The 140,084-nt window shown below is 37.6% G+C and overlaps 2 protein-coding genes, 1 long non-coding RNA gene and 1 pseudogene across 7 annotated transcripts; all 4 read left to right on the top strand.

The window, feature by feature from the left end:
• Window positions 1-20,978: 20,978 nt before the first annotated feature.
• On the top strand, window positions 20,979-42,243 carry DUSP19 (dual specificity phosphatase 19). The gene is made up of 4 exons (XM_036254677.1): window positions 20,979-21,368; window positions 27,921-27,967; window positions 35,617-35,769; window positions 41,812-42,243. Exons 1-4 carry the CDS (start codon window positions 21,143-21,145, stop codon window positions 42,049-42,051), a joined length of 666 nt encoding a protein of 221 aa, XP_036110570.1. The 5' UTR covers window positions 20,979-21,142; the 3' UTR covers window positions 42,052-42,243.
• Window positions 42,244-55,456: 13,213 nt separating this feature from the next.
• Window positions 55,457-89,590, top strand: NUP35 (nucleoporin 35). 3 transcript variants are annotated; one of them, XM_036254555.1, is made up of 9 exons: window positions 55,542-55,654; window positions 56,387-56,499; window positions 57,340-57,467; window positions 60,784-60,844; window positions 80,655-80,796; window positions 83,899-83,968; window positions 85,438-85,566; window positions 86,774-86,938; window positions 88,953-89,135. In XM_036254555.1, exons 4-9 carry the CDS (start codon window positions 60,790-60,792, stop codon window positions 89,028-89,030), a joined length of 639 nt encoding a protein of 212 aa, XP_036110448.1. In that variant the 5' UTR covers window positions 55,542-55,654; window positions 56,387-56,499; window positions 57,340-57,467; window positions 60,784-60,789; the 3' UTR covers window positions 89,031-89,135. The 3 variants fall into 3 exon arrangements, with proteins under 3 accessions (XP_036110447.1, XP_036110446.1, XP_036110448.1); XM_036254553.1 differs by lacking the exon at window positions 56,387-56,499 and having other exon boundaries at window positions 55,458-55,654; window positions 88,953-89,590; XM_036254554.1 differs by lacking the exons at window positions 56,387-56,499; window positions 86,774-86,938 and having other exon boundaries at window positions 55,457-55,654; window positions 88,953-89,134.
• Window positions 89,591-91,111: 1,521 nt separating this feature from the next.
• On the top strand, window positions 91,112-91,487 carry LOC118625805 (annotated as a pseudogene).
• A 13,244-nt stretch (window positions 91,488-104,731) lies between these two features.
• On the top strand, window positions 104,732-112,067 carry LOC118625765. Of its 3 annotated transcripts, none has more exons than XR_004958718.1 (6): window positions 104,732-104,884; window positions 105,835-105,887; window positions 109,408-109,550; window positions 109,646-109,723; window positions 111,508-111,737; window positions 111,835-112,067. It is a non-coding gene; the product is annotated as an uncharacterized LOC118625765 (long non-coding RNA). The 3 variants fall into 3 exon arrangements; XR_004958719.1 differs by having other exon boundaries at window positions 111,817-112,067; XR_004958720.1 differs by lacking the exon at window positions 111,508-111,737.
• Window positions 112,068-140,084: the final 28,017 nt, after the last annotated feature.

The following is a 140,084-nucleotide window of genomic DNA, read 5'->3' as shown; positions in this document are numbered from 1 at the left end:
ATATTTAAAAAACAAACAAAAAAGATCCAACCCTTTTGAAGTTTGCCTGTATGTGTAGTATAAAATGTATTGTGAGTGCCTTATAATATGTGAGCAATAATCATATATTTTGCCATACATGTATGATTTTATGATAATTGTAAGTAATATGTCATTCTGTATTTTCTCTTTCAGTCTTTGAAAATATATTATACCATGTGAGCCATCCTATAAAGTTATTATGAAAATTTGCCCCTGTTGTGAACTTTTTTCTTGGTATATAGTTTTCTGGAAAACCATAATTTTTTTAAATGATTAGGAAACTAACTTTTATTTATTTATTTATTCATTTAAATTGTCAAGAGTCCCTCCTCACTGTGACCATGTCTCCCCAGGGAACTCTCTCTCTCTTTCTTTTATCTAAAACATATTTTTATTGATTTTTAGAGAGAGAGGAAGGAAGAGGGAGAGAAACATCTATGGGCTGCCTCCTACACACCTCCTACTGCGAACTGAGCCAGCAACCTGCATGTGCCCTGACTAGAATCCATCTGGTGCTCAAAGGACATCCAACCAACTGAGCCACAACAGCCAGGGTGGAAACTAAGTGTAAAAGAGCATAATTGAACATTTTATTCCCCTCATCATATGACAATAATCTTCACAGTCCCTTTGGTACTAAAGATTTTCAAATAGTTTCACTTCAGTTAAGAAGTTTGTCCCTAGAACATATTCAGAGATTATTAAAATTATTATAAGCCTCCAGATAGATGTACTAAGTAGATGATAGCTTCATATTTATAGTAATCTTAGAAAATTAACTAGTAAATTTAACTAGTATAGACCAGTATGCCTAAAAAAATGTGAACATATATCTTTTTAAAAAACAGATTTATTGAGATATAATTTATACATACAGTAAAAGTTATATATCTGTGTGTGAATAATTATTTTTTATTGAGACAAGTATAATGGTATCTACTGTAAGGAAAGTAAATCTTTGAAAATCCAATCTGGAAAATACTTAAATAGGAGGAGGAGCAAGGTCAGCTTTATAGAAGAATTTACAATATAATTACATTTTGTGCCCCAAATATATTTTACAATAATTGTTATAAAATTCTACTCATAGAATTTTAGAAACAAATCTATGGCATATAGCTTTTTATATATGTATTATAAAACATTCAAATATTTATAGTAATAATCTTGGATGGACTTAAAGAATATTTTTCCTTTTTTTTTTAATCCTCACCTGAGGATATTCCTCAACTGATTTTTCAGATAGAGTGGGAGGGAAGGAGAGAAGGGAGAGAGAGAGAGAGAGAGAGAGAGAAACATTGATGTGAGAGAGACTCATCGATGGGTTGCCTCCCGCATGACCCCATTCAGGGCCGGGGATTGAACCCACAACCGAGGTACCTGCCCTTGACTGGGAATCAAACCTGTGACTCTTTGGCCAGCACTCTAATCACTGAGCCAAACAGGCCAGGGCAAAGAATATTTTTCATTGAAACAATCAGATTTTTAAATGTGCAAAGTACAGTTTTTCTAAAAGGAGATATGAAACTATATAAGACACAGATTTTGATCTCCTTGACCTCACATTCTGGTGAGAATAGAAATATTCATAAGCGCCCACCAATGTGGCTCAGTGGTTGAACATCAACCCACGCATCAAGAGGTCGCCAGTTTGATTCCTGGTCAGGGCTCATGCCTGATCTCCAGTGGGGGGGCATGCAGGAGGCGGTCAATCAATGTTCTCTCTCATCAATATTTCTATCTCTCTCTCCCTCTCCCTTTTCTCTCTCTAAAATCAATACAGAAAAAAAAATTTTTTTTTTAAAGAAATATTCATAAGGAAGGCTAAGTAAGCCTGAGATACAAGTCTACAAGAGAAGACCTAGAGAGAGCAGTTTCAACCTGAAGTTTCTGAGAGCCCTTTTGGAATAACTTACATTTGAGCTTTGAATGAGAAGTCTTGGTCTTATAAACTTGTAAAAAATTACATTTTAGCCCTTTCTGGTTTGGCTCAGGGTTTGGAGTGTCGGCCTGCAGACCAGAGAGCCCCGGGTTCGGTTCCCGCTAGGGGCACATACCAAAAAAAAAAAAATTACATTTTATATAGAAGGTAAATTTTAGTAATTGAAGAATAGTAGAAAAGTGAAGGAAAAATTTATTCATGTTATAGATACAACAGGAAAGAAAGCCATAAAAAGAAGTGGAACAGAAAATATGTAGGCTTATAATTGCTAAGGCAGGCAGGAAAAATTCAGTGGAGAAGAAGAAATAAATGGGAGGGTAAAAGGTGACTTTTGGAGATTTGAGGATAATAAAGATAACTTGAAATATCCCTGACTTTGACAAGAATTACCGTGTGGATTGTCCTTAAATATCTATTGTCTCTTGCTCCCCTAGAAATAAAGACTACATCTCCTAGCCTCCCTTGCAGTCTACTGTGGCCATATGACTAATGTTCTGGTCAATAGGACATAAGCTTTCAAGAACCTTCCTTAAAGACTGCTGCTGCTCCAATTTTGCCAACTCTTTCCCACTTAGTTAATTCTGCCACATGTAACAAGGACTCGATGACCACTATCTTGGACCATGAGGACAAGGACCAATTAGTAAGGAAGGCAAAACATAGAAATGGAAGGTGTGTGGGCTTCTTAGAACAGAACTGCCTCGCGGACCCTGGCTGCTCTAGATCTGAATTTTGTATGAAAACGAAAGTTTTTTTTTATGCTTCTTTTATATTATATTTTTATTATTCACAGCAAAACCTGATTATAAATAATGATAGTTTTGTGACCATTATAATATCTCTACTAAAAAGAAATTAAGGGATAATAATTAAATTTAAAATTCAAGGGTTTGGGCACTATCAGGTGCTACTATTTAAGTTACATTTTCTCGTCTACCTGTCCCAACAATCCTTTGAGATATTATCATCTTCATTATACAAGTGAGGAAACTGAAATGCAGATTAAGTTTTTTAAATTGCCAAAGATCACACTCATAGAAAGTGGTAAAGCTAGTATTGGATCCTTTATTAGTCTGACTCCAAAGTTCATGCATACTCTTAATTATTATGATGTCACTGAAGACCAGTTAGGTGACATAAATTTGTTGTACATTCAGTGACCATGATTCTGTATTTTCTTCCAGAGTCCCATAACCCTGCCCAAAACTCCATAAATAGTCCTTTCATTAAACATTCTTCAAATAACAGCTAGACTCTGCCATAATTTCCCCTGACTTATATACCAGCTCTTTGGGTGGTTTTCTTTAGCTTTTCTTTCTCCAGAAACTAGAATAAGAATTATTTCTGTCACGCTTTTTGCTAATCACAAAAATTTTTTCAGTTTGCTTTTTTAATCACTTAGCCGACCCAGCCTCCTGTTCCTTACTTACCTACTTAAGGCAAGAAGAAAGAAAAACTGATGAAGGCATCTTCTTGGATTCTTAGGAAAAAGCCCTCTGATTAGGATGTCTCCTGTCAAAGGTAACATTCCTCTTATTCTTAAAGACAATTGCAATATGTTTTTCTTCCATCAGACTTCAAACCAGGTACTACAACCTATATATGACCAAATTTCTCTTATAAGCAGCCTGGGAATAGTGTAGTAGACAAGTATTGTTTTTGTCTGGGAAACTGCTACATTTTGACAAATTGAGTGCAGAAAGAGAAAAGTGGGTCAGGCTGTGGGAAGGGTCAAACATGTAAATAAGAAATTAATGGAGTTTTGCAAGGAATTATCATTTAAAAAAATTTTTTTAAAGACTGTATATAGTTAGACTATAATGTAAACAGAGGAACCAACTTGGATGAAGAACTATGGAAAAGGCGAGAAGATTTCACTGTCGTTTAACAACAGTCATAGAAAGGATAGGCAATATCATATACGCTAAATCAATACTTCAAGTTCTGTTCTCCTACATCCAAGACCACCAGATATGATAATCCACTCCACTAAAAAATTGTTAAGAAAGACAACAGGGAAAAGGTGAAGCAACAGTATCTCAGTATCTGTAGTAAATAAAGTAAGGAGTTAAGACTGAGCCAGAGATTGCAACTTGGTATTGCAAAGGAGTAATGAGGACAGGCCTAAATGAAACATAAGCTGTCTGCAGTAGTCAGCAGAAGAGATGCCAGAAACAGAACTGATCCGAAAAGTTCAAAAAGAAAACAATGAAAAATTAATTATAGTCTTGATGTGGACTGTTCACATCCGGTTAGGTTCATCTTTTAGCTTGCCAGATCTTTGATAATGCAGTTCACACATGTTTATTTGCTTCTGCTCTGCAAAACTAAAGATAAGTTTATCTTTCCGTTTAAAGTCACTCAAAGAACTTTAGTTTTCTCTGCAGAAAAATACTAATGTAATGAACAATTTCAATTTATGATTGGTTTTCATTTTTCTTAATTTTTTTGCACAGTGAAAAGGACTTGAGTTTTTTATTTTGTTTTAAAAATTTATTGTGCTTTGACTTATACTTACATAGTAGACAATTAAATATGTTTTAGTGTATGCAAATATTGGTTGACCTTTTTGGTTTGCTCTTAAGTCTTTTTTAAATATTAGAATGCTACATGGGAAATTGGCAAAATCAGTGGTAGAACACAACTTGAGTTAGAATACTGGATAAGCCTATGATAACACTCACGTTCCAGCTAAACACATAAGATCCGTTTACATGTTTACTCTTAGTCTGCCCCAAAAGTGAACAGTCTTTCAAAAACTGGGAAGATATTGAGTACTCTCCTCTCCAAGGAGGGGCCTAGACTAGAGATACAAATTTGGGAAAATCAGAATATGGATGTTATTTTAAGCCATGGGAATAGATGAGATCATTTTTGGAGTATTTTTAAAAAGAAAAATAGGGACTAGTTCATAGCCCTAAGGAACTCTAATTTTTAGGGGGAATTTTTTTTTTTTTTTAATCCTCACCTGAGGACATTTTTCCATCTTTTGTTCAGGTAGAGTGGGAGGGAGAGATAGGAACAGAGAGAGAGAGAGAAACATCGATGTGAAAGGAACACATCGAGTGGCTGCCATCCGCACGACCGTCCAGGGCCGGGGACAAACTGCAACCGAGGTACGTGCCCTTAGCGGAAACCGAACCCGGGTCTCTCAGGACCGCAGGCTGATGCTCTAACCGCTGAGCCAAACCGGCCAGGGTGGGAAATTTTTTTTAAATGGAGCCAGCAAATGAGACTGAACAAGATTGTGAAGAGGACTAGAGACTGGTATAGTAGCTGGGGGGGTTAAGTGAGGATTTTTTGTTTATTTTTAGTGGTAGTTGTCAGATTATACTGTAGAAAGGGGGAGATATATAACTCAGCACAAAGAGAAGGGATACTCAAAGGAGCAGGAGCCTTGCTAGAACAGGAAGAAAAGAGATGTAGGGAAGCAGATGATGCGTAGCCAGATTGATTTTTGATTGGAGGTCGCAGGGAGGGACAAGATAATGATACTGTCTAGCATTTACTGAGTACTTGCAATGTATCGTGTCCTGTTCCAAGTGCTTTACATGCATTAATGTGTTTCATCTTCATAACAAACGCTTGAAGTAGGTACACATTACCATTCCTATTAAACAGATGAGGGAGCTGGGCCTATCATTACAATTGGTAAGGGGCAGAGCACTGGCTATTACCCACTTGATATGTACACTTACATAGATCAGTAGAATTGCTTTGGGGAAGGTAAGAAAGTTTTCTTGCATCTTCTCTATTCTCAATGAAATAAAAGTAGTTCATCAGCCTAAAAAGTAGGTCACATGTAATAAAATATTAAATATTCACTTGAGTTTCGTGTCATGTATTTAAATGGTTAGAAGGAAAAAGCCTAAGTGCTGGGGTCAGAATGACAGAATTCAGATTCTGGCTTTGTCGTTTTACAACAGTGTGACCTTAGACATGTGGCTAAAGCTTCCTAAACTGCAATTCTTCACCTTAAATAGGAATAATTGTATCTCTCTCACTAGATTGTTGTGAGGAATGGTTGAGATAAATTTTAGCCTTCTACCTTATATAATTCAGCAGCTATAAATGTTGCTTGGCATTAGTAGTAGTAGTAGTAGTAGTAGTAGAAGTAATAGTAGTAGTATTGCCCTATTCTGCCTAATTGTGTGATTTTCTACATTGGTACATGGAATAAAAAACCATGAGGGGTTGTGGATTTTTCTTTTTTTAGATAAGAGCAATGGAGAAAGACAGAGTGACAAAAGCATTTAGTGAAGTGGTTAGGGAATAATACAGCAAATTCATTGTTTTAACATTCTGCAAAATGTATATTCAAAACCTAGCTAATTGTATTAACACTTCTTTGCTTCACACTCCTATTTCAAAGTAATAATTTCTGAAAATGACTTTTTCACTAGTTATGTTTGACACACACCATAATCATTAAGCTTTTAAGTGTTGATTATGTGCAAGTGTTAAGGACATTAAGTTTTTTCTTATTATAAAATATACATTATGCTAAAATATAAGCTCATTATAAGATGATTTTCCCCCATTAAAATATCACGAAAGTTCAAATGTTTATGTCAGGTGTTCACTAATGCTTAAATTCAACTTTGTATTTCAATTTAAATTCAAATCCAGTGTTATTTAACCACTATCACACCAACTAAGCTGCTACTGTCAAATCCTATATTTCTGCTTTTGAACTATGAAAATACAATGTCCTCACCTAGATTGCACGTTAAAGTTTTACCATTTCTTAATTTCTTTCTTTTTTTTCTTTATTGACTTTAGGGAAAGAGGAAGGGAGATAGAAAGAAAGACAGAAACATTGATGAGAGAGAACATCAATTGGCCACCCCCTGCATGCCCCCCACTGGGGATTTGGCTCACAACCTGGACATGTGCCCTGACCAGGAATCGAACCAGCAACCTCTTGGTGCATGGGTTGACGCTCAACCACTGGGCCACACCAGTTGGGCCTTCATTTATTTCTAATTACTTCACCTGATCATTCTTTTAACAACCAAACGTTAGAATCAGAATTTATTCAGATTTTCTAAAATTACTATTTTTATTTCTCCCATTCCTGATGGTCTTTATTTGTCTGATATTTAAAATGATAGGATCAACAAATGGTTTTCAGTTTGTGAAGAGAGAAAAGCCACCCTTCCTAACTAGTTTTAAATTATTTACTTATTTAATATAGTAGATTTTACATTTAAAATGTTAAGAGCATATTAAATCAAACTTGAACATATACATATGTATGTATAAATACTTTCTTGAGGCAGGTTTTAAATATAAAATAACTTTTTTCTGAGTAGTAAACATTAAGTCAATTTAAATAGGAAATAGTTGTGCTATCTAATATATTAGCTTAAAAATGCTAATAGTTCTATTATCTAAAATATTAGCTAAAAATGCAACCAATAGATTACAAATTATAGAACTTCCAAACATTAGAAGAAAACCTTGGCTGTGCAATCAATTCTGGAAGTAACAGTTAGTCTAGCTCACTCTCTTGTGTACAGAGGGGATGAGATATAGCCTGAAGGGTCATGAATTGAATCATCAGAAACGAATGAATTGAGCAGCTCACTGTCTGCCCCTTCTCCCCACCCCATCCCCCAGCAGAAACAAACAAAGCTGCAATCATTTTCTCTTTCCATGTTGTTCTTTGTAGGCCAAATGCATTCTTGGTTGCAACTAAGGCTCCTAATTAGCTTTGATTATGGACCCCCCCCCCCATATACATTTAATGAAACCGTGCATTCTAGCTATAAAAATATACAAATTTTTAGTGTAATTTTAAAGGGTTCGTTGTATCACTAAAGCCTCTATTAGGTTCTGCGACCCCAGATTCAGAATCATTCTGAATTATAGTAAGTCCACCTAAAAAGGGAGAATAGGAGCAAGTGTATACAAGAAATCATGTGTTAAGTGTCCAGGGTTTAACCTGACATAACTGCTACATAACAAACTCTGTAGACCATCATCCAGTGGTGTAAAAGGTATCTGTTTCCTGATCAGTCCAGTACATTACAACTAACTCTATGGTAATCTTTCACAGAAGTGATAGGGTGGCCTTTGTAATCAACATTTTATCAGGACTAAATATCCCACTGTAGGTTCACTACTCAGGTTCTCTCTTTATCTGCTCCTCTGGCTGCCAGACCTTTGGCACCTCCAACAGAAGGTGGGAAGGAGAACTGAAAGCAGGAAACTCGAGTTGTTTTGGATTGCTTTAATTGAATACCTTGACTAAATTGTTCAGTGCAACATGTTTAGCACCAAGCCTTTGAATTGTGTGCAAGTTACCATTTGCCTACATATACCTTTCTCTCATTGCTATAAGTCAGCAATTTTTAACTTTTTTCATTTCATGGCACACATAAACTAATTTCTAAAATTGCAGCACACCAAAAAACATTATATTTTTTGCCAGTCTGACAAAAAAAGTAGGTATAATTTTGATTCATTAACACTAGCCAGCTATTGTAGTTTTGGCTATTGTCATTTTTTTTGTTTGACAATCTAAGGGGGAGAAGGTCAGTGCCCCTGACTTTTTAAAAATTCTTTTGGCACACCTGTGTGCCTCTGCAGCACACCAGTTAAATTACTGCTCTAAGTAATATAGCGTTGGCTGCTTCCTTAATGAAATGCACAGTGTGTTAAAGATATCCTGTGACTTCTGCACATTACATAAGCCAGCTAGTCTGCCTCAGAATGATTGCAGAAAAATTGTAAATTTAGTCTCAGAAACCTGCTGCTAAAGTAGAGCCAGCCAGCTTTCCAGCTTTCAAAGCTGCTGTGTATAAAAACAGCACATTTGGAAATCTGTTGCTGGTACACCCTATTCCTACTCTAGTCCTAGGAAGTAAAACTCAATATGAGAAAGAAAGGGACATAGGATATATGAAAGGATCACACAAATGGAAGAAGCAATGAATTATAGGTAATTAGTATTGGTCAGGTTTTCAAATATGTAGACATTAGTATGTCTTTGAATTATGACAGTATACTCTTGTTAGTGAAATAATCCATCTCTTGACTTCTAGGCCAAGTGGTAAATTCCCACTCTACCAGCATACAATTGACCCTGTGTTTCTTACTCTTACTGCTTTTCCAGGTAGGGAAAAGTAAATATAAAGTAAATACCACAACTGCCCGGCTGGTGTGTCTCAGTGGTTGAGCATCAACCCATGTACCAAGAGGTTGCTGGTTTGATTCCCCGTCAGGGCACATGTGCAGGTTGTGGGCCAGATCCCCAGTGGGGGGGCATGCAGGAGGCGGCCAGTTGATGTTTTCTCTCATTGATGTTTCTGTCTCTCTCCCTCTCCCTTCCTCTCTGTCTAAAATCAATAAAGAAAAAATAATTTTTTAAGTAAATACCATCATCATCATCATTTACCATTAAATAACATTTTGATACAAAGCAATGGACTTAACTACAATTGTGTTAGGTAAAAAGTCTCAAATTCTTTATGGAATGAGGTCATATAAAAATATAATCAGCCTGCCTGGCTGGTGTGGCTCCATGGTTGAGCGTCGACCCATGCACCAAGAGGTCACCGGTTCGATTCCCGATCAGGACACATGCCCAAGTTTCAGGCTCTATCACCAGTGAGGGGTGTGCAAGAGGCAGCCTATTTTTGTGTCTCTCTCACATTGATATATTATCTCTCCCTTCCTCTATCTAAAAAATCAATAAAAATATATTTTAAAAACTATATATATATATATATATATATAAAATCAAATATTAGGATTAAAGGATTTATTTTTCTTCCTTCCATGGAAGAAAATTGATTAGTTCAATTTATATGAACTAATGTCTCTTTTATTTCAAAAGGTATTTCTAACTTTAGTGGGAAGATTACTTTTAATATAACTTTTTATTAAAAACTGTTTCAAACATAGAAAAGTAGAGAGCAGGCCCTGGCCGGTTTGGCTCAGCAGTTGGAGTCTCCACCTGCGGTCCGGAGAGACCCGGGTTCGGTTCCCGCTAAGGGCATGTACCTCGGTTGCAGTTTGTCCCTGGCCCTGGTTGATCGTGCGGGTGGCAGCCACTCGATGTGGCCCTTTCACGTCGATGTTTCCCTCTCTCTCTCTTTCTCTCTCTCCCTCCCACTCTGTCTGTACAAAAAATGGAAAATGTCCTCGGATGAGGAAAAAAAAAAAAAGAAAAGTAGAGAGCAGAATATAATAACTACCCATGTACCCATTACCCAGCTTTAACACATAACATTTTTCCAAAGTTGAATGTAAAGGATTTTATTTTGTCTATAACCTAAACCAGAATTTATTTATTTATGCTATAAATAATAAATAATTAGAATATAAATAACATAATGCAGATATAAATAACTAGAAACTCTTGGAAAAGATTGATTTACATTATTTTTTAAAAGACAACTATTTATTCTTCCCTCAGAAAGGACCTGGAGTTATAAACTATTTTTAACATGGGGTTAATTTTATTTTCACATTTCTCAATGGTACTTCTTAACAAGAGTTTTAAAAGAGGAGACAGAATAAATATCAAAGTGGCATACCTAACAATAGCCAAATCAAGGGGTTAAAATTTATTAAGATCAGTTACATACATATCTCTGCATCAAACTGAAGCTAAGCTAACAGTATGTGACCGTATCACGACTGTGTGAGTAGTGCTTCCTAAAGCTTGTTTTCTCGGAGAAGCAGATGAAGAATGCACCCAGTGCGTTGTGCTGAGTCACTGGGTTGAAAGAGAAAGATAAACCACCTACTGAACAATCACATTGTTTTCTTCCCCGTGATTCACAATTCTTTGAGGACTAGCAGGCATGAAGCCACCAGGCCTTTGCTACCTGTCCTTCTACAGTAACATCACCCAGTGCTTGCTACATATATTATGATCTCAGGCAATGTCATTATGTAAAAAAAGCTCCCTGGCTGGTATTTATGAGCAAAAGAATTTTTTAAAAATCAGGTCGTATTCAGAATCATAGTGGAGTATTTTATTGACTAAAACTTTTTCAGTTAATATTAAACATATGCTAAATATTTACTCTCATTGGCAAGAAAAGTTTCAAAATCATTTTGATTGACTCAGTCTAAGAATAGTTTCTTCTTTTTTTCCCCAAAGAATTATAGAAGAGTGATTTTGCTGGCAATATTGGTTGTAGCTTTGGAAAATTTAACTTACTATATAGACAAGCTTGATTAATATACTCTTCATTTAATTTTTGTTTAGTAAATTTTAAGTTAAGCCTAAGATTCATTGTAAAGAAAGAGCTATAATAAAATAGAGAAATATTATTTTTTCTAATTTTGTATTGTTTGTGCTATCAGATGCCTTTTCTTTCTATAACACACACACAAATTCAAACTGTGTTTTCTTCACGAATTTTCAATGTGGGAAAAAAATGGATGTATCCAAAATTTAGTGCAGCAAGACTCTATACTTTGGAAAACAAGAAAAATAAAGTTTAAAAATAAACTGCTTTTGTGGTAAAAAGAGCACTTTCATACAGTGTTGTAACCCTTTTAGAGATCAATTTAGACATGTATAAATAACATTCAAGATATTCGTACCTTCTAAATATGAATGTACACTCATACATTTGAATATTCAAGTCCTGGAAATATTTTCTAAGGAAAAAAAATCTTAAGCAAAAAATAATAATTGCAGCCCTGGCCAGTTTGGCTCAGCAGTTAGAGCGTCGCCCCACAGAACAAAGAGTCCCGGGTTCAGTTCCAGCCAAGGGCATGTACTCAGTTGTGGTTTGTCCCCAGCCCAGGTTGAGGTCGTGCAGGTGGCAACCAGTTGACGTGGCTCTATCCATCAATGTCTCTCTCTCTTCCTCCCGCAATATCTGAAGATAAATGTAAAAATATCCTCGGGTGAGGATTAAAATAATAATAGTAATAATAATAATTGCATGCAAGGATATTATTTACATTAACATGGATTAGACACAACCTAAATTCTCACGGAAGTTACAGCACACCCACACCAAGAAATTTCTAAACAATTCCACATCAATGAAAGAAAACACAGATATCCAGGTTTACTGAAACCTGTTGTACATCTCCTGCTTATTAGGGCTTTTGATAGTTCTTGGTCTTCTATTAGCTTTTGAGAACTAAAAGGTTTTGTCTTTATTGGTAGCGTGGTCCCTATGATGAAACCAAATAGATCACCAGCTTGATGTGAGTAACACTATAAGATCTTGGTACTCAGAATATTATAGTATTACTTAACCTCAGCTCAGATTCTATAGTAGAAGGGAGGAAGTAGATAAAATGCTGTCTCTCAGGCCCCTTTAAATGTACTAGAATCATAACCCAAGATGAAGTAACTCAGACAAATGGGCCTTCAGAGAGGAGCACCTGGAACCCTGTTGGCCTGAAGGGGTCAGGACATGGCAGGCACAGCAGTTTCAAGCCTCACTTGGCCTGTGGAGAATGACTGATAGAGCTGGACTTTTGAGGTACAAAATTCACTAACCTGAAGGGACCAAAATGAAGTTTCCACTTGGGTTCTTTGTATTCTCTGTAGCACCCACAACACCCAATTACTAAACCATCTCTTTCGTGGATTGAAGAGGCCATTGCCCAAACCATTCCTTTTTCAGGTAATCTGTGGTGCTGCTTTATGCTTTTAAAGTCCCCAGCATTCTTTAATTTAGCCCCAAAATGTAATGGCATCGCTGCAAAGGCTGCTTTCAAAATGTATTTATATCCTAAAGGTAGATGCAAATTCTCCAGTCTCTCCTTTTCTTTTGTTAGCATGGATTGGGGAGGTAGGCAGCCTTTTGCTGAGGAGAAAGACTTAAGAGGAGGTTGTATATTTGGGAGTGAGTCCGGGACTGGGACACAACAAACAGTGCTAGTCTCGGAGGTCTGGACAGAGTGAGCCGTTAGGAGCACCTATGCCCTGATAAGAGAAAGAGGACGTTTCCCTTCATTGAAGAGAGCAGAACAAGAGAACTTGTCAGCATTCAGGTATGCTGTGAGAGAAGATGTGACATTCCCAAGGCAGGAAACAATTTTAAACAAATTTTAAAGGATTTGGGTCTAAAGTAAGGATTGCTCTTAAAGGTAACGAATGGTGTTACAAATCAGCCTAAGCCAGTTCTGAATGAATTTAGGGAAATTACCCCCTCTTTATCCGTATAAATCTTGGAGCATAGAGGAGTTAATGACCTTGGAGGTTGTTATGGTAGGGAGAGCAGTAAAGATACTAACATCCAGGGAATCAGCCTTCCATTTCCCAAGAACTGAAAACAGTTGGGTAGAATCAGCCCTGCTTTCCACCTCTCCACTGAAACAAGTTCTGGCCCAGCCCACATGAGGGTCACACTTTCCCAATCCCTTGCAGGATTCTGATGTTAAAACCCCAGCCCTGGCCAGCCCTGGCCAGTTTGGCTCAGCGGTTAGAACGTCGGCCTGCAGTCCAGAGAGACCCGGGTTCGGTTCCCGCTAAGGGCACGTACTTCGGTTGCAGTTTGTCCCCAGCCCTGGTTGGTTGTGTGGGTGGCAGCCACTCGATGTGTCCCTTCACGTCGATGTTTCTCTCTCTCTCTCCCTTCCTCTCTCTCATCCCACTCTATCCGTACAAAAAATGGAAAAAAAAACAAAACAAAACTCCAACACAGGAGATGTGAAAATGAGTGTTTTCCAAACTACAAAAAGGATTTCTCCAATGTAAGAACCCCTTTTAATTTGTCCTCATTTTAGAAAATTAAGATATTCTAAAGGCCAGTAGCTAATTTCAGTAAGAAAAAGAGAGCCTAAAATATTTGGAATTTATAGGAACAACAATCTAGTCATTATGATAAATAGTTTTAAAACTCTCTTTTATCTAACCTAGTAAGGGGGAAGATTGCCTGACTTAGATTTCAATTGTTTTTAATTCCCCAAGCTCATGTTCTCATAATCGTTCAAGTTGAGTAGAGAAATCATAAAATCATAACATTTTAGAGCTAAAAGAGACCTTGGAGATCATTTCTTCCTCTTCAGTTTTATAGCTAAGCAATCTCAGAAGGGATAAATGGCTAAAATGTAGGAAGCCAAAAAGTTGCAGGAGAAGCAATATGTATAGATAATCCATAAGATAAAAATCAGACAGAATGAAATCTTGAGTTTATTATAGAAAGTTTCATTGCACTTAACCGTAGTTTCTCTGCAGGTTTGAATATATGTTTGTTATCTCTAATTTTGTTGGTTAAAAAACAAATTAAAATTTTTCAAATTTATTTTTCCTGCTACAATGGAAATCTACAAAAACAGGTAACAGACTATTTTGGGACCATTGTTCATAAGTGCATTTATCTTAGAAATGGTTACCATAGAGATGAGCACATGTTGTGTGACTGTACAGCTTTTGAGTTAAAGTCATTTATGCTACCAAGACATAATAGCCATATACACAATAGACGAACGTGAGTCTATGCACACTGAAGTTATATTGTTTCTCTCTTTTTGTAAAATAATAATAATAAAATTCCATGAAGTGCTGATCTTTGATGGTGGCAGAACCTGCAAACTCTAGATATTTTTAATGTAATACTGTACAATGATATAAAAAACACTTTTTAAAAACATTGTAAAGTAGTCCAAGTCAAGCTTAAAGACTAATAACTTACTTAAACATGTAAACTAAATGATGAGAACATATTTCTTAGACATCACTACTCTTTAAAGTAGAAATATAAAGTTAAGAAAGTAAAAAAAGAAAACAAATGCAGAGTATATTACAAGAAAGTTATTGAGTTATTTTTCCCAAAATAGTCAATACTATTGGGCATAGTTATTTGGCTAGTCTTTCTCTTTCTTCCTTCCTTTTTCAGTCTAGCTAGCTAGGTAATTAATATTTTTGTGTGTTTGTTTCCTTTTCTTTCTTTGTTTTTTTTCTTTTCTTCAACAAGTAAACATTTTAAGGTGCTTAAATTCCTAAGAGACTGACCACTTGCAGGAGATCACAAAGGTATATATTCTGATAAAGTTAATTTGTTTTTATTTATTTTACTTTTTTGTTCACTTCTCAATAGTAAACATTTTCAAATTTTCAAACAAGAGGAGAAAGGATAGTAAAATTAACACCTTTCATGTACTCATCCTCCAGTATCAATATTTACAATATAAAGCTAATTCTGTTTGTTTTATACCCTCCTTCCCCCATCATTTTAAACAAAATCTGAAACATCATGACAACAATTTAAAGAAATAATTACACTAACCGATAATACAACTTTTTCCCTTATAATTTGATTTTTTTTATACATTTCTTGGAAACTTCAAGGTTTCATTGTATGTAGGTTGCAATATGAGGTAATAAATTCAGTAGTGAAAGTAATAATGTCTAGAACTAGAATAATAATACTTCCTTGAGCATTCAAGCAATTCAATACACCAATAAGATTTGACCACATTTAGCTTTGAAATTAAACACCATAATTTGTCTTTCTTTTCCTATGTGTAAAGATTTTTTTTCTTATGCACCAGAGATTCCTTTCAGACTAATTATTGCATATGTATTTAAAAGTATATTGAAAGGAAGCCATGCACCTTGACTTGTTTGATAGAAACCTAAGAAATGTACATCAAATAAAACCAATATGTGTTTTTGCTTTTCTCCAAGACATTTATCTTAACATATTTGATTAGTAAACAAATGCTCTATAATTGCTAAAGAGTACAGAAAAAGTACTATACAACAGCATATCACCTTTCACTGTCTTTTCATAAAGATTGTCATGTAGTTTCTCTATATTTGTTGCTATTTTCAAACTAAAGTATCATAGTTTTAGAGCTGGAGTAAATTCTTCAATTGAAAATTAACAAAGCTCCAAACCGAGGTCAACAAAAAGCTGGTAATATAATTTTTATTCTCTCTTACTTCACTACTCTTGCACACTGAGCCACACCGGCCAGCCTGAACTAATTTTTTTTGAAAATGTCTTTAACATGTTTGTACAGGAGCAAGTGCCATAATCACGAGGGAAGTTTTTTGTTTTTGTTTTTTTCTGTATTCATTTCAGGCTATGTCTGCATATTCTCACTGAAGTGCAGAATTGAGACTGTTAACTCAAGCCCAATGTAAAGTACTTTTTTGATTATTTATGATCCCACCCATATAAGTGATATCTGAATTAATGAAGATTATACAGTCCCATGATGATTTTATTACGTAAGAATGTGTAATGTAATGGGATAAAAATGGGCATTGGTATCCAACTTATCTGAGGTTGAATACAGGGTCCACTGTTTACTCCCTTTTTGCATTTCTGTTAATCAAAAAGTGTGGGTTTTGTGAGGATTAGAGGTAATATTTGGGAAATGACTAGCTTAGCAGTTGGCATAGAAACTCTAAATCTGTTAGAAGAGAAAAATTTATGTGTGTGGGGGGTGGCATGGGAACATATCCCTGAGTGTATTCACTTTATTTCTCCTTTACCCCCAGATCTAGAGCTCCTTAGCCCTTGTAAGGATGTGCCCCCTCTTTCAGAACAGCTCTTTATCAATCATGTCCCAGAATAGGCAATGCCTCCTCTGTGGGTGGAATGCTACCTTCTCCCTCTGGCCTGGGTCTCTTAATATTTACCTCTTCTTTCTCTTCTGTCAGGACTCCAGGTCTGAAAGTGGTGCTTCCCCCAATACCTCTGCATCCAGGCTAGCTACATGTAAAGAAGTTTTGGCCTTGAAGGATTTTTTGGAAAACCATATAGTGAAGTAGAACAAGTGTTCTACTTATGCCAGGAGTGATGTGACATTAGGCAAATCAGTTTACTTCTCTGGACCTTGGTGTCTCTTCTGTAAAAGGAAGGGTTGAGTTGGATTGAGTCAGTGAATAGAATCAGTGTATTAATACCCAATGCTACTGCAGGCATGTTAATATTACAGTATTATCAGCAAGGACTGCAGCTATCAATGTACAACCAACAATTCTCCCCATCCTCTACAGGGTGATGTGCAAAGAACATGGGCTTTTGAGTAAGAGGAACTCAGTTCAGGTATCCTTGTTATTAGAATCTAACAAACAAATGCAAACTCTGTGACAAAATGCTAGGTCTTTAAGTTTCAAATAAACTTTCCTCCTCTTTTAAAATGTGAATATATTACTTCTCTCATTGGGTTGTCATAGGACTGAATCAGATCATGTTTGTATAATGCTGGGACATGGAATCCATTTTTTCTGGGGAGGCCTTTAAATCCAGTATAAGTGCTCAGTTTTCACCTTATGCAACACTATCAGAATCATATGACACAGATGATCACACTGTCCTTCTCGAAACACTTTATTTGTATTTTCATACCTCTCTTTCCTATCTCTTGGACTTCTCCTTTTTTTCTTTATTGATGTTGGAGAGGAAGGGAAAGGGAGAGAGAGAGATAGAAACATCAATGAGAGAGAACATCAATTGGCTGCTTCCTGCATGCCCCTCATTGGGGATTGGGCCCACAACTTGGGCATGTGCTGTAACTGGGAATCAAACCATTAACCCCTCGGTGTATGGGTCGAAGCTCAACCACTGAGCCACACCAGCTGGGTTGGACCTCTCCTTTTCTGTCTCCTTAGCTGGATCCTCCTCATCTTCCTCACCCCTAAATGAGGGCACACATCAGGCTTCTCTATAGTACTAGGTTATCTCATTCAGTCTCATGGTTTTAAATGGCAGCTTTAAGCTGATTATGACAATATTTATATCACCAGCAGAGACCTCTTCTATAAAGTCCAGATTCGTATGTGCAGCTGCCCAGTTGACATCTCCATTTGGTTGAATAATAGGCATATTAAATTCAACATGTTCCAAATTGAACTTTTCATCTTCACATCATCCCTTTCTTCATAAATGACAAATCTACTCTTCAGTTACATAGGCCAAAAAACCTTGCAATTATCTTATACTCCTTTATCAGTCTACTAATAAATCCTGTTGTTTTGGCTGTCATGTATATCTGGAATCTGATTACAGGTTACTTCCCTTCTGCCACCTTTCTAGCTCAAGTGACTGTCGTCTTCCATCTTGACCATTGTAGTATTTTTTTTTTCCTTTATTGATTTTATAGAGAGAGGAAGTGAGAGGGAGAGAGAGATAGAAACATCAATAAGCGAAAACATCGATTGGCCACCTCCAGCATGCCCCCCACTGGTGGTCAGGCCCACAACCTGGGCATTGAACCCGTGACTTCTTGGTGCATGGGTCGATGCTCAACCACTGAGTCACACTGGCTGGACTTATTGTAGTATTTTTTTAACAAATCTCTCTGCTTCCATTTTACCCCCTCTCCTCACAGCAGCCAGAAAGATCCTTCAGCAGCATAAGCATAGTATCATGTCACTTGTCACAGATTGGGTTTCCCTGGAAGCAGACTGAGGTAGACTTTAGCATGTAGAACTTTTTCAAGGAGTGTCCTTGGGATCAACATATGTGGAAAGGAGAAGAGGGTCTGGATTGGGTAGACAGAGAAGTCAGGAGGTTATGCAGGCCCAAGGATAGGCTTGGCCAACCACATGTTGGACTTTAGAACTAGAATGGTGCTTCAGAGTTGCTTCAGGTTGAGCTAAGATGGCCAGGCCTTTATGCCCTCTCATCAATCAGTCATGGATGTGCTCTGTCCTGTGAAGGGTACAACCTCAAGCAAGGCATCCCTCTGCAGCTGAAACAGGCCCTGAAGGGTGTGTAACCAGTCAGCCAAAAATACTCCTAGGCAACAGGGAGTATCTGAGTAGTACAGGGCCCATGACTCTGCTACCCATTTCCCTCCAGTGACTTCCCATCTTACTCAAAATAAAACCCAAAGTCTTTATCATTTCTCTCTGACCTCATCTCCTACCACTCTTTCACTCACCCCCGAAAGCCACATTAGGCACCTGGAAGTTTCTTGAACCTCCCCTTCTCCTACCTCCCACCAGTATACTCCTATCTCTGCACTTGCTGTTTCTTCTGTCTGCCAAGTTCTTCCCCCAGATATCCACAGGACTGGCTCCCTCACTTTATTCAAGTCTCTGCTCAAATTTTGTTTCATCAGAGGGGCCTTCTCTCACTAATCTACAACAAATAACACACTGCTTTTTTATTTTTATTCAATTTTTATTTTTAGCTCTTAAATTATTACCTAATGCAGAGCTATATATAGTCTGTCCATCCACTACCTCTACTTGGATACAAACTCTGCAAAAGACAACCTTTGTTTTTATTCACTGCTATATCTCCAGTGACTATAACAGTGCCTGGCACATAATAGATGTTCAGTAAATATTTGTTAGCTATAATTATTTTTTTGGGAGCAGAACAGTATTCCATAGTAAATAAGAGCTAAGGCATTGGGCTGAAACAAACCTAGGTATTGTTTGTGATTATAAAATTATGAGCTGGGAAATGTAGGATATGATTTTTGTTCTCACTGCATCTGAATTTTCTTGGTTGTAAAATGTAGATGATTATACTACTGTATACATAATAGGCTTGTGGTGAGATCTAATGGGATAATGTTTGTAAAGCATCATTAAGCACCAGATGGATAACACTGACAATCTAGATATTGCTTATATGCTCAGTGCCTAGTATGTAAGTGCTCAATAGTTGGTAGTTATTTTTTTTCATTTATGATAAGTATATGGAATTACTTGTGGTTAGAGTTGTTTTTGATGAACCTGTGATTGTTTAAACGGTGCAAATAAATGTTTTAATTCATCATTTTATAGTGCCTTGTAGGTAGCCTAGGCTGATATATCACTTTTTTCAATAGGGAGAAATTTGGTTTATTTTCATTTGACATCAGAGAGTTTCAATCCAACAAAAATTTTAATATGTGGTGTTGGAGAATGTTCTCATTAAATGCAATGTGTGGAAAGGAAAATTCCAAAGAAATCTTGTGATATCTTTTGCAGGAAAAAAAAATCATCCTTAGGTAATTAGAATCATCATTCTATAATGGGTGTTTTGAAAATCTGGATGTATGCATACTTGATTTTCTGAAACACAGTGGAACGACTTGCTGCAATGCTTCTTACAGTGTGTGTATATATTTACTGTATAAAAGGCTTCTTCAGCAGTTTTATTGATGGTGAAAATGTAGGAGGGATGTCAGCAAATACATGTTTTAAGCTCTTGTCAATCTGCCTACAAAAGGCTTAAAATTTTTAAAGAAAAATATCTTTGCAGATTTTATTTAAATTGTTATTTCACAAATGTACAGTCTTTCTCTAGTAGAAGTTCCTCTGGGCAGTAACAGCAGAAAGAGAAAGTGTGAAGGGCAGACAGTGGGAAGTACCTTTGAATGTCTGCTGTAGCCCCCCTGGATCAGTCTAAAAGAGGCGAGCAGGAAAGGCTCTGCGAAGTAGGAAGGTTTGCAGTGTGATTCTTATTAATAAGAGCAGATGCAAAACCCAGGTCAGCCCTTATTATTCACTACCACAAATGACACCAATCGAACATAGACAATCACTGCTTTTAAAGAGGTCGGAAATACGAGTCCTCTCTCCAATTAAGTCTTTTTTTTTTTTTTTAAATGTTCATAGCAGCTTTATTCATAACAACCAAAAAACCAGAAACCACTTCAATATTCTTTGGGAATAAACAAATGATAAAGTATCCATGCAATGGATACTGGTATGCAGTAAAAAGGAACAAACTACTGATGCACGTAACAAGGAAGAATCTCGAAAACATTACGCTAAGCAAAAGAAGCCATCTGCCATGCATGCTGCAAGATTCAATCTGTAAACAATTGTACAACAGCCAAACCTAACCTACAGTGATAGAAAACCGATCACTGACACCTGGTGCTGGAAGTCCTGCGGAGTACCGACCCAAAAGGGCCAGTGGGGCAGATTAAAGTGTCCAATTAAGACATATTTTACCACTCTGCGTGAGTAATACAGCTAGATTTACACAGCACCAGTAAGAAGACGCTAGAGCGGATCCTTGAATCTACAGGGAAAACGCAAAGTTGCGCTGACCAAAGGGCATCCAATCGGCGCCCGATTCTCAATGGCCAATCAAAGCGTGCCTTACATTGTGGAGCCGGGAAAAAGGGGCCGGAAGTCTCTGTCTGCCGGGTGTTGCTGCTTTTGTCTCTTGGAGGCAGTGCACCCCTGAGCTGCACTTGTTACCTGAGCACGAAGGGACAAGCAGTTCAGCCCTTTTCTGTGCTGGCTGGATTTGCTTGTATTTGTTCCTAGTCACTGCTCATGTAATGCACTCCCTTAACCAGGAAATTAAAGCATTCTCCCGGAATAATCTCAGGAAGCAATGCACCAGGGTGACAACGCTCACTGGAAAGAAAATTATAGAAACATGGAAAGATGCCAGAATTCATGTGGTGGAAGAAGTAGAGCCGAGCAGTGGGGGTGGTTGTGGTTATGTGCAGGATCTTAGCTTGGATCTGCAAGTTGGCGTTATTAAGCCATGGTTGCTCCTGGGTGAGTATATCGATTTGTCATTAAGTCCTCTGATCATATTACTTGATCATTATTTCCCTTAATATGTAATAGTTTGTGCTATCCAGCTCTCCTTCCGAAAAGTAAAAGTCTTTCCTTTTTTGGACATGGGACTTACATTAGCTAGCTAGAGATGTTTCTGCCCCCACAATATAGCCATTGGAAGTGTAGATTCTAGCAGCACATAGCACCTGGTATTTGAATTTTGGAAAAGCTTTCTTCCCGTTTTTCTAACTTCTCTGGAGTATAACACATTAATGTAATGTTGTCTTTAATTATAAAAGGATATCACTTTTAAAAATGAAATTTAAGAGAATGCTTTTATTAGGAAAAACTAAAAGTTTTAACTTAAAGTTATAGAAAAGTTAGTACTTGAAATAGTCAAGTGCTTGTTTGCCTGCTCTACTGTTACCAATCATAAGGAATGCATGCCTCCTGTGACCACATCTGTCCATGGTGGCTGTTTATAGAATGTTAAGGAAAAGGTGGACTTTATTTTATAGTTATGCGTCTGATAGTTTTATGACTTTTTGTATTATGGAAAAATATGGATTTTCTGTACAAAGATTAGTCTACAAAGAGCAAATGAAGCACAGTTATAAAAGTATAAACTTGTTAGCTTGTCAAGAATATGTATGGTACAGTAGTCTTAAAAAATAGTCAACAGCCCTGGCCGGGTGCTCAGTGGTTAGACCTTTGGCTTGCAGTCCAGAGAGACCCTGGTTCGGTTCCCACAAAGGGCACGTACCTGGGTTGCAATTTGTTCCCGGCCCTGGTTGGGTCGTGTGGGTGGCAACCACTGGATGTGTCCCTTTCACATTGATGTTTCTCCCCCTCTCTCTACCTCCTGTTCTATCTGAACAAAAAATGGAAAAAAGAAAAGTCCTTGGGTGAGGATAAAAAAAAAAAAAGTCAACAATGTTTACAAGTTGGTTTGAATTATTTTTCATTTATGAATAGGGAAATTAGGTCTTGGAAAGATTAATAATTTGTCAATATTTATGCAGCCAAGCCATTCTTGAGTGAAAGCACTGGACTGGGAGTCAGAAATAGCCAGTTGCACACAGCATCTCTTACAAAAACTCTGTGAAGTAGGGACCTTCAGCTCCATTTTGCAGGTGGGAACTGAATTTAATATTGGTTAAGTAACTCGCACAAGGTTAATACACCTAGTATATAACAGCTGGACATCAGGCTCAAGTCTGATTGACTCCTGCTCTCTGTGCATATATGGACGGTCTCAGGAAGTTCAGGCTTTCAGCCCTGCTGCGCCTCTAACTTAACTAGGTGATCTAGTATAAGTCAATTATCCTTTCTGGTCCTAAAAGCCATCTGTAAAGCTGAAGTAACAGTATCGCTTATCTCATAGGGTTGTTTTGAGGTTGTTGTAAAGGGGTTTTACAACAACTGTGTGTGTGTGAAAAAGATTTTGAGACAAATCAATTGCAGTATACATATGTATTGTTATTGTACTGTTATATGAATTGTTGCATGAGCTGTCTTTAAATTCACCAAGATCTCCAACTAGTTTCTGAAGCCCAGTGAAAAATTAAGTGGGCCATCTAACTAGTCTGGAAAGTTCACCCGGGAGTGCACACCATTTCTAGGAAAGGAAATATATCCAGGCACATTTTTCAGTGATTTGGCTTCCATTGTTGTAATAATGGTTTAAAATTATTGTAGAATTTTAAACTATGCTTATTATTACATTTTATCTAGACATATCCGAAGTGAGCTGATCAAGGCAATCTTCTCATATTGGCATTGGAACCCTTCCCAAGATCCTAGGAAAGTTCTGGAGGGGCTTCTGAAACTGGTCCTTATTTGGTTCCCTCTCTGGACCAGGAAATGGGATATTTTCATCAGGACAGCCTCTTTTCTTCTGAGAGGTAGATCGACCTGGTTCTGCCTAGTTACAACTGCCTTATTCCTGAGGGACCCTCGTATGGTTACATCTAAAGTTCTTCCACATGAATGATGCAGGGGTTGTTTCTGACCAGACTAGGTTTCTTTCTGGAGATGGGGGTTGTTTCTAGGTTGCTTCCCATAGCTTTTTTTATCTCTTCAAAGCAACACAACTCCAACCCAGCACTATATGCCCATTAACTTTTGTTTTTGGTGGAGAATGAAAAAAAAAAAAAATGGAGAGCTGAATATAATACATACATTTATATTTATGTAAAATATAATGTGTTTAAAATATAATTTAAAATATATTTTGTCTTTTAAAAATATAATCTGTCCTTTTCAGTTAGTTCATAAATTCAAACAAGCTTCTGCCTTTCAAAAATCTTACATAGGCCCTTGATCTTAGTGAGCATTTTTTCCTAGGCTTTGCAAATTATATCTTTACAACAAAAATCACTAGGACTTTTCTTAAGTCAAACTTCATTTGTAAAAGTAGAAAATTCTATTTTTCTTGGGTAGTTAAAAGATGCACTTATTGTTGTTATATCTGCTCTGTTAAGAAGTCCCAGCTGAACCTGGCCGGTGTGGCTCAGTGGATTGACTGCTGTCCCATGAACTGAGAGGTCCTGGTTTGATTCCTGGTCAGGGCACATGCCTGGGTTTCAGGCTCAATCTCCAGTAAGGGTTGTGCAGGAGGCAGCTGATCGATGTTTCTCTCTCACATCTATGCTTCTGTCTCTCGTTCCCTTCCTCTCTCTCTAAAAAATCAATAAAAACATATTAAAAAAAAAAAAAGTTACATTTTGAGATCTTCCCTTAAATTATAGGTGAAAAACTTGGGATCCTTTCTAAGATTGTAGAGGATGTTTAAGATCTAGGAAACCCAATATTCTTGGGGGGCAGATAATACATTAAATTTGAATAGCTATTTATTTTGTAAAATTCTTTCCTAAATATTGCATTGTATCCTATTAATTTATACTCCTATTTCTGTGTATTTATTAATGTTCACTCCTATCAGTTTTCTCAAATTACACATTTCTCTTTGGAATATCATTTATTTTTCTTTTCAGTAATGTAATAATGCCTTTTTGGTTTGTTTTTGTGATGGTGAAAAGTGATTTATAAATTAGGATATGCTACATCAGAATTTATGCAATATTTGGTATTTTCATTAAAAAAGATCTCTTAAAAAATAGAAACAGGGTTTTGGAGATCTTATGTAGCCTGTTTTTTATGATTCATATATTATGATTGCAAAATATTGAACTTCTGCCCTGGCTGGTTTGGCTCAGCAGTTAGAATGTTGACCCGAGAACCAATGAGTTGCCGGTTCGATTCTGGTCAAGGGTATGTACCTCAGTTGCAGTTTGGCTCTATCACATCAATGTTTCTCTCTGTCTCTCTCTCCTTCCCTCCCTCCCACTCTATCTGATGGTAAATAAACAGTATCCTCAGGTGAGGAATTAAAAAAAAAAACAAATTGAACTGGTTCCAAGTCTCAACTCCCCAATAATAGCATGCAATATATACATGGGTGGGCAAAAGTAGGTTTACACTTATGAGTATGTGAAAGTTTATTCTTGTACTGTTATTTATTTGTATTACAACTGTAAACCTACTTTTTCCCACCTTTGTATTGCTTCTAAATCAGTTATCTCATCTGTAATAGTTTCCTAATAAAACTTGGCCAAGATAATGAGTATTAGTAATTTGTGTCAATGTATAATATAACTATAAATTATTATTATTATTATAACTCTTTGTTTAGTTCTATTCCTATTCATCAACTTCATTTATTTTTTATTTTTTTATTTTTTTATCCTCATCCGAGGACATTTTTCCTTTTTTTTTTTTTTTTTTGTACAGACAGAGTGGGAGGGAGAGAGAGGAAGAGAGAGAGAGGGAAACATCGACATGAAAGGGACACATCGAGTGGCTGCCACCCTCACGACCAACCAGGGCCGGGGACAAACTGCAACCGAGGTACGTGCCCTTAGCGGGAACCGAACCCGGGTCTCTCTGGACCGCAGGTGGACGCTCTAACCGCTGAGCCAAACCGGCCAGGGCTCAACTTCATTTTTATTATTTTAAAAACTGTCATACAGTAGAATTGACTTAGTATTCACTTCTATGAATTTTAACACAAGTATAGATTCATGTAGTCATCATTAAAATCAAATTCTTAAAATTGATATTTGTTTTTAAATCTTGATTGAGATCGTTTATAAAAGTATACCATACTATTTTTTCAAAGCAAAGGTTTTAATAACACGTCATAATATATCATTTAGTGTTTATTTCTTTTTTAAAAAATATTTATTGATTTTTTTAGAGAGAAAGGAAGGGAGGGGGAGAGAGAGAGAGAGAAACATCTGATGTGAGAGAGAAACATTGATTGGCTTTCTCCTGCACTACCCCCCACTGGGGAGTGAGCATGAAACTTGGGCATGTGCCCTGACCCGGACGAAGCTCAATCCACTGAGCCACACTGACTGGATTAGTGTTTATTTCTTTTAATAAGTGTTTTACCAATGGAAGTTTAATACAAGACTGCAACACAAAGCAGCCATTTAAAATTGGGAAAAAAAACTGATGTTTATATCTAGAATTTAGAGAGAATTAACTTGAACTGAATACTACTAAGTATTAGATGAAACACATAAGACCATTACCTGAAGTTCATTTGTGTTGACTAAAATTTCCCCCCACACTATTACCACTCATAATTTTCTCATTGTTTGAAAAAACAGAGCATACAAGTAGCATTTTTTATTAGTTCACATTTAATTTTTTCTTTATTGTTGAAAATTTTACAGATGTCAGATGTCCCTTCTTTTTTTCCATTGATACCTTCCTCCCTCCTGCTCCCTTGTTCCCCCCACCCCCCTTCACCACACTGTCTGTGTCCATTGGTTGTGCATATATGCACATAAGTTCTTTGGTTTATCTCTTCCTACCCCACCACCCTCTTCCCTCTGAGATTTATCAGTCTGTTCCCTACTTCCGTGTCTCTGGATCTGTTTTGTTCATCAGCTTATTTTGTTCATTATATTCCATAAATGAGTGAGATCATATAATACTTGTCTTTCTCTGACTGGTTTATTTCCCTTAGTATAATACTTTCCAGGTACAAGTTGCATGTTTTTTGTTTTTGTTTTTTTGCCTCAAGAATACTACTCATTTTCTGGAAGTCACTTTCAAAATATGGCAGCCAACTCTGAAATAGACCTATTCCTGTTTATTTGTTTAAGGACTAGTCAAAGTAGAATTACTATTTCAAAGATGAATGTATGTTAAACCACCAAATTTCAATTAAATATTTGGTCCCATTTCACCCCTCTGGAGATGGTAAGGACTTCTGATAGAAAACTGAGAAATTTTTAAAAAATTATAGAGTGTTTTAAATGTATAGAAAATTCCAGATAATACTATAACAAACAATATGTATCCACCGTTCAGCTTTAACAAATGTTAATATTTTGATAGGCTAAATTTTAAGGAGAATAAAGTTGCATGTAAGCTCAGTGAGGAGCCTGTCAGCTTTTATTACCAAGAGAATATTGACCAACCACACACTTACTGGCCTGTCAGCTGCCTAAAATCATGTCATAGAAGCTGGCAGATTTTCCAGATAGGTAAAGTAAGAAAAACATTGTTTATGGAAATAAAACCTAATTCAGGAAAGTAAAGTACTTGAATAATAAATATCCTAGCTTTTCAATTGTATAATTCACTTTATTTTAACTAGTTATATACTTGTAAGAACGTGCTTATTAACTAGAGTCATTTTCCAAGTGTGGGAAATCTGGAAAGCAAACTTTGACAGGAAGAGACTATAAACGGGTACAGCCCTAGTGGTACGCAGAATGTGGGTGGACTTCTATAGACTAACAGTGTTTGCTTTAATCTACTAGGTGTTTCCAAATCAGCTGGTACTTAGTCTTTTTAAAGGTATTCATTTTTAAACTTCAAAACAAATAGTTATTTATTATAAAAACAAAACAAAACAAATGAGCATAAAAAAGAAAAAAATCACCTGTAGTCCCACTTTTAACATTTTGTTATGTATACTTCTGTCCATTTAAGCACACATATGTTTTTTTTGTTATTAAAGAAATGGATGATGGTATTGTGTAACCTGCTTTTATCATCTACTATACTGGGAATATTTTTCCATGCCCTAAATAAGCTTTGACATTTATCACTTATAATATCTCTATATATTTACTATACAGTTGGACCATCTTTTATTTAATGCAATCCCTATTATTGGGCTTTTTTTTAAAAAAAAACAAGATTAAAAACAACATATTATTGGGTTGTTTGTTTTACTTTTGTGGTATTACAAACAATACTATGATGAACATCCTCATAGCTGATCTTTGTAACATCCAGAACTTCTAGGACAAATTCTTAGAAGTGGGATATCACAGTCCAAGAGTATATACAAGATGAGTATTTTTATAATTACCACCAAGGTGTTTTTAAGAAAATTGAAATGAAGTCCTCCAAATTTGTATTTTTTAAAAATAAATGTATAACTAACAGAATTGTTGCAAAAATTGGATAAAAAGTCAAAATGATTATTTTCATGTTCAAGATGATATGATTTATTTCTTATAGGGTCACAAGATGCTGCTCATGATCTGGATATACTGAAAAAGCACAAGGTAAAAAAAATGTTTTGGTCTGGAACCATGTATAGAAAGTATCTTATTATTATTATTATTTTATTTTTTGGTACGTGCCCTTAGCAGGAACCGCACCTGGGACTCTCTGGTCCACAGGCCGACGCTCCAACCGCTGAGCCAAACCGGCCAGGACTTATTATTATTTTTTAAATTTGTTTTTATTGATTTTTTTTTTTTGACAGAGAGCTAAAAAAACATCAGTGTATGAGAGAAATATTGATCGGCTGCCTCCTGCATGCCCCCTACTAGGGATAGAGCCCACAACTAGAGCATGGGCCCTGAACAGGAATTGAACAGGGACCAATGCTCAATCCACTGAGCCACACTGGCCAGGCTAGAAGGTATTTTAAATGTTACATTTATTGGGAAAAAACTGTTTTGATCCATTTCAGCATTTAATTGGTAACATTTTTGGCTAACGTTTTAATAAAGTTGCAAAAATTATTACATCTAATTCAAATAAATGGATTATAATCCATCTTTCCAGTTTTATTTTCTCTCAGTCTTCCTTCATGTATCCTCATGAACCTGTTTTTGGAGACACATCTTGCCCCTCCTTATGTAGTTCCTCTGTTTGAGATAGGTCTTTCCCTCTTCTTGTCTAAGCTCTACCCAGGCCTTGAGTTCCAACTCAAATAACACTTCTTCCCCGATGCCATTTCCTCCCACCTTCCTCTATGCAACCTAATGTGATTTATTACTCATTTCAATACTTACTAAAAATTTTTTTCTAGTCATATACTATTTTGTCAAGTGCTATTTCAGACTCATGGAATTGCTGTGGTTTGAGAACGCAACAGGTTCTTGTTCACAGGATGCTATGATTTGAGGGGCAGGGAGGGGAGAAAGACAAGTAAGCAGCTATGGTGCAGGGCATTGTGTGCTTTGATGGAGAAGTGCAAGTTGCCATTGGAGTACATAGGAGACACTGCCTTTAACCCATATTTGTTTGGGTTGGGCCAGGTTGGGTTGGGGATAGGAGAGATGGAATTCTTCCTGGAGGGGGTGATGTTGAAGTTTTGGTCTGAAAGGTGATGGGGCGGGAGCAGACAGTGTGAGGACCCATAGGTAAGAGAAAGGTTGATGTTTTTCAGGGATAGAAAAGAAGTTCAGTAACCCTGAAATAGAGAATGTGAGAAAGAAGGGTACCAAGAGACAAGGCCAGAGGTAAGCATGAGTCAGATCACAAAACTCCACGTAAGCCACAGTAAATTGTTTGGATTTGGTCCAAAAGACAGCGGAAAGCCACTGAAAGGTTTTACCCAGGGATCAAATTTTCTTTTTAGAAAGACTATTAATTAGAGGCAGTGTGGAAAATAGATCGGAGGGTTCATCCAGATAGAGATGGGAGACTAGTTATAAGGCTGTTGCACTAATCCAGCAACAACAAAAAAGATGATGGTGGCTTAGATTAGGATTCAGTGGGTGTAAGGAGAAACTGGTGGATTTGAGGATTTTTTTCTTTTTTTTGGTACATGCCCCTAGCGGGAACCGAACCTGGGACTCTCTGGTCCGCAGTCTGACACTGCAACCACTGAGCCAAACTGGCCAGGGTGATTTGAGGATTTTTTAAAAAGAGGGTGTGATCCTCACAATTTAACCATTAATTACCTACAGGTCAGGGTTGGGGGAGGGCAAGGTTGAGGGAAGAGGAGTCATAGCTGATATCCAGCTTTCTTGGGTAACTGAAGAGGGTTGGTGCCATTCCACAGATAGGGAGGGGCAGGTTTTAGAGGAAAAACAACGAGCTGAGTTTTAAACATTTTTTATTTCAGATGTTGGGAATAATCTAGGTTAAGTTATTCAGTAGACAGTGTTGATATATGGTGTCTGAAGTTCAGGTGAGATGTAAAAATATAGATTTAGGAGCCTTCAGCATATACGCAGTGATTAGAATCATTGGAGTAGATTAAATCACCTGGGGAAAGGTATAAAGTGAACAGAGAAACAGGCCTATGACAGAACCCTGAGTAATCCCAAACCATAAGGAATGGTCAAAGGAAGAAGAATTTGTCGTCAGAAAGGTGGAATTAAGAGGTTGTAAAAAAGTCAAAAAAGTATGATATCATGGGAGCCAAAGAAGGTGAGTGTTTTAAGTAGGAGTCAGCAGAATCAAATGCTGCCAGAAGTTTAAGTACACTTAACATTAAATTATGGCCATTGGATTTTGCAACAAAGAAGTTGTTAGTGATTTTGGTGGGAACAGTTTCTTTTGAATTGGACACTAAAGCCAGATTTCAGATGATTGAGAAATGAAAGAAATGATGACAGAAAATGAAAGCAGGAAAGGAGAGTAGAAACAGTCAAAGGAGAGAGTTGAGAGAGTTTTGAGTGAGCTTTCACACTGATGGTAGAAGAAGGAATTAAAAATAGAGCAAGAATTGTGGCCAGAGGGATGTGCCAAGAAAGCAGTAGGCAGTTTGACCCCAAACAGAGTTCCAGAATGAACCTATGTGATGGCTTCCCTTTTTACTAAAGTAGTCTAAGATGATCTGCTGGAGGAAGGAAGAGGTAGTAGGGTTGAAAGTTATTAGGAGAGTGGAAAAGGTTGGAAGAAGCTGATATAGAGAATGAGTGAGAGAGCCTACTAGGGAAATATAGTTGCTAAGCATTGCTGAGGGTCAAGAAAGGTAGACTCTCATAAATATTGTGATCTGCAATATTGTACTACTTTTCTCCAGCAATGCTTAGCATTCTGGTATATAGTCAGTTTTTACCAGATGGGTGCAGGGGAGGTAGACCATGGACTATAAGGTAAAGAGAAGAGGAAGTAAAGGCAAGAGGGGGCTGATGGATAAGAAGAAATGGAAATCTCAAGGAGCTGATGTTTCTTGTGAGTTCTAGTAGAAGTAACTGAATGAAAGAACTGGAAAGATAAGAGCGAAATGTTTATAGTATATTTATTATATCAGACCTGGAGCACTTTTGGGTGTTGGCCTTGAAGGAATATGATTGAAGTGGAATGATGAGGAAAATCATTGGAGATAAGGCTGTCAGGAGACTGTTAAACCCTAGTGGAAATTTATGTCACACAGGATAATGGTAGGACTTGGAGTAGGATTCAGCCAACTGAGAGTCAGGTGCTCCAAAAATATAGTCAGTCTGTGTGAACCTCAAAGAGCAAGGATTTTTACTGGAGGGTGGAGCAGAAGTGATTTGAGAGTCAGGGAGTAGCCAAAAGAATGCAACCCTGCCTCTTACCCATAAGGTAAATGAGTCTAGGCCCTTTTCTAGGTTCAGGATGTACAGAAATGAACAGGAGTAAGATCCTTGCTCTTTAAATATGATACTTCGGGATGAGAATACATTCTCTGAAAGAACTCAAATGAGGCAATGCGAAGAATTGGGGGGGCGGCAACCTGAGTCAGGGTAGGCCTTTCTGGGGGTATTACTTTTCATCTGAGACCTTATGACAGAGGTGGCCATGCTCAGGTCAGAGCAAGAGGACTTTAGGCTGAGAGAATAGCAAATGTGAAGGCTTTCAGGGTAGGGCTGGGAGGGTCAAGTTCAGTAATCTATTCCTTCTGGTACCATAACACTTTGTTCTATAGCTCTTCACACCTCTGCTTTGTATTATTATCTTCTTTAACATGTTTTTCTTTCCTCTATTATTCAGCAGACTTCTAGAGGATAGAGACCTGTCCTACTTAATCTTTGTTGCCCACAGTTCTGAGAAAAAGTTTTGATTGACCTGAGGTTAAAAATTTTGTGATAAACACTTGCAATTAATTTCCCCAAAGAAATAGCTACTAACCAATTCATTAACTAATTTGATATGTTTAGTTGTCAACTTACTTGTGCTTAAACTGGACTCCCCTTGTTATAATAGTTCCTGCCTGACAATAAGAAATAGTTTCTCGCCTGGCCGGTGTGGCTCACTGGTCACCGGTTCAATTCTGGGTCAGGGCACATGCCCAGGTTGTGGGCCTGATCTCCATGGGGGCGTGCAGGAGGCGGCCAATCGATATTCTCTCTCATTGATGTTTCTCTCTCTCCCTCTCCCTTCCTCTCTCCGTCTAATACCAATAAAGAAAGAAAATTTTTTTAAATGAAAGAATTTCTCAGTAAAAATGAAAAATAGAAAAACTGATATATTTGTTCATTGGCAAGTATTGTTATGATTTATCCCCTCTTATGATACACTAGTTCAAAATCCGTTTCATCCTGGTGATGTGAACCAGGTAGCTGTTTAAAAGATCCTTCTGTCTTTGTGCACATGACCTGCTGAATGCCTGGAAGAAGCAGAGCAGCTGAATAGAGGCTTTCTCGGAAAATGTAAGGATGCTGCAAAACAGAAGTATTCACTTAAATACACGGCACATTTCAGGGGGAGGTCCTAGCATTTAAGTCAAGTGCTGTCACTAGGAGAAATTCTCTTGTGGAGGAGCACTTCAAAAATTTCTGTAAGAGTTTATATTAATGTTTAGATATGGTAATAAGGGTTGCTATATTAATAAGGTGCCTGGTGTGTGCCGGATGAAGTCCTAGGGAGGATAGAAAACTGAGTGTAACATAAAATGTTCCAATTTATTTATTGCAGAATTGTTTATAATAGCATATTACTGAAAACAAACCATGTGTCCATCAATAGGGAATTGGTTACATGAACAACAGTATATCCACATCATAGAATATTATATAGCTATAAAAGGAATACAGAAAAGGTCTCTGAAGGCTGATATGAAAAGATCTCCAGGATGTATTTAAATGGGGAGGGGAACCCTAAGGTGCTGTCTTTGTATAAGAAAGGGATTAAATAAAATATTTGCATAAAGGTACTCTAAAAGAATGTACAAGAAACCAACAAAGGTGGGTGTCACTAGTGTGGCAGATAATGGAGTGCGTAGGGACAGTGTGAGAGCAAGAATTCTTAATGTTTCTTTTTCTAATGTTTTTATTTTTGAACCAGTTCAAAAACTAAAATTGTATTAAAGTGAGAAATAACACCTAAATATGAGGATTGAGATAAACTGTATGCCTAGCACATAATAAGTACTCAATAAAGAGGCTGTTCTTATCCTATTATGAAGGGAACCTCAAAGGGAGCCATGGTCAGGACCTCTGTAACTGCATTTTGGAAGCACGCTTGATTACTAGAAGGGTTTTAGGCTGGGTCCCTATCACCACCGCCACTTGTGACTCAGTATGTTGTTTTTTTTTTTTTTTTTTATCCTCACCCGAGGACACCTTTGCATCTATCTTCAGATAGAGTGGGAGAGAGTCAGGGAGGAAGTGAGGGAGAAAGAGAAGCATCGATGTGAGAGAGAGAGACACATTGACTGGTTGTCACCCACACAACACACAGCTCCAACCGGGGCCGGGGACCAACTGCAACCGAGGTATGTGCCCTTAGTGGGAACCGAACCCAGGACTCTCTGGTCCACGGGCCAATGCTCTAACTGCTGAGCCAAACCAGCTAGAGCAGTATGTTTTTTAATCAAGACCATTAAAGCAGTATGCATATAAATTGCCGGCATTGGGTAGTTTAATAATCTACAATATTTGTAGTGCACTTTTACCTTTCAACTGGTTTTCCCAAGATTTTCGTTTGGTCTTCTCCATAATCCTCTGATGTATAGAGAAGATGTACAGATAAATGTAGTATATATGTACATATATATTTTATATGTGTATTCTGGAAGTGGTCAGACCTCATTCCTGGTCTTTTGGGAATATAGAATATAGTTATAAAGACAAAGCAAACACATCGATATTATAAAACATTGGAAGATATTATGTAGTTAAGGGCAGAACCCTATAATACTGGCCAGAAGGACCCCGGGAGTGAGCAAGTGGCTTGACATAGATGAGACTTCACTGGGAAAGCAGAAGGATATTTGAGACTTTATCTTCTAAAAATGTCCTTCCTTCTTTCTAGCTTCTCCCATCTCCCCTCTATTTGAGAGTCTGTGTGGAGTAGACATTTGAGGTCCTTTCTGTTGTTTTTCTTCCACAAGGCTGTTCAGTCTGTAAAGGACCTATCGTTCTGTCTTTATAAGGCCCAGCTCCCTGAGTGTCTTACTGCTCTGTTCTTTTGGTTGTGTACCACAGACACCCAAGCAAGGAAAGAGGATGTGTGTGATGATTTAGGGGGATCTCTGGAACCCACAGGCAGAGTGTGGTGGTGCCAGGGAATAGAAGGCCATTCTAGATAGCTCCTCTGTCCACTGGCCTCATGGGCCTTCTCTGTACATCTACTCTGTTCTTCTTCTTTGCAGTTAGGGATCTTTCAGCTTCTCTGAGCACTTGGCTGTCTTAAAGCTCTTAAATTTGTGGATCATTCTAGCTATCTTTTACACCTATTTTAAAGAATTTTCTAAAGATAATCTGATCAGCCTAGCTCAAGTCAGGTGTCCACTCGAGTCCAGTCAGCTGTGCTGGATGGAAGTGCAGGGCACTACAGAGCCACACTTGTGAGGGTAGTGGGGGCAGGAGAGGCAGGGCTGGACAAATACTATGATATGTGTGAAATACACGAAAATACGGAGAGCAGGCCAAAACCTAAGATGCAAAAAGAAGCTAGAAAAACCAAAAACTAAGACGCACACTAAGAAAGAATAAATATTCTGAGAAGCATGTTTGATAAGAAACAATGACTCATTTTTCTTGTTTGGCCTTTGGATTCCCCTAAAGGACTTTCCGTGGCTCTTTCCATATGCTTGGTGGGCTCTAGGACAGGGCCTTGAAGCATACATGGTGCAGGAGGTTGCTCATGTGTACCATTTGAAAGAAAATCTTTCATGACCATCCCATTTTTCACCCACGCTAATTCGTCAGGACCTCTGGGCTTGAGGCCCAGTGGCATTGATGTTTTTAAAAGCTCACTAGGTGATTCTAATGTGCAGATACACAGGAGAACCATGTACTTACAAAGAGGAAATACTTACTGAAAGGGAAGTTTGTGCTGCTGATACACTTCCCTTAATTAAGTTTTTTTATATGGAGATTCATTGACTTATTCAACAAATATCTTAAGTACTTTCTGTGCCAAGGTCACTTCTCATTCACAAGGCTGACTTATAAACATGAGTAAGCTAAACATGCTCCATAGTTTGTGGAGTGTCTAATACAGTGAAGGAGACAAACAATGTCTGAGTTGTCAGAGCTATAATAGGACAAGTAGAGGGTGCTATGGAAGTATATACAAACAGCACCTCAGTGAGGGATGAGGCAGTCAGATCAGGCTTTCTTGAGGAAGTATTATTCAAACATGTTAATAACTAGAAGCCCAGCTGTCCAAGTGTTGACTTGGATCCAGTACCAAGATCAAAGTATTATACCATCAGTTGGTCTTCTAAAGTCAGAGAACCAAAGGACAACTTCTTGTTAGCATTTTTATACAGTCTCAGGAAAGTAGTAGCCACTTAGTTCTGAGAGTGCCCTAACATTCTATTGTTAAAAATGCACAGATTCACAGTCCCTACCAAGGCCACAAAAATAAATGCATACTAATCTTCATACATACATTAACAGGACTAGAGTAACCTCTCTCCTATACTCCACTTGATTATCTTGCAAATTGGTCAGTTATTCAAATTGTTACAGATCTCAACATCACAGCCTCTTTTTAATTAACCTAATTCATGAGAATTTTTTTTTTTAAATCATCTTTTTTTTTTCTCTTTTAGGTGACTCATATTCTCAATGTTGCATATGGAGTTGAAAATGCTTTCCTCAGTGACTTTATATATAAGAGCATTTCTATACTGGATTTGCCTGAAACCAACATCCTGTCATATTTTCCAGAATGTTTTGAATTCATTGAACAAGCAAAAATGAAGGTAAGTTTTGTTTTGATCTCTGGTTCTTCAAAAGCAGAAATTTAAAAATATGGGTCCATTATCTGATCTTTATTCTTTTTGTCATGAATATGTAGAGTACCATTATGAAATTTTCCCTCCAACAATATTTTGTTAATTCCTACAACTGTTTAGTTTTCCAATTACTCTGTTCTCAATGAGATATTTATTTTTAAAATTAATTTCTTCTCTTTCTATGCCTGTGTATAAATGTACTTAGATTTCCTTTGATAGTTTATAACCACCTGCCCACTGACCAATTTGCAAGATAATCAAGTGGACTATAGGATAGAGGTTGCTCTAGTCCTGTTAATGTACTTATGAAGATTAGTATGCATTTATTTTTTGTGGCCTCAGTAGGGATTGTGAATCTGTGTATTTTTAGCAGTAGAATGTTAGGGTGCTCTCTGAACTAAATGGCTATTGCTTTACTGAGATTGTATAAAAATGCTGATAAGATGCTGTCCGTTGGTTCTCTGACTTTAGAAGACCAACTGATGGTATAATACTTTGATCTTGGTACCGGATCCAATTTAACACACTGACAGCGGGCTTCTAAGTATACCTTATAATACTAGTAATTATACCTTGAAATGATGTCACTTTTAATCAGCATGTGATTCTTACAAAATTTATGTGAGATGAGTAGATGCGAATGTAGAATTCCTTACAAGGAAAAGTTAACTCCCCAAGAACACCTAACATTAGAACAGTTTAATTGAATTGTCTAATCTCACTTCTGCCTTTTCTGCTTCCTTTCTTCTTCTTTCTCCCTTTCTTTCATTTAGTGATATTTATTGAGTGCTGTATGTGCCCAGCATTGTGCTAACTGCCTTCTCTAGGTTACCTGGAAAATATAAAACTATTTAACCTTACCATTCAACTTTATTTCATGGCAGATATTTGGATGAAAGAAAAGTAAGAAGCTTTCTAATTCAAATCCCAATATTGTCCATACTGTTCTGTGAAAAATGTAATAGGCTCTAGATTGTAACATTCCAGGATAGCAGTAATTAGTGTTAAAAATAAAAATGATAATGTCTTTGTATTGGCTGTAGAATATGTAGAATATACCTTAAGATGGTAAAGTATAGACATCATCCATATTCATATTAATGTTAGAAGTTATGTACATGTTGCAAATCCAAAGTAGAAAGGGTAATAGTTTGGTAAAATGGTCCTTTGCTTGGGTTTCCTGAAAAAACAGAACCTGAGACAAGGATTAAGAGTGGATGCTTCATTTGAGAGGTGCAATCCCTAGGCATTGGAGTGAAAAGGAAGGGAATTGATGCAGGAAAGGATGAAAGGCAACATAAGATGATGTGTTTTCCCTGCTGAGTTCAACTTCACAATGAACTGACAGTGATGTAGCTGGGTGCTCAGCAGGTACACCTGCTCTACCACCCCAAACATCTTTGGGCAGGGAGTACAAAGAAACCTCAATACAGAATTTGGGAGGGAGGTAAGAGAGACTTTATCTGCCTGGCTTTCTGTCAGCCCCTGTTTCCCATTGGTCAGAGTTCACCCATGGGGAAATAACTAACCCCACAATTCCAGAGTACACCATTTGACTCCTCAGCAGCCACCTTGAAGCCAAACCCAGTGCCCTGTGGTATGACTTTCCATTCAAGTTTAGAAGCAGCAAGAAAATCCAGAACTCAGGGTACCCCTTTTCTACACAGAAACTGCCACTGGGAAAGAGCCTTTTTAGCCAAGCAAAACTCAATAGGCCTAAAAGGATCAGTTGGCCACAGAGGTGATGACTGAGGTAGAGCAAGTTTAGGGTCCATAAGCTGGAACCAAGAGAATCTGAGGAGGTGCATACAATGTTTCTGCTGCCAGTTCTATTAGAATTCCACAATACGTTCTGATTTCTCAAGTCTTATGTTTTATACTGGGATCCTAACCTCAGTCAATATTTCCTTGACCTGAAAACTCTTTATTGTTTAGATTAATACATATTTATATTTTAGCAATAGAATTCTTGAATTGTCTTCATTCATTTTTTTCTAGATGAGACCTCTTTATGACTTTGTCTATTGTATATGCAAGTGTCATGAAATCTGATTACCCGGTAAATTGCATGTTTCAAAACCACCTTTTTAGGCCCTGGTTTGAGGCTTTTAGCTGCCAAATGGAGTGTTTTCCATTTCCCCATATCTTTCCTTATTGCTTTCTTTACTTATAAAACCCTGTTTCTCTGTCCTTCCTCTGTCTCCACCTCATGCATTTTTTATCAGGTTTATGCCTAAAGGGACAGAAATACACATGAAAAGGAAATAGTAAGTTTACCTTTATAGCCTCAAGAGTTCTCTTTGGAAAATTTATTTGCCCCCCTTCCTTTTGTTTATGTGTGAAAGGTTTTGTTAGTATGAAAATATGTATTTGATAATCCATGTTTACTTCATTATGTATTTGATGTGATTTTAAAAACGTAAGTAAGCCCTGGCCAGTTTGGCTCAGCGGTTGGAGCATCGGCCTATGGTCCAGAGAGACCCCGGTTCGGTTCCTCCTAAGGGCATGTACCTCAGTTGCAGTTTGTCCCCGGCCCTGGTTGGGTCATGCAGGTGGCAGCCACTCGATGTGTCCCTTTCACATCGATGCTTCTCTCTCTCTCTCCCTCCCACTCTTTCTGAACAAAAAATGAAAAAATGTCCTCGGGTGAAGATTAAAAAAAACCCAAAAAACCATAAGTAATCCATATCATTGTAGAAACATTGGAAAATCACCTTACTCCCCAAATTTAGACATAATGATATATGATATATTTTTCTATATATCATGAGACTCATTTATAAAAAACCTGAACTTGGCTTAGTTAATCTGTTAATAAATATTCATTACTTATTCTGAGAAGTTACGAGGGATATATATTGTTGTCTTCAAGGAGTTTGCAATCTAGTTGACAAGCTATTAATAACAACATGAGAACAAAGAAAGCTTGATAACATGGAATTACTATAACCTAATTACTGCCCATAGCAAAATGGTGATTTGAATTTTTAAGAGATTGCTTTCTTTTCAGAAACACAGAACAAAATTAATTTATTCACTTAGCAAACATTTATGGAATATCTAGTATGTGCCAAAAACTCTACTAAGTTCTAGACATACAGAGATGGCTGAGCTGGCGCCCTGCCCTCATCTCACTCAGAGAGGCAGCTTCTTAGAGCAGGTACCAGAGTTAGCTAGACAAGAAGAGGAACAAAGGCTTCTAGGCAGAGAATAACAGCAAGTGCAAAAGGAAAAAAAATTGATTTGTGAATTATTTAATTGTCACTATTTTGAATTCTGTACAGGGGATATAAAGCCAATAATTTTCTGAAAATACTTTCAAGGACTGTGTGATACCCAAGAAATAATAAAAGGTAAATAGGTAAATGCTATGGAAATCACCAAAGAGGCAGCTGTTAAATAAAGAATGTAGGGGAGAAAAAAATACTAACATTATTAAACCTTAGCTAAAACTGGATGAATAGTATATAATACTGAAAGTAAAGCTAGGTTCATTTTCAAAGGCATAGGTATGGGTCATAAAATAAAGATGACTAGTATAATCAGAAATATTAAAAATGACCCTGAAGGGTATCTCTCATTAAGCTTTATGAATTTAAGTTTCTTTGAAATCTTTCATTTGTTTTGAGTTTTAAAAAGTTCATTGAGCCCTGGTTAGTGTGGCTCAGTTGGTTGAGTACTGTCCCATGCACCAAGGGGTCGCCAGTTTGATTCTCATTCAGGGCACAGCCCAGGTTGTGGGCTTGATCCCCAATGTGGGGCATGCAGGAAGCAGCTGATAAATGTTTCTCTTACATTGATGTTTCTCTCTCTCTCTCTTTCTCTCTCTCTCCCCCTCTCCTTTCCTCTCTCTAAAATAAACAAAAACATTTTTTTAAAAGTTCACTAATAGCCCTGGCCAGTTTGGCTCAGCGGTTAGAGCGTCCGCCTGCGGTCCAGAGAGACCCCGGTTCGGTTCCCGCTAAGGGCATGTACCTCGGTTGCAGTTTGTCCCCGGCCCTGGTTGGTCGTGCGGGTGGCAGCTGCTCGATGTGTCCCTTTCACATCGATGTTTCCCTCTCTCTCTCTCTTCCTTTCTCTCCCTCCCACTCTATCTGTACAAAAAATGGAAAAATGTCCTCGGGTGAGGATAAAAAAAAAAATAATAATAAAATAAAAGTTCACTAATAGTTTCATCAGTTATTATACTTTGATTTTAAAATGTCTTCAGTCTCGCCCTGGCCGGTTTGGCTCAGCGGTTGGAGCGTTGGCCTGCTGTCAAGAGAGACCCGTGTTTGGTTCCCACTAAGGGCACGTACCTCAGTTGCAGTTGTCCCGGCCCTGGTTGGATCGTGCGGGTGGCAGCCACTCGATGTGTCCCTTTCATGTCAATGTCTCTCTCTCTCTCTCTCTCTCTCTCTTCCTCTCTCTCCCTCCCACTCTGTCTGAACAAAAAATGGAAAAATGTCCTTGGGTGAGGATAAAAAAAAAATGTCTTCAGTCTCACCCTGGCGGGTTTGGCTCAGCAGTTAGAGCATCAGCCCATGGTCCAAAGGGTTGTGGGTTTGATCCCTGGCCCCAGACAAGGTCATGCAGAAGGCAACCAATTGATGTGTCTCTCTCAAATTGATGTTTTTCTCTCTCTCTCTTCCCCTCCCTCCCTTCCACTCTATCTAAAAAAATTAATGGAAAAATGTCCTTGGGTGAGGAATAATAACAACAAAAATGTCTTTGGTCTCATACAAATGAACTATTGTACAAAATGAGAAAAGTTTTGTATACGTATAATGAATATTTGTGTTTTGCTTTTCTTGTACAGAAAGTTAATATCTGGAAATGACATATTGAAATTGTCTTTTTGATATGAGGATTTTCAAGATATTAACCAATTTCTTTTTGTGGATCATTTGGCTTTCTTGAAATGAGATGTACTTGCAAATCTGTTACAACAGATCTAGGAAAGGAATTTTGTAACAGATTTATGAATCTGAGAAAACTGCCTTGCAAAAGTAAAATAAGCCAATGAGCTATAAACATAGTATTGCTAATATATACTTTGGGTAGAGAGTTTTTAGTTCTACGTTTCAATCTTTTATCAAAAGAAGAATCAAGAAATGAAGTAACTAAAATGTATAGTTCTGTAGTGTGTTCTCACAATTTACTGCATTTCATTTAGATCATTAACTTTTTAAAAGCCTGAAATAAGCCAACCTGTATCAATGTTGTTCCATCAGATCTATCACATTCATTATTAATGCAATATTACCCCCATCAGCACTGGTCTTACACTGTGTCTCTTTTCACTTGTAAAGTATCATTTTCAAGTTATCTGAAACGTTATTCATTTATTGACCTTATGTTGGTGTCTAATTACCTTTTCCACTTCGTATTGTCCTGAGCTATTTGTGTCATCATTTTACTACCTCATAAATTGAACTATTTTATTCCATCACCCTTTATCCCCCATGCCCTCCTCCACCTTCACCCCACCCCAACCCTGACAATCACCAGACTGTTGTTCAATTTCCCTCCAGAATGTATCTAAGAGTAGACTTTTTTTTTATTTTGCTAATCATTTTATACTGAGATTTCCAAACTAATGACACTAGCTTTATGAGAATACTGTACATGGAATGTCTCAGGCTTTCTGTTTAGTTTATGATTATGGTTTCCTTCATGTTTCCACATATATTTTCTGTAATTTTTCTCTTATTTATAGATATGTGGCTAACTTGTTAGGCTCTTATGTATACTTTACTGGATTACTTCAGTTTAACAAAGGATACTGTTTCAGAATTCCAAATACATCACCAAAGCACTTCAATCCTAGGAGGTAGAAAGAGGAGGTGTTGGTTAGTTGATTTATTGGGTTTTCCATTCTTTCCTTACAATGAATTGCATTTTGATAAATGAATAAATTTATAGAATGACTATTTTTATTTTATAATTTTCAATAGTGCAAGAATGTACGATTGATTTAATAACCTTTCTTAAATGACTAATGAGTAGTGTTGTTTGATTTTATTGCAGGATGGAGTGGTTCTTGTTCATTGTAATGCAGGGGTTTCCAGGGCAGCTGCAATTGTGATAGGCTTCCTGATGAATTCTGAAGAAATCTCATTTACCAGTGCTTTTACTTTGGTGAAAAATGCAAGGCCTTCCATATGTCCAAATGCTGGCTTCATGGAGCAGCTTCGTACATATCAAGAGGGCAAAGAAAGCAATAAGTGTGACAAAATACAGGAATTAGAAGGGGGCAACAGTTCATGAGTTACATTCTAGCAGATGATGGACAACTAGTTTCTGAGTTGGCCTCCATAACCACTTTTCCCCTATTTGGGAGAGTAAACTAATAAAAACTTCCTTTTCTCTTGTTTTTCTTTGAATGAAAATGGAGGTCAATTGATTGTTCTGAGCTACTGTGTAAATAATTTTTTAAATTATATTGTTTTCTTTGGTATTATAATGTGTGATTAAATGCTTCTTTGATTTGCTAAGGGGGAATAACTATTACCAATAATTGATTTTTGTACAAGAAAAAAATATTTAAATTTAAAATCTATGTTAGAATGTGGAAAGTTTAAATCAGTTGATTAAGACTTTTCTATTCCAGCAACTGTATCCATGAAGGAAAAAATGCTGCTTGACTTACTATTTCAGAAGGAGATAAATTTCTTTGTAAATAATTTAAGATTAAAAACCAATACCTTTAACCTTCCCAAAGAGGTAACTGTAATGTGAAGGATTACGCAATATTTACATAGTGGTTACAATATTCACAAAATTTTAATGTCCTTTTGTACCCGCTTTTCATTTGGATTTTTAAAATTTAATTATATTCCCTGCACTTATTTTTAAGTTTTGTGTAGATTTTCTCTCTTACATTATTGTGAGCTAATGTTTCTTTAATTAGGTGACCTAGTCTCTTACATTGTGTGTTTTTCATCCTGGGTCCTTAGCATTCTGTTTTTGGGTCCCATGGCATAATTTTTTAAATCTTGGATCTGTGGAAAATATTTTATATTGAAGAATTATTTTTTAGATGTCATTTGTTCAATGATCTGTTTTCTAGTTAAATATTCTATTAGAGAACATATTTTAAGGAAACAAGGTTATGGTTTTGTAAGAAAATTTAAATACATTGTTAGAAAGCCTAAAATTATTTACAATTTTACCTCTGGCCAGAGGTTTTGAATAGTTTCTTTTTAAAAAATTAAGTCTCCATATTGGCAAAGTTGACCTCCACATTATGAATTTACTTAAAGATATTCTTTGTTTATTCAAAATAAAATGTATTTAAAATTAATATAATAATTAAATACGATTTATTTAATACCTTTCATGATTTAGGAAATATCGTAGCCATTTAGATTTTGGTAAGAAAGTCAATTCTTCTTCAATACATATTGTAGAGAGCTAGTATATTCCTATACATAATTTGGAAAGTGCACATTGAGCACATGTGTGCATTTGAGAAAGCAGGATTTCCTGTGCTGTCAGGAGCAAATTATGTCTCGAGATTGCTTATAGCTTGACAAGATGCTATCACATGCAAAACTATGAACTTTACTTCTGTTATGAAGCAGTATAAACCTACATTACAGCAGTAATCAACCTACAGTGAGTTGTCTGAAGCCGACTAAGGCAGACAGAAGCCTCTCAACTATGAGACTGATGTATAATGCTGTCTCTGTAGTCAGTATTGCTGAGGGTTTGCAAGGTGAACCTTTTCCATTCACATGAAAACATTTCTTTAAATATATTTTCTTTTGCTAGGTGCTGTTTACTTTTCAACCATTAAATGTTGTGACATGAAGCCTTGACTAGAACTTGTTCATAATGGATAGTATATTACTTATGTCTGTATTTTTATGCTTAGCTCTTGCCCATAGTGATCTGGCTATGGTGCAAGCTCATATCTTCTGTATCATTTACAGAAGTGCTTTGGCATCTATTTTATTTTATCTTAAATGATAGTAGTTTGCTGTATTTAAAATAGATCAAAAAATGTAATTCAGTCTTTTAAATCAGGGGTACTACAATATATAGTATGTTTCCCATGGATATAAGTCACTGTCATACCTGGTTATTTATAAAAAGAATGTTAACGTTATAATTCTTTATCTTATGTATTATACATTAAAAATGCATACCAAATATAGATCTGTTTTGAGGGAGGAAAAAAATTATTTCAGGAGTTTGTTTTTTTTTTTATCCTCACCCGAGGACACTTTTCCACCTTTTGCTCAGGTAGAGTGGGAGGGAGAGAGAGGAACAGAGAGAGAGAGAGAAACATCGATATGAAAGGAACACATCGAGTGGCTGCCACCCGCACAACCGACCAGGGCCGGGGACAAACTGCAACCGAGGTACATGCCCTTAGCGGGAACCGAACCCGGGTCTCTCAGGATCGCAGGCTGACGCTCTAACCGCTGAGCCAAACCAGCCAGGGCTATTTCAGGAGTTTTTACTTCTAATTAAAAATATATATTTAATCCTCATCCAAGGATATTTTTCCATTTATCCTCAGATAGAGTGGGAGGGGGAGAGAGAAACATTGATGTGAGAGGACACATCAACTGGTTGCCTCCCACATGACCCAGACCAGGGCTGGGGACAAACCACAAATGAGGCATGTGCCCTTGGCCGTAATCGAACCCATGACTCATTGGTCCTCGGGCCAATGCTCCACCGCTGAGTCAAACTGGCCAGGGCTTTACTTCTATTTTTAAAATAGATTTTTTTCTACTATTTTTTAAGGGAAGTAGGAAATTAATATATGTTGTTGTTTTTTAATCCTCACCCGAGGACATTTTTCCATTTTTGCTCAGAGAGAGTGGGAGGGAGAGAGAAGGAGAGCGGGAAAGGGAGAGAGAGAGGGAGAAACATTGACGGGACACATGGAGTGGCTGTTTCCCGCACGACCCCAACCAGGGTGGGGGACGAACCACAACCGAGGTATGTGCCCTTGACTGGAATCAAACCCGGGACTCGTTGGTCCACTGGCGGACACTCTAATCACTGAGCAAAACTGGCCATGGCAATATATCATTTGTTTTTAAACATTGAAAATAAATATAGAGCCTTCCTAGCAACCTGAGAAAGATGAGTGGAAAAAGGTACTGGGATATATGATAAAAGTCTAATTATTTAAGGTTAATATTTTTTAAAATATGTTTTTATTGATTTTTTAGAGAGAGAGAGAAACATCGATCGGCTGCCTCTTGCATTCCCTCTACTGGGAATCGAGCCCACAAGTTGGACATGTGCCCTGACCAGGAATAGAACTAGGACCTCTCAGTCCATGGGATCACGCTCAATCCACTGAGCTACACTGGCCAGGCAAGGTTAATATTTTTTAAATGTTTTTCTAACGTTCTGCTTTAATGTAGGTTTGTGATGACATACAGTTTGATTTGAAAACCAAGAAATATTTAAATTTTTGAAAACCAAAGAATAGTTTTCTTGGATTCTTTTGGACAAAATTTAGACCACTATATCAACTTAGAGATTTCATAGGAAATAGAGTGTATAGTATTTAAAAATCATTATTGCAGTTTTACTCTTGCATCACTTCTTTCCTATTGAACCTTGACTGAAATGTATAAATATGTATTGTGTAACCCAGGGAACATATTTCCATTCTGATTGATGATTTCAGTGGAGATAGGGAAACCTCCTGAACTTGTCATATGATTATTATTAGTAACTCAAGTGGTTCAAATGTATATAGCAAGTCCCCCTCAAATATAATTTCTCCAAAAATTCTTGAATGTAGCAAATAAAAGTCAGAGTATTGTCCTTATAATCTTACCCAGTGAGTTAACTCAATGAATTGATACCTTTATAAGCAAAGCCACAATATATTTTAAAATAACAGAAATGTAGTACAATGAGTTATTTAGTTTTGTCAGGTAGCTCTTGATTTTTCTGCCCAAAGGATCCTGAACATACTTAGTTACCCTGTAGTTATTTAAGAATTTAAACCAGAAGATTTTAAAGTTTTATATTCTTGCAATACATACATGGCATTTGCAGTTAATACATTTATGGTTGTTTCCATTGATATACTTTAAAAGTAACAAACTTTTCTATTTCAAGGGAAGCTTGACTTGTTTTGTATCTATATTTATAATGTATCTTTTATTATTTCCAGGTATTGATGTACTTTAATAAAATAATAAATTTACTATTTCCCCTGTTAATATCTTTATTTCTTTGAGGTTATTTGTTTTAAAAGCTTTAACACCTATTTGCTGTCAAATTCTTGGTTCAAAAATCTGTTGACCAGACAAAAAATTATATATTTTGCAATATAAATTAGTTCAAGGTCTATAAAATTTTTTTTTCTCCAGCCACTTTAAGAAATGAAATGGTAAAGTGAGATCTTATAATTGGCTTTACTGTGGATAAACTGGCATTGGAAATTTAATAGAACATTCTATTGTTTTAAGTCAAGAGAAGATGCTGAATTGCTCTCACATTAAACTACTGAATATTTTAACTAACCATGACAGCATTGAGATTATTCAAACATCATCCAGCACCCACCTTCGGCGTCCCACATACACACATCATTACTTCTCTGACCTATTCATTGCCAACTGCTTCCTCCCTCACTCTTTTTGTTTTAACCAAACTGGCCTCTTGGCTATGTATTCCTTGAAAATGCATAATCAAGGCTCCACTTCATTACCTGCTGTTCCATCTATCTGGGACGCTTTCCCCCCAGAAACATTAAATGTTACCTTCTCAGAAAAGCCTTCTCTGACCACCTTATTTATTTATTTTTTATCCTCACCCGAGGACATTTTTTCGTTTAGATAGAGTGGGAAGGAGAAAGAGGGGGAGAGAGAGAAAAAGAGAGAGACAGAGAGAAACATCCACGTGAAAGGGACACATTGAGTGGCCACCTCCTGCACGACCCCAACCAGGACCGGGGACCAATCGCAACTGAGGTATGTGCCCTTGACCGGAATCAAACCGTGACTCATTGGTCCGCTGGCCAATGCTCTAACCGCTGAGCCGAGCTTGACCACCTTACTTAAAAGTGCTCCCATTCCTCACACTTTCTTGTTTTATATATGGCATAGCCCTAATTATCACCAAAATTATTTATATTTTACTTATTTTGTTGTTTTCCTTATCAAAATGGGCTCCCAAGAGAGCAGAGATTTTTACTCTTGTTTATTTATACCAGGTATATCCTATAACAGGCATTCAAAAACTGCCTATTAGAAGGAAGGAAGGGAGAATGGAAGGAAAAAATTTATGCATGCCTCCCTAAGATATATAAGATTTGAGGTTACTTTTTCACTTCCAATGGGTAATAAGAACCATTTAATTGATTTAATGATAACAGGTGAATCAACAGATAAACCAACGTTTCCTTTGATGTTTCCCTCCACTGGTCTGCCAGTTGTTTACTGTAATGAAATGGTTAGGAAAAAACTTGTAAGTTTCCAAATGTAATATTTATTTTAATTTATAAAGACATAGCTTTGGTCACTTATTTATTGAGGTCAGATAATGCAATTAACAACTAATGGATTTGTATTTTTTGGACACCATCCCTACGATCCTCCTACCCTCCTACCTCAGTCTGTTTGGGCTCTTATAACAGATACCATAGACTGGGGGACTTATAAACAACAGAAATTTATTTCTCAGAGTTCTGGAGGCTGGGAAGTTCAAGATCAAGGCACTAGCAGATTTGGTGTCTGGTAAGAGCCTGCTTCCTGGTTCCTAGATGGCAGTCTTGTAGCCGTGTTCTCACATGGCTGAGGAGGGGGTGTTGGGGTAGGAGGGAACTCTCTAGGGTCTGTTTAATAAGGGCACTAATCTCATTCGTGAGGGTTCCACCCTCATGACTTAACCCCAAATTCCCATCTCCAAATAGCATTATGTTAGGGGTTAGGATTTCAACATGAATTAAGGGGGACACCAATATTTAGTTTGTAGCACCTTTCACCCTGATTTTCCCCTTCTCTGTTGCTCAAATGAAAATGTATGTAGTGTATTCTTAAGTTATATAAATGTCTAATCACTATGTACAACTGAAACTAAAATAAAATCGAATGTCAACTGTAATTGAAAAATAAATTTAAACAAGAGAAAATGTATGTAGAGAGGGGTGTGGGATCGGAGGGAGGGTGTCATTGGGGAGAAAGAAGAAACATCTGTAACAAAAATAAATTAATAATAATTTTTAAATGTATGTAGTGTAATGAGGGGTGTTATTGGTTGGAATGTGCACAGTTGTGAATCTTGTGGTGCTGAAGAAATGAGGCAGCTGTAGGGAACAGGAAGCCTGAGAGGGTTTTTGGACAGCTGGGTAATATATACAAAGAAGGGAGTATTGGCTGGTGGTATTTTAGATTTGGTGGGAGAGACTAACTGAACACAGGATGATGATAAGAGTTGACTGCAATTGTCTAGGAATTAAGTAGAGAAAGAATAGGACTTGGTATCTAATGTTTGATGACAGGGAAGATGGAAGCCAAGAGAAAGGTGGAAGAAAGAGCAGAGTGGAACAGGCACTGTACTAAGCATAACCACCTTTCAAAGTAGGTATTGTTTTTATTTTACACAAAATAAAATACACAGAGGTTTAATACCAATGCAAGTAATACGGAATTCAAGTGGGAAAGTCAGATTCTAAATTCAGGTCTGTTTGACCTTAAATTCTGCTCTAACATACTGTGATTTAATTTTTAGTTTATAGAAGACTAATGGGAAAGGGACAACTGGAATGGGGCAGATTTTGGAGGTAAAGGAGTTTGTTTTTGAGCTTTGATGGGCTGGTAGGTTGTTCAGCAAGCATTTGGAAAAGTTCATTTGGCTTTGGTGAGAGGAGGAGCATACAATAATGGAAATTATTTGCAAAAATGTAACAACTGATGAGGACTCCAAGGGAGATCATAAAAATTGAGGAAGAGAGAGAGGACAAAGGTGTCACTAACAACAACATGTCCAAGTTAGCATGAAATGGGATCATGTATGGAAAAGCCAGCGAAAGAGTAGAAAGTTATGAAGAGAATAGAAAGTGTAGCATCCCCGAAAACAAGGAAAAACACTTGTATATTGGAAAAGATTGTCAAAGCTACATCTATGAATACCATAGATGTCCAGGGTACAGGCCTAACATGTCAATTAGGAGAAAAATAGTTGTGGTCAGTAGTTTCAAAGGAAGATTTACACAGGAGTCAGTGTGTAATGAATTGAAAAACAAGATGGTCAAGTAAGGGAACTAGACCATCTACTAAAGTCTGTAGACCCTTCTTTTGAGATTTTGAAAAGAAAGAGAAGAAATATGAAATAAATTAGTGCATGCAGCCAGAAAGAAGATCAAGTTCTAGTGGAAGTTTTTGGACAGGAAACTGGGCATCAGTGCCAATTGAAAGGGTATAACTTTGAAGTGCAAGAGAAGAAAGGAAAACAACTTTCTTTAAAAAATTTTTAATTTTAAGAATACTAAAAACAGTAAATAACACCCATAATCAACCACTAAAAATTACATAAATTAAAGGCCCTTCTTAAGCCTCTCTCCTACTTTATCCTTCTTGTTAATAGTTTTCACATACATTTTCCAACTTCTTAGTTTATTTACATAAGCCTCTTTCCTGTCTTTATACTTTTTTTTTGTTGTTGTTAAATTAAAATGATGCCATATAGGTGGAGGTGGGCAAAGGGGGAAGGGGACAGAAAGAGACTGCTTGGGGTGATGGGCGCACAGTGCAGTGTGCAGATGATGTTTTATTGAGTTGCACACTTGAAACCTGTATGGTTTTGCAAACCAACGTCACCCCAATAAAATCAATAAAAACAAACTTCTTTTAATAGACAAAAAAAATGCCGTGTAAATGTTTTCAAATAGTTTCTTTCAATATATCAATCATGGAGATTTTTCTAGGTCAATGCACACATCAAATACATCTTATTCTTTTAAAATAATTCTCACCCAAGGATATATTTGGGGGGGGGGGGAGAAAGAGAGAGAGAAACATTGATTGGTTGACTCCAGTATGTGCCCTGACCAGGAATCAAACCTGCAACCTTTTTGGTTCATAAGAAGACACTCCAACCGAGCCACCTAGGCCAGGGCCATCTTATTCTTTTTAACAGGTGCATAATATTCTTTTGCTTGTCTAGGTCATAATTTACATAGAAATTCCTTCATTGGTGAATCTTTCTTGCTACTTTAATTCTGAGAAGGAAGTTGCTAGGTGTGGTGAGCTGAATGATAGCCTCCAAAGATATCCACACTCTAATCTCTGGAACCTATATAAATCTTTTCTTATATGGCAAAAGTTAATTTACAGATGTGATTATTAATTTAATCACTACCATTAGATAATGAAATGGTGAGATTATCCTGGATTATCTGAGTAGGCTCTGAATGTAATTACTAATGTCTTTATAAGGAGGCAGAGGGAGATTTTACTATGAAGAAGAAAGCCATGTGATAACAGAGACAGAGAGAAGTAGTGTCAGAGAGATGGAAGATGTTATGCACCTGGCTTTGAAAGGGGAGGACAGAGTCTCTACAAGCTAAGTAGTATGGTTAGCCTCCAGATACTAGAAAAGGCAAGGAAACATTCTCTCCTGGAACCTCCAGAAGAAATCAATCTTGCTGACATCTTGATGTTAGCACCATACAACTCATTTCACATTTCTGGCATCCAGAATTGTAAAAGATAAATTTGTGTTGGTTTAAGCCACCAATTTTGAGGTAATCCAGTAGGACACCATCTGAACTTGATTGCATCCTCCAAGACCTTATTTCTAAATAAGGTCACATTCATATGCACTGAAGGTTAGGAGTTGAACATATCTTTCTGAGGGACACAGTTCAACCCATACAGCTGTAAAAAAAAGAGTGTTAATTCATCTAAATGGTTTTGAACTTTGATCTCTGGGAACTTTCCATTTAATGCTGGAATTGTTATTGCCTCACTCAAATTCCAAAATTCTTGCTAGATTTGGGATTTTTTTTAAAATCCCAGAAAAAATAAGGAGGATAGATGGATTTTGAGGATATTTTGAGGATAATGAGTTTGGCATGGACCAGAGAACATCCCAAAATATATACATGTAGCACATCACTTTTATAAAGTTAGAGTGAGTGAAGCAAAACAATTGATTTTTACGCACACACACATATATAGAATGTGTGTGGGATAGTTAAATACTATCTAAAGAAAAGCAGAAAGTTGAGGAAGGACAGTGTGGATCTTATGGGGAGGATTTTGCGGTGTGGTGGGTTCACGGGTGTTTGTTTACTGTTAGTCTCCATTATACACTATATACTATCTTTTATATGAATATGTAAGAAAACAGCAAGCATGAATTATGCTTTATTGTAAAATTGTGTCTATATAACATTAAAAAAAAAAAGGCTTAGCCATGACAGAAAATATGCGTTGTGAACGGAGCTTCACGCACTAAGCCCAGAAATCGACATTGGAAAGCGGCACCAACCGTTTCTCAAGCCAACTTTTCCAGGCTGTTACTTGAAAGAGCTGACAGATGACTGAGCACTGGGTAAACTCTTGCTAGTTATGAAACCGTGAATAAAAGAATTTGTGCTTCTATGAAGCTCAAACACCAAAAAAATCAGGATGTTCATAACGTGAGCAAAAGCATTCCGGGAACCGTAGTTCCCACGGAGCTTCATCACCTACCCAGAGAAATCCTGGGCGATGCGGAGGCTGCGCAAAGACCTTTGCCCGATTCCAAAATGACGGCTCCGGCGTCCAGAATTTACGTACGGCGCAAACCCGGAAGTTACGCCACCCCATAAGGTAGCGCGCCCGTACCCGTGGGGAGTTTCCGCCATTTTTGAAAATCGGGAGGGTCCTGAGCTAAGAGTAGCTGCCGCCGCGATGGCAGCCTTTGCTGTCGAACCTCAGGCGCCCACGTTGGGTGAGTGAAAAACTGCCTTTCCTCGCTGGCACTGCGATCCACGCCATAGGCCTGGAAGCGGGCAAAACTGAAAGGCACTAGTCATCAGGCTCTCGTCTGCTAGCTTCAGTCTCTGAGGGGGAGCCCTTGGATCGCCCCTAAGCTCTTAGCCCCCTGCCCCTCCTGACGCTGACAGGCGGCTCCGGGAGACTGCGGGCCATGCGGGGAGCGGTGAGGAAACGGCCGTCGGAAGTCGACCGCGCCGTTTTGTGCCCCCGATACGGCAGCCCGCCAGACCTGAGATCCCTGAAACCCCCAGGGCCGGGAACGGGTCCGGGGCTCGTCGGCGGGAAAGGACCTGCCCGCTGACACGTGGGTGGGCGGTGCCCCGGATGCGGGTACCGGCCGCGACTCTGGTCACCTGGGCACTAGTCCTTTCTGATACCTCCCCTCTCCAGGCCTTTGCCGAAGGAACGTCTTATTAAAGGAGCTTGAATCGTGCGACATTTACGTAACCAGATGATGGCATCTCTCCAGATATTGGCCTTAATAGGAAGCCAGGAGTTCGCACGATATTCCCCGCCTTCATCTTGGGAAAGTGACCAAGTATTGTAGGTCTTTTCCTCAAGTCAGTCGCGTAGTGAACTTTAAAAAGTTCATTCCCGTTGCTGAAATTTACCGTTGGGGGGAGGGGGGAGATCTAAAAAATTAACTGGATGTTGATTTCCTTTTTGTCTGCTGAGTCTTGGGACTTGTGAGAACTGCCGAAAATGTTAAAATAAACCGTCTACTATAGAGACATTTGAAAGTTAGGTTTCAACTTTCTGAAATTGGAAAAGAGCAAGAGTGATATGTGTCTAGACGTAAAATGGTTTAAAAAATATCGGAGGGGTATATAATGTTTTACAGGTTTGTGCAAAAGAATTTGAGAATAATATGAATTGTTTTAGTATTAATAAAAAACTAAGTGCATAAAGTCAGTGCAGATACTCTGCTACTTTTAAATTTATGTACAAATGTTGGTCTTTTAGAGATCAAAAAAACTATTCATTTCTAGTTTTACAGTTTTCTACTCAAAAATATTTCTTGGGGTTACAAATGTGAATAATCCCTTCTCTGTTTGTTGCCTAATCAGAGATCTGACATTAGCTGATATTAAATGTTCAAATCACATAGATATTCTAGGTGAGAAATAAACATTTTCCCGGAACCTAATGGTATATTAAAAGTAAGTGATGCTTTAACCAACAGTGCTAGCTAAGAAGATAGTATGTGTTTTAGCAATATAGACTATGAAATGGAATTGAAGACTTGCAGGTTCCATTGGTATAGTTAGCTCTCTTTCCAAGTGAAATTTAGCCTGAAGGGTGGTTAGTGACACCCTGATGGGAGTTCTTTGTGTCCTCACTCTGGTGCTTTCGACTGTATCACAATATATATCCAGATATATAAGAACTTTTTTTGACTTAATTGTTGTAATTGCTGTTTTTTTCTTTTGGCAGATGGGATATTGAAGATAGTTGGCAGTATCTAAAACATTTTGTTTATTACTGTGGGTTTTTAATATCTATTCAGAAAATAGTTTTGGTTTGATTTTAGTGTTTGTTCTTTGGAAATAATATATAATAATATCATAGTAATGTAGTAACTAGCACTTTAAAATAATTACAATGTATATCATAGTAATATACTAACTAGCACTTTAAAATAATTACAATGTAATTATAGTTCTTCCTGCTTCAGTATTTGCTTCCCCCCCACCCCCCTGAATTACTTTGCCTTTTTCCTCTTTTATACACTTACATTGTTAATATCTAGGTCTACTATAACAAGATATAGGAAGAAACATAAATGACTACAGCATTTGGATAACAAGAAACAAATTTTTGAGGATATTTAGAAGTTAAGTAATAGTTAATAAAGATCATGTAAATAACATACAAAATGTCTGATATTTCTGAGTGCCATGAATCACATTTAGGCTTGTCACATAGTTGAAAATGAAATTTTCATAAGCAGACATTGCATATTTATTTACATATTTGTCACTCAGTTTTGGCTATTATAAAACACTGTTATAATAATATTTGCTGAACATTTGCTATATATTAAGTACTGGGTCAAGTGCTTTACTTGCTATTATTCTAATCAAAGCTCTGTGAGTGGGTGGGTGAAACAATTATGTCCAGTTTACCTAGAGACTTGTACCCAGTTCTCTGACTCCAGAGCCCATGTTTTTTTTACTGTGCTATTTTGCTTTGAAATTAATAAATAGTTTTTTTTAAAAAAAGGAAAAGATCCAAGCCCAGCTAGAGTGGCTTAGTTGGCTGAGCGTTGTCCTGTGCATGAAGGGTGGCTATCTTGTGCACAGAAGGGATTCCTGGTCAGAGCACTTACCTAGGTTGCAGGTTCGATCCCCTGTTGGGGCACATACAGAAGGCAATCGATCAATGTTTCTTTCTCTTCCTCTCTCTAAGCATGTCCTTGGGTGAGGATTAAAAAAAAAGAAAAAAAAAAATCCAAAAAATAACTTTCCTAATATTTTAAATATGTTTCTTAGTTGGGATGATAATCATTACTCTTATTTCATATGTGTTCTAATGTGTACATGATTACGCTTGTATACAAAAATGATTTATAATTTTTGTGTGTGAGGAAGAAAAAAATGAGACATATAGCAAACTAAACTCATTGTGTTTGATTTGTTAAGAATTTGTGTAACTTGTGCACCCTGTCCTTGTTTTTGGTTGTTGCATAGTAGCTGACCCAGAAATGGAAAGTTTTCCTGTATGTATTAAGGATTTTTTAAATATTATAAACTAAAATTCTTAAATTTAAAAATAAGTTGATTCTTAAACATGAATGGGATCTGTTTAATTTTACAAATTCCACATTATAAGGTAGTATTTATTCAAGTGTATACAGACTGGAGCTGTTTAATACCTACTTTCAAGAGAGAAATAGGATCAAGTTCTGTGTTGAAATGCTAAATAAGCATTTGGTAGAGAAAGAAAAGTTACATTTACTAAAAACTAAAATAGTTGTCAAAGATTAATATTATTACTACACAATACTCATATTTTTTTAGAAATAACTTTTATTGGTATTTATTTTAATCCTTACCTGAGGATATTTTTTTCATTGACTTTTTTTTTTTTTTAATTTTTAGATAGAGTGGAAGGGAGAGAGAAAGAGAAAGATTGATGTGAGAGAGACACATTGATCGGTTGCCTCCTGCATAACCCCCACTGGGGCTGGGGATCAAACCTGCAATCCAGGTATGTGCCCGTTACTGGGAATCAAACCTATGACCCTTTGGTCTGCAGGCCAACACCCTATGTGCTAAGCCAAACAAGCCAGGGCATGCATGCATGCATACATTCATTCATTCATTTATTTATTTATATCCTCACCCGAGGACTTTTTTTTTTTCATTTATCTTCAGATAAAGCAGGAGGGAGAGAGAGAGGGAGGGAGGAAAGGAGGGAGAGAGAGAGAGAGAGAGAGAGAGACATCAAGTGGCTGCCACCCACACGACCCCAACTGGGACGGGGACAAACTGCAACCCAGGTATGTGCCCTTAGTGGGAACTGAACCCAGGATGGTGGTCCGTAGGCTGATGCTCTAACTGCTGAGCCATATCGGCCAGGGCTTTTATTGGTTTTTAAAATAATGAATTTATCTATGGCTCTATAGTATTTAACAGTATTGATTAAATTTTCAAAATTATGCTACAATCTTGAATCTTTTTGTTAGCTATTATAACATTAAAATCTTATTTTATTTCTGATTTATTTAGGATCTGAACCAATGATGCTGGGTTCACCCACATCTCCAAAACCAGGGGTTAATGCCCAGTTCTTACCTGGATTTTTAATGGGGGATTTGCCAGCTCCAGTGACTCCGCAACCTCGATCAATTAGTGGCCCTTCAGTGGGAGTAATGGAAATGAGATCACCTTTACTTGCAGGTAGGTAAATTGCCTAAAGTAGTTTCATAGTAATGTCAGTATATGTACTAGAATTTTAAAAAGAGTAATGGTGAAGCGTTCACTTTTATCAGTTTATTAATTCAAAACATTAAGTAATGGCTCTGTTTTTTAATATAAGACTCTTAGAATAGAGGTGTAAGCAGTATAAGCTACAGTTGTCCCCATCCTTATCCTCAGGGAATAAGTTCCAAGACCCCAGTTGATGCCTGAAACCACTGTTAGTATCAAACCCAATATATACTATGTTTTTTCCTATGCATACATAACTATGATAAAGTTTACAAATTAGGCACAGTTAGAGATGAACAATAATAAATAAAATAGAACAGTTATAACAGTATACTGCAATACAGTTAGGTGAGTGTGGTCTCTCTCTCTCTCTCAAAATTGTCTATGCCCATAGACTGTGCATACATGCCTGTAAGTTCTTGGGTTAATCTCTTCCCACTGAGCTAATATCCTTTTAGTAGATGGTTTAAGGTAAACTCTTCTTACTTTGTCTTTAAGGTATTATTTATTTTAAAGTGTGTGTGTGTGTGTGGTCAGGGGGAATTATAAATTATATTTGAATTAGTTCACTTGAAAATGTTATTCTAGAGAGCTTTTTTAATATGTATATATTTCAAATATGTTATTGTAGCTACCACATTGAGTACTTATGAACCAGGAAGTATGCTAAATATGTTATTTTATTCTTTTATCAATCTTGAGGGATAGGGAGTAGTATCTCCATTTTTCAAAAGAGGAAACTGAGGCTAAATACAATTAAGAAATTGCTGAAACTCACATGTTACTAAGTGACAGAGCAGGAGGTTAAAGCCCAGGTCAGTCCTGTTCTGTAGTCTGTATTCTGAATACCTTATGCTGTATTGTCTAGGCTCAGCCACTAGTCTTACAGAGGGTGTAGGCTGCTTAGTTGTTTTGTTTGGCATTGTTGATTCTCTGACTTATAAAGACATCTTTATATCCCTAAACATTGGTTCTTTTAAAAATATATTTTGTACTTTAATCTCTTTTTACTATGAGAAACATGAATAGGATCTGTTTAATTTTGCAAATTACACATTATAAGGTAGTATTTATTCAAGTATATACAGACCGGAGCTGTTTAATACCTACTTTCAAGTGAGAAATAGGATCAAGTTTTGTGTTGAAATGCTAAATAAGCATTTAGTAGAGAAAGAAAAAGTTACCTATGTTTACTAAAAATAAATTTTCTATTTATTTATTCTGGAACCTTTTTTTTCAAAGTGCAATCTATGAATCATCAGCATTGGCATCACTAGGAGCATGTTAGGAATTTATGATCTCAGGCTCCACCCCATAAGTTCTGAATCCGAATCTGGATTTTAACAAGATCTCCTGGTGACTTTCAGGTGTATTCAAGTTTGAGAAGCAATAGGAGGTACAAGTTTAAGGCAATATTTTTAAAAATACAGATTTAAAAAATCTTATTTTCTAGCAAGTTGCTCCTGAGCAATTTCTGTGAAGCAACTCCATGTATCTCTGTTTTTTTCATTTATTAAACAGCAATCATTCTTAAGTCACAGGATTGTGGTTAGGAGAATTAAATAGTAATGGTGATATGACTATTAAAAAAGTCTACCAGAAAGATGGAAAATTTCTTTGTTTTCTCACCTGACTGTATGTTTTGTACACTGTAGGTGGGTCACCACCACAACCAGTTGTACCAGCTCATAAAGATAAAAGTGGAGCTCCACCAGTTAGAAGTATATATGATGACATTTCTAGCCCAGGACTTGGATCAACACCTTTAACTTCAAAAAGACAGGTAATACACATACCCTCACTCATGATCCATAGTTAATAATTTTATGTTTTTATGTAGCTATACAGTGAGGATCAGTAATTTGAAATGTTTCCCTTAGGTCTATTGTAGTGTAATTTTGTTGCATAGAATAAGCATTAAGGACACTTATCATAGATCTACTTAAAATGTGTTTATCATAAAATGCACTTTAAAAATGTAATAGAACTCCTTGCCTGGCCAGTGTGGCTCAGTGGCTGAGCGTCAGCCCATGCACCAAGAAGTTACCAGTTTTATTCCCGGTCAGGGCACATGCCCAGGTTGTGGGCCCGATCCCCAGTGGGGGGCATGCAGGAGGTGGCCAATCGATGTTCTCTCTCTCATCGATGTTTTTCTCCCTCTCCCTCTCTGTAAAATCAATAAAGAAAAAAAAATATGTTATAGAACTCCAGATTATTTTCTTATAAGTTATTCTGTGGTTTTTATAAGTATGACATTCACCTGTCCATGTCCCCAGCATACTTAATATACATACAGAAATTATTTACACACAATTTTGTGAAAGAACAAATGAAGAATCAGGGTATTATCCAGACCTGGGGTACTTGGTGATGATTTGAGATCTTTGTTTTACGAATTGTTTTATTAATATAATACCACAGTCTTTTTAGTTTTGTATTCACTGTTTGTGTATTTTTTTAATGATTTTTTTATTGATTTTCAGAGAGAGAATAAGGGAGAGGGAGAGAGAAACATTGATGTGAGAGTGGAACATTGATTGGCTGCCTCCTGCACGTCCCCCTATTGGGAATCAATCCACAAACCAGGCGTGTGCCCTGACCAGGAATTAAACCAGCAACCTTTCTATGCATGGGACAACACCCAACCTACTGAGCCATACTGGCTAGGGCTGTTTACATATTGTATTAAAAACACTGCCTCCTGCATATTTATGAGCTTATGGTTTAATATAGTAATTTTCAACCATTGTGCTGCAAGAATTTTTTTTTTTTTTTTTTGTGGTATGTGCCCCTAGCAGGAACCGAACCGCATCCATAGGCCGATGCTCAACCGCTGAGCCAAACTGTCCAGGGCTGCAAGAATTTTTAAAACATGCAATACCTGAATAGTCAGGGGCACTGACCTCTTTTCCTTGATTGTCAAATAGAAAAATAACAACAGCCAACACAACAATAGCCATCCGGTATGAATGCCCTGTCTTGAACCATAAACACATATGTCATATAACAGAGTTACGTCTTATTGGTCACGTCGCATAATAAGGTTGCATCAGATCGGTTAATTCTTGGTACAGAAATCCTTATATACAAGTATAGGCAACTGATTTTTTAAAAAGTCACTTTGGAACAAAACAAAGTAGGTAATTATTATTATCATTATTATTGTAAACCAATTAAAAGTACACCTATTTTTTTTTGTCAGATTGGCAAAAATATAGTTTTTGATGTGCCACAGAACTTGCGTAATTAAGTTTACGTGTGCCATGAGATGAAAGAGGTTGAAAATTGCTGTTTTATATGTTTCTGGTGTAGGTGTTCTGATGGTGATATTAAGCTTTGTTTCGTGTAGGTATATGTGGTGGTATATTCAGTCATAGATTATGCAAGATAGAGGTCTCTGTGTTAACGGGACTGGTTGCTACAAGAAAGTGTCTAATACTTATGAAGAACCTATGGTGCACAAACCCTGATCTTACAGCTGAAGTAATTTGTCAAGGGTAAGGCAGCTAATTTAGCAGAGCTAGGCTTTCAACCTAGGCAGTCTTAAATCTAGAGCCGGTGTTTGTAATACTACCATGATAAATCATGATTGTCACTTGAAAGGTATTACGAATTTTTTCTTTGTAGTAGGAGGTTTAGTAGCTTTTATAGTCATGTATTCTCGCCTATCACATTGTACTTAGTAGGACATACAAAGTATGTTAGTTAGATTGATACATTCGATGTATGAAGATGTTTCTGCTGTTTAGTTTGGAGAAACGTTTTATGTCTTTCCCTAAATCAAATATTGGAAAGTTTAATGGAAAGCATCTTCTGGTAAATTTTGACTATGGGCTTGATATCCCTGTTATATTAGGCCTACTTGTCAATCAAGTCAAATTTATTTCATTAAGTTGGACAGATTACCTTTTCTATCCAACACTTCTAAATCTGCCCACTTGTCCAGTACAGTTGCCACCACCCAAGTATGGCTCTTGACACTTGAAATGTGACCAGTCCTATACTTAATTGAGATATACTTGTCTACTGTAAAATTTAAAATTTCTTGTATGGATTGTGTTATATTTGGACAGTGGTGTTCTAAACTCAACAAATCCAGAATACTGTATTCTGTTTTGGGATATTTTTCTAAAGGTTGGTAGGTAAATCTGATGTTTAGTTTGGTATGAGAACTACCATCTTATAATTTTATGCTTTCATTGTTCCTCTGATAATACATGAAAAGAAAAGTAGTTTACATTAATTGCTATGTTTAAGATGTTTAAAAGGCTTATGGATCATAATTTGTAAGAATGTTTTTTACTGGAGAGTTGGTAAGAATATTATAAATAGATTAAAGCTTAAATTAGTTTTGCCCCTTGAGACTTTACTCAACCTCTCTCTAATTATGAAAGAAGTTGGTATTAAGAGTTGAACAGTACATTTTGTATCTTTCCTAACATTCTTTCAACATTTGGTTCTGGTTGCTAGATAATAGCCAGAGTTTATATTTCCTTAGTTTAATCAGAATTGTTTTTAAAAATATGTATATATTTACTTCTAGAGAGTCTTGTCATTCTTGATTTGATATTGTTATGTTTGTTTAGCTACTTTAATTAAATCTTTTGAGTTTCTCACATTTAAAGGAACTAGTATTGATAATTTTCCTGCTTTGTAACTTTGTACCAATAGAGGCAGGGGTTTTGCTATCCTTTATAGTGTAGATTTGAATCTATAGTATTTCATGGTTTGTAAATGTTTGTTTAAAAATAAAATTCTGCCATCTTTCTGTTTTTCTATATGAGCTTAGTGATTTGAAGAAACACCGTTATTTGTGTTAGTTCAAATATTGTACCTTAGGAACTAAAACCAAATAGTAGTGTTACTTTCTACTAAATAATATACTTTTACCTAATATGACTTATTTTAAACCAATAATATGATAAAGGTCTAGCATATTTAAGATTAATACTGCAAAAATGTTAGGGAGTACTCTTTGATTGTGAGCTAATTATAGGCATTTCCAGTAAGGTAGATATTCAGTTGTCTATTGAATGAAGCCTTTCAATACTTATTGTGTATATGTTATGGCTAGAACACGTTTTTCTGTTTTTATGTAGCCAAACATGTCAGTAATGCAGAGTCCTCTTGCTGGAGTTATGACAGCTACTCCTGGAGCAGGTAAGCAGTGTCTTAACACCAAAGACTGTTCTCTACTTTTTGAATGAAGGTAACATAAGAACTTGGTTGATGATTGCCAAATTGATTTCTTTTATATTCAAATTTGGAGACTTTTTCAAATGTAAGTAATTTCTTTCAGATAGGAAATACTTTGTATATTGATTCTTCTCTGAATTTAAAGGTAAGATGTGAATTCTATTCAAAATATTAATAATTTAAAAATGTATACTTAATAGTGTCTCCTGAGTTATTGAAAACTGTAATTAAAAAAAAAAAAGCTGTTGCAATTGGGAAGAAGTGGAATACAGAGTGCATAATGAGAGGTGTTTTGAGAGATATTAATACATAGCTATAAATCCATCATTGGCTCCAGCCACTTGATTAGACCTAGTTTTTTTTTTAAGATTAATGGTATTTTTATCATATCAGCATCATTATTAGCACAACTCTCCTTATATATTCATATATTTATAATCAAATTTCATTCAGTCAGTAATTGAGCATATGATCAAGTACCAGGATCTCAGAAATTGAACAAAATTGCCTTTATGGAGCTTACATTTATTTACAGAATTTACATTTATAAATAAAATAAGTAATTTATAAAGTATGTTAGAAGGTAATACATTTTATGGAGGACAATTAATCAGTAAAGGGGGAGTAGTAGGTGAAGGCTTATAGTTTTTAATAGGGTGGTGTATTAGTTTTCTATTACTGCCATAAAAAATTACCAGAAACTTAAAAGTGGCTTAAATAATACAGATATATTGTTTTACAGTTCTGGAGGTGAGAAGTCTGAAATGGATCTCAATGGGCTAAAGTTAAGGCATTCATAAGTCTGTGTTAATTTATGGAGGCCCTAGGGGAGAATCTGTTTTCTTGACTTTCCCATCTTCTAGAGGCCGGCCACCTTTCTTTGCTTGTTGTCCCCTTCCTCCATCTTCAAAGCCAGCATCTTTGCACCTCTGATCATTCTTCTGTAGTCATGTCTCCCTCTTGCTTTTAGGACCCTTGTGAATACATTGGGTCTTTCTGGATAATTCAGGATAATCTCTCTATTTTAAGGACACTGATTAGCAGCCTTAATTCCATCTGCACCCTAGTTCTTTTTTGCCACATAATGTAATATATTTTTAAGTTCCAGGGATAAGGACATGGACATTTTTGCAGGGGGTGGGGGAGCATTATTTTGCTTACTACAGATTGTTAGGGAGGAAGTAATATTTGGTCACAAACCTGAACTAAATAAGGGAGGTAGGGAAAGTATAGACAGAAGAAATAGACGTGCAAAGGCTCTGAGGTGAGAGTATGTCTAGGGTGTTCAAAAAAGAGTAAGGAGGCTAGTGTGAAATGGAGTGAGCGAGGGGGAGAAGAGTAGGAAATGAGGTCAGAAAGGTAATGTGGGTCGATATTACAGGGCCTTGTAGGTCATTGTAATCTGTTTTTTACCCAGAAAAGGTGGAAATCAACTAGAAAGAGACTGTTGCTGTGATGAGAATAGACTTTGGGGTAAGGGCAAGAGTAGAAACAAGAAGACCAGATAGGAACCTACTGCATTAATCCAGGTGAAGGGTGGTGGCGGCTTGGGTATAAAGGAGGCCGAATCCCATTGTGGCTTAGTTGGTTAGAGCACCAGTATCCCTCCCTCCCCCACACACATCAGCAGGTCCAGGATTTGATTCCCTATCAGGGCACATACCTAGGTTGCAGGTTTGATCCATGCTTGGGGTGTGTATGGAAGGCAACCAATCAATGTATCTTACTTATATCTCTCTCTCCTCCTCCCTGCCTCTCTCCCCCTCCCTCCCTCCCACCATCTCCCTTTCTCCCACCATCTCTCTCTCTCCCCCTCTCTCCCCTCTCCCTCCCTCTTCCGTCCTCCCTCTACCTCCCTGTTCTCTCTCTCCCTTCCTTCCCCTCCAGAATCAATTAAAATACAAAATGAAATAAAGGAGGGTCAGAAAGGAGGAGAAGAACAATAACAAAAAGATGGAACAAAAGGAACAATAGCAAGATTTAAAATGAACCAAATCAACAATTATATAAAACAAAATGTACTAAACTTAAAAGATACAGATGGTCAGCCCTGGCCGGTTTGGCTCAGTGGTCGGAGCGTCAACCTATGGACCAGAGAGTCCCGGGTTCAGTTTCCACTAAGGGAACGTACCAAAAAAAAAAAAAAAAAAAAAAGACAGAGATTGTCAGAATGTATAACAAAAGCAGTGTCCAATGACAAGGTAGATCTTTTTATCCTCCAAATCCAGATTTCTTCAAGCAGTCTGTGAGTCCTCACTGGCACTATGCTTAAAGTCTAGATTTCTATTTTTAGTTTGTTCAAGGCTATTTAGGCTTTTTCTGTCATACTCCTCTAATTTCTTCAGCCTGTACTCATTGCCCAATTTTAGTTGTTACAGCAGTACCCCACTTATACCAAAATATGTATTAAAATTTTTTTAATCCATTTTTTGTTCAGATAGAGTAGGAGGGGGAGAGAGAGAAACGTTGATATGAGAGAGACACACAGAGTGGTTGCCACCCACACAACCCAACCAGGGCCTGGGACAAACTGCAACCGAGGTATGTGCCCTTAGCGGGAACTGGACCTGAGTCTCTCTGGACCGCAGGCTAGGGCTGTATTAATTAAAAAAAAATTTTTTTTCAAATTGATTTTTTAGATAGAGAGGAAGGGAGAAAGAGATAGAAACATTGACGTGAGAGAGATATATCAATCTGCTGCCCCCTGCACAACTCCCACTGGGTATAGAGCATGCAACCCAGGCATGTGCCCTGGCTGGGTATTGAACCGAGACCTCTCAGTCCATGGGAAGATGCTCAGTTCACTGAGCCAAGCTGGCTGGGCTGTATTACTTTTAATTTCTGCCATGACAAATTACCTCATTCTTTAGTGGCTTTAAACAACATACCTTTATTACTGTATTTTCATAGGTCAGATGTCTGGACACAGCTTAGTTCTTTTTTAGAGCTCAGGTGTGTCAGCAGGGCTATGTTCCTTTCTGGAAGCTCTGGGGATGAACTCCTTCCAAACCATTTAGGGAATTAGCTGAATTCAGTTCCATGTATTGTAGGATTGAGGCCCCTATTTTTTTGCTGGCTTTTGCCTAGAGGTTGTTCTCAGTTTCTAGAGGCTGCCCTCATTCCTTGGCTCATGGCTCCCCTTCCATCTTTAAAGACAGCAAATGGCAGACAAATCCTTTTGTATGCTTTGAATCTCTCTGACCTCTTTTTTTTTTTTTTACCCTCACCCGAGGACATTTTTCCATTTTTGTTCAGAGAGAGTGGGAGGGGGACAGAGAGAGAGAGAAACATCGACGTGAAAGGGACACATCGAGTGGTTGCCACCCACACGACCCAACCAGTGCCAGGGACAGACAGCAACCGAGGTACATGCCCTTAGTGGGAACTGAACCCAGGTCTCCCTGGACTGTAGGCTGATGCTCTAACCGCTGAGCAAAACTGGCCAGGGCTGACCTCTCTCGTTTGATCTCTGACTTGACTTTTCTGCCCATTGCTGCTAAGGGCTCATTTGATTACATTTGGCTTAATGGACTACAGGTTACCCCACAATCTGAAAGCATTGTATTCCTATGAAATCTTTGTAATGCAGAAATGACCTAAAGCAAAGAAGCAATTATGTATCTCAGGACACATCTTGCTAATGGATGCACAAATAAATCGAGAAAAAGCGTAGATTCTCACAGACACAGTTCAGAGCTATGACAGCTTGATGCTGAGATGCTATGTAGTTCCTGGGGAAAGAGTTTAGTGGTGTGACTCTCACTACTCTCACTACAAGGTGCATGTGGTGCTGAACTCTATTTTCATAAGGTCTTTTGTAAAATCAAAGTGGCGTAAAGCAAACTTGCGAAAAGCGGAGGATACCTGTCATCCAAGGTAATTCTTTATTTTAAGATCAGCTGATTAGTAATCTTAATACTATCTACAAAGTCCTTTGACAGCAGTACCTAGATTAGTGTTTGAATTATCAATTAATCTAACCAGGGGACAGAAACTTTGGACTGATATCTTTAGATTTCTGTCTATCACATACAGAGTGGGGAACAAGTAGGTTTACAGTTCTTTGTATGGAAAATAATATAACAATAAATAATAATATAAGAATAACTCTGTTTTGCATACTCACAAGCATAAACCTACTCTTTTCCCATCCTGTATATCATGGTGAAAAATCTAGGCTGTCACCTCCCTCTTAAACTTGCATACCCTGAGGTGGCATGTTCTAGGGGAATTAGTTTAGGTTTTAAGAATCTTTTTTAAAAATATGTTTTTATTGATTATTTTAGAGAGAGAGATAGAAACATTGATGTGACAGAGAAACATTGATCGGCTGCCTCCCTGCAGAGGATCAAGCCCACAACCCGGACATATACCCTGATCGGGAATCGAACCATGATCTCTCAGTCCATGGGATGACACTCAGTCCACTGAGCCACACCGGCTGGGCAACAATTTTAATCTTATCAAACAAGTAGGTAGATGACAGTGCTTTATTATGTGACTATTTATTGCAATAGTAACTAGTTGTTTAATTAAAGTCAATAAGTGATCCCAGGGACATTGAAAAATGCAAAAACACGATATTAGTGTATTTTATGCTTTAAAGGATCTCTTAGTTGTCTGAAAAACACATTATAATATTTTTTGTTGGTGTCAAGTGAAAGAGCACAGGATTAAGTTAATTAAATATCATTTTGTTAATTTATTTTTGTGTAATACTGTAATTTCTATGAGGTTCTTAAATTTTTTGAAATCAAATATGAAAATACAAGATCTGTGATAGGAAAAGATGCCAATCATAAATTGGCCACTGGGAGCCACTGCTGTTTCTACTTTGAGTTTAAGAAATTTATGTGTAGGAAGTCTTAATGCGGTATAAGTGAAAAAGGATATTTTTGACAAGATATGATGGTCATGGGACCTACCATGAATAGCCAACAGTAAGCAAGAAATAGGAAAAAGAAGTTGACTTGAGAAAATTTAGGGGAAAATGTAGACTTTTCACTTAAAGTAATTTTTTAAATTACTATATTTAGTGTTAAATGAATATTTGTTACATAATATGTAAATTTTAACTTTATGAGATTGGCAAATTTATAAAGATGCCATGGGATTTAATGCACATGCTATTTTATGCTTAGGTCTTTGTGTCCAAAAAGGAGTTTTGTTTTGTGTTAAATTCTGTAACTGACGTTAACATCTTTTAGAGTCTTATTTCCAGTGCAGGAAAACCTTGGTCATATGACAAAGTGGGAAATACAGATTAAAGAATTTCAGCAACTCTTTCAACCATGGTATATTATTGCCCTGGTAGAGAATGTTATCCTGTCTTTCCCCTTCCTCCCCCCTCAATTTTCTTCTGTTACTATTTTGATATTCCTCTGCTTTTAATCTTCTTTTACATTTTCTTAATTTTTTTCTTGAGAAGTTCTTTCACATATCTATCAGCTATCTTATCAAAAGGTGTACCACTTACATCTACTGAATTAGAATCCTTATTTGTGTTAGCATATTGTTAACAGATTAAGTGTGATATTTAGACTATAGCGCTTTTTGGCTGCTATTGTTGATTCTAGTAGCTCAGAGTTCTGATGTTGTTACTGGAAGGAGGAAGAAAGGACAAATTTATCTGAAGGGCCTTTCCCTGATATTTCTTTTTCTGCTCCTTGTATGTGCTCCTAAAAAGATCTCACTGCTCAGCTCTTATCTTTCTCCATTACTGGCTTATGAACTCCGTCAAGACAGATTCCTTCTGTATCTTCATTATTTTCCCATCACAGAGCTATGAATGAATAGACCTCAGTAAATTTTGTTGACTGAATAAATTGATATGTGTGAGTTGTTAATGAGTTGAATGGTTGCCCTGAAATTATATGTCCACATCCTAATACCTGGAACCTGTGAATATTACTATGTGAACAAAACGTAAGACTAAATAAAGGATATTGAGAGGAGGAGCTCTCAAGGAGAGTTTAGACAGTTAAGGAGATACAGAGAGGGGGAGTTAATCTTGGTAATTACCTTAATTGTCCCTAAATCCAATTGTAAGTGTCCTAATAAGAGAGAGGCAGAGATAAATCTGACACAGAATGAAGAGACGTGCAGAGAAGGTAATGTGAAGACTGAGGCCACTCTAATAAGCAACAAAACATGCCAGCAGTCACTAGAGCTAGAAGAGGCAAGCAGTGGGTTCTCCCTTAGTGCCTTCAGCAGGTGTTTGGGCCTGCCGAAAACTTGTTTGGACTTCTTGCCTCTAGAACTGTGAGAGAATAAATTTCTGTTGTTTTAAACCACCCAGTTTGTGGTAATTTATTACAGCAAACATGGGAAACCATGTATATACAGTCAGCCCTCATTTATTGTGGTTAATCAGTTCCAGACTCTACCGTGATAAATGAATTTCCGCGAAGTAGGATTCTTTATGTACTGCATACACAGTCGTTCCTCATCACTTTGCACTTCTTGCAGCTTCACCCTATCGCGGTAAAAACCTCAGTGATATTCCACTGTCAAATAGAGGATCGGAATATGTGTCCAACTTGGCATGGCATAGTTTTTCTTTAATAATAATTGGAGTAAACACAACCTTATTCTAGATTACATTGATTTCTTATTGCTGCTGAAAAAAATTATCACAGATTAGTGGCTTCAAACAACACAAATGTATTATCTTAAAATTCAGACGGTCTGAAGTCTGAAATGGCCTTAATAGACTAAAATCAAGGCATTGGTAGGGCTGCATTCTTTTCTGGAGGATCTGAGGAGAATTTTTTTTTCTTTTTTCTTTTCCAGCTTCTAGAAGCTGCCCAGATTCCTTTGCTCATAGTTCCCTACCATCTTTTTTTTTATCCTCACCTGAGGACATCTTTGCGTTTATCTTCAGATAGAGCAGGAGGGAGAGAGGGAGGAAGAGAGAGAGAGAGAAACATCCATATGAGAGAGACACATCAGGTGGTTGCCATCCACATGACCCCATCTGGGGCCGGGGACAAACTGCAACCAAGGTACACATGCCCTTAGCAGGAACCAAACCTGGGACTCTCTGGTCTTTGGGCCGTTGCTCTAACTGCTGAGCCAAACCGGCCAGGGTGGCTCCCTACCATCTTTAAAGCTTTCAGTGACCAGTTGAGTCTTTCTTACATCACTTTTTTCTCTCCCCATTTAAGGACCCCTATGATTATGTCAGATTTACTGGGTTAGTCTGGGAAAATCTTATTTAAGATGAGATGATTAGCAATCTTAATTCTATCTGCATCCTTAATTCCTCTTTATGTCTAATGTAACTTATTCACAGCTTCTTGATATTGGGACATGGACATCTTCAGGGGACCATTTTCTGCCTACCACATTGAGTTTTAAAAAATTGCTCACCAAAATTTTTTTAGTCATGCCATATTAGTCTTAGTACTATTGAGTGGGGGTGTTATTTTATATTTTAGTCAAAATAATAAATGAAGATAGTTTTAAAAAATTGAGTAGTACTTAAATACTTATAATGAAATGCAGCAGTCTTTAGCTTTATTCCTCCAGAACTAACCAGGTCTCAGATCTTAGAACTATTTCTTTTTGGAATTTACTTCCATTTACCTAAATGAGATCCTGTCTTAGTTTCTTGTTGCCATCGTAACAAATTATCACAAATTTAGTGGCTTAACACATCTCAGGTTTATTCTCTTACAGTTCTAGGAGTCAGAAGTCCAATATCAATTTTATTGGGCTAAAGTCAAGTTGTTGGTGGAATTGGGTTCCTTCTGGAGGCTCTAGGTAGAATTTTTTTCTTTAGCTTCTAGTAGCTACCTATATTCTTTGGTTTGTGGCCCCTTCTTTCATCTTCAAGTGTATCAGTCCAATCTCTGTAAACATTATCACATCACCTCTCAGCAGTACATCTTCTTCCCTCGCCCTATTGTGAGGACACTAGTGGATATATTGTGGGGCCCCACCTGAATAGACCTGGATAATCTCATGTCAAGATCTTTAACCACATTGGCAAAGTCCCTTTTGCCATATAAGGTAAGGTTCTAGGTATTAGGATGTAGTCATCTTGGAGAACCATTCTCAGTCAACCATATGTGGTTAAATTGCTAATTCTTGATTTTTGGTTTTCAATATTGCTATATTTAAGATGATTGAAGATATTATGTCTTATTTCCCTCACATTATCTCAATATAATTATGTCAAACAATTATTTGTTAGTGTTTATATTATTATGACTATCTAAAACATTGTCATTTTGAACCAAGTATTATAATTTATCCCTTCTGTAAAATTTTAATTTTTCTTTAGTTAATAACTTTTTTCTCCATGTGTTTAATTTTCTATGTGCCATTTGCTTCCTTTATTTGAAGCAAATGTTCTTTTGCTGTTGTACATATCTGTATTTTTAAAAATGTTCAAACATAGTATAAGACATTTTTTTGTTTGTTTTAAACTGAGAACGTATGTCTCTCTTGTAGCCTCTCTTGGCTGCTTTCTGTTTTAGCATGGTGCATAGCTATCATCCTTGGATTTGCCTTAGCAAGTTTCTAGAATTGAGCTTTTTCCTAGATAACATGCTTTCTTCTTAGTTCATTTCCTCATTTTGGTGAAGAACAATATATTTGAGTAGCTTTCTAGGAAGGTTGCATGAGAAGTGAAATTTAAGACTTCATTTCTGAAATGCTTTTTTCCTGTCTTGACACTGGATTGCTAGCTTGGCCAGGTATAGTATTTTACATCAGAATTTTGGAGGCATCATTCCATTGTCTTCTAGCTTCTAGTGTTCTGTGGAAGTTATTTGCAGTGTTAATTCCTGAATCTCTGTATGTGGCCTGTTTTTGAAAAATTGAAGATCTCTCTATGGTTAGTGTTCTCAATTTCACAAATATACCGTGGTTTGGGACTTTTTCATTTGTTTGTTTAGGGAATTGATGGATCCTTTAAAAACACTTACCTTTAGTTCTGGGATACTTCCCTGTATTTGATAATTGCTTTCCTTTATTTTCTCTGTTCCTTCTTCCTGGAATTCCTTCTAATAAGAGCACTGTAGATTTTTCTAATTTTCTACTATTTCTCCCTTACATTGCCTTTTATATATGTATTTTACTTCCTGAGAATTATCCTCAGTCTCCGTTTCCAACTCTTATAGTAATATTTTGTCATTTTAATTCCCAAGAACCTTTTTTGTTGTTATTGTTGATTTTTGAATATACTTTAAAATGTAACATCCTATTCTTGTTTCATAGATGTAATATCTTACCGGTGAGATTCATGTTGGTCTTTTTTATTCCTGCTCATATTGTTTGTTTTCTTCTAGTTCTTCCTTTTTCTACCTCTTCTGTCTTTCTTGGTGAAGGCATATTTATTGAATGAGTCACTAAAAAGCTACTTTAAATTGCTGCAAATGTGTGCATCAACATTGGCAGGAAGAGGGAAATTCATGGAGAGAGGCTGTTTATCTCTTTTTTTTCTTTTGGTACGTGTCCCTAGCAGAAACCGAACCCAGGACTCTTTGGTACGCAGGTCAACGCTCCAACCGGCCAGGGCTGTTTATTCTCCTATTAGGCTTCACTGTAAGGGCATTAGATAGTTGATGAGATTTTTGTTTGGAAAAATATCTGATTTCAGCCTATGTAGATCTTTTTTCTTCTAATTTGCCCAAAGAAGAATTCAGTCTCCTTACAGTTAGTTGTTCTCCACCCAGATTAGACTCCTCAGAGACTAAGTCCTTGGTTTTTTGGTGGTGGAGTGGCTTAGTGGCAGTGATCTGGTTGCCTAAGATGAGGAGGGGCCTGCTATCTCATTTTTTATTATATACACTTTAGCCTTTCTTGATTTTAGCCAGCATCTTCTTTTACTCATTTTATAGTTTCTGTAGTCTCCAAAACCTGAGATTTTCTAAAATGACTATCATTGGGTGTTTGAAGGGATTAGAGATTAATACAAGTGTTTAGTTCACCATGTTTGGATGTTGTTATATCCATTGTTCAACATGTTTTCAGGTACAATGTGTTTGTCAGACTGGAAATAGTCCCCACAAGATTGCCCTAACCTCAGATGCCAACTGCCAGGGCTACCCTTACTTCAGACCTACTGGCTACAAAATCACAAAATCACAAATCTACCCAAAGGTTTGATAATTTACTGGAAAGATTCAGAACCCACCAAAAGTGCTATACGTATGGGTACAGGTTTTTTTTTTTGTTTGTTTTGTTCTTTTTACAAACTAGAGCCAAAGAAGGAGATTTATAGGGCAAAGTCTGGGAGGATTCCAGACACGAAACTTCCATGATAGGTTACACTTCCAGTATTGATATATGGCATTATACACAGGGTATTGCCAAGTAGGGAAGTTCACTGGAGCTTCTTCTTTTACTTATTTTTATTGATTTTAGAGAGAGAGGAAGGCAAAAGGAAGAGAAATGGAAACATCCATGAGAGAGGACATTGGCTGCCTCCTATATGCCCCCCCACTGGGGATTTGGCCCGCAACCTGGGTATGTGCTCTGACCAGGAATCGAACTGGTGAACTCTGGGTACATGGATTGATGTTCAACCACCGAGCCACATGGGCTGGGCTCACTGGAACTTCTATGTTAAGAGATTTTATTGGGGTTTCATTATGTAAACATGATTAATAGAATCATTGATCAAGTGGCTAAACTCATCTCTAGTCCCCTTCTCTGCCCATAGGTGGGATGATAATTATGTGGCTCAAAGCTCCAATCTTTTTATCAGATCGTCTTTTCTGGTGAGACTTGCCCCTACCATGAGTTACCTTGTTAGCATAAATTAGTGCACTTGAAGGGCCCAGGCCCCCTTTGTGAATAACAAAAAGACTTCTGTTGCTAGGGAAATTCCTAGGATTTAAATTAAAGGTTACATCCCAGGAACCTGACAAAGGCTTAACCTCTCTTTGGGCTGAGGCCAAATTCTTTATTATATATAGTGCTGCTTTGTTTCAATGTAAGAAGGTAACAACACTGTCAAACGCCTCTTTTTTCTAAGTTTCATGTGCCGCGTATCTGTTTAAAATGTAGCACTCTTTTTATCTCTTTTGTTTTTATTTAGACTAGTGGTCTATTTTGAAATAATTACATGTATTCTTTTATTAAAGACATTTTCATAAAGGGTAATTAGGTCTTTTGCCCTCCACTTTAATCTGATCTTAAGAAGACTATTTGAATTGTGATTTATCTAGGGAGGCACATTTGATGTGATTTGATAGGTACACTTTATTTTCATCTTACAAAGTTCAGCATGTGGATACCAGAAGTCTGATTGAAAGGAAGTAAAATCAGTGGAGCAATTAAACATTAACAAGGTGGGGGGCAATTATCCTAAATTTATGTAAATAGTTTTAGATTATGTGTAAGTAATTATGTTTTTCAGAGTAGTTGACAGGGCAAAAATTAGATTGCTTATTCATTTGAGATTTAATTCTGATTTGTTTTATTTTTAAAGGTCATAATGGTTGTCTCATTTGAGCCTTCATTTAATTTTTTGCTTGAAGATTATTACATGATGTAGCATAACTAAATTGTACCTTCATAATGTTAATGCAGAACATAAAAAATTTTGCATTGGCTTCAGATTTTATACCGAAATATCTTTTATCATCTTTTGTGTGTTAAAGGCATATCTTTATAGTAAGAACTAAATTTATTAAGAGTATCTTTTGACCGAAAAAAAACAAACTCATAGCCACAAACAACAGTTTGGTGATTGCCAGAGGGAATGGGGTGTGGGGGGAGGTAGAAGAGGGGTAAATGAGATAAATGGTGATGGAAGGAGACTTGACTTGGAGAGGTCAACCCACAATATAATATGCAGATGATATATTAGAGAATTGTATAACCTATATAATCTTATTAACCAATATCACCCCAATGAATTTAATAAAAAAAAGAAAAAAAAAGTGTCTTTTGAGTGCTTCTGCTTATTTCCTAAAGGAATAATTGATTAGTTGGTTTATAAACAGACACCTGTCATAAAGGGGTGTTTCATTTTAGAAATGAGTTGTACCTATTAAATGTATCTGTGATGATGAGAAAAAAGAATAATTGTTAAATGTATTATAGCATGGATACAGTTTGACATCTATTTCAATGATTTATAAAAATTAAACATAAATTCAGTTTTAAATGTCAGGTAAATCTATAGGACTGAGCTGTGTAGTATACTGGGTGGGATTCTATTTTCTTCTTATATACCTTTGTTTTCTCTAGAGCTAATTGTTGCATGTATACATTTGCTTGATTACTTTTAAAAAATATTTGTTTCTCAAGCTTTTTGGCTGCTAAATTGTTTTTTTAGCAATTTAATTTTAGCAAGTTAACTTGATGACTGAACATTTTTTTTCTTGTTTTCTAGTAGGGTCTAGGATAGTATCCTGAATTAATTGGATTCTTTAATAATCCTAAGAGATCTGAGGTGATCAGAAACATTTTTTTTCTGAAGGAAAGTCTACATAAATTATATTAATAGTGGTTTCTAAATTTGAGACCAAATGAAGTAAAGGGATTTAAGTTGTATGGAATAATTAAGGAGTTAAGAATTTTGATCATTCTGTTTTTCTCTTTACTTAGAGTCACATCATTGCATTGTTGTTTTAACTTGATACTTTTAACTTTTGATCATATTGAGGGTATAATTTTGGTTTGGTACTGTTTGGAGGTAAGGGCTTTACTTCATTGTTACAAGTCCTTTAGACTTGACTCTGAATATATTTGTACTCTGAATGCCAAAGAATTATATCAAGTGCATCATTTATATTGAAGTTATATATTTTTAAAAAGTTAACTTTTGGAATTCTTGTCCACTGTTCCATTTGTTCTTGGAGTTACAGGCAAGTCTTATGTTACAGGTTAATTTATAGATATAACTAAGAAAACTAACTTTCATTTATTACAGGTTCATTGAGATATAATTGCCATAAAACTTTGTATAAGTTTAAGGTATACAGTATTGATTTGGTGCACTTATATATTGCAAAATGACTATAGTGTTAGCTAATACCTAATTACCATTTCTTTTTTGTGGTGAGAACATTAAAGGTCTACTATATTAGCAGCTTTCAAGTATATAATACAGTATTATTAACGATAGTACCATGCTGTATTTTAGATCTCCAGAACTAACTCAATTTATGACTGGAAATTTGTAACCTTCTACCTACATCTCCCCATATTCCTTAGTCCCTGGTAACTACCGCTCTACTCTGTTTCTGTGAGTTTGGTTTTTTTACATTCCGCATATAAGTGAGATCATACAGTAATTGTCTTTCTCTGACTTCATTCACTTAACATCATGAACATCATGCTCTCAAGGTCCATATTGTTACAAATGGCAAGATTTCCTATACATTCATTCATTGATGGACACTTAGATTGTTCTCATATCTTGGTTATTGTGAATAATGCTGTGTGAATACGGGGAGTAACTATAGGTCTTTGATATCCTGTTTTCATCTTCTTTGGATGTATACCCAGAAGTGGGATTGCTGAATCATGTGGTAGTACTATTTTTAACTTTTTAGGGAGCCACTGGCCTGGTTTTCATAATGGTTGTACCAGTTTCTATTCCCACCTATATATTGAAAATAATTTCAGTATTTTGGTGATGCAGTAGCAGTTGGAACATGAGGCTCTAGAATAAAATAATAATCTCCCCAAAATAAATTATTGGGGGCTGTTCATTTTTTAAAAAATTTTCTTTGACCTTTTGAGAGATACAGTCATCCTCATTTATCACGGTTAATCTGTTCCAGACTCTAGTTGCACCTGGTGTTGAAGGATTCCTGGGGTGCTTGAATACATAGGCATACAGTCCATACATACAATAATTTTAATTTTAATTGTAATACAGGGGTGTATAATTGACTCAGACAACCGAGCATGTGCTGTATCATTTTCACTGTCTCAGTCAACTTTTTAATGAATATATTTGAAAAAAACTGTGATAGAGTGAAGCGGTGCAAGTCGAAGTGTGAAGTGGCGAGGGACGACTGTATAATCATATCTTGAGAGTAACTTGATTCTCCAGTCCTCTTTTGTTATGAGTTAATAGTGTGTCACTGTGAGTCACTGTGACATAATATTAGCTTGTCTAAGAGAAATTTGTATGCTTCTGAGGAAATCATTCTGTATTTATTAATAGAAAATTAAAACTCATTTGTAACCCTTTTTGCATCTCAGTTTTGGATTTGAATAGTAACTTTATTCATTTCTTAATAGATTTGACCCCTCTAAATTCTTATGTCAGTGATGCATTTATAAACCATATAGGAGGTACTTGACACAAGATCAGCATTTACAAAAATATGTGTTTTATTGAAGGTAAAATACAGTATAGGAAATTTTGGGTCAAATGTAGTTAAAAATATTTTTTTATTGGATAACTTTTGAGAGCTTTTTATGTGTAAATTTCCCATTAGGACAATATAGTATATGGTCTTTTATAAAACTGTTACCACACTACCTTTTCTTCCCCCTCTGTAAAGTATCTTTTTTCTTTTTAAATTTTTAATTGAGTTTTTTTAAAGAGAGAGGACGGGAGAGAAAGATAGAAACATCAATATGAGAGGGAATCGAGCCAGAAACCCTGGGCATGTGCCCTGACTGGGATTTGAACCCGGGGCCTTTCAGGCCATGGGTCGATGCACAATCCACTGAGCCACACCAGCTGAGCTTTTAAAAAATTTTTAATAATATACTTCAACAAATTAATTTGACTATAAACACTTTGGAAGGACTTAGGGTGATTTTCAACTCAATAGGGAATTCAGAAAAAATGACAAGGTATAAGTATATATATGGTTAGAATGTGTTGAGCAGAGAGCCTTTAGAAAGTTAGTAAACATGGAGTTTGAATCATGTGCAAGGTCCTGTAGAACAGTTGTTCCTTAAAAATTGAAAAACAGCCCTGCTGGTGTGGTTCATTGATTGCGCATCGACCCATGCAACAACAGGTCTCCAGGTTCTATTCCTGATCAGGGCACATGCGTGGGTTTCAGGCTCGATCCCCAAATCAATAAAAACATATTTGTAAAAAATTGAAGACCAAATTGTTTTTAGATGATAACTATTGATATTTAGCATTAAAGTAAAAACTGGGAACATTTTAAAGTATGTATTAATTCATTAAAAATAATTTGTTTCATATAAATATAAATAACCTTTTTTAAAGTAAATAACTTTTCTGTAAAAAAAGATGTTCACGGACTTCCTGTCAAGATGGCGGGGTAGGTAAACGCGGTATCGCGTCCTCCCACAACCACATCAGAGTTACAACTAAACTACAATTCAAAACCACCTGAAATCAAGCTGAATGCAAGTCCTACAACTACGGAATTAAAGCAGCAGCCACATCCAGACTGGTAGGAGGGGCAGCGGCAGCAGCGCTACGGGCTGGTCCCACACCCACGTGTGGTGGATAAAAATCAGGAGTCTCCCGAGGCTGGGAAGGTCCTCCCTGAGGACTGAGAGGTCCCCGTCCCATACCAGGTACCCCGCTCAGGGTTCCAATGCCAGGAAGAGAATCCCCATAACTTCTGGCTGGAAAAACCAGCGGGAACTGAGGCTCAGGGAGGCTGAGGCAGCTGGAGCCCCAGGCAGCTCCTTAAAGGGCCCGCGCTCGAACTTATTGGACTCTCCCTCTAAGCTTGGAGGGGAGGCAGCTTGAGGGGCACCAGTGACATACAGGGAAGAACTGAGCTGTTTGGCATTGGAGCGAGGGCTGGAGAGGGGGCTTTCTCCGGGAGAAACGTGCTGTCAGAGGCCTTTGTTCCTTTGGTGAGCCCTTCCCTGGGGCAGCAGACAGTCGCCATATCTGGGACTCCAGCAACCTGGCTCACACTGGTAGCCCCGCCCTGGTGACTCCCTGAGGCCCCGCCCCACCCCACCCAACTTTCAAGCCCACCCAAGCTGTTGCCACTTGCTTAACCTTAGGATTAGCCGGTCTTGGATCCTGCTTCAGGTTTTTCCTAAATTCTTTCAAACAAGCAGCATCTGGTCTCAGCGAGCCCCATACCTCTCATTAAGTAATAACACTGAAACAAACACAGGGAGGCAGCTAAAATGAGGAGACAAAGAAACAGGTCCCAAATGAAAAAACAGAACAAAACCCCAAGAAAAGAACTAAGTGAAATGGAGATAAGCAACCTAACAGATGCTGAGTTCAAAATACTGCTTATAAGGATGCTCAGTGAACTTAGGGAGGGCCTCAAGAGCATAAAAAAGGACCAGTTAGAAATCATGGATGCACAGTTAGAATTGAAGGAGGCATTAACTGAAATAAAGAATAATTTACACAGCTTCAATAATAGAGTATGTAAATCTAAGGAGCAAACCATCGATTTGGAATAAAAGGCAGCAAAAAATGCCCAATCAGAACAGCAAAAAGAACAAAGAATCCAAAAAAATGAGGATAGTGTAAGGAGCCTCTGGGACAACTTCAAGCGTGCCAACATTCGCATCTTGGGGGTACCAGAAGGAGAAGAGCGAGAACAAGAAATTGAAAACCTGTTTGAAACCATAATGGCAGAAAACTTTCCTAACTTGGTGAAGGAAACAGACACACAAGTCCAGGAAGCACAGAGAGTCCCAAACAAGGTGAACCCCAAGAGGCCCACACCAAGACACATCATCATCAAAAAGCAAAAGGTTCAAGACAAAGAGAGAATCTTAAAAGGAGCAAGAGAAAGGCAGCTAGTTACCTACAAGGGAGTTCCCATTAGGCTGTCAGCTGATTTCTCAAAAGAAACTTTGCAGGCCAGAAGGGAGTGGCAAGAAATATTCAGAGTGATGAAAAGCAAGAACCCACAACCAAGATTACTCTATCCTGCAAAGCTGTCATTTAGAATCCATGGCCATATAAACACTTTCCCAGACAAGAAAAAGTTAAAGGAGTTCATCACCACCAAACCGTTATTATATGAAATGGTGAAGGGTCTTTTTGAAGAGAAAGATAAAATATATGAACAAACAAAATGGCAATGCATACGTATCTATCAACAATGGAATCTACAAACAAAATGAACAGGTAGAACAGAAACATTCTCATACATACAGAGAACATTTTGTTGGTTGCCAGTTAGGAGGGGGGGTTGGGGGAATGGGTGAAAAGGGTGAAGAGATTAAGAAGTACAAATTCATTGGTAGACTGACAAACCTCAAAGGGAAAGGGATTTGGGGGGGGGGGAATAAACCAAAGAACTTATATTCATAACTAATGGACACAGACAATAGTGTGGGAAAAGGCTGGAGGGGGGCGGGAGTGGGGAGGAGGGGGTCAATGGGGGAAAAATGTGGAACATCTGTAATACATTTTACATTTAAAATGATTTAAATGTAAATCATTTAAAAAAAGATTAAAAAAAAAAAGATATTCACGAGAATAGTGAGATTGTTTTATGTTTTTCAAATCTTAATGTCTCACTTAAAATACAGCTAACTTCTCATATCTACTTCTGTATTGTCTGAATTGATTGAACACATAAGGTAGCCTCTAGAAAAGTCCAGTGTACTATCATGAATGAGTGGGAGTGAAAAAGGCAAATGAAACCTTAAATAATTATGAAAATAAGTTTGACTTGGCTGATCCCATGAGAAAGTGTTAGGGAGCCCAGAATCTAAGGACCACACCTGTATAATTGTTGCTGTAGTAATTATGAGTGTTAACTAGGTTACTGATTGAGAGCTCATGCTTTGAATTGGAATTGCCTAGATTAGAATTCCAGCTTCCTTTCTGGATGTTATTTCACATCACCCTGTTTCCGAATTTGTTAAATGGAGCTACTAATAGGATCTATAGTACAAAGTTGTTAGAATTAAATTATACATTTAGAGCAGTGGTTCTCAACCATCCTAATGCTGCGACCCTTTAATACAGTTCCTCATGTTGTGACCCCCAACCATAAAATTATTTTTGTTACTACTTCCTAACTGTAATTTTGCTACTGTTACGAATTGCCATCGGAAATGTGTGTTCTCCGATGGTCTTTGGTGAGGGGTCGCGGCCCACAGGTTGAGAACTGCTGATTTAGAGACATTGTTGTAAGTACTCGATAAAATGCTACCATTCATTATAAATGCATTATACATTTGAAAATTTTCGTCCTATTATGTCATCCTTGCTCACAGTTTGCCAATGACATCACAACTCATTTCAGGTAAAAGCCTGTCATTACAGTGGTTTACATATTTTTTTCCCGTTAACTGATCCTGTTATCTCTGTGCTCATATAGTTATTCTGACCTCATTGAGCAGTATCCCTCCTCATTGTGCAAAGACTGGTCTTCTTGCTCTATGTCAAACATCAGCCATGTCCTTTATCAAGGCCTTTGTACTCACTTTTTTTTCCCCCACCTAATATTCAGGTTTTCACATATTGGAATGTTTTACATACCATCTCCTTCAGGTTTTGTTTTAATGACACTTCCACATGTATACCTATAGTACTACTTGTCTCCTTTATCTGTTCTATTTATTTATTTTTTTATCCTCACCCAAGGACATTTTTTCGTATTTTGTTCAGATAGAGTGGGAGGGAGAGAGCGGAAGAGAGAGAGAGAGAGAAACATTGATGTGAAAGGGACACATTGAGTGGTTGCCATCAGCACGACCCAACCAGGGCCGGGGACAAACTGCAGCCAAGGTATGTGCCCTTAGTGGGAACTGAACTCAGGTCTCTCTGGACCGCAGGCCAATGCTCTAACCGCTGAGCCAATCCGGCCAGGGCTGTTCTATTATTTTTTTTTTGTAGGGTTTTCTGTTTCTTACATATTAGGTATTTACTTATTTGCCACTTTCACTAGTATTTAAGCCCCATTATAAGTAGGGTTTTATCTGTTATTTATTTATTTTAAAATTCTCATCTGAGGATATATTTGTATTGAGTATTTAGCTGTTGCCTCCCATGCGGGGAATCAAACCAGCAACCTAGGTATGTGCTCTGACCAGGATCGAAACAACAACCTTTCTGGTGCACAGACAATTCTCCAACCGTCTAAGCCACTCAGCCAGGGCTGTTAATTTTTTCAAGTATAACTTGTTCACTACTGTATCTTAGACATCTGAAATTATGCTTGGTGCATATTTAAGTGCTGAAAAAAATATTTTTTAATGAATGAATCATTATTACTACTGCAAAGACTAAAGACAAATGGTCTCTGCTGATCAGAAATGTGTGGTCTCAATAGGACAGTGCCTCTGAGATAAAATGAACACGTAAAGCATTTAGCTTGGCGTGTTGGACATGTAGATGTACTCATTAATTGGCAGCTATTAATTGAAGGATATGAAAAAAGAAAAGAATCAGATCATTTCAGATGGAAATGACTTGAATAAAAGAATACTGCATTCACATATTAGGGGTTAGGGTAGGGACCATTTAGTGGCATATTGGGAAAATAAGGGTAGAAATTGATTGTGGAGGCCAGGGCATTTGGATTTTCTTCTGTGGGTACTGAGGAGTTACTGAATATTCTTAAGATAGAGGTGCTATGATAAAAGTGCTGGGTTTGGAAGATGAATCCAACTAAAGTCTTTGAGGTTGACAAAAGATCCTTCTGGTCTAGAAATTAATAAAACATTTGCAAAATTGTAAGTTATTCTTGTTAACCACTTCTCAAATTGTGTGGTAGAAAATTGTCATTTCAGTACAGTTGTGTATTTTAAACTATTTCTGCAGTTGCCAACTTTTAATATACTTTTTCATCAAAAACTTAAAGCTTTGATTTAAAATTAACCAAAATGTTTATATTGGTAACTAACTTAACTAAATATACTAATATAGGGCAAAGTATGTTTAGTCCAGCCAACATTGGTCAACCACGAAAGACAACGTTATCTCCTGCGCAGTTGGATCCTTTTTATACTCAAGGAGATTCTCTGACTTCTGAAGACCACCTCGATGACACATGGGTAACTGTATTTGGGTAAGGTTTCTGGATCATTTATAATAAAAAAAAAATACCCCCTCCTCAATATTTTATAATGAATTTTCTCAAACATACAAAAAATGTAAAGAATTACACAGCAAACACCCATATACCCACTACCTAGATTCTGCACTTAACAGTTTGCTGCATTTCTTTGATCTTTTATGAATTCATTTTATTTTGTTGGTATATTTCAGAGTAAGTTGCAGACATCAGTACAGATCACCCTGACACTTCAGCATACATATTATTAACTAGTGTTCAATACTCGGATTATTTTCTTTTCAGTGTATTTGCTGGATATTGGAACACGGTTGCCCCATTAGACTTAAGAATCTCCTTTCTCTATCTAGTTATTATTTCTCTGCTTAAGAGAGGACTTAACCAGTTTGGAACAAAAAAATTGAATTTCATTTGTGTATAAATACTGTCACAAGTATGCATATACTTTCTAGTCACAAAATATTCAATATTAATAGAAATTGTGCCTGATAGATCTAGATGCATTTTGAGTAGATTTTTCTATCAAAAAAGTACTTTCAAGCATCTTTGAGATATTGAATCATTTATAGATGAGGAAATAGGTCTAGATGGTTTGATTTATTTAGAGGTTTACATTTAGTTATTAGTAAAGCTTCAGTAAAAACCCCGGTCTTCTGATTTTTAAACTGTTATTGTTTACACTCTGCTACATAAGATTAATTTCTGAAAGTGTTATATGTTATACTGATGTTGGACCTATTTTTCTTTTAAAAGAAGAACAGTGCACAATAAATGTTGGTGGATTTTTACATATTCAGCTTATTTAAAGTTTCAAAAGAATAAGAATATACAGTGAAAAGTTTTTCTTCCCACTTTTTTGGTCCCCAGCTATAATTTTTTTCCCCTTTAAAGCAATAATTGCCACCTGTATTTTGTGTAATCTTCCAGAGAGATTCTGTGTGTTATTGATTCTGTTTAGCTGAAAAGTGAAAAGCAGGACCATTGCTTTTTCTTGTTCTGCAGAAAGCCCACACTCAGCCCTTTATTCATAGCAGTTGGGCTGGCTACTTGATTTTTTGTATGTATTTGTTTAATTTTTATATTTTCTCATGAAATGGCTGTCTGTTTTGAATTTGGATGTCCACTCCCAAGTGTGGATTTTTTTTTTAGGCTCAGTGGTAATAGTGTCAGTAATAAGATTTGTCAGTAATTGTGTAAATTACTTAAAGTACTTCTGCTAGTCCTTTTCTTCATTTTTTTTTTTTTATCCTCACCCGAGGACATTTTTCCGTTTTTTTTTTTGTTGTTGTTCAGGTAGAGTGGGAGGGAGAGAGAGGAACAGAGAGAGAGAGAGAAACATCGACGTGAAAGGAACACATTGAGTGGCTGCCACCCGCACGACCAACCAGGGCCGGGGACAAACTGCAACCGAAGTACGTGCCCTTAGTGGGAACCGAACCCGGGTCTCTCCAAACCGCAGGCCGACGCTCTAACCACTGAGCCAAACTGGCCAGGGCCTTTTCTTCGTTTTTAAGACATACTTTCTCAGCTATTTATTTTCTGTTTCTTTAGTAACCCTCTATATGAGTTTGGTTGCAGGAACTAAAACAGTTTCTTCTAAGGGATACAATATTTTGATATTTATAGAGAAATACATCAGGGTCACCATGGACTATCATTCACTGTTTTAGGGTGATTCTTTTACAGGATATTGGAATATTTCAAAGTGGTTATAGACTCTTAGAATTGTTTTATTTCTGAAATATCTTCCTCACTTGCAACCATTATTTCTCCTCTTCATTTATATTTTCTTTAGCTCTGCTTTGTTGGGCACCCTGTCTCATTTGTTGTTTTTCTTTAGGGTTAGAGATCATATTCAAACTTATATAACAAAGTAAAATTCCATCCTGAATGCAGTGAGTATTTTACTCACATAGATTTTAATGTGAGGAATTTCTCATTTATTTTTGGGACTCAAATCCCCCCCCCCCCCCTAATTCTAGCTCCAGATAATTGAAGTTACTGGCTAAGGAAAGTTCAGATTTTCAAATTGAAATAACTTTATTGTTTGGACAATATAAGTATTAATGTCTTGTAAAATATTCATACCGTAGAGAACTTTACAAATAAAAAAGTTGCCCTGGCCGGTTTGGCTCAGCGGTTGGAGCATTGGCCTGCGGACCAGAGTCCTGGGTTTGGTTCCTGTACCAAAAAAAAAAAAAGAAAAAGAAAGAAACTTATAAATAAAAAAGTAAAGGTCACTTAGAATTTTTCCATATAGAGTATGTGGCTATTAAAGTCTTGGTAACCATCCTTTTAAATGTTTCTATACCACTGATACTGGTATTAACTTTTATTTTTGTTTCAGGACTAAATTTATGAATTTTCAGGTGCTCAGAGTATAATGATATGACTATATACTTTTAAATTCTTTCCTTTGTAATAACTGTAGTATACCTAAATATTTCTCTCCTCTTCTTGCCCCTCCCACCCCCACCCTGGTCTCTGTCACACACACACACACACACACACACACACACCCTTGTAAAATAAATGATAAACAGAACTACAACTTTATCATTTTTTTTCTAAGGGCTGTGATAGTGGCAGTGAGAATGGAATTTTAGAGATTTCAGGGAATGGAATAGAATGGCTTAGTTAAAACTAATTTTAACAAATTTGCTTTTGGGCCATGAGCAATGATAGATTTAGCTGATAGGGGAAAAGAGGATGATCAAGGACTTCCTGTAGTTTTAGACCAGTGATTTTCAGCTGGTGTGCTGCAAGAATTTTTAAAACATGCAATACCTGCCTATTTAGTCAGGGACTTTTTTCCCTTAGATTGTCAAATAAAAAATGACAACAGCCAACACAACAATAGCTATCTGATTTGAATCAAATTTATACCTAGTTTTTTGGTCAGTGGATTAGCAAAAAATATATTTCTTGGTGTGCCACAGAATTTTAATGATTAGTTTATGTGTGCCATGAGATAAAAAAGGTTGAAAATGGCTGTTGTAGATAGTTGGGTGGAATTTATTTGGAAAAACTGTGAGTATGGTAATTTGATTTCATATTTACTGTAGAAGATGACTGTTTGGACAATTTGTTTTTCAGGTTTCCTCAAGCATCTGCTTCCTATATATTATTACAATTTGCACAATATGGGAATATCTTAAAACATGTGGTAAGGCTTAATTCTATTCAATTGATGATTTTAGGCTGAGGACAGATAAACTTTGAATAGAAGGAAACTTTGCTGCTGAATTTTGTGTACTTTTCCTTTTTAAAAAAGTTTTCATAGAAAATGTCTGTTAGTTTGGAAAGCTGGAAGTTGCACAGTAGTTGTCAAAAAGGGACAAAGAGAAAATAAGCAAGAGAACTCAAATTTCAGCCCCTCCTTTTTTTTTTTTTAATATTTACTCAAGGACATTTTTGCATTTATCTTCAGATAGAGCGGGAGGGGGAGAGGGAGAAAGAGAGAGAAACATCGATGTGAGAGAGACACATCAACTGGTTGCCACCCACACAACCCCAACCTGGGCCAGGGACAAACTGCAACCGAGGTACGTGCCCTTGGCAGGAACTGAACCTGGGACTCTGTGGTGGGCCAGCGCTCTAACTGCTGAGTCAAACTGGCCAGGGAAGCCCCCCCTTTCTTAAATAGCTTATAATCTTTTAAAAACGCAAATTATGGAAAACATTACTGTTTTCCCATTTGAGCTTGTTTTATTGGGGATAAAGGAAAAGGGAGAAGTTCCTGACTTATAGAAATCTTAGGGCTTTTAGATTATAGAGAGCTTATTTTTAAAATTCTTACACAAGGATATTGTTTTTTGTTTGTTTTTATTAATTGATTGTTTTTTTTTTTTTTAAGAGAGAGAGAGAGAAAAAGATAGATGGTTGCCTCCCATATGTTTCCTAACCAGGGATCAAACCTGAAACCTAGGTATGTGCACTGACCAGGAATCGAACCTGAAATCTTCTGGTGTATAGGATGATGCTCCAACTAGCTGAGCCACTGGGCCAGGACTTTTTTTTTTAATTAACCTTGCACAAATTATGAATACATTTTTTTTTCTATTACTAGAGATTGACTTATTTAAGTTCTATACAAAATCGGGTGATGAATACGCGTTAAAAATTTTCATTGATAAAACCTTTTTATTCATTATTGTTATTTTTTATTGGTACTAGAGAGAGAGGCAGGGAGAGGGAGAGAGAGAAACATTGATGAGAGAGAACATCGATTGGCTGCCTCCTACATGCCCCCCACTGGGGATCAGGCCCACAACCTGGGCATGTGACCTGACCGAGAATCGAACCGGCAACCTCTTGGTGCATGGGTCAACACTCAACCACTGAGCCACACTGGCTGGGTGATAAAACCTTTTTATTAGAAACAGTTATCTTTTGGAACTACTTTACTTTCATAGAATATTTGCCACGTATTCTTTATGTTACAGGATTGAGAGCCAGACAGAGATTATTTCAATTTTTAATGGGATTTATGTTAAATCCTACTATATATAGCTTTTTACAGCACATCAAATGAAAAGTGGAAGCAGATTTATCCTCATATATTTCTATTTTCTAATCCATTGAATTTAGATTTTATACATTTGAGATTTTAAGAGACAACTTAATTCTTTGCAGATGTCTAACACAGGAAATTGGATGCATATTCGTTATCAATCTAAACTGCAGGCCCGGAAAGCCTTAAGTAAAGATGGGAAGATATTTGGAGAGTCCATCATGATTGGTGTAAAACCATGTATAGATAAAGTAAGTTATTGCTGATGTAAGGGAAATGTCTTAATTCATATAAGGAGCACAAATCTAAATACTGACTTTAGTGGTTACATTACTTTGCTTCACTGTGCTGCTTTTGTTTGTGTGTGCACACGTGTGTTAATTCTCATCCGAGGATATTTTTCCATTGATATTTTAGATAGAGTGGAAAGGAGGGAAGGCTGCCTCCCATACAACCCCAACCAGAGTCAGGAATTGAACCCTTGACCCAAACCCGCCAGGCCTAGGCATCTTTTTCTTAGTTTGTAAACTGTGGTGATGTTATAGTACTCTTTTCTTGGTAAGCCAAAGATAGTCACAAGACTTTAAAATTTAGAAGTAATCCATCCCATTTATTTTTATTACAGCTAATAAGAGTCCAAGGGTACTTAAGTAACTTGGTGCTCATAGTCTAGGATTGGTGTCATTATTATATTGTGTTGTACCAGATGTTTGGAGAGGCTAGATGAAAATGTGGGGTTCCTGGGTACTAAACAGGACTGGACTTCATTTTTTTTCCCCTCCCCTCAGACTTCGCCAGGGACTTTTTCTTTCTTCCTCTTCCTCTTCCTCTTCCTCTTCCTCTTCCTCTTCCTCTTCCTCTTCCTCTTCCTCTCTCTCTTCCTCTCTCTCTCTCTCTCTCTCTCTCTCTCTCTCTCTCTCTCTCTCTCTTTCTCTTTTCCCCTAGTGTTTGTTAAGAGATTCTTACTCTTGTGAGTTTGTAGTTGTATTGATGATGTTTGAGGTTGTTCAAGTTAGATTTTTGGCTGAACATTCTGTCTCAAATGCTAGCCAAGAAGCGTATATTGTTTTATCAAGGGAAAAATTATTATTATCATTATTATTATATTTTAATCCATACCCAAGGATATTTTTCCATTTATCCTCAGAGTGGGAAGGAGAGAAAGGAAGAGAGAGAGAAACATCGATATGAGAGGAACACATCGACTTGTTGCCTTCCACACGACCCTGAACAAGGCGGGGGACCGGGGCAAACCACAACAGAAGTACATGCCCATTGCTAGAATTAAACCTGCGACTCATTGGTCCACGGGCCGATGCTCTACCGCTGAGCCAAACTGGCCAGGGCAAGCCCCAAATTATTTAAAATATAAATTAGATCGAATAAAGTTTTCATTGTAAGGGTATAATAATGTATTACGTTTATAAACAGAGAAGTTCTTTATCTTTGTTTCTCTAGAGTGTTATGGAAAACAGTGACAGGTGTGCTTTATCATCTTCATCTCTAGCTTTTACACCACCAATCAGAACCTTAGGTACACCAACTCAATCTGGAAGTACTCCTAGGATTTCTACCATGAGACCTCTTGCTACAGCTTACAAAGCTTCTACTAGTGACTATCAGGTATTTTAAGGATTACGTAAAAAGGATGTTCTTTAAAGACTGAACTGTATAGCATGTTTAACTTTTTTATTAGATTGATTTGTATACCATTAAATATTTCCCACTGAAGTGATTGCCTTGATGAAACCTACATACTCTACTTTTTTTTTTTTTATCCTCACTCAAGGATATTTTTCCATTTTTGTTCAGAGTGGGAGGGAGAGAGGAAGTGAGAGAGCGAGAGAGAGAGAGAGAAACATTGATGTGAAAGGGACACATCAAGTGGTTGCCTCCCGCACAACCCCAAGCAGGGCAGGGGACAAAGTGCAACTGAGGTATGTGCCCTTAGCGGGAACCGAATCTGGATCTCACTGTACCGCGGGCTGACGCTCTAACCACTAAGCCATACTGGCCAGGACCACACTCTGCATTTTTAAATTTCCTGTTTTAAAAATAGGAATTTTGGTCAATTGGAAAATTATCTTGAATTTTTAAAAAATTACTTTGCCATTTAAGAAAACATTTTGAGTGTTTAGTTTTTTTCTAAGTTATCTTTGCATATGTATAAAGTTTTCCTTGTGAACATCTCTGGCGTGAGAGAATATTAAAAACCCTATTAAATTGATAAATAAATCTGATGGTATCACAAATGAAGACAGAGCCTTAGGTTTTGTTAGAGTAGCCTTTGGTTATCAAAAGAAAACATTGACCAGTTCTCATTTCAAAAAAGTTTAAAGGCCAAGTTTATTTATATTCATTGAACTTGCCTAGCAAGACACAGTTTCTGCAAATAAAAGAGTTGTCAATTTAGTCTATTGAAATTTGGAGATTTTTTTTTTTCACCTGAGAATATTTTTTCCATGGATATTTAGAGAGAGTGGAAGGGATTGGGAGTTGGGGGGACATCAGTGTGAGAGAGACGCATTGATTGGTTGCCACCTGCATGTGCCTTGACCAGGCCTGAGGATTGAACCTGCAACCCAGGCACATGCCCTTGACCAGGAATCAAACCTGTGACTCTGGTGCACAGGCCATTGAGACGCACCAGCTAGGGCTGGAGATCATTCTTGAACTGTTTTTTTCCCCTCCTTTAGTTTCTTCTTTTCTTTAACCAATATTTTATTTATTTTATATGTTTTTATTGATTTTTTTAAAAAAAATTTTTCTTTATTGATTTTAGAGAGGAAGTGAGAGGGAGAGAGAGATAGAACATCAATGAGAGAGAACATTGATTGGCCACTTCTTGCATGCCCTTCACTGGGGATTGGGCGCACAACCTGGGCATGTGTCCTGACTGGGAATCGAACTGGTGCCCTCTTGGTGCCGACCGCTCAACCACTGAGCCACACCAGCTGGACTTTATTGATTTTTTTAAACTTTTTTTTCTTTAATGATTTTAGAGAGAGAGGAAGGGGGGGGGGAGAGAGACATTGATACATTGATGAGAGAGAACATTAGTTGGCCACCTCCTGCATACCCCCACTGGGGATTGAGCCCACAACCTGGGAATTGAACCGGTGACTGGGTCGATGCTCAACCATTGAGCCACACCAGCTGGGCTTATTGCTTTTTTTAGAGAGAGAGAAAGAGAGAGAGAGAAACATCGATGTGAGGGAGAAACATCAATCGGCTGCCTTCTGCATGCCCCCCTACTGGAGATTGAGCCCAAGACCTGGGCATGTACTCTGACTGGGAATCGAACTGGGACCTTTCAGTCCATAGGATGATGCTCAGTCCACTGAGCCACACCGGCTAGGCTTTTAACCAATATTTTAAAGCCCTCATCTCCCATAGCTTTTGTATTTGTCCAGTTTTCTAATTTAAGAGTAGATGTAATTTGCCCTGCTAAAGTAATAAGATTTTACCATTCTTAAAAACATAAGGAAGTTCTAAACAAAGCCATATTTTAATCTTTAATATGCAGTTCAGTTCTACAAATGCATTTTAGTGTTTGGCCCTTTTGAATTAGTTATTAACTCTAGAATTAACTGTGAAACTGAAGAAACCATAACAATTGTGTGCTTTTTTTTAATAGGTCATTTCTGACAGACAGACACCAAAAAAAGATGAAAGTCTTGTATCCAAAGCAATGGAGTACATGTTTGGCTGGTAGTATAGTAAAAGCTAAGAGCTCAACCAACTGCAAAGGAGGAGGCTACCACACTGAAACAGCAGAGTACTGCCGGGTTTCCTTTGGTTAGTTATATAACCAGTCTTGGCAGTGTTGGATAGCTGTCTCATCTTTTAGAAACTCTTCTCCTTGGATACAGCATATTTGTAGCTCGCACTTTAAAAGATGCTTGAGATATGTTTTAAAGAAACAAAAAATCCCTGTAAATAGGATTTTGTGCTTTCTGTGGTAATGCATGCTTAAGCACCAAATACTAAGCATTGATGACTGTAAATTATGTAATTGAGTTTGCATTGAGGTTTTGTAGTCATGAGTTGGTGAGGTGAATTTCCTGAAGGGTAATTGTACAGCTGCTTCTAGTAAGACACAAAGATCATCATTAACAGTTTGAATTGTGGCCTTTTAATTTGAATAGTATTTAATATTTTAATTATTCTCATTTGTATGTGTCTTATTGTGGATTGTCATCTTTCAGTATTCTTAAACCAACAGTCTTTTAAAAGACCTACTAAAGTTCCTCATAATAAACTTTGCCAATTATATGTATCAAATGGTTTTTGAAAAATTATTTTATTATGTAAAAAGTTGTAAGTGCTTGCTGAAATATATAAGATCTATCATGAACTTCCATGTACCTACCCATAAATTTAGCTTTAATAACCATCAGTATGTGGTCATACTTTCTCTCTTTTATTTTGTTGAAAGCATATCTCAAATGTGATGTCATTTTAATCTAAATATTTGAGACTATATCAAAAAAGAAAATTTCCATATGTAATTACAATGTCAGTATTACACCTAACAGAATTAATAATGATTTCTTAATATCTAATATCTGATCTGTTTAAAAATTTTCTAGTTGCCTTAGATGTATTTATGGTTGATGTACACGACATGTATTTGGTTGTTTTGTCTTTGGAGTGTCTTGAAATCTAAATTAGTTGTTCTCCCTCCCCACCCCCCAATCTAACACACTATGACTTGTTGAAGGAACCATGTAAATTTCCTATAGTGTCCCATGGGCTGAATTTGGTTATTTTCTTGTTCATCATCTATCTCATATCCTAGAGTTTAGATCTAGATAGGGTTAATTAGATTCTGATTTCTTTCTTTCATTTTGAGCAAGAATATTTTATGTTGGTATGGTTTACTTTATATGATGAAATCAAGAGGCACTTAATTCTGATTGTCCCCCTTTAAATGATGATCAGATTGGTCATTGGCTACATGGGCAGAAGAAGCCTTATACTTTCATTGGAAAGTTCCCTGTAACATTTTTACATACTTTTTTTAAAGCATACATTAATGCCTGGCTGTTGTTGCTCAGTGGTTGAGCATCCACCCATGCACCAACAGGTCACTGGTTCAGTTCCTGGTCGGGGTATATACCTGGGTTGCAGGCTTGATCCCTGGTGGGGGGCACTCAGGAGGCAGCTGATTATGTTGCGTTCTCACTTCGATGTTTTTTCTCCCTTTCTCTAGAAATCAATAAACTATTCTTTTAAAAAAAAATTGGTGTCTTTTAAGTCTATTTTAATCTACAGGTTCTCCATGCATCCTTTTCTTTACAATTTATTGTTGAAGAATCAGTGTCATTTGATGTAGAGAATTCATCACACTTAGGATTTGCTGATTGTATACTCCTGGATTAGTTCTGCATGTTCTGTGCTCTGTATTTTGCAAATTGACAGATGGCTCCAAAGACTTGATCAAATTCAGGTTTGTCTCTTGGCAAGACTGTAACTTAGGTTGTGTTCTTTTTATCAAGGATCCATTCATCTCTGGAGGGGGAGACATTATGGTACTTGCACCAGGGCAGGCAGCCTAGAAAAGCCTAGAAAGAGCACTTCTTCCTTCTCCAAGTCGTCTCGGAAGTGGCCTGCGCAGAATCCTGGTGCACGCGGCTGCAGCCCCCCTGTGTGTCGGGGAGGGGCGGGTGGCGGGGGCGAGCACGCCTGCGCCCGCGGCCTTTTCCCAAGTTCACGTGTCCAGCGGGCTGGACTGCAGGCCTCTCCTTGTGGCCGCAGCGCGAGAGCAGAGCACGGGCTGCCGCGGTCGAAGTCATGGCAGGACAGGCGTTTAGAAAGTTTCTTCCCCTCTTTAACCGAGTATTAGTTGAAAGGAGTGCTGCGGCAACTAACCAAAGGAGTCATTATGCTTCCAGAAAAATCTCAAGGAAAGGTATTGCAAGCAACAGTAGTAGCTGTTGGATCCGGCTCCAGAGGAAAGGGTGGAGAGATTCAACCATTTCGTGTGAAAGTTGGAGATAAAGTTCTTCCAGAATGTGGAGGCACCAAAGTAGTTCTAGACAATAAGGATTATTTCTTATTTAGAGAGGGTGACATTCTTGGAAAGTATGTAGACAAATAAACCACTATTGAAATGGCATCATGTGAAGCTGCCCATTCCATTGAAGTTCTGAAATCTTTCATCATGTAAATAATTTGTCTCTTTTATAATAAACTAATGATATCCAAACTAATGACATCCAGCGTCTCTTTAGTTTCACTGTACTGATACAAACATTTCCAAATACAAATATAAAAATAAATGGTCAATAAAAAAAAAAGATGCATTAATTCACGGGGCATTAAAAAAGGTGATATTCTAATCATATTTAGTAGTTTTATAAAAAGACACTTTCTCTTCACTTGTATTTTGTTAACCAATGGTATAGATAATATAGAAAATGCAGAACGTACTTAACATTTTTCAAATTAATGAATTGGTTTCCTATTCTCTGGAGGTGACTAATAAATTTATTTTACAACAGGTCCTTGAATAACATTATTTTCCTTATGATGTTGATGAGATACCTTAAGAACTTAACTCTAAATTATATAAATTAGCCTATGGTAAAATTGATTTTAATATATGTTGTTTCACTTAAAAGTCACAGAACCTATCAGTGGTGTTGAGGACTTACTGTATTTAGTTATGAACTGGAATTAAGTATATTTGACCATTTTAGTTCATTATTAGAAACACATAGAAGCACAAATCATCCCATCTTTAGGAGAATCTTTGTTGGCTCAAGTTGGCTCCTGAGTCCTTTTAACTTCTTGTAGTCTTTAATAATTTTCTCATTTGCTATGAAAATATCTTCTATGGTCATCTTTTTATATTTTCTGCCCCATCCCTAAAACCAGCCATTTCTCCAATAAACCCTAGCTCATTTTTAGGGAAAATAACTTTTAACACTATAATCTGGGTACTTGGAATTGCTTATTTCTACTAAGTTGGTTATTTGATAAAGTACGTCATAAGCTCATACTGATAGAATTCAAATTCAGCTCTACAGGTTATTGTTTTTGTAAACAATATTTTCTGTATTTTACTCATATTTCCTAGAACTGGTTTTTCAAGACGTAGGTAATGTAGAGTGCTGAGAACACACAATAGGGGAAGGGTAGATTCTTCAGTAAATGGTGCTAGGAAAATTGGGTATTCATATGTAGAAGAATGAAATTGAACCCTTATTTCACACTATACAGGGGTTGGCAAAAGTAAGCTTACAGTTCATATGGAAAAAGACATGCAGTTTATCATTATTACAACAACTTTAGTAACTTATGTGTACTCAGAACTCTAAATCTACTTTTGCTCACCCCATATACAAAATTAATATGAATTAAAGGCTCAAATGTGTGACATAGTCTATAAGACTCAGGAGAAACATTTTGGTATTTCCTCAAGTTATGTAGGTTGGAGGTGAAGCAAAACTTATTTGGTTGTCTTGAACCAGAGTCTCAGGTTTTAAAAACATACCCACCTTTACTTCCATCTCAATTCACAAGGCCTTAGAACTGATACCTGGATTTATGAGAAATGGAATATTAATGCATATTGAAATGGCAGCATCCATATTGTACTCAGAATTGCTTTTGATAATGGGCCAAATTTATCTGCTTGACTTAATCTTCTTTCAGTATAACTTCTCAGGAGACTTATCATTGAAATTTGAATGTTATGTACACATCTAGGAACACTAAAATGAATAGCATTTGAAACCATTATGGGTTCTTGAGGGATGGGTATATAGTGAAGCTATGGTTTAAGGGCCTCCTATCTACTCACCTCTGGTCCTGAGTAAGAAAGAATAGAATGTGTGTGTGTGTGTGTGTGTGTGTGTGTGTGTGGTGTGGTGTGTGGTGTGTGTGTGTGTGTAGAGTTGTTGGATATTTTCACAGGTGAAGAACCATGTTTTGTTCCCAGCTATATTTGTTATTTGTTACCAGAGTAAAGAAATGTAGGAATGTTATTTAGGAGCTGAAGTTCCACAAAGAACTTCATTGTTGAGTAAAAATAGTAATTTGTTGCTTGAAAGTTTTCAGTTAAATTCTCTTTTGTTTCTGAAAGGTTTTGCCTTTTCTCCAAAATGTATTATCAGTTCCTCATAAAGTGTTGTAAATCTAAAGAGCCCTTTCCCTTCCGTCCTCCTTTTTACTACCTGATCTTGACTGAAAGTTCTTGATCTTTTATTTGTCAAATGTTTGTTGTATATGGTGGGTGTCTTTATTATGCTAGGTACTGGAGATTGAGCAGAAATAAGACATGGGACTTTGATCTTCTTTTTCCAGGAGTCAAAATGACTAATTTGCTTAGTTTCTGCCCTTCACCTGCACCCCCCAACCCTTTTTACCCTTGTTTACCCTTTAGTCCCACCCCCATCTTTGCCCATACTATGGAGAAAGAATAATAGGAAAAAGAAACAGAACCAAAAAGCTTCCATTGCATTGTGATTTTTATATATTTTAACTATGTTTTTAATACTCACTCGAGGGTATTTTTTTCCATTTATCTTCAGATAGAGTGGGAGGGAGGGAGGGAGGGAGGAGGGAGGAAGAGAGAGAGAGAGACATCAATGGTTGCCTCCTGCACAACACCAGACGGAGCAACCAAGACACTTGCCCTTGACAGTCATTGACCCGTGACCCTTTGGTCTCAGGCCGAGGCTCTAACCACCAAACCAAACCTGCCAGGGCCATTGCATTGTGATTTTTAAAACAAAGCTTAACTTTGAAATAATAGCCTTATTCATCTCCTAATTGGCAACTAAAGGAAAGTTTATGTTCATAAACCAGTCTTGAGCTAGATACCATTGTATTTTGATTGTGGGTTTTTTTTTTAGCTTTGTGTTTTCTAAGTCATTTGTAGCTCAAACTTCCAGTGTAACTTAAATAAATGGCAAGCACTTTGTATACGTCTTTGTTTCTTCAGTTTGTAGTATTAGATATTTCCATGTTCTGATAGTATAGGGAATGGTGAGCTTCTCTTTCATTTCCTGTGAGTTGATTAGCAATGGCTCTGTGATTAGGGCATGAAGACATTCATGTGAATTACAAAATTAGCTTTAAATGTGAGTACTCTTAAACCTCTAGTATTTTCCAATGAGTTTTTTTTTTTTTTTAATCCCTGTAACGAGTAGGGATAGACTAGAAGTAAAATAGACATGTTTTTTTACACATTGTAGGTCAGGCTTTAGAAAGGTTGAGATTTCTTCTTGATGTAGAAAACTGATAGAAGTTAAAGCTCTTAATGAGTTTGTAAGATTTTTGAATGTTAATTGAACCAAAGGTGTGGATATCATAACTCTGATCCAATTTTGGAAATTAACCACAGGTTGGGAAATAAGATGAGTTAAATTATTTTAACTTACAATTTTTTAAAATTTGTTTTTTCTTTATTGATTTTAGAAAGAGAGAGGGAGATAGAAACATTAATGCTAGAGAATATCAGTTGGCTGCCTCCTGCATGCCCCTCACTGGGGATTTGACCCACAACCTGGGCATGTGCCTTGACCAGCGACCTCTTTGTGCATGGGTTGATGCTGAGCCGCTGAGCCACACTGGCCGGGCTTAACTTAACATTTTTTAACCAGGTCATTAAAAGGTGATGATTTAAAGTGAAAAGCCTGCCCTGGCCAGTTTGGCTCAGCGGTTAGAGCGTCGGCCTGCGGTCCGGAGAGACCCGGGTTCGGTTCCCGCTAAGGGCACGTACCTCGGTTGCAGTTTGTCCCCGGCCCTGGTTGGTCGTGCGGGTGGCAGCCACTCGATGTGTCCCTTCACATCGATGTTTCTCTCTCTCTCTCCCTTCCTCTCTTTCCCTCCCACCCTATCTGTACAAAAAAATGGAAAAATATCCTCGGGTGAGGATTAAAAAACAAACAAACAAACAAACAAAAAATAAAGTGAAAAGCCTGGCTGGTGTTCAGTAGTTGAGCCTCGACCCATGCACCAAAAGGTCACCGGTTTGATTCCCCGTCAGGGCACATGCCCAGGTTTCAGGCTGATCCCCAGTGGGTGGCCAGTTGATGTTCTCTCTCATTGATGTTTCTATCTCTCTTCCCTTTCTCTCTAAAAATATCAATAAAAATAAATATATTTTTAAAAAGTAGTGGTTAGTCCTGGCTAGTGTGACTCAGTTGACTGTCATCCCATGCATGGAGAGGTTGCTTGTTCGATTCCTGGTCAGGGTACATAGTGGGGCTGTGAGTTTGATCCCCAGTAGGGGGTGTGCAGGAGGCAGTTGATAGATGTTTCTCTTTCATTGTAGTTTCTCCTCCCTCTCTCTCTAAAAATCAGTAAAAACATATCTTAAAAAATAAAAGCAGTGGTTAAAATTACTGGAATTGTAGAATTTGCTCTTTGTAATGATTAAGAGCATGGATTTGGGAGTGCTGTTTATTACCTACCCAACCTTGGGCAAGTTACTTAACCTTTTTTATGCCTCAGCTTCCCCATCTATAAAATGGTGCTAATAATAGTATTTTCTTCATAGGATTGCTAGGTTTGGATGAATGAATGCACATAAATCATTTAGAATAGTGCCTGATATGTACTAAGCCCCCATCAAACATTAACATTATTAAGTAGTTTGCAAGGTTAGTTAACTAATATGCTTGCTTACTAACCTCATTAAAAAAATGAGTATGTGATAGGTTAAAGAGGGCTGCAAATTTTTAACAAATTGATTTCAGGGAGAGAGGAACATTGATGTGAGATCTACCAGTTGCCTCCTCCATGCATCCTGACTGGGGATTGAATCCACAACCTGCGTATGTGCCCTGACTGGGTAAGTGCCTTTTGGTGTATGGTACGATGTTCCAACCAACTAAGCCATGCCAGCCAGGGCAAGATGGCTGCAAAATTTTGGCATTTCTCCCCCTAGAGAGGCAGGATCTATTTTTCTTCATGTGTGTGTTAACCAGTGTAGTAGAAGGGAAGCGATGTTGTGCCAGTTCCAGAACTAGCCTGTGAAAAGACCAGCCACTTCTACCTTGGTCTCTTCCAGTCCTGATCTGCGAAAGAGAGGGAAAGAGTCTGAGGTTACATGCAGTGGGAAAGGGGCCACACCAAACCCAGCCTCCGTGTTGGCCAAGGCACCCAGCATGAGGTTGTCACAGACCCGTTAAGCCCAGCTCGGTTGCCAGCTCAGTGGCACCAAGAGCCCATTCATATCATGTGGAGCTGGAGATTTTCTCAGCCAAGCCTCGCCTTAGTTGTTTCTTTACAAAATTTTGACCTGTAATGAAAAGGTGATGGTTTTAAGCTTTAAGTTTTAACATGAGGTAGGTTACACAGCAACTGGAGCAGAGGATAATAACACAGAACACAAAGGGCTCACCTAAGATCACAGGTACAAACCTACAGCAAAAGGACAGAAACCAAGATTCTTTACCCTAGAATGCAGTGTTGTGGAATTATAGCATATTTTATTTATCAGTTAATTTGTTTGATTTTTAAATAATTTAAGATGTGCAGGAGGTTTTAAATGAACCTTTTGGGTTTCAATTGTAAAAGAATATTTTTAAAAAAGCATTATGAACAACTTTTAGCCAAATAAATGAATTATTTTGGCCATAATAAAGTTTACTTAAAAATTTACAGTGTACCAAGGATTATCTCAACATAAATCACTGCACACATTTGTTAATTGTGAATATTTATTAAAGTTTGCTAAATTCACATATTTTGTTTGTGCTAACCCTCATTTTCTGGGCTTAGGCACAGGAAATTCTTGAGACAAAGAGGTTTTTCTGGTTCAGAGGACATACATGCATCCTTAGCTCCAAGTTTCTGTCAACTAGGAGATGCCTCAGCAGTGTGTGCTGGAATAGGGACAGTGACACTGGAGGGACTCAGATTTTTTCTAAGAGGTGGGTCAGTTAAACAGGTTTCCTTGGAGCCTTTGGGTCACGTCTTAAATTATGAGGTTATTTCTATCTCCTTTGGTTGTTTCTTACAAGTAGCTGTTAAATCTTGAAGAAGCAGTTTTTGAAGCATAATTTCAAATGGAATTTAAACAGATTTTCTATTGTTGAAAACAGCATTCATGCTCCTAATACATAAGAAACATACTCAAACTACAGATGTATCTCCATCTGGTGGTGACTGTCAGAAGTGTCCAACATGAAAAACTTCAGAGTAAACTTGAAAAACAAGCTGGAAAACCTGAGATAAAAGGCAGTTGCTGTCTTTAAGCTTTTGGAGATATTGACTTCCTTTTTTTAAACATCTTTGTTCCTTTCTACCCTTTTTTTTGAGGCTGGGTTTTAGTCTTACTGCACAGATTTATCATAAAGGATCATAAAGGAGGGTGTGGACAGGTATAAAATCATTTTTCTTTTTCACAGTGTTTTTTTTTTTGAGCCAGAATGAAAGGGTTATTGATCTTGATGAAATATGGAAATATTGAGTTAGGTCATTGATTTAAAAAGAAGAAACTAGTAAGGATCAAGGAGATATAATTCAGTATTTCAAGCAGCTCTACAGAAAGAACATAGATTTGATATGCCTGTAATCCCTCATATCACTCAATATTTGGAAAACCTTGTTCTACAACCAATATCAGTACTATTTATTGAGCTCCCTATAAGTACTAGGGCCTTGGAACACATCAGAGGAACAAAACCAGGCCCCCCACTGTGTGGAGCTAACATGCCAGCAGAAAGAAAGGAGGACATGCTTGTGATAAATAAGTTACAGGGTAGGTTGGTAACAGGTGCTGTGGGAAAAGGTCAGAAATGCTGGAGTATTAACCAGGGTACTTATGGTAGACCTCATGGAGAAGATGAGATGTGAGCAAACAAAGGGGATGAGTTTGTCAGCAGAGTGAGTCTGGGGAAGGGCATTCCAGGCAGAGGGCAACAGCCAGGACCAAGGCAGAGGTTTGCCTGGTGTGCTTAAGGAACAGCATGGAGGAGGTTAGAGTTGGGGGAGCAGGGGGAAGAGGAGTAGGAAGAGACCAGAGGTAGTGGGGGCTCAGATCACATAGGATCTTCCAAACCTTTGTAAAGACTGGCTTTTACTCTTTGTGACAGGCGAATAATGGCCCCCCAAAGATGCCAGTGTCCTAATCCCAGAACCTGTGAATATGTTACATTACATGGCAAGGGGGAGTAGGCAGATATGATTAATGGTGTGGACCTTGAGATGGGGAGATTATCGTTGATTATTCAGGTGGCCCCAATGTAGTACATTAGCCCTCAAACTTCGATGAATCCACCATCCCCTTAAGTCAGAAACAGAGCCTCAGGAATCTGGGAACAGCCTTCACCTGACAGCCAGCAAGGACATGGAGACAACTGTCCTTCAACTGCAAGGAATCGAATTCTGGAAACAACCTGAATGGGCAAGGAGACTGAGGCTCCTAACGCCTCTTTCTTGATTTTGGCCTTGTGAGACTAGGCAGAGACTCATGAGCTCGCCGGACTTCTGACTTATGGGATCTGTAAAACAGTTGGTGTTAATTTGATTTGATGGTAATAGAAAACAAATGCACTTGCAGTAGTACGGGACGATTGGATACTTGTGAGTAGAGGAGTAACTGTCATGTTCTTTTTGTTTATGTTAATTTGAATTGTGTCCTTTTTATTATTTATGTAAATTTCTGTAATCTCTTGACAACACAAGTGATTTTTACAGTCTTACTAAGGGTAGTCACCTTTCAACTTTGGTAGTTAAAAGCCAAGTAATTTACATACTTGGTATCAGACACTTGTGATAGGCAGAATAATGTTAGCGTCTGAAAAACATTTTACACTTTCTGAATACACATATTTTCCAGGAAATCCAGATTAATGTGATTTGGAACAATTAAATGAATGTAAAGTTATTTAATTCATTTAGGGGAAAATTAATCCCTGTTAGCAAAGCCAAGTCTGAATTACCTCTGAAGCCCATCCTAACCTTTCTTTTTCCGTTTTTTTTTCTTTTTTGCATTTTATCTTCCCACAAACTAAGTCCTCATTAAAACCAAAATTACTAAAAATCAAGTGAGGAATTAAAAAAATGTATTTAAGCTCTTGTCTCAATGCTTCTTAAACTGTGGGTGTATTTTCCACACTGTTCCATCTCGGCTGCCTCCCCCAGGTGCGTGGCCTCTACCTTTCTCTCTCCTGAGCTCCAAGGGCCTTTCTTTTGCCTCTGTAATTCGTTTCCTGAACCCATTTCTTCTACGGTTCACTTCTACCTCTGTGACTTTCTAAATAAAGTTTTGCTTGTATTTGAGCCTTGGCTCTGGATTCTTTCTTAGTTAGAACTCAGGAACTTAGTTGGAACTCAAGTTGCTGAACCAGGGTCCAATCGCCAGTAACATTCTGGTGCCGTTTTGCAGCCAACACCCCATCCTGGTGCCATCTTCTTAATATATCCTTACTTTCTCGGCTGCAAAAGCCCCACAAAACTATGATTCATTTATATGATATACTTGAAATTACAAAGTTATAGAAAGAAAAAGCAGATTAGTGGTTTCCAGGCATTGAAAAGAAGGGTGTGTGTGTGTGCAAAAGGGAAATGGATGTGGCTCTAAAAGGAAAACATGACGTGTCCTTCAGTGATGGAAATGCTCTGTGTTGTGACCGGATCAATGTCAATATACCAGGAGTCGTTCTGCACCAGTTTTGCAAGATGTTACAATTGGGAGAAAATGGGTAAAAGGTACGTGAGACCTCTCTGTATTATTTCTTATAGTTACATGTCAATCTACAGTTATCTCCAAATAAAAAGTTTAATTTTTAAAAAATGACCTTTGATCTCATCAAATGTCAGGCATCAATGTCCTGAGGTTGGCTGCTGTGAAGAACTCACCGTGCTCACATCATCAGGTTTCTGAGGGCCACCTTTCATCCATGACAAATCCAGTAAGGGCAGCTAGTCTGTGAAGACTTTGGGGAACTTTGGAAATATCCAGCCTTGACATTCGCCATATTATTTTCCACTTGCAAACTTCTATACACTCTAACATTATTTCAGAGATGAATTCAAGCCCCACTTTTCCATGAGGTTCTGCTCTACCACCCTGGGGCTCCTTGATTCTCTGCTCTCAAGTCCTCCAGCACTCTTCCTATCTGTGTGGTCCAATGTAGTGGCCACTGGCCTCACAAGGCTGTAGAGCCCTTGAAATGAGTTAGTGGGAGCAGGGACATAGGAGGAAGATCTGGAGGGGCAGCTTTCTCCCAGGTGGAAGTGCTGACAGAGGCCATTGTTCCTTATCTGAGCCCTTCCCCTCAAGAGCCAGCGGCCAGGTGCCATGTCTGAGTCTCCATCAACCTGGATAACCTTGAATAGAATATTCTTTTTTTTTTTTTTTTAATTCTCACCTGAGGACATTTTTGTGTTTATCTTCAGATAGAGCAGGAGGGAGACAGGAAAGATGAGAGAGAGAGAAACATAGACGTGAAAATGAAAAAGACACATCGAGTGGCTGCCACCCACACGACCCCAACTGGGGCTGGAAACAAACTGCAACCGAGGTACGTGCCCTTAGTGGGAACTGAACCCAGGATTCTCCGGTCCGCGGGCCAACACTCTAACCGCTGAGCCAAACCGGCCAGGGCGAATAGAGTATTCTTAAAAAGAAGTTTCCTCAAAATCCTCTATTTACTATAGAGGATGGAAGCTAATCCTTTATTATGCTTTTGTGTTTCATGATAAATTTACCCAACTCTGCACACTAGAAGGCACTGGCTTAAAAACTTACTTTTAAGTCTAGAACTACACTATGTAAGCCTTGTTAGTGAGAAACTCTCTTCCTCTGGAGAGGGAGGAATTTAACCCTCTTTGTGGTGGGCTGCTGGGACAATAGGTATGCTGCATCCGTACTCCTTCGCAGCCTAAAAAGGTGATGTTACTTTCCCTAATACAAAATTCACTTAAGCACTGGGAGTTACCCCAAACATTAAGACATTTGGTGCTCTCAGGGTCGGTGAAGCCTGTTCACGTGAAATCTTCAGCAAGTTTCTTACAGCAGCAATTTCCATTCCCACGGAAACTCCCATCCAAATGTGACTGTCAGATCAAGGTTAAAACTTTTAAAATTTACTAAATGCATGATTAATTTAGGAAAGAAAAATTAGTACTGAGACGTACTGAAAATAAAGGAGACAAGGGCTTATACCATTTAATTTACACTTAAAATGAATTAAGAAGCTTCACCAGGGGAAGTTGTTGGAAGACCCAGACTCTTTATTGTGGTAATTTAACCAGACCTAGAACATTCTACTCTTCTACAAATCAAGACTGTAGTAGGCTGCTCATCTAATTCAGGTCTCGGGACACCATGATCAGTTACTTATACCAAAGATATCTATGTATGTATGTCATGCTGTTAACGCTTTTGCTCCACTCTCCATTACACAACCACATCAACCTTGTTTTTGGCAATGAAGTGTTACAACTTGGTCCCTATCCCTCTGCCATTATCCCGGTTGAAGTGGAGGAGACAAGTTCAATGGCAGCATTTTCCTCTGTGTCTGGCCCGCAGAGAACCGGCCCCCAGAGCTTTAAGGAGGCTGGGACACGCCTCATGAATGTACATTGCACAGCTTTGGTGAAGGAGTGTCCTGCGGATCTTTGGGGATACAGTTAGCAGGTAGATGGGCAAATTCACTCTAGCATTTCAGTCTACCTAAGCCTTTGGATACCTTACTCTACAAATTCTCAAAAGTATTGTCTGGGGACTCCTGGGGGTTGCCTAAAGCCTTTCTGGGTGTCCATGTAATCAAACCTTTTTTTGTAGCAATAAGACATTTGCTTTTCCATTCTTATACGTATAGTGCTTTCCAGAGGCTACATGACATGATGACAGCTAATGGAATATGTGCTTGTGTACATTTGTGTTTTAAATGGGGGTGGGGGTCTTTCAATTGCTAGGTTATAAAGGGGTTCTGTCACTAAAAAGTGTGAGAAAAAATGCTTTATAATATCTCAAGGAAATTCTGTTATTTCAATCCCACTTAGTGTGAGCTACTTGTGATGTCATAGATTTTTCTCAACTTTTTTATTTTTAATTTCACCGATTTCTGCTCTAATATTTCTGTTATTCCTCTATTTGCTTCAGGTTTATTTTTTATATTTTTGGATTCTAAAGGTAGAACTTAAGCTATTGGTTTTAGATCTTTGTTCTTTTTTAATATTTGCACTTAATGCTGGAAGTTTTCCCTGAGCACTGCTTTAGCTGTATTCTACATATTTTGAAATGCTGTACACTTACCTCCCCACCACCTTAACTGGTTTTGCTTTCACAGTTTCAGTTACCCGTGGTCAGCCTCAGTTGGAAAATATTAAATGGAAAATTCCAGAAATAAACAAGGTATAAGTTTTAAATTGCATGCTGCGTTGATGAGCACGACAAAATCTCATGCGATGTCTTTCTCTCAGTCCTGCCGCTGCTGGAGTGTAAATCATCCCCTGGTCAGTGTCTCAGCGCTATTTACCAGCCATAGTCACTGAGTAGCCTTCTGGGTTGTCAGATTGATTGTTGGTATCACATTGCTTCTGTGCAAGTAACCCTTATTACTTAATCATGGCCCCAAAGAGGGAGGAAGAAGGGGGCTGCTGGCAATTGGGTATGCTGAGAGAAGCGGTCAAGTGGTTCCTTTCAGTGAAAAGGTGAGCTTAGTAAAATAAGATATTTTGACAGAGCCCAGCCAGTGTGGCTCAGTGGTTGAGCGTCAACCCGTGCACCAAGAGGTCACCAATTAGATTCCAGGCCAGAGCACATGCACAGGTTGTGGGCCCGATCCCCAGTGCCCGATCCTAAGTGGGGGACATGCAGGAGGTGGCCAATTGATGTTCTCTCTCATCAATGTTTCTCTCTCTCCCTACTTCTCCCTTCCTCTCTCTCTAAAATCAATAAAGGCAAAAAAAAAAAAAAAAAAAAAAAAAGATATTTTGAGAGAGAGACCACATTCACATAATGTTCAGTATAGCATGTTGTTTAAATTGTTCTATTTAACAATTTAGCCCTGTCTGGTGTGGCTCAGTTGGTTGGAGTGTGGTTGTGTGTTTGATCCCTGTGGGGGGCGTACAGGAGGGAGGCAACTGAATGATGTCTCTTTCTCACATTGACGTTTCTCTGTCTTTCTTCCTCCCTCCCTCCCTCCCTCTTTAAAAAATTGTTCTATTTTATTATTAGTTATTGTTGTTAATCTCTTACTTTGCCTAATTTCTAAATTAAACTGTATCATACGTATGTGTGCTTTAGAGAAAACATAGTGCATGTATAGGGTTCGGTATTATCCACTGTTTCAAGCATTCAGTGAGGGTTTTGTAACATATCCCTCATGGATAAGAGGCAGACTACTGTATTTTAATTTTTGCTTAGTTAAAAATAATTTAAAATTTCCCTTTAGACTTCCTCTTTGACCCATGAGTTCTTTAGAAAAGTGTTGTTTACTTTCCATGTATTTGAGGATTTTCCAGGTACCTTTCTCTTACTGATTTCTATTTGTTATCCTCTGAGAATGTACTTTTATGATCTCCATTATTTTAAATTGGGTAAGATTTGTTTTATGGCCTTGAATATAGTCTCTCTTGTTGCATGTTTCATATATACTTGGAAATAATTGGGAATGAACTATGTATTAGAAGGTTTCAGAATAGTACAAATGAAGTAGTGTGTGAAAGGGTAGATAAGTCACAAAGAAGCCATTATTCACCTTGCGTGCATGTCCCCTTGCAGTGTGACCTTGCGGCTTTTTGCATCACAAAGTGGAGTCCACTTTCTTACCCCTTGAATCTGGGATGACCTAGGGAGTTACTTTGGCCAATGGAATTAATGGAAATAATAGTGTACAAGTCTCAAGTCTAAGCCTAAAGAAGCCTTGTGCTCTTTTCTCTCTCTTGAAACATTGCCATCTGTATAAGAGCCAGTCTGGGTTAGCTTCACCCACAGTGGGTAGAACAAAGCTGAGTCATCCCAGGTATTTTGAATCAACCTAAGCCTGGCAAGATCAGCAGTTTCCTGACAGACGAAGGAGAAACAATAAATGGTTGCTATTTTAAGACTCTACGTTTTGGGATGATTTATGCAGCGTTATTGTGACAACTGATAATTGATATGTGGCCCACGCTGAAATATAGTTACTCAAAGTATGTTTACCTGGAAATATATATAGATACTAAAAAAAGAGTTACAACATCTTTCAGGTAATTAAATTCAAGGTATCACAAATTATATAAAGGGCTTAGAACAGTGCATGTAGTAAATATTATGTAAGCAATTGTTTAGTAAGCTGGTCTTAGTATTTTTAAAGGCAGGCTTTCTATTAGTGGGGTATTCCAAAGCATTATGTATTTAAAAATACTTCATAAAGAGGTCAGTCTTCAAAAAATAATTATATTAGTGAGTTGGATAAATCTTAATGTGTTTAAAACATTTTATTCCCTTTCTAGTCTCTGCACTCAACGTGCTATTAGACTTGCCGGTGGAGAGTGACAGGCAGGCTCTGGAGAAGCACCGGCGCCTGCAGATCAGAACAAGGAGCAAGTGTGCGTTCTGCTAAGTGTTCTGAGCCACCTTCCCTAGTGTTTTTAGAGCAATAGAAGTTCGAGGTTTGTAATTCTGTGATAGTACAAAAAATATGAAGACTTAAACCTTTAAAAATATCCTTAAAGTTTTGGCTTTAGTTCCTTGCTGCCACAGATGCTGATTATATTACTGTTCAGCTACAAGGCCCTTTGCATCCTGCTAAAGGTAGAGATATTTAGTTATATATATTTTTATTGAACTTATGGATGCTGCTTTAACCTTTATTTATTAAAATTTTTTTTTTCTTTATTGATTTTAGAGAGAGAGGAAGGGAGAGGGTAAGAGCCACACTGGTCTGGCTGCTTTAACCTTTAAAAAAAGAAAAGAAAAAAAAATAAATAAAGATGCCCTGGCCAGTTTGGCTCAGTGGTTGGAGCATTGACCCACAGACGGAAGGGTCCCGGGTTCAATTCCAGTCAAGGGCACGTGCCTGGGTTGCAGGTTTCCCTGGCTCTGACCCAGGGCTGTGCGAGAGGCAACCAATCGATGAGTCTTTCTCAGCATCGATGTTTCTTTCTCTCTCTCTACCTCCCTCCCTTCAACTCTCTCTAAAAAAAGAAAATATCAATGGGGAAAAAAATTAAAAAAAAAAAAAAGAAAAGAAAAGAAAACCAAAGTCTGTGTAAAACGGAGTTTTGTCCCAAAGTGAGGGAAAATATTTTTACAGGGATTAGAATGTGAAGGGTCAGAAGGAAATATAATATCTGTATTATGCAAGTACGTATGTCTATATTTATATGTGGTCCTATCCAAAAACATTTGAAGTAGCTTTAAAAAATACATACAATATAACAGGATGAAATTTATATAAAGGGAACATCAGTTGAATAACACATAGAGGAAATTGTTTATTCCTGAAGAATAGGAGTGGAATCTTTCAAGTAATGTTTTACTGAGCACCTGCCACGCAGGCACTTCACAGAAACTGTCACTATTCCTAAGCAACCTTGGTATAACTGTTCCCATTTTACAGGTACGGACGCTGAGACAGTACAGTTAAGCAGCTTGCCCTGGGCCGTCAAAGTGGTAAGGAGCAGAGTTTGACTGAGACCCAGCTCTGACTCTCCAGTTTATGCTCTTCCCAGTGGTGGTTTCAAGTCGGTTCTGCAGGCCCTGCTGAGGCAGCTGCCCGTCCAGAGCAGTATCTGTTTCTATGTGTTTGTACAGTGGGACCGGCACACGAAGTCACTTGTGGATACAGCTTATACGTTTTTGAAACACTCAAATGGAAATACTTACAATTATTATTTAATGGTTAAATGTGTTGGCTTCTTGGATGACAGGTCTTAAAATCCTTGAGAACTGAAAGCAAATTGAAAAAAAAAACCAAAACCTATTTCTTTCATTACCTAGTTCAGTAGGTGTTCACTAAATATCCGCTCTAATTAAATAGAATCCAGGACAGTGAAAGATGTGCTTAAAAAAAATTAAATTAAATAAATAAATTAATTAATTTTATTTTTGTTACAGATATTTCTCCTCTTTCCCCCATTGACACCTTCCTCCCAATCTCACCCCCTGCCCCCAGCTTTGTTGTCTATGTCCATGGTTACACATACATGCATATAAGTTCTGTGGTTTATCTCTTTCCTCCCCACCCCCATCCCCTTCTTCTGAGGTTTTTCAGTCTGTACCCTACTTCTATGTCTTTGGGTCTGTTTTGTTCATCAGTTTGTTTTGTTCATTATATTCCACGTATAAGTGAGATCATACGTTGTTTGTCTTTCTCTGGCTTATTTTGCTTAGCATAATGCTCTCCAGGTCCCTCCATGTTGTTCCAAAGGATAAGAGATCTTTCTTTCTTACAGCTGCATAGTACTCCATTGTGTATACGTACCACAGCTTTTTTATCCACTCATCTATTGAAAGACATTTGGGCTGTTTCCAGATCTTAGCTATTGTAAATAGTGCTGCTACAAACATGGGGGTACATATATTCTTTCTGATTGGTGTTTCAGGCTTCTTAGGGTATATTCCTAGAAGTGGGATCACTGGTTCAAATGGCAATTCAATTTTTAATTTTTTGAGGAAATACCATATTGTTTTCCATAGTGGCTGCACCAGTCTGCATTCCCACCAGCAGTGTATTAGAGTCCCCTTTTCTCCACACCCTTACCAGCACTTGTTTGACAATTTGTTGATGACAGCCATTCTGGCAGGTATAAGGTGATACCTCATAGTTGTTTTCATTTGCATCTCTCTGATGATTAGTGATGTTGAGCATTTTTCCATATGTCTTTTGGCCATTTGTATGTCCTGTTTGAAGAGGTGTCTATTTATGTCCTTTGCCCATTTTTAAATTGAGTTCTTTGTTTTCCTTTTGTTGAGTTGTATGAGTACTCTATATACTTTGGAAATTAACCCCTTATCTGATATATCATTGGTAATTATGGTCTCCCATATAGTGGGTTCCCTTTCCATTTTGATGCTTGTTTCTTTTATTCTGCAGAAGCTTTTTAGTTTTAGTCTCATGTGTTGATTTTTTTCTTTGTTTCAATGGCCTTAGGCATAGTATCAGTGAAAATTCTGTTGTGTGTGATGTCTGAAATTTTATTGCCTACATTTTCTTCTAGGATTTTTATGGATTCACAAGTCACATGTAACTCTTTTCTTCATTTTGAGTTTATTCTTGTGTATGGTGTAAGTTGGTGGTCTAGCTTCATTTTTTTGCAAGTAGCTGTCCGATTTTCCCAACACCATGTATTGAAGAGGCTGTCTTTCCTCTATTGTATACAAAAGACATGCTTTTATCGAGTAGGTACCACTGGTCCCAGAAAACTAGAAAATGGGATTATCTGACGGCAAGGGCCATCAGTTATTAATGTTCCTGAAGACATTTAGAAGAAGATGAGAACTTAATAAATGTAAAACAGTTTTAATTGTCATTATATGTTTATCATCAATAGGCTAGGTTGGAAAATATTTTCCAAAACCTTTCTATGCTCAATGTGAAATAAAATGAAGCACAGCCCTGGCTGGGTGGCTCAGTTGGTTAGAACATTGTACTGTATACAAAAGATTATGGGGTTCAATTGCCAGTCAGGGCACATGCGTAGGTTGCAAGTTCGATTCCTGTTCGGGTGCGTACAGGAAGCAACTGATCAATATATCTCTCTCACATCAATGTCTCTCTCTCTGTTTCTCTCCCTTTCTCTCTAAAATCAATAAAAATATCCTTGGGTAAGCATAAAAAAAAATAAAGCACAAATTATTAGTAGAAAAATTCCTCTAATACGATATAAGAACTACATTGAAATATAAAATTTTGGGGTGTTATAGATGCAATATCATTACATTTCTCCTGCTATACAATTTAAAACTTGTTTGTCCACTATAAAACACTAATATTACTATCTATCTTACCATTCTACCTAATATCCAATGCATTTGTAGTTCAGCCCCCAAAAGTTCATGTTCTCACATTACAAAAACACATTTAGCTCAAATGAATTGACTTCCTCCTTCATAAACCAATTCTGTGATTAATGAATTAGTTTATTAAACCTTGAATTGAAGAGGAACAATCAATGAAGCAGACATTTTTAATGCATTAGGTACAATGTTAACTTTAAAGTAAGCCTCTTTGGTGAAGCTATATTTTCATATACTGTTTTCAGTGTGTTATACGAAAAGAAGTGAAGTTCTCAGGAAGGTTGTGGTACTTAAGTATTAATAAGCATTGAAGTCCTGACAGCACTGGCTGTCAGGTCTGGGTGTATTAATGTGAATAAATGAGGCTTTCTTCTCCAAAGAGGAAAACAGGTCGTTAGAGGTTAAACAATGATGAACAAAACACAGACAATGTCAGTTTGATTGAAAACATTCAATTTAGAGGAGTGACCTTTAAAAGGAATGCATACATAATCTCAACATAATCACTTCGTATAATATTTTGGGTTTACAATTTAGGTAGCAGTAAAGCATATTTATTTATTGATTTTATTTTTAAAAAGTATGCCCTTTGGGAATTCACCTCAATGCACAATTAAAGCAAAAAGACAGTGATGACCACAACACATAAACAACTAAAACAAGCATAGAATAAAATACTGATTTGAAAAAGTTACCCTTTTAATGACAAACCACTATGGAAAGTCAGGTTTTTTTTTTTTTTTTTTTTTTTTATCCTCACCCCGAGGATATTTTTCCATTTTTTGTACAGATAGAGTGGGAGGGAGAGGGAGGAAGGGAGAGAGAGAGAGAATCGACGTGAAGGGACACATCGAGTGGCTGCCACCCGCACGACCAACCAGGGCCGGGGACAAACTGCAACCGAAGCACGTGCCCTTAGCGGGAACCGAACCCGGGTCTCTCCGGACCACAGGCCGGAAAGTCAGGTTTTTTTGTTTTTGTTTTTTTAAACTCAGTTTCAAATTGCACAGCACAAGAGAAAGTAGTAATTCGTGGGGAAGGGATAATATCTTTGGGCAATTAAACCAATATCTTTTCATCTTTAGTAATTCCTAGTTCCAAGTTGATCCAAGTCTATTGTTATTTATAACTGTGCCAAGAAGACTCAGGTCACACCTTTTCTTCTGTCATATAGCAAAAGTAACCCTTGGACTCTTCAGGCTGAGCAGTTGGGTTGAGTACTCCAACTAAGAGGAGGAGGACAGCATGCTGGGGAAGACTCTGCCAGAGGAAAGTGGAAAGCCTGTTTCTTCTGGTTGCAGCATATGTGGGAGAAAGGTAATTATACATGGGTGTCTGACTCCCCTTCTCCAGGCTGGTCAAGTTTTAATAAAGCAAAATATAAAGTAGTTTTTGTTCCTTTCTCTTTTTAGAATGCTGGCATGAGGCTGCCACTTCGGTTGGCTCTTTGTCAACACTGAGGGTCATGGTTGACACAGGTGGATAGTTAGGTGAGTCTGAGGCAGCATTTCTGCTCCCACAATACAGTTGTGTCTGAAAGGGATCTTTCTGGGAATTTAAGTGGTTTGCTGCAGTGGTGGGATGGCCAACTCCAGTGGAACTTGCCTCCAGGCTCCATGACATCTCCACAGCAAGAAAGGTCTGACTGGGGGCTGAGTCACTGAGGGTTGTATGGGGTGGGTGATGGAGTTGCTCTAAATCATGACTGAGCAAAGATAATGGCTGTCGTATTCTTGGGTCCTACAATTTGGCACACCCAAGGATCACACCAGACATCTCACGGTGGAGACCAGCAAAAGGATGGTAGGTATCTCCTCATCTTTCCAACTTCTCAGTGTTGGAGATCTAAGAGTTCAGTCCGTGAGTGTCTTCTTTTTTTTATCTATACTTATTTTGTCTGTGATCACATCTAACCTCATGGGTTTTTTTGAGCCGGAATTTCCATTTTATTTTCTTAGGGCACTAGGAATGTCCATTATTATTCTCACACCTGAAATCATTTTTTAAAAATTGAATTTATTGGGGTGACATTGGTTAATAAAGTCATGTAGGTTTCAGGTATACAGTTCTATAACACATCATCTGTATATTGTATTGTGTGTTTACCACCCCACATCAAGTCTCCTTTCATCACCATTTATCCCCCCTTTATCCTATTCTATATCCCCCCCAGTCCCTTCCCTCATGCTTTTTAATATCATTCCTATGCTGCTATCTCCCAGTTTTAAAAATCCAAAGTGAAACTGTCTTATGAATGCCTAACTGCTCTAGTACATTGCCTATTCATTAAACCCACTGGGATATCTGATACACATCTCAAACTTAACATGTCCAAATGAAACCTTCTCAATTGAAGATAACTCCATTCTATGGTTGTTCAGGCCAAAGAGTCTTAGGGTTATCCTTGACCCTTCCTTTTCTCTCATAAGCTACATAAAACCCACCAGCAAATCCTAGAATCCAGTTTCTCTCACCACCACTTTTTTTTTTTGCTATTTCCACCTCTGTTTCTTTAGCATATATTCTTATATAACCAGAGTGGTGCTTTTGAATGTGAGGTCATGTTACTCCTCTGCTCAAAACCTTCCAGTGGTTCCATTTCCCTCAGAGTTTTAAAACCTAAAATTCTTGCCCTGGTCCATGCTCCCACGTAGCCTTCCTGCCATCTCTCCCCAACCTTTACACCTCATCAACTGCTTTCCCTTCCCCCTGCTTACTCTGCTCAGCCACACAACAGACTGAGCATATTCAGATCTCAGGGCTTTTGCATTTGCTGTTTCTTCTGTCTGGAAAGCTCTAACCTTAATATCTGCATGACAGACTCTCACCCTTTATTTTTACTTATCAAATGTCACATTCTCAGTGGAGCCGTCCCTGCTGCCATATTGAAAATGGCAGTCTCCCCCTGGCCGGTTTGGCTCAGCGGTTGGAGCGTCGGCCTGCGATACAGAGAGACCCGGGTTCGGTTCCCGTTAAGGGCGTGGACCTCGGTTGCAGTTTGTCCCCGGCCCTGGTCGGTCGTGCGGGTGGCAGCCACTCGATGTGTTCCTTTCACATCGATGTCTCTCTCTCTCTCTCTGTTCCTCTCTCCCCCTCCCACTCTACCTGAACAAAAAAATGGGAAAATGTCCTCGGGTGAGGATAAAAAAAAAGAAAAGAAAATAGCAGTCTCTGCCCGCTAACCTGGTATTCCCTATCCTTCTTCTGGCTTTGTTTTTCTCCATGGCTGTTACGACTTTCTAATATACTGTGCAACTTGTTTTATTTCTAATAGAGTTCAACTTGAACGTTGTATGAATATGTCTAAGAAGCAGAGGTTAACTGTCATTTGCTAAAGACAGCATCCAATTAACAACTGGACGAGGACTGGGCTAAGTACATTGGAAGGGAACTCTGTTCTCTGGGAAAGGTGAAGAGACAGAGTTATTTCTTGGGCAGTTTATAGAGAGAAATTTCCGGAGGACCTGAGGAATATCTTTGGTTGATACAGATGTAAAACAAAAAGTGAGTGACCTTATGCAGAAACCTGTGCTAGCTTCATTCTTCCTAGGTAAATCAAATTTATGTTTATTGCAAAATCAAGTTTATTGCTTTTTTCCAGGAGTGAGAGAAGAGTCTCGAAGAAGTCCTCTGATCCATTTTATTATGGTACTGTGCTCTGTCTCGACCAGGGCATAGGAGACAGTGAGGACAGCAGCCACGACTTACCAAACCACACTAGTTCTTGACAACGAGGGTAAGAATCCCCTGGAACAGGCTGGGGCGTGGAGAAGCTTGTTAAAACTGCACCTTCCGGCTGCTCTAACGACAGGCACTCTGAGCAGGAAGGTTGGACGCCAGGTGGGTAATGTAGGGTTTCAGCATCCTGCTGTGGTGATTCTGACGCAGAGGGCCCGTCTCCCTGCCTCTGCAAAACTGTCCCAGCGACTGTTATCGTAGACTTGAAAAATAGAAGGCATCTGAAAGACATTTCTGGAGAATTTTGTGTTTGGTAGGACATGGAGGGATTTAGGGATCCAGATGGCATTCTTATTTCTTCTTCCTGTTGATGATTTTTTTTTTTTTTTTGGTAAGAGAAGGTGAAGAAATTGAATAGCTGGAGACATTGCTGATGTCAGAAATCTGGATTTTACTTTCCATGTCACTGTTTATAGTCAGAATGATGTCCTAGCTAGGGAATACGTTTATTTTACAAACACCAAAACAATGTGTTTGACTGAAAGCTAGCACCTGATCAATGTCAGCATTTAAGATGGAGAGAAAATGAGAAGGCTGTAAAACTGGATATTATGTAGTTTAAGAGAAAACGAAGCTGCATAATGGAAAGTGTTTTTGAAATAACACAGTAAGCCTTTCTGTCATTCAAATTATTTACAAGCAGGCAATACCTCTTGTAAGTAAAATATTTAAACAAATACACGGATAGCTAAGAAAGTGGGCGCAGGCTGCACTTCTGGTCTAGCAGATCATTTACAGGGACGTGAAAGGAATATAAGTTTTGGTTGCATCCCAGGTAGAAGAGGCTTCATCTTGGGCCTAGAAATTTATTTCAACCTGCATTTTCTCAAATTCCTCAGCTTAAAATATGGAACTATGCCAATGTGCCATTAGTTGGGATAGAATGTCCCGAGTTCTGTCAGATACATTTCAAATCTGGAAGCTTCTTATCCCAACTAACCAGATGATTGACTTTAACAATTCACTCAATCTCTCTCAACCTATGTCTGTTCATCTGTGAAATCACAGAAGTGAATTACATGATTTATGTAAGACTCCACCTTAAAACCAAATCTATGAAACTGAAATACATATCTTTAAAATTAATTTCCAGCTCAGAGATGTAGTGTATTTCTGTTTTCTTACCAATTAACTTTCAAAAAATATGTTTATTAAAATGAGAGTATTAAATATTAAAATTCTAATTGTATTTTTAAGGAGACTATGTATCTTTCTTTTTTTTTTATCCTCACCCGAGGACATTTTTCCATTTTTTGTTCAGATAGAGTGGGAGGGAGAGAGAAGAGAGAGAGAGAAACATCGATGTGAAAGGGACACATCAAGTGGCTGCCACCCGCACGACCAACCAGGGCTGGGAACAAACTGCAACCGAGGTACGTGCCCTTAGCAGGAACAGAACCCGGGTTTCTCTGGACTGTAGGCCAACACTCTAACCGCTGAGCCAAACCGACCAGGGCCTGAGATCATCTTTTATTCTTTTGACTCAGCTTGTTGATTTTGAATTTTCTATTACGCTTTTTTTGAACACTACTCATTTCTACATATACCCTTCACATTCCAATAAAATTAAACTAAATATATGTCACTTCTCATGTAGGAACGCACAAGCAAATAAACAGTATATAGCCACATATTTCAGTAGAATTAACTGAGCTGAAATTATCCTTCATGCTAGCATTGTAATAGGCTATTGATCTCAGATTGCATTTTTCTGTTTCTTTATAATTGAATTTTGTTCCCAAATGAAAGAGCATGTTCATTTTCAGGTTGCGTGCAGTGAAATAAAAGCATCTGGGATCAGTTTCATCACGTGCTCAATGGAGGTTTTAGCCTTTCATAGACTTAAGCATGGAATACTGTGACTGAAAAAAAAATGCACCAACTTCTTGGAAGAGATTTTTTTTTTTCTTTCAAAAAAGCTAAATTTTAGATGTTTACTGTTTAAAAAGTTCTGCATTATTATATCCACAGATCAGAATATATGCAAAACTGCAGAGCTCTCTTCTGTAAAAACTAATGGTAAATATGCTACAATTATATAAATGAACCCCTCTAGAGGAATGAAAAGAAAATAAGACAGAGGGTTTAATATTAAAATGAAAAGGTCTTTAACTAGAAAATAGTTGTCTGCCAAAACTAGAGATGATTTTTCCATCTTAGGCTAGACCTTTCTTTGATTTTTTAAAAATCTGTTTTATTGATTTTTTTTAGAGAGGGAGGAAAGGAGAGAGAGATAGAAACATCGATGTGAAAGAGAGACATTGATCAGCTGCCTCCTGTACACCCCACTACTGGGCATCGAGCCTTCAACTGGGCATGTGCTCTGACTGGGAATCGAACGGGGACCTCTCAGTCCATGGGACGGCGCTCAGTCCACTGAGCCACACTGGCCGGGCTCCTTTGCCCAAAGTTCTTGAAACAAAATGCTGTGAAGGTTGTGTGTTTTGTTGTTCACATTGGAAAGGAAGCAGCTTCATGGCCTGGGGAGAATGTGAGCAGTGGAAATACTTGAGTGAGCAGGACAGATGACCATGTCAGTCCTTCCGATCAGATGGCCTGACTGCAGTAGATGCCCACTGTCGTTTTCTTGTTTCACTGTGTGTTCTCATGTGTGACTTGAGAGTCCTCGGGAGGTGGTGGTGTACTCTCCATGATAGCACATGGTTGCTGAGGATTACTTTGCAATGGTGAACATTCATTTTATTCTAAAATTTGTATGTATTTATGTTTAGATATGTATTAAGTATGATATCACATTGGCAATTAGATAGCCTAAAGGTTAGAATTGGGAATGACTTTATTTTTCCATAATATTTAATAATTTTAAATTAAAAAAATAAACACTATTGAATTTAAATAATTTTGATTTAAAATTGATTCCATTAATAGTTGCCTTTTAGTTGTAAGAAATTGTTCTTGAATGTTTTAAGAGAAAAACTATTTAAAAATATATGAGGAATAATTCTTCAACTTTTTAACATTTACTTAAAAATATATATATTTTTCTATTTATCTTTAGATAAAGTGGGAGAGAAGTAGAGAGAAATAGAGAGAGAGAGGAGAGAGAGAAACATTGATGTGAGAGAGACACATTGACTGGCTGCCTCCTGCAGGACCCAACCAGGGCCCGGGATAAACTGCAACCGAGGTATGTGCCTTTGACCGGAATCGAACCCAAGACTCATTGGGCCAGCTCTAACCTCTGAGTCAAACTAGTGAGGGCTTAACATTTACTTTTTAATTCCCATTTTTGGTAGAAATATATCCACATTTGAACACTGTGAAAACAATTACATTTACTTCTTAATTTTTTAAATCATTGGGGATGAGTAGGTCAAAACTGTGATAAAAATAGATAGACTAAAAATAGATAAAAGTGGAGTCTTACTTTTAAAGTACTTCCCTCAAAACTGAAGCTCTGGAACCCTGGCCAGTTTGGCTCAGCGGTTAGAGCGTCGGCCTGCAGTCTAGAGGGACCAGGGTTTGGTTCCCGCTAAGGGTATGTACCTCGGTTACCGTTTGTCCCCAGCCCTGGTTGGGTCGTGTGAGTGGCAGCCACTCGATGTGTCCCTTTCACGTTGATGTTTCTCTCTCTCTCTCTTCCTCTCTCTCCCTCCCACTCTATCTGAAGAAAAAATGGAAAAATGTCCTCGGGTGGGGATAAAAAAACAAAACAAAACTGAAGCTCTGGAAAGAAAATTGGGGGAAAAAATGAATAGAAAATTTACAAGCGGTAGTCTGCTTAAATTTTTAATATCTATAAACAAATCAAAAGTTTCTTTTGAGCATGAACCACATAAAAAGCATAAATAAGACATTATAAATTTTTTCTTAGTGATGATTTAGTTATTGATCAAAACAAAATAAGCTAGAAAAGTATTCTCATCAAACCCACAACTTGAATAGATCATGGGAAACTTCTGAGACTTCATTTTCTTTACTAAATAAAGATTTAGCCCTGGCCGGTTTGGCTCAGCGGTTGGAACCTCGGCCTGCGGACCAGAGAGTCCCAGGTTCGATTCCCGCTAGGGGCAAGTACCAAAAAAAAAAAAGATTTAATTACTAGTTAAAATTATGAGAATTATATTAGCCTCCATTTGTACTTGTGCCCTGGTTTCTCAAATGTTAAGGATAGATCTTTCTTCCATTCTCTGTAAGCTCACCTTTTTCAGGCTTTGGTCTCCAGAACCCCAGTGAAACTACACGGACCAAGCTACTAATGCACCTTCCTAATTCCATGGTCAATTCTCAGTCCTCATTTTACTTGATTTAGCAGCAGCCTAAGATATAGTTGATAAATTACTCCCTTCCCCTTGATACACATTTTTACTTTCTCCTAGGACAGCACACTTTTCATTTTATCTTATTGTTACTCCTTCTCAGTCTCTTTTGCTAGTTTCTTTTTCTCTCTGTCTTCTCAATGTTGGAGCACCCCAGGGCTCAGTCCCAAACCATCTCCTCTTGTATCCGTACTCATTCTTTGGGTGATTTCATCTATTTTCATGCTTTTAAACAAGTTTATATTTCCTCCCTGGCTTCTCTCCTGAACTTCATACTCATACATTCAACTGCCCAGTTGACATCTCTACTAGGGTGTCTAAAAGATAAGTCCTACTTAAAATGTCCAAAATTGAACTGCTTATACTATTCCCAAAAGTTGCTACCTTTGCGTTCTATCCCAGTTAATGGTAATTTACCCTTCTGGCGCTCAGACCAAGCAACTTATAGTCAATTCTTGACTGCTCTTATTTTCTTGTAAGCCTCATCTTGTTCACCCCTCAGTAAATCCTGCTGGCTCTATTTTCATGATATAATCAGGAATCCACCCAGTTCTTAATATCTCCACTGCTCCGACCCTGTTCTACTATCGCCTTTCATCGCACTAGCCTCCGACCTAGTCTCCTGTTTCTACCCTTGCCGTCTGTCGTGGTGTAAAATTTCTTTACAAACTCTGACTCTTGAAGAGATAGAGCCGAATTCCCTTCTCCTAGAGCCTCGCTTCTAATTAATAGAACAAGGCAAAAGTGACAATGTGTATCTTCTAAGGACTGGGTCATAGAAGACATTGCAGCCTTGGCCTCTTTCCCTTGGACCACTTGTTCTGGGGGAAACCAGCGGCTGTGCTTTGGGGCACTCAGCCCTGTGGAGAGGCCCCATGGCCGGGGCTGAAGCCTCTTGCCAGCGGCTCCGTGGGGGGGGCACCTTGGAACAACCCTCGGGCTCCTGGGGAGCCTGTGATGACAAGAGCGTCAGCTGACATCGCCACTGTTACTTCAGGAAGGAGAGACCCTTGTGATTTACTAAGCGGTGCAGTATGAAAAAGACACAGTCCCTTTCAAATGATGAACAATCACATTTTAAAAATATCTGTAGGTCTGGGCTGAAGCAAAAGCCAGGCTCTTGCTGTTGTCATTCCCTCTCCTTTCACTTACACTGGCTTCCCAGCCCGCCAATCTCTCCCTTCCCTTTGACTCCCTTTGAACTTCTGTCCCTCCCCTGTCCCTCTGGCCTCCTTCCTGCCTCCCCCCTTCCTGTCTCTGCGGTGCCTTTAGATTCCAGCACAGCCGCCTCCGCTCTCTCTGTGGAACTTCGGGAAAGGGACGCGTGTGATTTCAGTGTGTGCTCTTCACCTCTCAGCTTACTGCAAATTGACTTTTGACTTCATCAATCTACTGAAATGGCTCATGCCAAGGAGACTTCATAAAAACCACATATAATTAGTTTTTAGTTTTTTGTTTTGTTTTGTTTTACTTTCTACATAAATCTCTTTAATTTTATATTAAAGTTAAATCATGCACATGGTGTATGATTATTTGCTGAGTAGTTCACTTTGTATTAGCCAAAGGGAAAATTGACCTGTCAGTCAAACTGCATGGTATAAGACGTAATATATTTTTATTAGCAGTCAGCAGGAACTTGTACAATAAAAATACTTCTCTGTCACTTGAAATATTAACAATGGTGGCAGGTTTTAAAGGCATACAAGATGTTTTCTGTTCTTATTTATATTAGTAAGGATTTGGATGGCAGGCAGCTTACCTTTCCTGTTTTTTTTTCTGTTTGGTTTATAGTCACAATACTTGAGCGCTAGTACAACGAAGCCTTGTTCAGTCTGAGACCTCCCTATAGTAACGTAATAATATTACAAAGATTTTTCAGAGATATTTTCTCATTTAATCCTCAAACGACTTTTGAAGGGTATTTCGTTTCCCTCCTACATACTGATGAAGAAACTGAAACCTGGAAGAAGGTCAGGCGACACATTCACATTGCCACAGGGTATGAGCTTGGGTGTGCTCAAATCCAGGTGTTCTGACTTGAAATTTAGATATAGTGGCACTTCAAAGTAAATGTATTTTATTTTTTATTTTTATTTCTTTGTTAATCCTCACCTGAGGATGTTTTTCCATTGAGTTTTAGAGAGAGTGGAAGGGAGGGAGGGTGAGAGAGAGAATCATCTATGTGAGAGAGACTCATCGATTGGTTGCCTCCTGCACAACCCTGACCAGAGCTAGGGATTGAGCCTGCAACCCAGGTATGTACCCTTGACTCAGAACCAAACCCATGACCCTTTGGCCAAGGGCTCACGCGCTAACCGCTGTGCCAAACTGGCCAGGGCTAAATTTATTTTTTAAATTGACATTTTTGTTCAGACATTATTGGACCACACATTTCCCATCATTTTAAGTTATTTTGATGCCTTATCAAAAAGTTAGATATCGAATGGGTATAGATGTTAAATGAATTTAGGTTGGCAATAAGGACCCACCATACACTCTAGCAGATATTCTTTCACTCTGTTCTGCATGGAAATGGTTGTGGTCTTTGACGTGGAGGTGGGTGTTTAATAAATACTCTGGCAATGAGAAGAGGTTAAGGAGTTTGGATAGAAATGGTGAGAAAAGTAACTGGATATGATTGTTATCTTAAATATGGCCACCAGGCTGTTGGTTTTAGTTTCAGTCTGTCCTGAAATATTAATAACAATTTCATGGGCATCCATGGCTCATTAATTAGTGTCTTTAAGCATACAAAATACTAATCTATCTGTCAAGCTGATTTGTATATGACAAACCAAAATCTAGGCTCTCTAGACACCTTTTAAAATTAAATAATAGATATGTGAACACTTGGATTAAGAAATCTGGCTTTGCTTTTCCCAGTTCAAATTTATATTAATAAAATTCTTCTCAAAGGCAGCCTTCTTGAGAATACGCACAAACTACTGGAAATAGTCAAGACAATAGGATTAAGAAGATTGATTGGCTGACTCAGCAAGGAAGGGAATTCAGGGAATTTGATTCTAGAGGAGAACTGAAACAAGCAAACAGGATGAGCCATTATTTATTGGAATAAATAGATTTTTTTAGTTGTAGACATATTTAAATTAGGGAAAGAGTGTTTTTTTTTTCCTCTCCTCTCCTCTCCTCTCCTCTCCTCTCCTCTCCTCTCCTCTCCTCTCCTCTCCTCTCCTCTCCTCTCCTCTCCTCTCCTCTCCTCTCCTCTCCTCTCCTCTCCTCTCCTCTCCTCTCCTCTCCTCTCCTCTCCTCTCCTCTCCTCTCCTCTCCTCTCTTGTCAGACCAGGGTCAAAGGCTAGAGCTGAAAGGATAGTCCATGTGGGAGACAATGAGCCCACCTGTCCCACTGGAGCAGGAAGGAGTAGGTGGACAGGTGTAGTAAGGCCAGGTTGTAGAGGCTGCTGTTGGGGTGGGAAAGTGTGTTGAAGGCAGCAAAGAGCTATTAAAGTTTCTTTTTTAACCTCTAGTTAAAAAAAATTTTTTTTCTTTATTAATTTTAGAGAGAGAGGAAAGGAGAGGGAGAGAGATAGAAACATCAATGAGGGAGAACATCAATCGGCCGCCTCCTGCATGCCCTCACTGGGGACTGGGCCCACAACCTGGGCATGTGCCCTGACCAGGAATCAAACCGGCCACCTCTTGGTGCATGGGTCGATGCTCAACCACAGAGCCACACTGGCTGGGTACCCCCAGTTTTATTTGGATATAATTGACATACAACATTGTAAAAGTTTAAGGTATACAACATAATGATATTCTGATGTCATTGATATATTGACATGTGATATATGTACTGATACAATGATATATGTATACATTACAAAATGATGACTACATATTACTACTGTTTCATAAAGGAATTGAATTTTAACATCGAATTAGTAGGAAGGATATAGTGCCGGAGTACAGGACAGAACATTAAAATGTGTAAGTGTGGTGTTATTAAAAACTTACTGCATTTTCCTGATTTTCTCTTGTACCAGTAACATTTTGTCACATACCTGCATGTTTTCTCACATTGATGTTTTAGATTTACTGATGTTCTTAATCTGTGTTTCTGGAGTTCTTTTCAATGTTAAACCCTAGAAAGGCTAAACTGACTTCCTTCATTGCTAGGTAATAGCTAATATTGTCTTTGCTGTAGGGAATTTAAAACAAAATTTTGAAGTATATTGAAAAAAGTTACCAGTTCATTTACTGTACAATAGCTTGGAATGTGAATATCTGAAAGAAGAAAAAAATCAATAAATGGCTTAGAGTTATTTGCTGGAATTTACAACACAATAACAAGAAAAGGTTTTTTTGTCTTAAAAATTTTTTTTCCTTTATTGATTTTAGAGAGAGAGGAAGGAAGAGGGAGAGATAGAAACATTGATAAGAGAGAACATTGATTGGCCGCCTCCTGCATGTCCCCCACTGGAAATCTGGCCCATAACCTGGGCATGTGACCTGAGTGGGAACTGAATCGGCGACCTCTTGGTGCAGGGGTCAACACTCAACCACTGAACCACACTGGCCAGACGGTCTTTTTGGCTTTTATCACAAAGAAAATGAGTCATTTAATTTTATCCTTAGTGCTGGTACACAATTTTAGTACCCAGTAAGAAGTCTGCGTGCATTTAAAATAACTTAACAATTATTCAAAGAAAATTGCAAGAATAAGTGGAAGTTATGTGAAAAGGAGAGAGTTCACATGGTACTTCTTTAAAACTGCCATAAGAGCAAATGCAAGTTTAGAAGAGGATTTAAGATTTAGTAACAATTACGAGATTTCAACCCCTAATCCCTTGTGATAACTATTTTCACCATTTAACTACTGAACAAAGAAAGGAATAAAAACATAATGTCTAATCTTATCATCACGATGACTGAAAATATATTATATATTGCAAATACTTATGGCTCCATGTAGCTCTTTGATTTCCAGTTTAGGTATTGATACGTAATGCAATACTTTCTACTGTATTTGTAATCACTGGAAGAGCAGTATGAATCATCCTTCAAATAAAAATACTTCCTTTTTTGACTTTCCAAAGACATTTCAAAGTACAAGATGCTTTTTCCTTTTGTCTGTTTCCAGACCTTTACTCATCATCTCAAAGGTGATTATTTTCTAAGTTGATCCTGGCCTCGCAAAAGCGCTCTATAGAGATTTAAACATATTACTAACTTAGAAAATAAATTTCAAACTACTGATACTATTTTATCTAGAATTATTACATTATTAAGAGTAAATATCTTATTAAACTCAGTAGGGAACCACAGAATGATTAAACAATTTCTAAAGGAGGTTACTGAGTGTATATAAAAAACTAATAAAAAATAAAAGTTAATAAAATAGGGCAACTAGATCACATAAACCAACAAAATTTACATGGAAAAGATGTTATAAATATTAACTTTAATTTTCCTAGATTGCCATATGAAATTGCTATTATTTAAAGCCAAAACAAAGCATGGGGACATCTGACATTTTACTCCCATTTATTTTAACAAAGTTTCCATGTGTTCTGAGCCAGCTACAGTTCGTATTTATTAGCCAGGTGCTCATATTTATTAGCTATTTAATTCTGACAACACCACCGTGATCGGGAAACCCCCGTGGCTGCCCATCTTAGAGATGAGAAAGTGCAGAGCTCCAGATGGACCAATGCTGCGTGGTCCGGGTCTGCGTCATGTCATCCAGCGAGAGTTCTATTTCATGATTTCTTCACGTCTCCTGCTGTCCTTCTGGCGCAAAGTGCTATAATTTCATCGTTTCTTTGGATTGATTGTTCTTTGTTCTCCTTTTCTGGGTTCTTCTCTCCATCTATGCCTTAATTCCATGATATAATCTTTTAGTTTAGTGAATGAATCTCAGATATTAGTCTAAGGACTTAATATGAAATTTTAACACCCACCCACCTACCCACCCTCTTTTTTTTTTTTTTTTTATCCTCACCTGAAGACATTTTTCCATTTTTTGTTCAGATAGAGTGGGAGGGAGAGAGAGGAAGAGAGAGAGAGAGAAACATCGATGTGAAAGGAACACATTGAGTGGCTGCCACCTGCACGACCCAACCAGGGTCGGGGACAAACTGCAACCGAGGTACATGCCCTTAGCGGGAACTGAACCCGGGTTTCTCTGGACCGCAGGCCGATGCTCTAACCGCTGAGCCAAACCGGCCAGGGCAACACCCACCCTCTTAAAGCTATGAATCTAGTTCTAGATTTCAAAAGATGGTTCACATGTGTCAGCTATTATTTATATATTGTTGCACAAACCACTTATTGCACTCATTTACTAGCACTTACAAGGGCACTTTATAATCCCCCCGTATGGTCTCCCTGAATCCACTGTTTCCTCTGTTTAGTTCTTTATTATACAGCAGCCAGAACTGCTATTTTAGAATGTAAACAAACATGTCACTTCCTTGCCAAAACCCTTTCAAGAGTTCTACTTGTAATAAAATCCCAAGTCTTATGCAGGACTACAGAAACCTGAATGAACTTGTTCCTGGTTACCTCTTTGGTCTCCTTTGGACCTTTGCACGGCCACTCCGCTTTACATGAATGCCTAATCCTTAGCATTCTTTGTATTTCACCTCTCCAGAGAGGTGTTTCTTGACTCCCTTGGCTAAAGTACAACCCACTGCTGTTTTTTCTTGTGCCACTCAGCTCTTTTCCGTCAGAGTTCTCACTTCATTTCATGATTTTATATTTATTCATTTGTTTACTTTTTAAATGTCTTTTTTATGCTCCAAGCTCTAAGCTCCCTGAAGGCATGGACTCTGTCTACTTTCTTCACCAATGTATTTTCAACATTCAGCAGTCTCGTGTACATAGTAGATTCTGAATAAATATTTGTGAAATATGATTATAGTATTATGTATTTAAATCTGGTTCAATGATGGCAGCAGAAATATGAGCCCCATATAAAGAGTTGCAGAGTCCAAATTTTGAGTCCATAAGGGATTAAGAAAAAACAACCCCTTTCCCCCAAAAAACCACATAGACACATATAACAGTGTGGTGACTGCCACAGAGAAAGGAGGGTGGGGGGAGGTAGAAGGGGGTAAAGGGGAGATAAATGGTGATCGAAGGAGTCTTGACTTGGGGTGGTGAGCACATGATACAATATATAGATGATGCATTATGGAATCATACACCTGAAACCTATGTAATAAAAACAAAAACAGATTTAGAGTCCAAAGTTAGACACAGGGAATGCAAAATCTCAAAAATGGTGGAGGAGGGACTATGTCTTTCAGAAGACAGAACTTTATACTTTTGCCTCATTATGTATCTGTACAATTCTTTTTATTTTTTAAAATCTTTATTGTTGAATGTAGAATGTATTACAGATGTTCCTCATTTTTCCCCCATTGACCCCCTCCTCCCCACTCCCGCCCTCCTCCTGCCTTTTCGCACACTATTGTCTGTGTCCATTGGTTATGCATATCAGTTCTTTGGTTTATTTCTCCCCCCCCCCCCCGCCCCCAACCCCTTTCCCTTTAGGTTTATCAGTCTAGCAATGAATTTGTACTTCTTAATCCCTTCACCTTTTTCACCCATTCCCCCAACCCCCCTCCCATCTGGCAACCAACAAAATGTTCTCTGTATCTATGAGAATGTTTCTGTTCTACCTGTTCATTTTGTTTGTAGATTCCATTGTTGATAGATATGTATTCACTGGTATTTTGTTTGTTCATATATTTTATCTTTTTCTTCAAAAAGAACCTTCATCATTTCATATAATAACAGTTTGGTGGTGATGAACTCTTTAACTTCTTCTTGTCTGGGAAACTCTTTATATGGCCATCGATTCTGAATGACAGCTTTGCAGGATAGAGTAATTTTGGTTGTAGGTTCTTGGTTTTCATCACTCTGAATATTTCTTGCCACTCTCTTCTGGCCTGCAAAGTTTCTTTTGAGAAATCAGCTGACAGCCTAATGGGAACTCCCTTGTAGGTAACTAGCTGCCTTTCTCTTGCTCCTTTTAAGATTCTCTCTTTGTCTTGAATCTTTTGCATTTTGGTGATGATGTGTCTTGGTGTGGGCCTCTTGGGGTTCATCTTTTTTGGGACTCTCTGTGCTTCCTGGACTTGTATGTCTGTTCCTTCACCAAGTTAGGAAAGTTTTCTGCCATTATTGTTTCAAACAGGTTTTCGATTTCTTATTCTTGCTCTTCTCCTTCTGGCACCCCAAGATGTGAATGATGGCACGCTTGAAGTTGTCCCAGAGACTCCTTACACTATTCTCATTTTTTTGCTGTTCTGATTGGGCGTTTTTTGCTTCCTTACATTCCAAATCGATGGTTTGCTTCTTGGATTTAAGTACTCTACTATTGAATCTGTGTAAATTATTCTTTATTTCAGTTAATGCCTCCTTCATTTCTGACTGTGCATCCATCATTTCTGACTGGTCCTTTTTTATGCTCTTGAGGCCCTCCCTAAGTTCACTGAGTTTCTCACTAAGTTCATTGAGCATCCTTATAAGCAGTATTTTGAACTCAGCATCTGTTAGGTTGCTTATCTCCATTTCACTTAGTTCTTTTATTGGGGTTTTGTTCTGTTCTTTCATTTCGGACCTGTTTCTTTGTCTCCTCATTTTGACTGCCTTCCTGTGTTTGTTTCTGTGTATTACTTAACGAGTGGTATGGGGCTAGCTGAGACCAGATGCTGCTTGTTTGAAAGAATTTAGAAAAAACCTGAAGCAGGATCCAAGACAGGCCAATCCTATGGTTAAGCAAGTGGCAACAGCTTGGGTGGGCTTGAAAGTTGGGTGGGGCGGGGCCTCAGGGAGTCAGCAGGGCGGGGCTACCAGTGTGAGCCAGGTTGCTGGAGTCCCAGATATGGCTTCTGTCTGCTGCCCCAGGGAAGGGCTCACCAAAGGAACAGAGCACGTTTGTCCTCTGACAGCACGTTTGTCCTGGAGAAAGCCCCCTCTCCAGCCCTCGCTCCAGTGCCAAGCAGCTCAGTTCTTCCCTGTATGTCTCTGGTGCCCCTTGAGCTGCCTCCCCTTCAAGCTTAGAGGGAGAGAGTCTGATAAGTCCGTGCGCCGGCCCTTTAGGGAGCTGCCTGGGGCTCCAGCCGCTCAGCTTCCCTGAGCCTCAGTTCCCGCTGGTTTTTCCAGCCGGAAGTTATGGGGATTCTCTTCCTGGCACTGGAACCCTGAACAGGGCACCTAGTGTGGGACGGGGACCCCTCAGTCCTCAGGAAGGACCTTCCCAGCCGCGGGAGCCTCCTGATATTTATCTGCTACACTTGGGTCTGGGACCAGGCCATCGTGCCTCTGCCCCTCCTACCAGTCTGGATGTGGCTGCTGCTTTAATTCCATAGTTGTAGGACTTCCATTCAGCTTGATTTTAGGCAGTTTTGAATGATGGTTGTTCTGTAGTTTAGTTGTAACTTTGATGTGGTTGTGGGAGGACGCGATACCGCGTTTACCTACGCTGCCATCTTGACCGGAAGTCTGTACAATTCTTTTAAGCAAGGAAGAAATTAAAAACAAAATCATCATAGAAAACAAAGGGCTTCTGCTTATGCAAACACCAGTAGTGATAGTGAATAGTGGCATAAGTGATCAGAATATGCTACCCTGAAATATACCACCTGGGCAGAGATTGTTTCAAGTTGAAGGCAATTAAGTAGCAGCACATGGGGAGAGGTTTCTACCCTCCCCCTTTCTGTCTAAAATTGAGACCTTAATTTCCCTTTCTGAAGGGCTTCCCTCTCCCCTCTGTTATATGAGGAGGAAAACAACCACTGTCACTAGAGACAGAAGGCACTCAGGTGGATCCACATAAACAATCCTACTAAAATGACCTTTATCTTCCATTAGTTTCCCCCAAATATTTATCTTCGTACAGTTTACCATGCTAGAAGCCAAAAATCTCTTTTTCTTTGTCTTATCAACTCTCTACAAATGTCTTGCCTTTTTTAAAAAATAATACATAAGATCCTTGATGGGTCTTCATTTCTTTTCTATGAAGATCCTCATGCACATAAATAATTACAATATTAAAATCAAATAAAATTTGAATACTTTCCTCTTGTTAATCTGTCTTTTGACACTTTATTCATTTAGTTTTTTGTTAGCCAGATCAATTTTATTTTCATTTTTCACACTATTATTGGTCTATGTGAACATCAAAGACATATGGTTAATGAATGAACACTCACAATCATAGTACAGAGAAGAGCCTAGATGGCATCATCTGGCCTTAGCTCAACATTTGTTGCTAGGTAACAAAAGATAATAAAAGGAGGTCTGAAGCCAGCCAGCCAAAGAAAACCAGCCCCTGTCAATATTTAATGTCAGCCCTGCCGCCACCATAAATTTGTAGGAAGCCCCAAATCAAAATATAGCATCAAACTTGGGGAAGTTAAGTTGTCTTTACCCTGTAATCCAATGCCCTCCTTTCTATACCAATAAAAGGTTTGGCTAACAGGAAATTCTCTATTAAAAAAAAAAAAAAAAAAGTCCAATTTGGGTATAGTCAATGCCTCTTTATATTTGAGGGTAAGTTCTAATATTCTAAGACAGCCTTTCAAATATTCTATTCAGCAAATATCTGAAAGCCTGGGGGTAGTTTTGGTTGATAATATATATTTTTTTGTTGTTGTTGTCCATTTGTTGTTGTTGTTGATGTAATTTCTGGTCTTAGTAAGAATTCACAATCTCTTTAGGAAAATAATATCTACATGGGCAAAGCAACAAACAATAGTGGGCCATGACACCAGTTAAAGACCGATGGATACATACAAAATTTAGATCTCTATTAAGAACGTTTTTGTTTTGCATTGGTGGGAATATGCAGAATTTAATTCACAGGCCACAGCTACTGAACCTAAGAGGGTAGAGCAAAACGTTTTTTTCCCCTCCTTTACGATAGTCAGTCTTAGTTATATGAACACTCAGAAGTATGGCTCTTGCCTTTTGAGGATGAGGGCTTGCCAGCACTGATCTCTTGTCTGACAGCCACAACCTGACGCATCTGTTTGCATTGCATTACTTTTCTTTGCTATATTACATGGGCTCCTTTGCCAGACCTCCCAGTTTTTCACTTTTTGCTTCTCTCCTTTGCCTAGAGGGCCCATACAGCTATTTAATCTAAATGAACAGAAATTGTCTAGTGGCTCCCCTATTGGGCAGTGCAGATATTGAACACATCTATTATTGCAGACAGTTATTTTGGATAGCAGTGTCTTAAGTTGTTCCTAAAAGACTTGAATTGTAAGTAGACATAACAGCTCGGCTCTTCAGCTTTGAGTTCAGGTAGCTATATTGCTTTTTTGATATCTAAATAAAATTTACAGTCATATAGGCTCAGCTAATGGAGCAGTATTTCATATGTAATTGTCATACACTTTTAAAAGATAATGAAAATGGTAAATTATTAACTACCTGTATAAAACACTAAGGAGCAGGGATCATTTGGCCTAGACATAAAGAAGAAGGAACTGATATTAATGTAGTGTTCAGAGGAAAGAGAAATCAGCAGTAGATCTTTCATGCCAGGGTTGAGGAAGCTGATCCTGGTAGGCCAGGCAGGTGTCCATTTCCATCTATGTTATTTCTGACTTCCACAGTAAAAAAGATTTCTAGGTGAATATTACAGTTGTTTTGCAAAGATCTAAAAGTATTAATAGTTTTTCAGTGTATAATAATGATTTAGGAATTGTGTGGTTAATAGTGCTAGTTACTATTATGCTGTTCTAAGAAATGATTGCTAAATGGCAGCAAAATGATACTTTTTTTTTTTTTTTTTTTGCAGAATTTTCTTACAAGAAAGCTATAGTTGAGATTGCATTTCCTCCAGGTTCTATTTTACTTGTGAGATTGAGATTGCATTTCCTCCAGGTTCTATTTTATTTTGTTCATTAGACTCCCCATATAAATGAGATCATGTGATATTTGTCCTTTTCTGATGGGCATATTTTGCTTAGCATAATAATTTTCAATGTTTTACATATCCCATTTATAAATAATTTAAATTAACAAGTATGTGGGGTACCCAATATTGAATATCAACAGAAAAAGATGAATTTCACTGTATTAAAAATGAATAACATAGGGGGAAAGTAGTGATGGGGAAAAAATAAATAGCTATAAAAAATAAAATGACATATATTTTAAATATTTAACATTAAAAATTAATAGCATAACCACGTGGAAGAAGAGAAACAGGCAAAAAACCAAATGTAAGTAACTTTACAAAACAGTATTTTGACTATATGTTTTAAAAACAATATACAAATATTCTCTAATTAGTATGTTTGTTTACATAAGGGTATGGTTAGCAATTCAGAAACTACTTCTAAAGGTTTCAGGATTAAGCAAATCCATAAATACATTATGAATAATGAAGGCCATATTCCTTACTGTCAGAGAATAGAGCTACAAATAAAGAAAAAGGGGAAAACTAGAATGAATCAAATGATGTTAGATTGGAATTGTCCAGATTTTGATTTTTAAATACTATTCCTCAGCAAAAGAATCTGGGCTCCATGGAGAAATGGCTGGTTCCAGGTCTGGGTTAGTGAAGATACAAAGTTGGCCTGGAACGTCTTGTCGTTCCAGAAAGTAAGGAACTACACACACACACACACACACACACACACACACACACACTTTTGTAACCATTTTTTTGAGAGATATTTATTTTGAGAGTATATAAATATTCTTTTTCTCATCAAACTTTTGCCCACAAATTTTAGTATCAGTTTATTCTTAACTAAAAAAAAAAAATTCACTGTGGTATTTTACAAATGGTGATTTTCCATTTTCATCTTCTTTGTACCTGTATTAACTGGAATTCTACTTTAAAGAAGAGATTTCTCTTGTACTCAACTTATTCATTCATGATTGTGAAGTGGGCTATTATGAGATTTTACTTTATTGAGAGAGTTCAAGAAACTTGGAACTACCAAATTAAGTGATATGCCTAATAGTATACTCATCAGACATCTAATCACAAAGTGCCCCACGACATTACTTCTATTATTTCCTTCAATTATTTTGTCTCTTTAATTCATTTTTAAGATGTTTATACATGTTTCCCCCCCACAGCAACACCTGAGACAAGGACTAAGTTGTCGTGCACCAATCAATGAGAGACCATTGCCTTGCATAGAGCAGGCATTCCGAAAATATTTAAATGGACTAAAATATGAGTTTTTAATTCATAACAAAATTAAGAGTATCATGTTGTTTTCAGACGTGGAGTGTTGTAGGAACTGAGAAAATTGTGAAGGAAGATGCCAGACAATAGACTTGGAGGTCCTGGTAAGGACTGTTCACAGTCCTATAAAAAACAAGAAGCCATTAAACGTCACATTGTCAAAGTGGAATTAGCTTTAGATTGCCCTTTGTTAGCCATCTATCTCTTAACTTTCTCAATTAGTTTTTATAAAAGGTATCCTCATTGATTTTGCCTAAATGAGAAAAAGTTGGAGATTTAGTTCCCTTATTATTTTAGATTTTTGATTAGCGAGACTATAAAACCAAATGCAATAGAATTTAAAAACAATCTCCTTAATCTCCTGTCAAGCCTTTCATACCTCTTCAATCCAGTCATACTCTATTATAATCCTCACCTGCCCAAAGAAAGTCCCAAGTCTCTATGGCTGAATTTTGTAGATCCTGAAATTGCACATAAGAATGGGGCCTCTCTTAAAAAGTGAGGTGGGTGTATATGAAAGCTCTTGGCTGACTTAGATCTCTGACATATTCTTGGGACGCTTAGGGTCTAGGATGGGAGATAGACTAAATATGAAAATAACCCCTCCTCCTTCACAAAAAGAAGATGCCTTTGCAGGGTTCCAGAATGAGTCACCCCAGGATGTGCCTCGGTGGTATGCAGGTTACTTTGAACTTATGGAAACTTCAGCTGCAGGCTCAAAAGAAACTTCTGCCTCCCCAACAAACTACCTAGAATTTGAATTAGGGGCCTTGTTCATAATAAGCTATTATCAGAGATAATTCATTTGACTTATCTATAGAGCAGGACAAACTTTTTATTTACTAAACATCTGCTCTTCTTATCATCCTGCAATGACCCTTTGAAGCCTCCAAGGTGCCTTACCCCATCACTAGCTCAGAATATCTTATATATTTCCGTCCCCATTTTATCTCTGAACCTTTGGTGCATGTGGGGTTCCCCTACACATGTATGTGTTAAATTTAGTTATTTTCTCTTGCTAATCTGTCTCATGTCTATTTTATTATTAGACCAACCAGAATAACCTCGAGGGGTAGAGGACATTTCATTCCTCCCTCACACCTTCAAAATAAATATACAAACCTAGAATTATATAGGTTTAAAGGGATCATGTCCAGTTGGCACCATTAGGAATGGTTTGATAAAGAGGAGATAACTGAGAAGGATGAATGTAAGAGGCTAAAGATAAAATATGTTTCTTGCTTATTTGCAAGAACTTCAAATTTTTATTGCTTTTTATGTAAAATTTAGCTCTTCCAGTTGTGTAACCTTGGGCAAATTATTTAATCTCTAATTTACTGAATTTCTTCATTTCCTAAATGAGGAAATTCATAGAGTTGTTGAAAAGATTAAAAGAGAAAAGATGACACAAGATATTTAATAGAGTAATGAGCTCAATGATGCTAATTATTATTATTATTATTATTATTATTATTATTCAACAGGTAAACGAGATGGGTTTCACAAAATTATCTGGAACATGTTTCAGTTTTTGTATTTCTTAAGATTGTTCAATTCTCCCAAGTGTCTTCACAACAGTGTGGTGAAAGCCTTGGGAGGTAAGAATAAAAATACCTCGATTAGAGTCTTATTTATCTGCCTCTTGCCTGAACATTACTTTAGACAAGCCATTTTATTGCTTTCCTTCTTTTTCCCAGTTTCTAAAAGGGAAATAATGCCTAATTCACAGGGCTGTGGTGAAAACAAAATGAGATTATAGAAATGAAATAGGGTGGATCAAACAAATAGCTATGGGAACTTGGGCAAGTCTCTCCATGCTGCAGTTTTAGATTAGTGCTTAAGAAGTGAATTCTTGGGAGCCCACTGTATGGGAGACAATATTTGCCAATAATACATCTGATACAGGGTTAATTTCCAAAATATATAAAAAACTCATACCACTCCACAAAAGGAAGACAAACAATCCAATTAAAAAATGGGCAAAGGCCCTGAAAAGACACTTCTCCAAAGAGGACATACAAATGGACAATACACTAAGGAAAAAATGCTCACTGTCACTAATCATCAGAGAGATGCAAATTAAAACAACTACAAGGTATCTAACCTCCCACCTGCCAGAATGGCTGCCATCAATAAATCAACAAACAAGTGCTGGTGAGAGTGTGGGGAAAAGGGGTCTCTAGTGCACTGCTGGTGGGAACGCAGATTGATGCAGCCACTATGGAAAACAGTATGGAGTTTGCTCAAAAAATTAAAAATTGAACTGCCTTTTGACCTAGCAATCTCATTTCTGGGAATATATCCCAAGAATCCCAAAACACCAATCAGAAAGAATACATGCACCCCTATGTTCATAACAGCGCTATTTACAATAGCTGACACCTGGAAACAGCCAAAGTGCCCATCAGTAGGTGAGTGGATAAAAAAGCTGCGGTACATTTACACAATGGAGTACTATATGGCTGTAAAAGAGAAAGATCTCTTACCCTTTGAGATGACATGGAGGGACCTGGAGAGTATTATGCTAAGTGAAATAAGCCAGTCAGAGAAAGACAAGTATCACATGATCTCACGTATGTGTGGAATCTAATGAACAAAATAAACTGGTGAACAAAGTAGGTCCAGAGGCATGGATGCATGGAACAGACCGACAGAGCCCATGAGAAGAGGCAGACAGGAAAGCAGAACGCAAAGTTTGACAGTTTTACAAGAAAAGAAGTCAACCAAAATCAATGTTAGGCAGAAACAGTTCTCAAGACTTCTCATTTACAGTGATGGTTCTCGAGCTGCAGGATCTTCCACAGGGTTTAGTAGTCATTATGTGTCCCTACAGAAGGTTGTTTTTAAGTACACCTATCCCTTGCTTAATGATTTTCATTGGTACTTGAAAACCTGCTGTTCAATAAAGTGTTTTCAATTTTTTTCAAGTGTCTCCATTAAATTTAGTAAGAAAATTGTAATGTTTTATCTCAACACAAGATACTCAAATAATATTTACAGATAGAACAATATAGTAGTTGAATGAAAATGTGTTTATATTAGTAATAAACAGCAATTTGAAAATAAACAAATACAGCTGACACATAACAGGCAGTGTTATTGTTCTTATCCTGTTTTCTTATTTCTGAAACATTTCTTCACCCATTTTTTCAGATTTGGGGGCTCATCATTATTATCACACACACACAACACCCTTTGGGCAAGATATGGTCCAAGTATGGGAGGGCATCACAGACCAAAGCTTCATAGAAGATACTACATTTTTGTTTCTCTCCTTCGAGCTCAGAACATGCTAAATTCCAAGGCCTTGGCATGTTGAATATTTTAAACTGAAGGAACTTGAGAACTAGTAGGTGAGGAAAAACTCTGAGTTTCTTTCTCCCCTGAAGTAGGTCATGGGCCTGTCATGTGAGAGGTGCCCTCTCTATTCCCAAGGGAAAGGATTATCCTTACCTCCAAAGATGGACGGGCATAGAGAGGGATCGGAATGCACAGGCCTGGCTCAGTTTCCCCTGGTTTACTGGCCTTAGCTCATTCCTTTTGTCCTATCACATTTTTGCACAACTTTCCACTTTCATCAAACCTGGTATAAAAACACTCAGGTTTAACCATTTCTTTGGATTTCTACTTCCTTATGAAAGTTTCCATTTCATATAAACCACATAGTAAATAACTTCTATGCTTTTCTCTTGTTAATTTGTCAATCTAATTTATAGGACAGTAGAGGAAAATATATTTTTTTCTTCCCCTACACACACAAAGCAAAACATTTGGATTCATATATACATGGCAGGCAATTCAAATGTGTTCCGCATGATAACCTCCGACTAGACATTGTATGTCAAGTAAATTGTTGTATCTCTTTGCCTGAGACCATCATTTTTAAATGTCACTGTTTATAATGTATTTATTTAGTGTATCTTTTGGTAAACAAGTTGTTTTAAGAAATAACAAGAAGAATCAATGATCAAAATGGTATCACTTTTCGATTCATGGTAAAAAAGTTGCGCACTGAACATTTATTATGGGAGTAAATCTAAATAGAGTTACAAATGGAAAAAAGATTATTTATTAAGAATTTAAAAAATGTTTACTGAAAGCAAATTGGACTGCTCATGTAATCTAAGTCTTAGAATTATTCAGCTGACTAATTTATCTTTTCTTGAGGTTCTCAGAGGGGAGCGGGGGTAGGGGAGCAGGAAGAAGAACTTACATGCATATTAGCATCGCCCAGTGAGGTAGGTAAAGGCCTGGGGCTGGGCAGGGGCTGGGTGGAGGGGGACAGTGGGGGATGGAAAAGGGGGACATCTGCAGTACTCTTAACAATAAAGATAATAAGAAAATTAAAACCACACAAGAAAAATTAAAACCACACAAAAAAGAAACAAAATAGACTTGTAAATATGAGTAAAAGAATTGTAAATATGTATAACCATAAAAATTGACCAAACATATTTTAAAAAAACAAATCAAATTACTACACATTTAGCATAAAAAAAGTCAAACTTTAGAATATAAAAAAGATAAACTCAGAGGTGCATCATTCACCCCATACCCTTCTACTCCATTTTTGTTTTTCTATCCATTTCCATTTACTCCTGGGTAAGCAATCTCATTAGATTCTAATTTGTATTTCCTGTGTTTCATTTTGCACAGCTGAGCAGATACATGTATATGTTCTTATTTCCCCTTCTTTCTTATAAGATAGTAGCATACTATATATAGTCTTTTGTACTTTATCATTTTTCACTTAAGAACATATCCTGGAAATCATCCATATGAGCATATGGAGATCTTTTTCCATACATTTTTTTAGCCTCACAATATGCCATTGTGTGAATGTCCCATTGCTTATTATATTATTATTCTATGCATGGACATATAGGTTGTTTCCAGTATTTTGCAACTGCAAACAAAACTGGAAAGAATAACTTTTTGCTATTGTATTCTTGTTGCTCAATCTTAAAAAAAAATTCAACCTCTAGTATTTACTTACATTTTTATAATGTTACATAAATATTTGTGAACATAATATTAGACATACTTTTTCATTTTTATATCTAACACAATCACAAAATCATAACAAATTTATGCATTAAATATCAATTAAGCCATAAAAGCAAATAAAATTTGAATTAGCAATATTAATTTAATATTCTAGAGGGTAGTATTTATCTGAAATCAACCCATCTCTAATAATAAGAATTTTGATTGATGGTTGTGGTGGCATACCTAGTCGATGACTCACTTGTACCATGTTTCTTCTGTGCACTGAGAAATTTTATTCATCTGGTAACTCAGTGATTCCATGTGGTTTCACTTGGCATCATTTTGGTGTTAAGTCCACTGTGTCCCTTTGTTTTTGATCTATAACAAAGCTATAAATTTTCTGCTTTAGTACATATTTTTCCACATCATCAAAATCAAGCCCCATTTAATCAAATACCTTAGAAACTAAACTCTTATTCATGACATTCTCTCAATTCTGAATTATCATCACAAAATGAAAATTTGATTTTATAACCAGTAAAATAATTCACGTGCATCCAGAATTAAAAGCAGGATGATTGTTTTCACTGTCACATGAAGACATGCCACTTTATGGCAGCCAGATGTGCTGATCAACTCATTATATGTTACGTATTTTTCTTTCTGCTTCCAGAAAGTTTGTGGGAATTTTCTTACTACAAATACCTAGAAATGCTTGAGAAAATATAGCAAAATATTAAAAAAAATATATGGATGAACTTGAAGAATATAAGTGAAATAGGTGTCAGAGCAAGTAGGACTCTGAGCATTCGGGAGATGAGCACAGATGTGCACACTGTGACAGCCTGGAAGAGGTCTTGGACCAGGTAGCCACCAGAGGTTGGGTTTGAGCACCTGAACAAGGATGTGAGAGTACCCTTTGGGCTCTTGAGGTGGAGGGTTGGAGGTGTGACCCGTGTAGAAAGCTCTGGACTTTTGAGAAGATAGACTCCAAGACAGAGGACTGAAAACATCCACCCCTTGTGGTGGAGGCTGGAGGAGATAAAAAGGAAGAATTTTCTCCTCTTTATTTCGGTGGGAGAAAAGTTCCTGTGAGAAATTTAAACCTCGGCCTATTCTTCCAATTGGTTTGGCATTTGAGTTTCAGTACGCTGATGCTTTAGGACATTCTAAACTGAGAAATTAACATAAAAATGTGTCTCAAGATGGTGACATGTTTGGGCACCTAACAGAAGAAAAATAAAACTGCTAAGGAGAAATACTTCAATGACCCATGGTGCACTGGGTTGGGATGGGGAAGGAGAGGATTGTTTAAGAATAAAATTAGAGCCTGGCTGGTGTGGCTCAGTGGTTGAGCATTGACCCATGCACCAAGAGGTCACCAGTTTGATTCCTGGTCAGGGCACATGCCCAGGTTGTGGGCCCCATCCCCAGTTGGGGGCATACAGGAGGTGGCCAATCAATGTTCTCTCTCATCGATGTTTCTCTTTCTTCTTCTCCCTTCCTCTCTCTCTAAAAATCAATAAAGAAAGAAAGAAAAAAAAAAAAGAATAAAATTAGAAAAAAGCTTTATAGGGCAGGGATTGTTATCAGGCCCAGGAGTGGGATTAGTAATCTTAATATTTTATCATTGTTATGGACTGCATATTTGTTTCCTCCCAAATTTCATATGTTGAAGCCATAACCCACAGTGGGATAGTATTTAAAGGTGGGGCCTTTGGGAAGTAATTAGGTCATGAGGGTGGAGCCTTCATGATGGGATTAGTGTTCTTGTAAGGGGAAAGAAACACAGAGCTTGTTTCACTCTCTGCTCGCTCTGCTGTGTGAGGCTACTACATGCACTGCTTAACAATGGTACATTCGGAGAAACACATGGTCAGGTGGTTTTGAGTGAGCATCACAGAGTGCACAAACCTTGAAGGGACAGCCTACTGCACACCGAAGCTGTATGGTATAGCCTAGGCCACAAACTTGTACAGCAGGTTACTGTACTGATTTGCAATTTGTAACACAGTGGTATTTGTGTATCTAAATATATCATCACATCTGGAGGCATGACATCAGGTTGTCCCACTTGTCGTAAGACTGAGATTGATCAGTGGTTTCCAGTGGTAACAGCCTGATGCCTGCCATTGAAAAGCTTACCACTGGCCTGTTACCTAATGGTTTCATCCATGGATGAATGTTGCTTGAATCACTGTTCTCATTTCAGTTGCAAAATGGTGATATTCCAGTGCTATCATTCCTTTGAAATGTATTAGCTGGAATTCTTCTATAAAGAAACCCTTTCTTCATAGAATAGTTTCGAATGAATAGAACTTTCATAAATATTTCAATCCAGTGTAGAAGAAAACATAATTTGGTATTTTTTTACTTATATGGATGTGTCTATGTTTATATTCTTATTCAATAGTTAGTCTCATGATGGAATCTTGGAGACTTTCCTTATTATGAATACAGCTATAATTAATATTAGTATTTCAAATATGCATTAAAAGAGAATCCAGTCTTGCAACTTGGTGTAGTGTTTTCCTGATTCCAGTTTTAGAACTGTACCCACTTTTTGCAGGTCTATCCCTTTTCTTCTCTAAGATGCAAAGTGAAAAGCAATCATTCGTAGCTTATTACCATAACACTTATATGAAGGAATATGAAAACTAGATTAATTGGTTAGATTAGCATCTATCATTTTTCTGTTTTGCCTCCCAGCTGTCTCCCCACGGAGGGAAGTATCCAGCATCTCTGCACTGCTGCTCCGAAAGCAGCTCTGCTAACAGATGGTGGCTTGAAGGAATCCCATAGTTCATCATTAAATGTGGATGTCAACATTTTGGAACACGTTGTGAGGAAATCGTTAATTTTTTTCCCCCATTCTTAGGTGCTCAGTTAAAAAAAAAAGTGCTGTAGATTAGTGTTGAGAGCATCTTAGGGAAAGAAGTGTAAAAAATATGCCAGAGTCCATCCAGAGACCTGATTTTATGGTCCCAGAAAGTGCTGTTATTCATCCTTTGCATGTCTAAAGTCAAATTTTGAAGAAACTGTACTATTCTTTGGTATCACTGATGTCCTTCAAAATAGATGAATGTATGTGTGTTTGAAATTGTTCCAAGGTTGTCATGAATAAATGATATTATAGATAGGATAATGTTCTACAAAAACTTTTTTAGTGCAGGGCAGCAAGTTGCCAAAAGTCAAGTGAATGCTTTTGTAAGTTAAATGCTTCCAGATAAATGAAAGGCTTTAAAATGAAAGTTCACGGATGTTAACTTTTGTAGCAATTTTCTGCTCTTCCTAATTCATGGCGCTTCTGTCATATAGGTCATTTGTAGATCCTTGAATATGTCAGGCATTTTCTTGTCTTGTGGCCTTTGTACATGCTGTTTCCTCAGTGTGCAATGATTTTTCTCCAAAGCAAGATTTTATTTCACATTTTATTCAGGGCAAATGTTACCTCCTTGGAGAAACTTTTCCTGGGCATATCTTATCACACTCTATTCTCTTACTCTGTTTTATTGTTCTTCACGACACTTGAGATATTTCAGTTGTTTATTGTTGAATGTCTTTTCCATGAGAATGTGACTTCCACGAAAATGTTTGCTGTGTTCACAGGACTTAGGACAGTGCCTGGAACCTAGCCAGCACATACATGAGTTAGAACTGTTTTCTGCTTCTGAGTTACAGAAAACGCAGCCAAGAAAACCTTTAACTATAAGAACATTTACTGAGATAAGGGGTTAATTTCCAAAATACATAGAGTGCTCATACAACTGAACAAAAGGAAGACAAAGAACCTAATTAAAAAATGGGCAAAGAACCTAAATAGATACCTCTTCAAACAGGACATACAAATGGCCAAGAGACATATGGAAAAATGTTCAACATCACTAATCATCAGAGAGATGCAAATGAAAACAACTATGAGGTATCACCTCACACCTGCCAGAATGGCCACCATCAACAGATCCTCAAACAACAAGTGCTGGCGAGGGTATGGAGAAAAGGGGACTCTAGTACACTGCTGGTGGGAATGCAGACTGGTGCAGCCACTATGGAAAACAATATGATGTTTCCTCAAAAAATTGAAAATTGAACTGCCATTTGACCCAGTGATCCCACTTCTAGGAATATATCCTAAGAAGCCTGAAACACCAATCAGGAAGAATATATGTACCACTATGTTCATAGCAGCACTATTTACAATAGCTAAGATCTGGAAACAGCCCAAATGTCCTTCAATAGATGAGTGGATAAAAAAGCGGTGGTACATATACACAATGGAGTACTATGCAGCTGTAAGAAAGAGAGATCTCTTATCTTTTGAGATGACATGGTGGGACGTGGAGAGTATTATGCTAAGTGAAATAAACCAATCAGAGAAAGACAAATACCATATGATCTCACTTATTTGTGAAATATAATGAACAAAATAAGCTGATGAACAAAATAGATCCAGAGACATAGAAAGGAGTATGGTTCAGACTGACAAACCTCAGAGGAGGGAGATAGGGCAGGGGTGATGGATGAGATAAACCAAAGAACTTATATGCATGTGTGTATAACCAATAAACATAGACAACAATGCTAGGGGGTTGAGGGATGGGATGGGGAGGAGGGTATCCGGGGGTGTGTGTGGAAAAGAGAAACATCTGTAACAAAAATGAACTAATAAAAATTGAGAGAGAGAGAGAAAAAAAATTTACTGACTCTTTACAAAAAGCCTAAGGGTCAGCAGTCATGGGGTTGGGGTGGGGTCTCAAGACTTTCCCTCATTTCTGCACTGCCTCTTCAGTGTGTTGTTCTTTCATCCTTGTGCTTGTCGACTCAGACATAAGATGGCTACCTTTCTTTCCAGGCGTTGTGTTTAAAATCTAGGCAGAAAGAGGAGGGAAAAGGTGGTATTAGCAATATTTGTTACTTTTATCAGGCAGCAGAGATGTTTCCACAAACTCCCCAGGTGACTTTTGCTTACATCTCATTGAATAGAACCGTTTTATACAGCCACTCCTAGCTGAAAGGGTCTCTGGAAGGTGAATAGTCAAAATATCCAAGTGCTATAGCAGAGGTAAGCAAGGGGGAAATGTCTTGGAGTGACCCCTGGGATGGCTAGTCAATAGTGTCTCCCACAGGAGTCAGTAAAAATCCATGGAATGAATGCATGTTAATTAAAACAATGAGAGTTGCTTTAGCTCAGGAGCACAATAAATGTGTCAAACTCCTGCTTATCAATATAACTTCTCTGAGGAAGATGTATTTTTGGATAGTTAAGTAAACCTATGGAGAATATAAGTGCCCAGAATCAAAGACAATGAGAAATGATAACAAATGAAATAAAATGATAAGTGCATGATAAAAAAATTATAAAGTCATTGTTTATGAAGACAAAACTCCTAGGGAGGTCATAGTGGCTAGTGATTAAATGAGTAAGCAAATCTAAATTTGGATTTTAGCTCATCCAAGGGAGTTATTTAATTTCCTTAACCCATAGTTTTTCATCTTTAAAATGAAGGTAATGAAAAATGTATTTCATTAATGACTATGATGCTTTAATTAAAAAACACATGATAGTATAGTTTGGCATCTGGCACTTTACTAAGAAATTTCCAAAATTTACTTATAGATCTAAGTAAAGAACAAATACCGTTATTCAGACGTACTTTTCAT

The sequence above is a fragment of the Molossus molossus genome, unplaced genomic scaffold (assembly GCF_014108415.1).
Source record: "Molossus molossus isolate mMolMol1 unplaced genomic scaffold, mMolMol1.p scaffold_m16_p_11, whole genome shotgun sequence".
NCBI classification, from domain to species: Eukaryota; Metazoa; Chordata; class Mammalia; order Chiroptera; family Molossidae; genus Molossus; species Molossus molossus.
This window is presented reverse-complemented; position numbering and strand designations above follow the sequence as displayed.

What these genes read in the sequence shown, in the direction of transcription:
- DUSP19 (XM_036254677.1), top strand. Translation starts at nt 21,143, where the DNA reads ATGCACTCCCTTAACCAGGAAATTAAAGCATTCTCCCGGAATAATCTC. An exon ending in ATATACTGAAAAAGCACAAG is followed by an intron (nt 27,968 to 35,616) that starts GTAAAAAAAATG and finishes TTTCTCTTTTAG; the next exon opens with GTGACTCATATTCTCAATGT. An exon ending in TTGAACAAGCAAAAATGAAG is followed by an intron (nt 35,770 to 41,811) that starts GTAAGTTTTGTT and finishes ATTTTATTGCAG; the next exon opens with GATGGAGTGGTTCTTGTTCA.
- NUP35 (XM_036254553.1), top strand. Translation starts at nt 55,495, where the DNA reads ATGATGCTGGGTTCACCCACATCTCCAAAACCAGGGGTTAATGCCCAG. An exon ending in GACAGCTACTCCTGGAGCAG is followed by an intron (nt 60,845 to 80,654) that starts GTAAGCAGTGTC and finishes ATACTAATATAG; the next exon opens with GGCAAAGTATGTTTAGTCCA. An exon ending in GGAATATCTTAAAACATGTG is followed by an intron (nt 83,969 to 85,437) that starts GTAAGGCTTAAT and finishes AATTCTTTGCAG; the next exon opens with ATGTCTAACACAGGAAATTG.